This window comes from Chrysemys picta, chromosome 1, assembly GCF_011386835.1.
Source record: "Chrysemys picta bellii isolate R12L10 chromosome 1, ASM1138683v2, whole genome shotgun sequence".
Taxonomy (NCBI): Eukaryota; Metazoa; Chordata; order Testudines; family Emydidae; genus Chrysemys; species Chrysemys picta.
The window spans coordinates 124,444,542-124,566,437 of record NC_088791.1 but is presented as its reverse complement, the minus strand read 5'-3'; the positions used below and the strand labels follow the sequence as shown (position 1 = coordinate 124,566,437).

The 121,896-nt window shown below is 41.4% G+C and overlaps 1 protein-coding gene across 10 annotated transcripts; it reads right to left on the bottom strand.

Moving 5' to 3' along the window:
• Positions 1 to 19,647: 19,647 nt before the first annotated feature.
• On the bottom strand, positions 19,648 to 96,455 carry MPPED1 (metallophosphoesterase domain containing 1). Of its 10 annotated transcripts, none has more exons than XM_065569711.1 (10): positions 95,756 to 96,242; positions 89,904 to 89,969; positions 89,474 to 89,515; positions 87,202 to 87,288; positions 81,768 to 82,032; positions 74,560 to 74,741; positions 58,893 to 59,118; positions 32,935 to 33,050; positions 25,875 to 25,988; positions 19,648 to 22,355 (listed from the first exon to the last, which is right to left on the bottom strand). In XM_065569711.1, the coding sequence occupies exons 5-10, from the start codon at positions 81,917 to 81,919 to the stop codon at positions 22,237 to 22,239; spliced, it is 909 nt and encodes a 302-aa protein (XP_065425783.1). In that variant the 5' UTR covers positions 81,920 to 82,032; positions 87,202 to 87,288; positions 89,474 to 89,515; positions 89,904 to 89,969; positions 95,756 to 96,242; the 3' UTR covers positions 19,648 to 22,236. The 10 variants fall into 10 exon arrangements, with proteins under 10 accessions (XP_065425783.1, XP_065425736.1, XP_065425758.1 ...); XM_065569664.1 differs by lacking the exon at positions 87,202 to 87,288 and adding an exon at positions 84,582 to 84,699; XM_065569686.1 differs by lacking the exons at positions 87,202 to 87,288; positions 89,904 to 89,969 and adding an exon at positions 84,582 to 84,699 and having other exon boundaries at positions 95,756 to 96,243.
• Positions 96,456 to 121,896: the final 25,441 nt, after the last annotated feature.

The window sequence follows — 121,896 nt, the reverse complement described above, 5'->3', positions numbered from 1 at the left end:
ATCTGAGTTAGCATGCATTGAAATGAATGGGGGCAGGTCTCACCTTGGAAGCATTGGTTTATGCTCTCTGTAAACTCAGGTATACATTGCTGCATTGACTGCACTCACCTTGAGGGTTTGGTTTGCAACCATAACAGCTAGTGATTTAATTAAAAAAAAATGAAAACCAAGATTCTGGAGGAAAATTGAAAGGTCTGTCCACATCTCTTTGCCCCTGCACCAGTCCTTTGCACCCTCCCCAAGTGGTCAGGCCCTATATTTTGGGACAGCAGAAGGAGAACAAATGATAGTGACTAATAGTGGAGCGAGCACCTTTCATCCCATCCAGAAAGAACCAAAATTGTCTTTTAAATAAATTATGGAGATATCCCATCTCCTAGAACTGGAAGGCACCTTGAAAGGTCATCAAGTCCAGCCCCCCGCCTTCACCAGCAGGACCAAGTACTGATTTTGTCCCAGATCCCTAAATGGCCTCCTCAAGGAGTGAACTCACAACCCTGGGTTTAGCAGGCCAATGCTCAAACCACTGAGCTATCCCTCTCCCTTGTTAAATAACAATGCATCAATTGTACTGGTCAAACATGACTTAAGTGTGATAAAAGTGGACATAACCTTGTGTTGGTCTGTATAGGTATAAATTGCACTCCAAACCAATCCCACATCCTCGCCCCTCATTTAGGGTTGCTAGCTGGCCAGGTTTTCCCATGATCATCCTTTTCTGAGGTAGCGATCCCAGGAGAACTGTGAGGGTATGCAGCACACACTGCCAGCTGTCCGGCTTTATGGACAGCAGCTAGGTGGTCCTCTGACAATGGGGAATCTCCTGTGTGATAGAAGGCAAGAATTGGTGTCACGCTATGCCAGCTTCCCCCATTCCAGGGGTAGGGGAACTTCCTGGCAGGCCTAGTGGCATGGAGGGGCATGGATAGAGAGCACAGCCCTCCAGGATCTCCAACTGGCAGTCTGCTGTAGCTGACTGAGAGCAGGCCTGAAACTTAGACGTAGTTTTCTTCCCCACCAGCATGATCGGGTGTGTGTGTGTGTGTGTGTGTGTGTGTGTGTGTGTGTGTGTGTGTGGCCTATAATTCTTTTAAAATAGATTTATATTCATGTTGAGTGTTTTGGGGACAATACAGCTCCCATGCTTTCTAGACATCACACCCCCTATTTAAACATTCAGTAACCTTTTTAGAAGGCAGGTATTTTTGCAAAAATCTCTTTGGCACCATTCATGAGCTTAGTATAGTAACAGCTTTCCTGTTTTATCTGAAGACCGATACTATAATGAGGTTACTGAGAGCTTTTCAACTGATTGCCAAAGAAGTAAATTGGACTTTTTAAACACTCAGTAACTTTAAGAGTAAGCATGTGACATGAAATATTGTTATTCAGCCCCACGGTGCCATTTTCACAAACCATTACCCATGATCTTAGTTACATCCTTCCACTAGCTAGTGTTTCTCAGTGTCATTGCATCTTTAACGCATTTCACAGAGCATGGCACCTGTAGCTGTGCAGCCAGAAATAACCCACCACAACTCCGTTTCTTTTCATAAGTAGAGTCTGATGTAAATTCTGACATTTTGAAGTGAATGAGCTGTAGGAGTACAATCGTATTGAAATGATTATGCTTAATACGTCCGGTGTCATTAAAATAAATATGTATTCTTCCAAGAAAGCCAAACACGGGGAAATTACACACTGGGGGTGGCTGTCTGGAGACCTTAGCAGGTAAGAAGGCAATGTCATAGCAACGGGAATGATGTGTGGTCCCTCAATTGTGCTGCACCAGCAGTGCTAAGGAGTTGGGAAGCTTCCCTCTCAGGTGTGCAATCTGCTGATTCTAGGTGCCAGTTTGGACAGTGCTGTTTGTTCTGACACTGGGTGGGGGGCGGGGCAGGGGCTCCTGAGTGAACTGGCTGTGACGCCTCATGGGGAGCATGTGAGGGTTTGAGACTGAAGCTTTTGTCTGCATAAATACCAGATTCTCTTTCTCAGTGTGGCTCTGGCCACGTGCCTATAGCCCATTGGTAAGCCCCACTGGTGAACGCGTTCATGATCCTGCAGGTTGTGATTTCATTCAGTCGTCTTTGTGGCCTTTGCTTTGCAAGTTCTCATCGCCTAGGTGAGGTGCTTTGTGGTTTTAGTTCAACCAGAGGTTTTAGTAAACCAGCAGCACGTACTTCCTGCACTAGCTTGTGACATACTCAGAAGCAGAGGCCTGAATTCGTCAGTGGTGTGACGTCAGTGGAAATACACCAGGGATGAACTTGAGCCACAGGTTGTGAATGATTCAGGTTCCATCGCTCAAAGCTGTTGAATGGCCAGTAATGGAGAGGGCAGTTCAATGAGTTACTGCACTCTCTGCAATCAAGTGTGTGGCAAGCAGCGTGAGTCACACAGGTGGCTGCACAAGGTGAAGGAGGATGACAAGAAGGCCTGGGATGTGCTGAGCAGAGAAGTCAGTGACAAAAGGAAAACAGTCGGCCTCTGACAGTCTTTAAAAGTAGCTGTTCATTTGGTTTAAAATCAGGCAGCAGATGTCAGTCACAGTGACTTTGCTATGCAAATGCTCTACAAAACAATGCAATAAATACAAACATGGGTGTGATTCCCTACTGTAGCTAAACTGCTTTATGCTGGTTAACTTCACTGGTTCTAAGGAATCTGGCCCAAGATGGTTTGTTGGGAGATAAAGTTTGCAAAGTCTATGAAACCCTGAGTTACAACAGCATCAACCGACTGCGGGTGGCATAGTACGTGCTTTAGATTAGAATATTCTCTTTAACTTTGCAATACGCACGTAAAAGGCAAGACTTAGGGTATGTCTACACTACGAGAATAGTTCGATTTTACTTAAAGCGAATTTGTGGAACCGATATTACAAAGTCGAACGTGTGTATCCACACTAAGGACAGTAATTCGACTTTGTGAGTCCACACTAATTGGGCAAGCGTCGACACTGGAAGCAGTGCACTGTGGGCAGCTATCCCACAGTTCCCGCAGTCCCCGCTGCCCATTGGAATTCTGGGTCGAGCCCCCAATGCCTGCTGGGGCAAAAAATGTGTTGAGGGTGGTTTTGGGTAACTGTCGTCATTCAACCCTCACTCCCGCCCTCCCTCCGTGAAAGCGCCGGCGGGCAATCAGTTCGCGCACTTTTCTGGTGATTGACAGCGCGGACGCCACAACACTGCGAGCATGGAGCCCACTGCGATCATCGCTGCAGTTATGGCCGTTGTCAACACCTTGCACCTTATCATCCACCTTTTTCAGAGGCAGATGCTGAGAAATCGGGCGAGGAGGCTACGGCAGCGCGGTGAGGACATTAAGTCTCAGAGGGGCACAGACAAAGCACAAAGCACGGGACCCCGCACCGTGGACATCATGGTGGCAATGGGTCATGTTGATGCTGTGGAACGGCGATTCTGGGCCTGGGAAACAAGCACGGACTGGTGGGACCGCATAGTGCTGCAGGTCTGGGATGAATCACAGTGGCTGCGAAACTTTAGGATACGTAAGGGAACTTTCCTGGAACTTTGTGAGTTGCTGTCCCCTGTCCTGAAGCGCAAGGACACCCGCATGCGAGCAGCCCTGACTGTCCAGAAGCGAGTGGCCATAGCCCTCTGGAAGTTTGCAATGCCAGACAGCTATCGGTCAGTCGCGAACCAATTTGGAGTGGGCAAATCTACCGTGGGGGTTGCTGTGATGCAAGTAGCCAACGCAATCGTTGAGCTACTGCTCTCAAAGGTAGTGACCCTGGGAAATGTGCAGGTGATCATAGATGGCTTCGCTGCGATGGGATTCCCAAACTGTGGTGGGGTTATAGATGGAACTCACATCCCTACTCTGGGACCGGACCACCAGGCCAGCCAGTACATTAACCGAAAGGGCTACTTTGCAATGGTGCTGCAAGCACTGGTGGACCATAGGGGACGTTTTACCAACATCAACGTAGGATGGCCGGGCAAGGTTCATGATGCTCGCGTTTTCAGGAACTCTGGTCTGTTTAGACGGCTGCAGGAAGGTATTTACTTCCCAGACCACAAAATAACTTGGGGATGTGGAGATGCCTATAGTGATCCTTGGGGACCCAGCCTACCCGCTAATGCCCTGGCTCATGAAACCCTATACAGGCGCCCTGGACAGTGAAAAAGAACTCTTCAACTACCGGCTGAGCAAGTGCAGAATGGTGGTGGAGTGTGCTTTTGGATGTCTAAAGGGGAGATGGAGAAGCTTACTGACTCGCTCTGATCTCAGTGAAACCAATATCCCCATTGTTATTGCAGCTTGCTGTGTGCTCCACAATCTCTGAGAGAGCAAGGGGGAGATGTTTACGGCGGGGTGGGAGGTTGAGGCAAATCGTCTGGCTGCTGATTATGCCCAGACAGACAGATGGGCGATTAGAAGAGTCCAGCGGGACGCGCTGTGCATCCGGGAGGCTTTGAAAGCTAGGTTCCAGAGTGAGCAGGGTAACCTGTGACTATTACATTTGTTTAAACAGAAGCTGAACCTGCCCCCGTTTCTTTACCCAGTTAATGTTGACTATCCTCTCCAATTACCACCCCCCCTTGCCCCCCTTCCTACACACCTTTAAAAATAAAATAAATGAAACTTTGTTCATTAACACTGTCAAGGCTGCTTCCCCACTCTGAACTTTAGGGTACAAATGTGGGGGCCTGCATGAAACTTCTAAGCTTAACTACCAGCTTAGATCTGGTCTGCTGCCACCACTCCCAAAGTGCTAATTCCCTTCCCTGGGTAGCCTTGAGAGACTCTTCACCAATTCCCTGGTGAATACAGATCCAAACCCCTTGGATCTTAAAACAAGGAGAAATTAACCATCCCCCCTCCTTCCTCCCACCCCCTCCTGGTGGATCAAGAGCCAACCCCCTTGGATCTAAAAACAAGGAAAAATCAATCAGGTTCTTAAAAAGAAGGCTTTTAATTAAAGAAAAAGGTAAAAATCATCTCTGTAAAATCAGGATGGGAAATAACTTTACAGGGTAATCAAACTTAGAGCCCAGAGGACCCCCCTCTAGCCTTAAGTTCAAAGTTACAGCAAACAGAGATAAACACTCTAGCAAAAAGGTACATTTACAAGTTGAGAAAACAAAGATAAAAACTAACACGTCTTGCCTGGCTGTTTACTTACAAGTTTGAAATATGAGAGACTTGTTCAGAAAGATTTGGAGAGCCTGGATTGATGTCTGGTCCCTCTTAGTCCCAAGAGCGAACTCTCCCAAAACAAAGAGTACAAACAAACAAAAGCCTTCCCCCCCGCACCAAGATTTGAAAGTATCTTGTCCCCTTTGGTCCTTTGGGTCAGGTGTCAGCCAGGTTACCTGAGCTTCTTAACCCTTTACAGGTAAAAGGATTTTGGAGTCTCTGGCCAGGAGGGATTTTATAATATTGTACACAGGAGGGCTGTTACCCTTCCCTTTATAGTTATGACAAACACCGTTTTCTTTATTAAGGATTTCGTGGTAAAGTGTTGAAACTGGGACGCAGACTGTGGTGGGGAGCGGGTGTAGTGATGGAAAGGACGCTTCTAAACTTGAGGTATGACAGGCTCCTGCTCCTAGAGCGGTCCGCAGTGGTGGACTGGTTGTTTCAACGGAGCCTGCCACCCCTCCTTTTCGGGACTCTGTGTGGGGGGGCTATGTGACTTTGTGGCGGGGGAGGGCGGTTACAGATCCCCTGCTGTGTGGCTCTATCATCCAGGCTAAGGACCGCTGCATAAGATCTGTAACCGCCCTCCCCCGCCACAAACTCACATAGCTCCCCCACACAGAACATGAAAACCACCTCCCAGACTGACCAGGGTGCCTAGTGACTGCAATGTGTGTGTGACCTTCTGCTGAATCTGTCCCCGTGTCTGTACCTGGTACAGGTGACTGTCCTCTCCAATTACCAACCCTCTTCCCCCCCTTCAAACACACTCTCCTCTAAAAGAACATGACGGAAACAGTAATTAACAGAAACATATTTTTTATTAACAACTACACAGTTAGGGGATGAAACTGGGACGGGGGCTTGGGTGAAGTGCTTTTGGAGTGAATGAAAGGACGTATCAAATCTTTGGGAATGAGAGCCTTCTGCTGTTTGAGCAGTCTGCAGGGGTGGAGTGACTGTTTTCACAGCCCCTGCCGCCCCTCCTTCTTGGGACTTTGGGTGGGGTGGGAGGATGGGAGTTTGTGGCGGGGGAGGGCGGTTAGAGATAGAATGCAGCGGGGCTCTGTCCTCCTGCCTCCGGTCCTGCAGAACATCTACAAGGCGCCGGAGCGTGTCTGTTTGCTCCCTCATTAGTCCAAGCAGCGTTTGAGTTGCCTGCTGGTCTTCCTGCTGCCACCTGTCTCCCGTTCGCTGTGTGATCGCGGTATTGCGACATGTTCTCCCTCGACTGGGTCTGCTGTGCCGCCTCAGCTCGGGAGCAGCCCATAAGTTCTGAGAACATCTCGTCCCGTGCCCTTTTCTTTCGTCGCCTGATCTGCGCCAGCCTCTGGGAGGGGGATGCCGGGGTAGCTCGGGAGACACTCGCAGCTGTGGGATGGGAAAAAGGGAGTGAATGCCTCACAAAGATACAGTTTTGAGAACAATGAATATAGTCTTTCTCTGTGAACAAGACCATGCACAGTATCTATCACATGCGCACTCAGTACAAGGTCGAATTTTCGGCCTTCCCATTGAGTGCCTGGGGTCTTGCTGTACAGATCACACAAACGGGGCCGGACAATGGAATTCGGCTAGCAGGCGGACATGGTAAGCTGTAGACTTTTGGCTGCTTAAAGCTTAATTTATAGCAGTGCCCTCCTTTCACGTTCCAAGCAATGCTCCTAGTGTTGGCCAGTTCCTGCTGCCGGCAATCCGGCCAGCATGAACTCTACCCCTGTCCCACCCCCCTCGCAGCTGTCCCCGGGAAAGATCCCTGCATGCTGCCCCTGTCCCGCCTCCATCGCGTGGCTGTAAACCGCCGGTTACAGTTATGTAAAGGAACAGGCAATCAGTCCCAATACTAACATTCCCCTAATTCAAAGCAGGTCACCATGAGTGATATTACTCTGATGAGGATTTCGGAGACAGAGAAAGACCACATGCTGTGTGAATACCAGGGCCGTATGCCGCCATGCTTTGCGAAGCAATGATCCCGGAGTACTTGCTGCTAGCCTGGCGTGGAAAAGTTTCCTACCATGGAGGATGCAATAAGGCCGCTCTCCCCAGGAATGTGATGCAAAGGCTTTCACAATACCTCCAGGAGAGCTTCGTGGAGATGTCCCAAGAGGATTTCAGCTCCATCCCCGGACATATTGACAGAATTTTTCAGTAGCTGCACTGGCAAGGACTAAAAACTAAAGCGCCTAGGGCAAACTAATCATGAAAAACCCATTGTTAAGATACCATTCCTATTCTGTTCAAAATAAATGTTTAAAACACTTACCTACAGATCCTTCCCCTGATTCACGGTCCGGGTTACCGCCTTGGGAGGGTCGGTAGGGGATCTCCGTGAGGGTGATGAAGAGATCCTGGCTGTCGGGGAAATCAGCGTTGAAAGGGCTGTCAACTGCCTCGTCCTCCTCATCTCCTTCCTCATCTTCCCCATCCGCGAACAGCTCCGAGGAAGCGGCCGTCAACAATACCCCATCATCAGAGTCCACGGACAGTGTTGGGGTAGTGGTGGCGGCCACACGTAGAATGGAATGCAGTGCCTCATAGAAACGGCACATCTGGGGCTGGGAACCGGAGTGTCCGTTTGACTCTTTGGTCTTCTGGTACGCTTGTTTCAGCTCCTTGATTTTCATGCGGCACTGCGTTGCATCCTGGCTGTATCCTCTCTCCATCATGGCTTTTGAGATCTTCTCGTAGATCTTCGCATTCCGTTTTTTCGATCGCAGCTCCGAAAGCACGGACTCATTGCCCCACACAGCAATCAGATCCAAGACTTCCCGATCAGTCCATGCTGGGGCCCTCTTCCTATTCTGCGATTGCATGGTCACCTCTGCTGGAGAGCTCTGCATCGTTGCCAGTGCTGCTGAGCTCTCCACGATGTCCAAACAGGAAATGAAATTCAAACTGGCCAGACAGGAAAAGGAATTCAAATTTTCCCGGGACTTTTCCTGTGTGGCTGGTGGCTGGTCAGAGCATCAGAGCTCGGACTGCTGTCCAGAGCGTCAACAGAGTGGTGCACTGTGGGATAGCTCCCAGAGCTATTAGCGTTGAATTCCATCCATACCTACCCTAATTCGACATGGCCATGTCGAATTTAGCGCTACTTCCCTCGTCGGGGAGGAGTACAGAAATCGATTTAAAGAGACCTCTATGTTGAAATAAATAGCTTCGTTGTGTGGACGGGTGCAGGGTTAATTCGAGTTAACGCTGCTAAATTCGACATAACCTCCTAGTGTAGACCAGGCCTTAATGCTGTGCCTCTGGAGGAGAGGGCAAGGCAAGGCTGGAGCCTACCAGTTTGTTGTGTGTGTGCATTGCTTGTATCTGCGGAGACACCATTTCATTTAGCTGAAATGGAAAATGGAAGTGATGTAGTAATTTATCTGTTTGGTCATATGCTGTTTATTTATTTTTTTTCAATCACAGGGCCCAAATGCACCCAGCTATAAACCTAGGGTGGCCAATGGATTGATCCCACATTTACCCCAGTGCAACTGAGGGAAAATTTAGCCTCCTACACGTTCCCATTGTAATCTAAGAAGACACATTTCCATTTCTAGTGGCTAGATCCTAGTCCCCACTAAAACCCAGCTACACTGCACTGGTGGACCTCTGTTGTAGCGCTTCACTATCTCCATTCACAGCCCCTGGGGTAGGCGGCCTGTTGAGGGGGTCACAAACAAGAGGCTTTCCAGGCTGCTGCTGCACAACAGCTGATCCCCCACTTAGCCAGACAGTCCCTTGAGGGGTTATTACCAACCCATTTGAGTAGCCCTGAGGCTGCTCTAAGTGTGCTGGAGCTGAACTGGTCTAAAGGTGACATAAGGCCATGTTTGCTTTCTTCTCCTTTGGTCCGGCACTGACTGGTGCTTTCCTGTTCCTGAGGCTCAGAGTCTGAGCTTATTTTTTTATTAATCCTTTCCTTTTGATACAGGCATCAGCTTAACGTTAATATTAAGTTTGTTGCAGCATTTTTATATTATCCAGGATTTTCCCATAAGTGAGCTCACCTTCCCCGAGCTGCACATTAATATCAACAAAGCAGAAAGCATTTTTTTAAAAAAAAAACCCTCTGTGTAATGCTAGTAAGTGAAATAGCCATCCCAACCTGCCCATGCCATTAATTCCCATCATTGTTCTACATAAACCATGCAATTAGGCTGGAAAAAAAGCCATTGCATCACCGCATGCAATAATTGACGCTAAGTTCTCTGTGAGCAAGAAATCTGTTATTTTCAGCGGACAGGAAACAGCTTGTCAGTTAACGTTAAGCAGGCACAATTGCATTGGATTAATGCAAAATGGTTTGGTGCATGGAAACAGTGTTCCATTAGCTTAGCTGATATTAAGTGGGGTTAACTACCATGTGCACAGTTTTAACCCTCCCAGGGCTGCATGGTTTCTGTAAAGGAAAATCCTGCCTTTTTAATCTACTCAATTTTTTTTAGCATGTCAAAGTAGTGGGTAGGAGAGGCCTGGTTTGTATAATGTGTGTGGACGATTGCAAAGGTTTTGACAAAGTCCTTTGCAAAAGGAGCAATTCATGAGGTGAGAGGCCAAAGTACTGTCATCAGTTAGAGACTGGCAAAGATACAGGAAACAAAGAGTAGAAGTAAATGGTCAGCTTACAATATGGCCACAAGGCTAACACTGGGGTGCCTCCCAACTTTCTATACTGGCCTCAGGAGTTGTTTAATACAGGTATCAAAGGCGATGAATGGCTAGTTGGCTTAACCTGAAGGTGACATAAAATGTTTGAGGTGAAGACTTCAGAGGGTCCAAATAAAACTAGATGAATGGGCAGTGTGCCAACCATCATGGAACCTGAAGGGAGGAGCACAGGTTGCAGGAGAGAAGAGTTTGGAGGAAGCACCAGGAAGTCAGTCTTTGTGTGCATGGCTAGAATGCTAACTTCAGATACATCTCTGAAATTAGTTCTCTTAATAAAGAGCTGTTTTACAAGTCCTTTCATGTTATTACCTAGCATACAGCACCATGGAAGATGGTGGTGGCAGTCAGTCTAGTGAGATCCACAGCAATGGACAGTGCGGTAACAAACAAAACAACACCTAGAAACAGAGCAGAAAGCAGCAAGGAGAGACTCCGACACTGGGAATGCTGAATTTTCAGACAAAAAACCTTCCACGTGCATAGAAGCAAGAATCGAATCTATATACAGAGCTGACCAAGAGAGATAAGAGAAAACAAAGGTAAATCTTTTGTACTATCTTGTTGGCAAAAAAGGACAATAAGTGAGATTCTGTTACCAGGAATAATGCCCAAAACACTGGAATGGCTGATAAAAGTATTTCATGAGTTCTGTGTCCCCAGACAGAATGAGACTGTAACAGAAACTGGTATTTTTACCCAAAACCAAAGAAGGGATACTTTCATTACAGAGCTGAGGACTCTTCCATCCACATGTAACGTTGGAGACATTAAAGATCCCCTAATTAGAGAGAGGATTGTTTATGGACTGTGTGATTTTTATCTTACAGGAGAGATTGTTGAGAGGAACAGAACTCACCCTGGAGAAATGCCTCCAAATGGCAAGGGCAGCTGAACTGCATCAAAACCATAACAGCTGATAATGCAGAACAAGAACATAGGCTCAAGCTAAAGGAACCCAAGAAGCAGGGCAGAGACTGATTGAGAATACAGGCATTATGGTACAGTGTATACACTGTGGAAAGCAACACAAAAGGCAGAAAGAGGAATCCCAGCTTATCGGTAGTAGTACTTTATGTTCCAATTTTGCAGCTACCCCTCAGAGAAACAAGCAGCAGTTCACACAATGATTGATGGTGTAAAGATTTCCAATGAAGACCAGGATATCTGCAATGAGCTGTTAGATCTGGAGATCCTTATTATACATGCACTGCTAAAGAAGGCTGCCAGCCATTCAAATAGCATATTTGCAACTATGCTATTAGATCAACAGCCAGTTCAGTCCCAGATGGATTGTGGAGTCAGCTGCAATGCACTCCCAGCAAACACTGATAATTAGCAATATTAGACTGGAGAAATATGACCAGGTGCTGGTAATGTACAATAAAACCATTCTGAGGCCAGTGGGCAAATGCAAGTTGTCAGTAAGAAACCCATGAAACAAGAGACATCACCTGGAGTTTATAGTAGGCAGCAGGGCAATGCGAGCTATACATTTGATAGCAATACGGTACCACAATATCCTGAATGTGAGAGAAGGGAGAAGAGTCACCATGGGCCATGTCCAGAATATAAGGACATATTTTGAAGAGATGTACACCTAGAGGGCAAGTGAAGTTAGAAGTAGCCCCCCACATGCAGCCTGTGAGCCTACCAGAATGTAGAGTTCCATTAGCCCTGCTGGAACCACTGAAGAAGGAACTGGCAAGTCTGCAAAGAAGAGACATCATTACAACCCTGGAAACTAGTGTAGAATGGATCAGAAGCATAATAGTGCTGGGAAAACCTGCAGATAACATGAACAATTCTCATAGACCAAAAGGCACCGAACAGAGCATTGAAAAGAAAATGGACATTACCCATTACCAGTGATTAAGAACCTACTACCCAATTTATCCAGGGCAACAGTGGTCACTGTGAGGTCAAGAATGGAGTCTGGCATATTGAGCAAGATGAGCCATCCAGCCATTTGACAACCTTGTTCACATCTTTTGGCAGAACAACTGGATATGGATGCCTCTGAGCATCAGTCCAGCCCCAGCGGTGTTCCACCAGGCACAAGAGCGATTCCCAGGCATCAGAACTATAGCTGAGGGCATACTTATTGTAGGAGAAAGAGATGTCAAAAAAGAAGCAAAGCTTTGGCAACTCTTGGGAGCTGTGAACAGAATATTAGGCTGAAAGTAGACAAGCTGCAGTAGAGGTGAACTGAGGTCCCCTGCGTCAGACATCTGTTGACTTCTGAGGGATTCCAGCTGGACCCTGAGAACTTGAGTCTTTAGGGAAATGCCTAGAACAAAGGACGTGAAGGGAGTTCAGAAATGTATAGGGATGGCCAACTCTTTCCAGATTCTGCACACTCTAATCAGAAACCTGTGAACCCTTGGAACAGTTCACGTCCAGTAACATTGACTAGGAAGAGTCAGACACCCAAGAAAAGGCATTTGAAAGAGTAAAGAAGATTATAAGTGCAGCACCAGTGTTCCCTCTAATTTTTTCCAACAGTATTCCATGCGCGGAATACATTTTGTTATGTGCACTGAGGAATGAGTGGATGTGCGCCACCAGTAGAAACAAAAAAGCTAGCTATAATATATTTTTTAAAAGTTACCATATGGATAATTACTCAGGAAAGGTTAGGCATTTTAGAACTCACTACTCAAAGAATTAAATTTAAGTGTAAGAGAAATAAAAAATATGAAATGCATAGACCAGTCAAAGCACTAAAATAACACACTTTGAAAGAATAAAATTACAGAGAATATATGTGCATTGCAGGAAGTACCAAGAAGTAACAACAACAATAATACAAGTATGTATTGGGAGGTGAGTGTGAAAGAGACAGTGTGTGACACAGAGTCAGTGTGTGTGCTGGCTGCTGGTTTCTGAGAGACGCCATGCACTGCCTCCTTAAGGCACTCACTGAAAGCTCTCCTGCTCTGTCCTGAGCCCGGGGGAGGGGGAGAGAGAAAGAGAGAGAGTGAGACAGAGACTGTGTGAGCTGACTGCTGGGGAAGTCTCAGAGACCATGCACTATCTCTTTAAGAAAGGCACTCACTGCCCCTGAGTCGTTCTGTCCTCAGACTGCAGCAGCTCTGAGTCCTGAGCCAGGCTGTCCCCTCTCCCCTGCTCTGCAGAGATGGAGTGCGGGGGAAGGGGGACACCCTGACATCTGCCTCCCCACTCCTCCACTCTGGACAGCCAGCAGGAGGGTCCTTGCAAAGCAGCAGGGGCACCTGAACACATGCTGCCAGATGACTGTGCATGCTCTGCTAATCAACTGCGTGGCACTTGAATCTCTCTTGGGTGGCCGCGCAGCTTACAGGGAACACAGTGCAGCACCAGTCCTAATGTTTTACAACCCGGTGGTGCAGCTACAGCTACAGAGTGATGCCTCAGAAGGAGCAGCTCTGATGCAAAGGCAGCAGCCCATAGCATGTGCTACTAGATCCCTGCCGGACACAGAAAGGGGATTGGCTCAGATAGAAAAGGAGCTAGCAGGGGTTGTGCTCTTTGGAAAGGAATAATTCCATCAGTTCACCCTTGGGCACAAGGTAGATGTGACCATATTGTTCCCATCATTAAAAGTGAAGAAGACCTTTTCCCGGGGCGGGTTGGGATTTCATAAGGTTGTAGAGTCTCTCTCTGTTGTTGGCGCTATACTCTTTGGCTCACCTCATGCTGATCCTTGACTGCGCTCAACTGGGCATTTGCGCTGGCCAGAAGATACACACCCCAGCTCATCTCAGGCATTCTTCTAAACCCAGATGTGAAATGTGTATCCATCTCATGATGTCAGGTCTGGAATCTGCTGGGATTACATCTTGGTCTCCTTTAAACAAAATCCCACCTTGTACACACAGGACATTTCTTGCCTGATAGTAGGGGGCAACCATCTGTGACTTGCTCCTTGAGATCTGGCCAAACCTGGAGTATGAACTGTTTTGGTGCCTGTAGCACCTCATCCTGCTCAGCGCTTGTTGGCTTCCTTGGAGCCTCCTGTAAGAGATACGGAGCTATTTCAGAAATGTTGATAGACTATATCTCTTGTTCTACAGAGCCACCAGTGTTGTAGTCTGGAAGGTAGGCCCTGCTCAAGTGCATCTCCCAGCAGTAGTGACTTTCCTAGGCAGGAGCTTATCTGCACATCATAGCTCTGGAGTCTCAACATGTGTTGTAGTCACTTGGATGCACTCAAGAATGGCTTCTTCATGATGCTTCAAAATGGCTTGTGCTCAGTAGATTTCTACTCCAGTTTTTGGGAGGTGGACTAGCTAGAGGGCACTCAGGCAAGAACTGCGCTCAGGAAAGTGAAGGCAAATTTTGAAAGGTCCGACATACCCGACAGGCTACCCTCAGACAATGGGCCACGGAACACTGCAGCAAGATTCAAATGATTTAGGACCAAATGGGAATTTGAGAACAAGACAGCTTCCTCTGAGTGCCCACAAAGCAATGGGAAGGCAGAGTTGGCAGTAAAGACAGCCAAGAGACTAACAGACATAAAGGGACTATCTGGAAATATTGGATCATAGCAATACACCCTCCCAAGGGCCCCGCACAGGGAAAGATGGGCCAGAGACTGAAGACTCTGCTTCCACGAGGGTCTGCTGCTGCCCAGCTAGAGGAATGATGGACAGAACACAGAGATAGTTAAGAGAAGACCAAGCTAAGGGTCAAAGAAGCCAAGGACCTGAGGCCACTACGCATACAGGGGAGCAGGTCTGGGTCCAGCTATCAAATAGCCATACAAAGCAATGGCAAAAGGCAACAATCTAAGCTGCAGTGGGGCACAGGCCACGTGAGGCAGCTATAGACTCAGGACAGTGGTAGAGACATAACTGAAGAATACTGCAGAGTAGTAGCAGACAGCTGACACACTCAGAGAGACAGGAAGGCCAGGACCCAGGAAGACATGGCAAAAGCCTCAGCCATCAGATGGCCTGGTGTAGGATAGAAGAAACAAGGTCTGTGAACTACAGGATGCCACCCAATAGAATGAAGGCAGCAATAGGGTGGAAGCAACTCCTCCACCACCACCAATACAAACAAGAAATAGGAGACTGTTTCAAAGACCTGCACACTTGAAGGAATACGAGGCCAATGGGCTGGTGGTAAAGGCCATGTCCCTTTAGTGGGCTTTGTACTAGTAATTTCTAGTCCCTGCACGTCAGCAAATGCTAGCACAAAAAAGCACAACAGCAAAAAATGGTAAAAGGAGAGAGATAGTAATGTGCATGGAACTTGTAGGGGGGGAGCACAGGTTGCAGGCGAGAAGAGTTTGGAGGAGGCACCAGGAAGTCAGTCTGTGTGCACATGGCTAGAATGCTATCTATAGTTGCAGCATCTCTGTCAATAGTTCTTCTGATAAAAGAGCCAGATTAATTTTACAAGCATGGAGTCCTTTCATGCAGGACCACCCTAGACCAAATGGTACCTCCTCCCATTTGTTAAACTTCTGAATACCTTATTTTTTATTGCATTTGTAGCCCATTTCGTGATTTGATGAACGATTTGCATGCATGATTTATCCCTGTCAAATAAGATGATAAATTTGCATGCTAGCTTCTGTAAATCTGTATTTATTCATGTATTCATTTATAAGTAAAAACAAAAATTGTTTCTGCTAAGCTTATAGAAACTTTTTAATTTGAAGACTAACTGAAATGTGGTAACATCAAGAAATTGAACTGTGCACCAACATTGGGTGGACCAGTATTAAATAGTGTTATGGTAGGTGACAGCCTTAGAATGTTAACCCTAGTCCTGTAGTTCAAAAGGTCGCTTTTCTCACCTTTGCCCTCGCGAAGTAAAGCACAATGTCAGAGAGATCCAAAGACTGGCCAATGGCATTTTCAAGTGATAAAATAACAAGTGATGTCAGTCTCTCGTTTGCCATCGTTGATCGAAGATATGTTCTAATGAGCCTGAGCTTTGAAAAGCTGCGCTCACCAGTCGTGACTGTGACTGCCAGTGTGAGCAGACTCATCAAAGTTACCCACACATTAGGAAAAGTGTCCTTTGGCTCTGCATCAGGAACGAATTGGAGAACTTGGAATGGAAAGTGCTTCCTGTGTGGCAAAATGTGATGGATTTTGTCCAATTCAACATAGAGGTCTTTATCATTGATGTCCGAACATTCCCCATGTGTCAGCATCTTATATACTGGCAAGGGCATGGCTGACAACATTCCAGGAGGTTGGAGGAAAATGTAGTTCTCAGAAAGTCAGAAAGGTTCCATAATATTCTACAAAGGTCCAGAACATTCTAGGAGGTTGGTGAAAAATGAATCCTTATACAGAATACCTGCAATGTTACTTCAAACATTCTATTTTCCTTTCTGTTGCTAACAACAAAAACAACACCCCAAGCCCAGCAACCACGGCCCCTAACTCCAGCCCTGCTTTCACGTTTTCACCTAGCACATGGTACATGAAATAGGCAGCATGATGGCAAAGGGTATTTCATGTTGACAAATGCACACTGAAAGAAATAATTTGAAATACTTGTGCACTTTGCAGGATTCTAGATTAAATGTCACCTCTCAAACAAAAAGACCTGGAAATCATTATAGACAGTTAAATGAAACCCTCTGCTCAGCGAGCAGTAGCAGTTAAAAATATCAAACACAATGTTAAAGTGCATAAAACCAGGATAGAAAATCATATGGAAAATATTATAATGTCATGATATAAATGAATGGTACACCCTAATCTGAAATACAGCAATCTGCCTACCTACTTCACTCTCAGGATAACCAGGAATAGAGGGGTTCAGAGGCAGACAACAAAAATGTTTACTGGTAGAGAGACACTTCCTTATGGAAAAAGATTGAATAGATTGCAACTGTATAATTTATATACTAGATGAATAAGAGATGACACGATCCAAGCATATGAAATAATGAATAGCATAAAGAAGGTAAATCAGTGGTCCTGTTAATGCTCGCTCTTCATACAAGAACAAGAGGACATTCAGTGAAACTGAGGGGGCAGCAAATTTAAATGGATACAAGGTAATACTCTTCTCTCTTTTTTTTTAACACCCAGTGTATTATTAGCCTATGGAACTGTGACAAAGTGGGAATGTTCTTAATGTTTTCTCTGAATACTATGTGTGTGCGTGCCTCAGTTTCCCCTATGTGTTGCACAAGTATCTAGGTGGTGGGGTGAGGGTGTGTGATCATTTCTGAGACTCCTAGCAGGCAGGTGTGACTGCTGATTGGCTGACTAGGCACAGAGAATGGCCGACACTCTGTAGCCTGGCAGCTGATGGCCAGAGCCCATCCTCTGCAAGGAGCCAGCCGAAGGTGTTGGAGAACAAAGAGGGGGAGAACAGGTGACCGGTTTGCTCGGGAAAGAGACAAAGCATGCAGCTGGGCATGACTGAAGCTGGGTGGTTAGAAGCGAGTCAGTCTCCTAGTTTGGAATTGAGGGCGGGGGGAGCCCTGGGCTCTGGATCTCCCCAAGGCGGATTTTGCTGAATGTTCCTAATTTCTGTGCTAACAAGGTCTGTTTTACACTGTGTTCCCAACGCCTAATAAACCCTTCTGTTTGCCAAGCTGGCTAAGAGTCACTGCTAACTGCAGAGGTGGGGTGCAGGGCCCCTTTGGGTGTCCCATCCAGATGGACTCACTGCAGGAAGCTCATGGTGTGAACTGGGGTGCTGAATGCTTGGAGGTCAGACCCAGGAGGTGCTTGCCCTGGTGAAAGTGTGCTCTGCAGGGGGAGAGACTATCCTAGAGTCCTGTCTGACTTCATTCAGAGCACTGAGCCTGTGACTCCGTGACAGCAACTCACTGCTCCAAGATACCTTTGAGTCAAGGAGCTTAGTAGGTTTCAGGAACGGACTAGGCATTTATCTAGATGGTAAGAGCAGCCAGAGTTACATAAGGCTTCATATATTTTTCAGAAGAAATACTAAACCCTCAGACCAACCACTAATTGATGAGGGTAATGAAGAACCTTCCCCATCAGCAGGTTATTTCAGAATTGCTCACTAAGGGGTTTCTTGCATTTTCTTCTGAACTATTGGCTATTGCCAGAGATAAGATCCTGGATGGGCTGGACCATTGGTTTGCACAATTCCAATGTTTCTTCGACTTCTATACGTCTGTGTCCTTCCTTTTTCCTTGAGCCAAACAAGCCCACTGCTATCTGGCTAGCCCTTCCTGCTTTCCTGCCCATTCCACCGAGTCCCAAAATTGTCTGACACATTCAAGACCCAACCCAGCAGGTCTAGAGCATCACAGCTCTAGCTACTGTTTCTTGACATCAGCCTCACTTCTCAAACAATTGTTTGGGGACTGCAACAGTTTCTCTGTGTCTTCGGCTTCAGTTCTTGTTGAGAACCATCTTCTTACATCTAGTTCCCAGGCTTGATACATGTCAGGAACTAGCATCAAGGATAAGTGGGTGACAGAAGGAAGGTGTATTCCTAGGGAGGCTGGGGATGGGGGAAAGCAGGTCAGACTGGGCTTGGTTGCAGAGTCTCAACTAACTCTCTTTCCTGGCAGCCAAACCTTTCCCGTTCTCCCAATTAGTTGTTAAAACACTCACTCATCCCCAGGAGTGTGAGAGACTTTAAATCACGTTTGTCCTTATCCATTAGCCTGTAGTGATATTCCACCCCCCATCCTTTCCATGTTTGGAAAGGAACTGAAATTAACCATAGTGTTTAACAACACTGCCGACTTATGGTAAAGCATCATTCCTTCAAAGTGTGGAGAGACATCAGCACAGCTCTGGGAGTGATGTTAGCTGATTAACTCCCACTGTAAGTTAACAAAGGGAGCACAAACCATTGCCTTGATGTATGTGCTAAACATTCTTAAATTTAAAAAAAAAAACACCCACACACATTCTCAAAACTGGAGCTATGTAGAATCTTTCCTTAGGGCTGGTCCACACTAACCCCCCACTTCGAACTAAGATACGCAACTTCAGCTACGTTATTCACGTAGCTGAAGTTGAAGTATCTTAGTTCGAACTTACCGCAGGTCCACACGCGGCAGGCAGGCTCCCCCATCGACTCCGCGTACTCCTCTCGCGGAGCAGAAGTACCAGCGTCGACAGCGAGCACTTCCGGGATCAATTTATTGCGTCTAGACAAGACGCGATAAATCGATCCCAGAAGATCGATTGCTTACTGCCGGACCCGGAGGTAAGTATAGACGTACCCTAAGTAACTAATTCTTTGGAATGGAGTTAAAAAAAAAGAGAGCATCTTTCTTAATCTCCTCTTTGAGGTCCATACTGATGATACACTCAAATATTTCCAACACTCATACATTCCTCAAAGGGTTTTACCCGCATCCTAGTTATGGACCCCCACCATCAAAAGTTTCCAAAGCTATTTTTGCTAAATTAGCCACATTAGCTTTTCCTAAAACACCATATTGTGTAATAGAAGGATTTCATATGTTCCATCCATGGGGATCTTTAATTACAAGAAACAGTTATTTTTCTCTTGTTGCAACCATCGGTTCCAACTCATTCTTTATTTTTTGCCCTAAGGCAAAGAAGTCTCTATTAAAGTGGTGAAGGCATTAAAGAGTACATCTTTTGCTAATCCAGCATGCATAGACATCCTTGCAATGACAGCTCTTGCAAGATTGTTTAGTATACAATCATGCACAAGGCTTAACACCTTCAAGTCCAGCTGATCTCCCACTAGTAGATTTTAGGTTTGTATGGTAACTGATCCACAGTACGGAGTGCTTTGACACCTAAAATAAAGGGCAGATGTACTGTATTTTACAGTAAATATTTTACTACCATGCCAAATGGAATGTCTGATAGATGTAAACAGAACTTGTTTTTTTTTTTTTGAAGATTTTATTTGTCTAACATGCTTGACAAAAAAATTACAACATCAAGTTATGCCAAAATGATTAAATAACCTTTAAGCTTTCATGCCGCAAGTCTTTTAATGATAACCTTTAAAGTAACAGCTGCTTTCAAATAATTTTTTCACATAAAATACATAGTATTTTGAAGATACCTTAGGAAATTTTTTTTGTTAAGAGCATGTTTTATGGTTGACATAGAAATATTGTTGCAGCTAATAAAAGCTCCCCCCCTTAACATTTTAGTGACAAGTGCTGAGAGTGAATGTAAACATTTCAGACTTCTTTAACATACAGCCAGTTTCCTGCCACACTTGTTTCATAAAACACTTGAATTGTGACTGGTTAAGACACTTTTAGTCTAACGACACACTATCATTTTTCTTCCCATTGATGGTCAAAATCAGTAATAGGCTATTAACTTCCAGCCTTGCTGATGTGGGCTGATCCTACAACCCTTACACAAACAGTTCTTGCAAAAATAGTCCCATGTAAATCTACTGCAGACCGCTCACGTGCATATAAACCATTCACATAAGAAAGGGTTACAGGATGGGACCCACTGTTTGCTTTTTAGTTTCAGCAAAGAGCAGCAAACCATGTTAGTTCCTAATTCACTGAACAGCTTACAAGAAATGAGAGCTTTGTGGCATGTCATGTTTTTGGGCATACCAGTTTGGATAAAGTTACTAGGCTCAAACTTAATTGCTTCCCAGCACCAGGTGGGGGAAGAGTTTTTGCACATATGAAGCATTGGAAATGAACCTAGTGTCCCTCCCAGATTTGACTTTGAGGCTCAAGCTTTCAGAAATAGTGGCCCTAGTTGTGCATGTGAATAATGTACATACAGCTGCTACATGCAAAGCTCACATTTATGTCTTCATATTGAGTGAGTGTGCGTGCAAAAGGGCACTAACATGCACAATTACATAATCTGTGTGTGCAAATGTGGGCTCTGCACATGCACTGGGTACATGCATGTTTTTTTTCTCCAGCATCGGTGTCTGAATGCCTCACCCATGAGCTTTGCCTAATGTGTGTGAAGGTTATTTAACACATAGAGCCTGTTAGTACCACAATTCTGAAAATCCATATCCAAAGTATCATACCCAGATAATCGCAGTTAAGGCAAGAGGTCTCCTTTTGCTTTCTTTGAAGTTGGAGAAATTGGGTAAGGTCAGGACAGAGGCCCCTTTTCCTTTAGGGCATATTTGGGGGGTTAAAATACTTCATGGTTTGCTTTTTAAAGTGAATTTTTGGGCTAGTGTAAAGTGCTGGAATGAAAACTCTGCCAACTCAACTCCTCTGTGAATCCATAGACACAGAGCATGAGCAGTGCTAGTTCTCACATCTGGATGGGCTGTATCAAGGGGTTAAAAAAGATTTCAGTCGCCTGGGTTCATTTAGTTCTTGGTCTCTACTACCACTGTTCACAAGGAGGCAAACGATGGGGCTTGTGATGTGGACACCTGGCCTGGACGAATTGCAGTTAGCTCGCCATTCATTTCATCCATGCTGCTGAACAGCTATTAGAAGGTAAAGGGCCATCCTTGGGGTAACTCCATCAAAGTCAAGGGCGTTAACCCAGGGATGAATTAGCTCAGACTTTTAATCATTCCCAACCTGGGCCAAATTCAAAGCAGTGGCCTTATGAGAGGCTGCCCATCCCTTTACCAGTTCTTTAAACCAAACAGTCCCGCTAGGCTACCTTTTAAAACCACTGCTGAACATCACAGCTTTCCTATTTTATTTTAAATCCAATCACAGATCAGCTCTCATGTTAAACCACATGGAACTCTTTAAAGAAAAAAAGGGAAATGATATTTTTCAGAGCTTACAAATGCCTGAGTTTGTACTGCATTTAACACCATCTTCCTTCTAGAACATTCAGCTGTTTACCACTCACTGGCAGTATGCACTATTTCCTCTTCCATCTGTAATGCCAGATGTGTTGCGACTGCATTACAGAACAGCGATTAGGACCTTCTCCTGCACTGGCTTTGAAAGCATGCAAGTGCACAAACTTCAGAAGGATTTGCAATAATAACTGGCTTCTTTTAATTGGTTCAATACAGTACTTGTGTATTCTTGTACTCTTTTCATATTTGCCATATTATTCAGCAAAAATATCAACATGATTTGATTTTACCAAATACTCATTGGAAAATATTTTAAATGGTTACACCCTAGTCTAAACATTCACGTTTAAACTGTAAACATTCTTTAAGAAACACGCCTTTGAAAAGACTTTATACTTTTAATAAGTTCAATATATGGTAGATATAAAAAAACCCCCAGTTCCCTACTCGATATATACGTGGAATGCATTCACTAGTATTTTAATGCTGAAATTTTAAAGTCCTTAATCGGCTTCTGGCAGATATTGGCACTAAAATGTCTGCTTCCCATTCATTTTCATCACTCAAATTTGGTTGTGAAGAATTAAAAGAAAAAAAAAAGGGTCTTTGCTTCTTCATTGAACAGTTCATCATCATGTTTCTTAGCCAGCAATAGAAAATTGCTTGTGTGATGGGTACATCATTAAATTCCTATAACAATCATGTGTTCCTTGGAGTAGGTAAATCAATAACTATAGGTGGATTGAGAGGCTGGTAATTCACAGTGCACACTGACGCATTCACATAGGTAGTAGTTCCATCAGCCATTACCCCATAGCCTACAAAGAAAACAAGTTCTAGTTACTACTATTATTCACTCATATATTGCCACAAATGGAAGTGGCATTGAATAGTGCTACATCCAAACGCTCAAGGATTTAACAGGGCCATATTCTGCTCTCTGTCATACTAGTGAAGCTTCCATGAGAGTAGTAATAATACCTGTGTAACAGAAGAATTTGTGCATCCTTTTAGATTGTAAAAGAAAGCCAAAGAGAACTCTCCAGCGTGTACACGTAGCGTGATATTGTAGCCACTGAAATGTGAAGTCTTCACAAAAAAGTTTAGTAACTTTAATATTTCTCTTTGAAAATCAGTTTTAAAAAATATTCTCTCTCCCGTTTTAGAAGAGGGTGGGAGCTAGGCTGTACTTCAGGCTTTAACACACTCAAATCCCTGATTTGTTGGAAATCTCACATTCAGAACTTGTCGAAACCGTCACCTTTTGGGGCTGATATTTCCTAGGCTTGGTTTCTGCTCAAAGATAATTTTTTGTTTTTTTTTAAAGAAACGCTGAGTGAAACATTTTTTGGACTTATGGAAAAATGAACATATTTTTTCCATTATAAAAGAATTCTAATCACTTATGAAAAGAAAAAAAAATCAACTGGGCTTCAGCAAAACCAGCAGAAGCATGAAATCCGCAACTTGGCATGGATATAGGTATGCCATGGCTTAGCATGAAAAAACTCGGTTTGATGTCAAGGTTTGAATATCTGAAAACTATGTGCTCACTAGAAACTGTCTTTAATGGGCTCTATCCTACTGCCACTGAAGATAATGGTGACATTCCAAATCCCTTCAGTGGGAACTTGATTGGATCCAATGTGTGTTGTTGTACACTTAAACATACTGGAGAAGTTCTAGGCATGTACATGTAATTACCTAAGTGCCTGACTGAGCTCCCATTGACGTCAATGGCAACACTCCCATGTCATGTCTACACTGCAGTTGGGAGTGAGCCGAATAAACACTTGCACTAGTGGGGCTCAAGTGAGTGCACCAAACACAGCAGTGTGGCTGTGGCAGCTCAGGCAGTGGTGACCTGACCCCCTGAGTCTGAGCTCGCTTGACTGGTTGAGTGTCCACTGGAGCCACACCAGCCACACTGCTATTTTTAGTGTGCTAGCTCAAGCCAAGCTGTCTACTTGGGCTGGGAGGCTTGCCCCCCGCTGCAGTGTAGACATACCCTCATAGACTTCAGTGGGGATTGAGTCCAGCCTATGTACACTCTCTTGGGCCACAAACTCCATGAAATAACAGCAGATTCTTTTATTTTCTTTAAAAAGTCAACAAACTCAATGCTACAAACTGTGGGTCCAACTGCAGTCTGCTCATGGAAAACCTTACAAGAGGACTTCAGCAAGGATGAAAACTCTGTCAGGTTCCTGTCACAGAGATTTCTCCCAATCATTTGTGGTTTGCCACCGAACAATCGTTGGTTGTGAAACATGAACCACAGAACATAAACATGAATTGCAGTTAACATTGCTAGGGGAAGTTTCAGAATGTTCTCTCTCCCTCTCCAAGTTCTTAAAACACCCAATCACCATGGTACCCAGTTACTAAAATGTTAATTTTTGTGCACGATTTATAACATTGCACTTTTCATTCCTATCATGGAGACTCCTGTATCACGACCCCACCTGAGCCCTGGCAGGAACATGGGAAATAGGATTTTAGATGACATTACTGTAGGCTGCCTGTCATGGTGACAGGTGGGGCATTTTTGGCAGTAGCAGCAGTTCAGAGGAGGAAGTGGGGAGGAAACAGTCAGTTCTTTATTCCTCCTGGATATTTAGCAGATGACTGCTGTAGATGTAGCTGTGTTTAGTCAGGGGAGGATATCATCTGTTCATACCATGCACTCACTTTGCAAAGAGCACATTCATTTGCAGAGGCTGTCTGTGAGAACTTACTTGGGAATTCTTCTCTGAGGAGTTTTACCATCCCACAGCAAAACAGGCTTGGCAGTTTCCCATTTGTTTTCTCTGAATTATGATAGTTTACAAGAACTCCCTGTCTCTTAACTCTGCTACGTACTGCGACTGAAATGGTAACTAAATAAGTTACCATTCTTTGAGAGTCAACAGTTTTTTCTTTGGTGAGCCAAATTCAGACATGGGGTAAGCAGATGCAACTCTATTTACCTCACAGGAGCTTACAACAGGTCATTTACACCAAGTTTAAATTTACTTGGCCTATAATAAACTAAAGGGATAATGTCAATTTTAAAATGGGTTTTGTCTGAAAATTGTTCACACAGTCTTATAAGTAACCTCTAAGACTGCTATACCTGAAAGTGATCTAGAGAAGAGTCATTCTCTCTGTGCATTCAATTTGTTTACTTTGTACATTTGACAGCACTTTAGAAATCACCTAGTGACAGCCTTATCATCGCAAGGAATAGGCAGTGCTTGTACTCTAGGCTGTACACCTTGCAAGATATGAGTAAACACCATAAGATGTATTCTTTCCCCTTTTCTTTGATTGTTAATATGATCCCACGACCATTGACTTCAATGGGAGTAAGACTGATCCCAGTTAATGATTTATAAGAAGGGAGTCAAGTATCAGGGGGTAGCCATGTTAGTCTGTATCTACAAAAACAACAAGGAGTCTGGTGGCACCTTACAACGCCTGCATCTGTAACTTGCACTCTATGCATCCGAAGAAGTGAGGTTTTTACCCACAAAAGCTTATGCCCAAATAAATCTGTTAGTCTTTAAGGTGCCACCAGACTCCTTGTTGTTTTTATAAGAAGGGAGTTCATTCCCCAATTGAATGCCAAATGGTTGAGAGAACTTCCTTGGTGGGTCTGTGCACTGAACATTTAACCTGTTAAAAAAAAATCTTACCCTCACAGAGCCAGTGATGACTCCCTAGTGCTCTGACACACACACTCACACAAACATTGAAGAAACGATAGTGTCTCAGGTTGCTGGAGAATCCTGAACTCGCTGATGAGATAATTTGTGCATGTACCATGTATTAGGATGAAGAGTGGGAGGAACCTCTAGAGTTTTATGGAGCCTCATTTTAGCTTTGTATTTATTTAGACCCTTCTAACCCAGGATCTCAGTAATTAAACCTTAGAAATCCCTAAGGATTTTAGAGAGAAAGTGAGATGCCGAGAGATTACATGATTTCCCCAAAGTCACACAGTGATTCAGTAAGGAGCAACAAATAGAATCCCGCAATCCTAACTTGTAGTCACCTAGTAGACCTCTACCCTTGTTTTGAACCAACTGGATCAGTAGTTCATATGGAACTGTAGGTATAATCCCCATTTCACAGATATGGAAATTGAAACAGAGATGCCAAGGCCCAAATATTCATACTTGAATGTTAGACACTCATATGCAGCTTATTCACCTAAACAAGTGGCCTGACTTTCAGAAGTGTCCATTAATTTAGGTGCCTATCCTTAACAACTCAAGTTTGAAAATGTTGGCCATACTGTGCAGTGACTTGGGTGCAGTTGGTTTTAAAAATCAGAGAGAGACAAGCTTGCTGACCTTCATGGATATGTCCAAAAACATGAAGTCGTGGCTGTATTCGTCTCTGGACTGTGTTCAGCAGCTCAACACATCCTACCCTCTGCATTTTCTTAGGAACCCAGTCTAGAAAACCTTTGAAGAAGAAGAAAGATTAATAAACATAGATTTAAAAGGAGAGAGAAAGGAGTCACGTTATCTGTGAAACTTTATACCTGGAAGATGCAAAATCATTCCTGGATTTTAACGTCTCTCTTAGTTTCTAGTAAGTGGCCACAGAATAATCTATTAAAATGAACATCTTCATTGCTTAGTGGAGGGGGAATGAAAAATATTTGAGGAATGAAAAAACAGTTGATCCAAAAGGATGGGATTAGAGTTATTCTTGCCAATATTTCCTTTTTAAAGGAAAGATCCTTGCAAGAGATTTTAAATTAAAAACAATTAAACCATATTTGCTCTATTTAAGGCAAACACTCTTTTATCCATCCCTGCTACATTTTAAGAAGCTTAGAGCAAAATGTTCAAAACTAGTGCCTAAAGCTAGGCCTCTAAACCCACATTTAGGCTTTTAAATCTAGAGTCAGTGCAAATTTTAAGCACTGAATATTTTGATCTTAACTTATGTAATGTCTTTGGTGTTGCTAATTATTAAACCAAAACATACTGGCATTGGGGGTTAGATATTTCCATTTTCATACATTAAAATGATTGCCTACTACATCTGCTTGTAAAAATATTTTTACTTCTCCCTAAAAAATGTTGACTTTTTAATTAAAAAAACAAAAATGGTTTTGGTTTCCATTTTTTGTTTTTGCCTGTATGAAAAAATAAAAAAATTTCAAGGAAAGCAGGCACTTTGTTAAAGTTACATTTAGTTGCAAACCCAATTTTTCCATTAAAAAAAATGACAATTTTCTTTACCAGCCCTATCGGCTACTTCAGAAAGCAGAAATAACAGCAAATCTGAACAGAGAGCACTAAAAATACTCCTTTATTAATGGCACCAAAGTGTTAAAATTATACTAAAAACTGTATCCACATCTGTACCAACAGGAGACTGATCTAACTCCCAGTTAAGTCATTGGGACTTTCCATTGACCTGATGAGACAAGGAACTGGCTCCAGACAATGGTCTTGGTTGGGCTGGAGGCTGGAAATGTGATTAAAATTATCATATTATTAAATATCCAAGACTATATGGCAGCTTTGAACATGGGCCCATGTTAGGTGGGGGAATGAGCAGAGACCACACTGCAGCAGGAATCCCTGGAGGCATTGTGGCTGAGTTGGTCTGAATTCCTGAAGAGCCTGTGGGAGCACATGCCGGGGCAGAAACTCCAACATTCAGCAGCTGAGCTCAACTGGCAAACACAAAAGGATAGTGGGGCCATAATCCAGCCCTCACCTTGTTGCTTTTGGGAAATCTCATGAAACTGCCAGGATCATTGTACCTCCTCCCAAAGTCTCTGCTGGCCCCTTTGCAGAGGCATGCATGTGTGACTGTTGTATTTGCCTGTATGGGATGCAGGGTTTTTGTTAAAGTTATTTTACAATGAAACCTAAATGCCCAGTCTGGACATCAAATTGTATTTATAAACGAACATCATTTCAGAAGGGATGCTAATTGTTCACTAAATCATGGTACTTTCTTCAAAGCGATAGTGTAACCTAACCAGGATGCAGGGCCGCCAAGAGCGGGTTCGGGCCCCGGTGAAAAAATTTTTTCGGGCCCCCCAGCAAGGGCGGACTGGCTAAACAGGGCCGACGAGGGGGGGGGGGGAAAGCCGGGCCCCAGGTCCCCTTCCGGACCGCCGGGCCCCGGTAATTTGTAGCGGCTTCTCCCCCCTCTCGTCAGCCCTGCCAGGATGTGACACTTGAAGTGTGAAAACATCATCTCCTGTATACCTGTGTGAAAGATGGAAGAGCAAAGAGTCCAGAGTTGTGCAGGGAAATGCTATTCTGCAGTGCAAATTGGAATAATTTAGTTAATTTCTGTTGGTTTGGAATGATCTAATTGTTTTGTGCTGCCACATCTCTGCCACTATCATAAGATGTTGCCTCCAATTTGGGGTACCTAAAACATACACAATTTTGTACTATTCTTTAGATTTATTTATCCTTCCGTTTGCATTATGTGCCTATTGCACATTTCCATAGGTACATTTCAAGGGTGTTGTGATATATTGCATATATACAGGGCTGAGAGAATAAGGATGAGCCAGAGACATACATGTACTGGATGCAGTTTTCAAATTATGGTACAGGGGGCCTGCTCCAACATGGCTAACAAGGAGTTAAGCCATTTATTTCAATGAGACCAGAAATGGAGCACTCAGTTGGAAGAGTGCACTGCATGCAAAATGGATAGATACCAGCCTAATGGCAGATTCGGACACCCACATGTTTGCATTTCGGTGCCTATTTTTAAAAGTTGGTCTTGGTATATTTTAGGGTTTTGTGACTAAGGGTAAAATTTTCTGAAATGAGTAAGTGACAGGTTCAAAAGTCCCATTTTTAAGAGTGACTAAGGCACTCCGAAATCTCTCCTTGAAAGTCAATGGAATCTAGGCTTCTAAGTGCTTAAGTCCTGTTTAAGAAAGGGTATTTTTGAAAACGTTATCCCAGGTCTTTTGGTGTAAATATCTTCACAGAAAATCCAGTTACATGCAACTTAATTACAGACACCGATGATCCTCATTAAACTCTGATATTTGACTCTGCTAGTCACTTTTGTCCTCTGTCAGTTTAAAATTTATTCCAGGAAATAATAGCAGTTCCTTAACACGTCAAAATGAGTTGAGAAATTGTATCTTTCAGAATCCAGTTCAATCTCTTTTTCATACCAAGCAGATTATAACCCAGGTTTTTGTTATTTCAATGGTTTGAAACAGTTAATTGTCAAAACGTCTGTGGTGAACATGAAGGCAAAGGTATTTCCACTTCAAAAACTTTACAAACAAAAATTCATGAAATTAACTTCTCCATTAAATTAAGCATTATTCATGTTGAACATGTTTTTGTTTACATGCATTATCACCCTTCTGAATCCTTCCCATATGTTTGCTGCTTATTATATACACCTGACTACACAAACTAAGAATAATTGATTACACCTAGCTAACAATTAGAGTTCATCGTAGGGATTTTTTTTATGTTTGGTTATTTGAAACAGGTTTCTGCAACTGTCAGGAAAGTATAAATCTTTGTCACAGACAATCACGCAGACAGCTACAGATGAAGACTTAAAGGTGAAATGAAATCGATTATAAAAAAAAAAAAAAAAAAAGGAAGAAAAGGAAAGAATGCTTGATGAGAAGCCAAAGAATCCTTAACTTAATTCTTTACATGGTAGGAAACTGACTTTTAAAAAAATGAAATTAATACATATTCAAAAGAAACTTATTTTTGCTGTAGTATTTTTATTGTATTTCCAATATGACCTAATCAAAGGTAAGTGTCTCTCACACTGCTGTATATTATGACCCAGTAATATATGGTATATCCTCATTAACAGGTGGCTGAGTACGATGACTGCAGATAATTGTAAACTCTTGGGGAACTGTCTTACCAATATGTGTGTACAGTGTCTGGCACAAGGGGAACACGTATCCTGATTGTGGCATCTAGGCACTACCACGATACAAATAATGAAGAATAGTGACTCTGAGTAGGATTTTCAGAAGGGCCTAAGTGACACAGAAGCACAATTCTGTTCAAAGTCAATGAGACTTGTGCTCCTGAATCCCTTTGGCACTTTTAAAATCACACCAATTTATCTCTGTAGTTCTGTAACATCAGTTGATCAGGAGGGTATTTGTTCTGCTACAGGAAGGGGATGAATAGGGAGAAGAGAAAAGTGGATGGTGGGCAGAATTAAGACATACACTTAAGGGAAAAAGAAAAGGGGAGAAGAAAGGAGGACATGATTTCATGAGGCACCAGCTCAAAAGAGGGATATAATCAGTAACAGGACTCAACCTGAGAGGCCACATTGCAGCACCCTTTCTTGGACCACATACAGAAGAGGGTAGTTGTCCTCTGAGACATTAAACAGACAGAAACCACCTATTACGGGAGTCTCTAAACCTAATAAAAAGAATGAAGAGTACTTGTGGCACCTTAGAGACTAACAAATTTATTTGGGCATAAGCTTTCATGGGCTAAAACCCACTTCATCGGATGCATGCAATGGAAAATACAGTAGGAAGATATATATACACAGAGAACATGAAAAAATGGGTGTTGCTATACCAACTCTAATGATACTAATCAATTAAGGTGGGCTATTATCAGCAGGAGAAAAAACTTTTGTCATGATAATCACATCAGCCACACCATCAGAGGCTCGTTCACCTGCCAATGTGATATATGCCATCATGTGCCAGCAATGCCCCCCTGCCATGTATGTTGGCCAAACCGGACAGTCTCTACGCAAAAGAATAAATGGACAGAAATCAGACATCAAGAATTATAACATTCAAAAACCAGTCGGAGAACACTTCAACCTCCCTGGTCACTCAATTACAGACCTAGAAGTCACAATTCTTCAACCAAAAAACTTCAAAAACAGACTCCAACGAGAAACTGCAGAACTGGACTTAATATGCAAACTGGACACCATTAAATTAGGCTTGAATAAAGACTGGGAGTGGATGGGTCATTACACAAAGTAAAAACTATTTCCCCAGGCTAATTTTTCCCCTACTGTTTTAAATGGGCCATCCTGATTATCACTACAAAAGTTTTTTTTCTCCTGCTGATAATAGCCCACCTTAATTGATTAGTCTCGTTGGAGTTGGTATGGCAACACCCATTTTTTCATGTTCTCTGTGTATATATATCTTCCTACTGTATTTTCTACTGCATGCATCTGATGAAGTGGGTTTTAGCCCACAAAAACTTATGCCCAAATAAATGTGTTAGTCTCTAAGGTGCCACAAGTACTCCTTGTTCTTTTTGCTGATTCAGACTAACACGCTACCACTCTGAAACCTCTAAACCTAATGTAACAGTGAGAATCACTGCAGGCATGGCAGTAGCAGCTCTTGCTGGGTCACTTGTCGATACCCCATGCAAACTTGACAGCGACTTAACAAAATCTGTAAGTTAAAGGGAAATACATTTAAAATCCATAAAAGGAAATGCTCCTTTTTGCAGCATTATAGTCATACTGTCATAGGAAGTTATCTAAATTGTGTGGCTGAATTTGCAAGAGCATTGGATACTTTTATGTTCATTAATAACATTTGTAGTTATGCAGTCTAAGACCAGGATAATAGTAATCAACTTCCAGGTTAAAATAATTGCTCGTGAAGGTCAGAAAGGAATTCTGTTTCCAACCCATCCATGCACAGCCTAATACATAGCTGGGTGCAATACGGTGAGGAGGTTGTCACTTTCCTTTGGAGTGCCACATAGTGGCTGCTGCAGAAAAGTAAATAACATGTTAGGTGGAGCAATATTTTGATCCAACTCATTAAAGGGTTGCAGACCATTCAGCGCGGAACATGAGTTGTCCATAGATACATTAATATAGACAAGACACCAGGAAAATAAAGCAAAGAAATATGCAACATTTCTCAGAAAAGCCATGGAGGATGGTTGAAGATAAAAAACAAAATAGGATAAATTCTCAGACTAGTTGATAAGTGAATTACAAACACTGGATATGTGGACATTCTTTGGAATTGACAAAGGATAGGGTTTTTTCATGACTAGTCAGATGGAAGTTTAAGAATAAAAGACAAAGTATTTCAAATGTTTTAAGTTGTTTTATTTGGACTTATAAATGGGTCCACCAAAAATCCAATACTAACCATTAGGCTACCATTTGGGATTTGGGATTATCTGCTATGCTAAATGTTTAGGGCTAACAGCTCCAGACCTGCAAGCACTGAGGGATGAATGGCTGTTACCAGTTTTTAAGTTCCAAGTCCATATACGGAATAAATCTGATGACTGGAAGTGAGTAATGGATTAAACAGAGTCTCATTGGGAGAACAAAGGTTTACAAAGAAGAAATCCTTATCTCCAAAGCTTCAGTGAAGCACTTAAAGCAAAATCATTTTGTTCTAGTGAAAAACAAAACAAAACAAAACACTTTACATACTCTACCTGAAAATTTTGAAAGAGAAGGGGAAAAAGTGGTGGGAGGGAGGATTTTAGCACTTAGTGAAATTGTGGACTGAAAGGAGTCTTAAGTTTAAAAGTCAAATTCAGCAGAGCACTTAAGCATGAATTTCACTTTATCATGATTAAATCTGAGTTTTGAGCATGTGTTTACAGTTAAGCATGTGTTTAAATGCTTTTCTGAATCAGGGCCAAAAAGATTTATGTTAATACTTTATTTCCATAATCAAGGTCAGATAACTATTATCAGGAAACATAATAAGCCCTCTACTTGTATAAAGATATATTTGTAAAATGAAAATGTAAAATGGTTCTTGTTGGCCTACACATGTCAGCAGGTCCTCTCTAAAGAATGGGCACCATAAGTGTGGCCATTTGGGTTCATGAGAAGGAAGCAGAGGTGGCAACTCATGAGGAAAGAAGGGAGAAATAAATACTGAATATTGGATGGAGGGGAATGCTACCATAAAAAGGTGGTGGGGAAGCTATATGTAAGAACTTAGGGCCTGATCCTCCATTCCTTGTCCAATCAACTCTCCTCAGTTATTTCAATGGAAGCTTTGAGTGGGCAAGGAACGCAGGATCAGACCTCTAAATTATGTAAGTATATTAGGCCTGATTCATCATTGTGTCACCTCAGTTTTGACACTGGTGTAGCTCTATTGATTTCAGTGGAGTCACATTGGCATGAAACTGGAATGCTAGATTCATCAGTGAATCAGGGCCGTTGTTTCTTTATAATGTACATTAAGGCAAAATATTTCACATCCCCCGCTGAATTTAGGTAATAGCGATTAGAAACCTTGGGATGAAATCCTGGCCCCAATTCAATCCAGAGGAGCTTTGCTTTTGACTTCCCTGGGGCCAGGATTTCACCCCGTGTCTGAAAAGAACACACAGTTACTATATCATTTGAAATATGTAACTAAAAGTGTTAATGTTTTCTTACCAAGAGGTGGTCCATGTGTTATAAGAATATCTATTCCATCTGGAATAAGGTTCCATTTCTCTAATAGTGCTTGGCCTCGTGGAAGATTAAAGCCCCAGCCATAAAACCAAGGTTGCCTGCCAAAAGAGGAGGAGAATGTCTTCAATGCTACTCCTATGCATTGGTCATCTAATAAAAAAATGGAGACTGATTCTCTTCTGTTAAGGAATTTGGGGACACAAATAGCATTAGTTTCCTTCCCCCTACGCACAATGACACCATATCTGCATTCAACCGTCGTTATTTAATGTGCAGGAAATCAACAAACTTATCAGCTTAAATATACAGTCTATTGTAAAATATTTATTGCATTCTTCTAATCGGTTTGAGAGGCAACAACTGTAGGAGTTGAAGTAGCCTACATAGTGCTATACCTGGAGTTCCATTATATCTATTGGACCACCACTCTGAAGTGTGTGTATTATATTATAGCATGGCCTTCTTCCCACTTTGGCCCTGATCTTACAATTGAATGGGCATGGGCAGAACCCTGCACACATACAGATCCAATTACGGGCTTGGGGCCATAATCCATATTATGTTTGGTTAACATTGGAAGCATCACACCAGAACAAACTTTATTAAATTCATATATACTGTACAATTTTCCTCTGTCATCCACCACATTAATTGTTTATAAAATAAAATTTTACATATTCAAGATTTAGTATCTGATGAGAATTTATTTTAGGGTTGTTGTTTTTTTCAACACATTATTTATGGAACAGCTCATTATTAAGTGGTGGGATTATAATAAAGTCAGTCAGAATATAATTCATTTTTTTATGCAATCCCATTGATGAAAAAGCTATATTTCATAGTAATATCACTGTGGCAAATTATGACTTGCTGATGATGCTACAAGTCATGAAATGTGGGGCTAGTTTTGGGTTGCCTTTTTTTTTTTTTTTTTTGACAGACTGACTGGTGTTCTGGGCATATCCATATATGGAGAACAACAAATGGGCTGTTGTGATTTAATAAGGTTTATGATAATTGCAGCCTTAGTGTTTATAAATATGTACACATCAACCAGAGTTCTCCTTCAGATCTTACTTTGTTGAAGAAAGCTTTCCACTCCCTCACGGCATCCAAATGAAAAAGCGAGATTTCTTTTAAACAAATTCTCTGAACTACTCTTTGCATCATGTATGGCAAAGACAAAAGAGAATGCTCATGAAGCTCTTATTCTTCCTCTTCTGATACTGATGCTTGACTACCACTTCAGAAATTAACACGTTGTCTGCAATCTTCGTGATCATCTATTTTTCACATCTCCTTTCGGAATGCTGTTAGACATGTGTATGCTGAAAATAACTGAAAAACACTGCATACTAAGAGAAATAAAGGAACACAGGCTATCTTAGAAGGGGAAGCAAACTGTAGTAGAAGAGCCCTCTAACAAGCAGAGCTTCTGCGGGAAGCTCCCCCTCCTTCCCATAGGTTAGAGGCCCAATTTCTCTAGAGCCCAAGTGTTCGGGCTCTACAGTACTGGTTGAGGGTGGTGTCAAGCTAAGAGTCCATATCATGGTTCTGCATGGCCCTGGCTAACTGTTAGCCTTCTGTATGAAAACCTAACTGGAAGTTTCTACTGTTGCAGCTGTGACCACCAATATCTCTCTCTTGGATCATTCCAGTCCCTGTGGTGGGAGACAAAAAGTGTGGGTGCAGGAAAGAAAACTAATGGCAGCAAGGCTCCATTAGGAGACATGCTGACAAGGGTAGGGGTTGGCTGGGCAGCTCTACCTACCAAAGGGAGAATCAGGGATAGAACAGTGAGTTTCAGATCAGAGTTTTTTGATGAGCTTTTACCTTTCAGCGACTTTTTCCTTATGGGGTGCTCTCCCACCAGGAAGAGTAGCATGTGGCTCTAAGGTACATGGTTCCTCACCTTCTCACTGCTGGGATGGGAACGCTGCATCTATTCACTGGCTTATTCTGCAATAAGCTAGCAGTGATCTCTGCAGCCTTATTTACAGGTAAATATCGATTTGGCTGTCTTATATTAAGTCACTCTCTCCCTTGCCTTGCCACCAGCCTGCATAGTTCCTCCAACTGTGAGAAGACTGGAGTCAACTGCCTCTATAAATGAAGGCAGTCTCATTTATCCAGAGAGAAGAAAGATGCTCCAGTGGTTCGGATACTAACTAGAAGCCCAGGTTTAAATCCCTGCTCTGGAACAGATTTCCTGTGTGAACTTGGTGAAGATAATAAAGATAAGTTCCCTACCTCACAGAAGTGTTGTGAGGATAAATATAATAAGGACTGTGAGTTGCTCAGCTGTTACAGTAATAAAGACTGTATAAGTACCATAGAGATCTTACAGAGTTTTGGCCTGTTTCTTTGAAAAAACCAGCAACAAGGCTGCAGCCCAAGTCACAAATGCCAATGGCCTTCCTTCACTAGCGCCACAAAAGAAATCCTAAGATGGCTGGTATTCTGGTCTCACACTCAACAAATTTTATCTAGTCAACAAATAATGTTTAGCCGCAGGCCCAAAATTAGTTTTCCACAAATATTCTTATGAACAAAACTTCATTTGCAAAACGCGAATATGAAAAAAGGGGGAAATGTGACAATTAACACTTCAGTTTCCAACTGACCTGAAATGTTCCTGAGACATTTTTCTCCCACCCCTCCTCATCCAGGCCCTAACCAATACCCTTTGGAGTTAGTGGGAGTCTTTCCACTGACTTCAGTGGGCACTAGATCAGGCCTTCTATTCCCATGCTCTACAGAGATCATCAGTGATTTTGGTGCACAAACAGGAAGCAAAATGTAACACAGCTGCTGTGCTCCCTGAGAAACAAATGGAGAGAAAAACACCAATATTTACCAAAGAGAAAAGGTAAGAAATCAGTATAGAAAAAATAATTATTTTAAAGATACACTGGAGCATTAAAAAAAAAAAAAAGAAATAACCTCAACTGACAGTGTCTCGTTGATTCCACTGAAATCCATAGGCTTATGGATCACATATATACATGTAAAATCCTAGTGGTTTGCCTGCCTCTATTAGGCCCATTATATACATACTCACTTTTTTTTAAGTGTGTTTCTCTTTCTGAATAGGCATGTTCTGCAGCTTATTTAGACAAGGAATATTGTCCCCTTTCCTCTCTCGCTTTGTGCCTGCAGTGCATATTTGCTTGAGTTAGGGGTTGGTGAGTTATGCATGCTGGAGCTGTTCTTTTGTGACTAGGAAATGTTAGAACTTGTGTGATTTGCCATTATGCTGTCTTTTATGACAATCCCAGGAATGACAGAAATGTCTGGAATATTTCTGGCTAAAATCTGAAAGGATTCAGTGCATAATGTTAGTATTATTTATATTAAATAAATTCATACACTTCAATGCCCAAACCACACAAAAGTAAAATCATTTTTATGTGCAGAGGGATTTTATCCCTCAAGTCTCTTCTTGTGAAATGTTATTACAAAACAGCCATCAAAGTTTCTGTGCAGGAAAAAAAAAATCTACCCATATACACACGAACAACGGTCTGACCTGGAAATCATGTAGAGACAACTTTGTCTAATATTTCCATCCATCATAGAATGTGGAAGCAAAGTTACAGAGTTAAGATCTGATGCTTTTTTGGATCGCTTTTTTTAGTGTTTACTCAGTGAAAGTATAACTCTTTTATAAAATAGTTCACATAACTATCTATTTTACATTCATATACTTAGGGAGAAAAATCTGCTGGTTCTAGAAAAGAAAGGTGCAAAAAATGTATTTGGCAATTAAACACCTATACCATGAATGTACTTCATGTTAGGAGCCAAGTACCCATGATTAACAGTGTACTTTGATTTAGGTTTTGCCTTCTTATAGCAAACAGCTATATCTTATTGAAATTCAATGCTTTTATTATTATGACAGAAAAATGACTGACTACATATAAGGCTGTAGGGAGAAAAGTATATTGCAAGTGAATATGTTTACTGCACAATTAAGCTTGTGTTAAAAACACATGAACAAGTTTTACAGGTCAACTCGTCTTACGTACAAAAATGCCTGGATTCTCAAAATTTGTGCTAGCAATCGGATGTTGCTTTCTATACTGAATTTCTGTCTTTCTGTTCTAAAGAAACCATTGGAATAATTTTCTTACAGAATGATGGTTGCTATGACAACCATAGCAAATTTTCCTTTTCTGAAACAGATGTCTCATTTAGTTGAAAATTAGAATGTGAAAAACCCATGGGAAAAATTAATTCAAACTTTAACAGAACACTGACTACAATGTAATCTCTTATAGGTTAACCCCTTAACATCTTTCTGCACTCCTATAGTAACCTTCAAATAAACTCTAATTAAACCATTTTAACCTCCTATAAATGACCTTCTTAGCTATCATTGGCACTTTAGTTTTCTTTGAAGTGTGCATTTCTGTTACCCACAATAACAGAGAAAAGTGGCATTAAAAGAGTGGTCAAACACATTACTCCCTTAACTATTTATCACTGTTTGTTCTTTTATTCAACCACCATTGGAAAGAGGAACAGTGCAGTTTGAGTGTTCTATTCTATTCTTCTGTCACTTAAATGGGGCATAACTTAGTTTTACATGTAATTTACTGGACAGGGCTGTCATTCATTACGTAAATCTGACCTGTAATTTATGTTAGAATTGAGGGTTTGTGTTCTTATACTGGTATACATCTCAAATTGCTTAGCAGATGTACTAATGGGTAAGGGATACACAAAAAGGGTACCGGAGTGGGCAAACCAAGCAATATATATGTATTCTCCTATCAGAAGAAGTGAGAGACTGAAATGTGTTTCTTTGTGGCTTTCATTTAACTGCTTAACTAGAAAGAACCATTACTACCTTCATCTACACTTACTAGCTGAACATAAAAACCACGATCATTGCAGGTCAGTTACACATGCACATCTCCAGAATTAGTACGCAATTAAAAAAACATTCCAATTTATCGCATGACCCCCTAACTCCTGGCGGTCTGGTACACTGAAAGAACTTGGGGACTGCAAATTTTACTGCAGTAGCTTAATCAAGAATGTGCAGTCAATTGAGCCCGATTCTGCAACTGTTAGTTACACCACTGGTCTCAATGACATCAATGGGACTACTCACATGAGTAAGGGTTGTAGAATCAGACCCAGTGTCTACAAAGATGTATGGGTGACACTTGTCCTTTCTACCATTGCAGAATACTATTCATCAATGAGTAGCGTCTTGAGTACACCATACAAGCAACAACAACATGTGCTAAAATTTCCGCTATGATGATCTCTCTTCTTGACTGACAGGCATTTCTGTGTCCCATTCAAGCAAGAGATTGCTCTAGTTTTCTCTTTGCTTATGATATATATTTAAAAGGATCACAGTGAAGTGTTATTCAGATTGATCCCCTGCGCAGAATTGCTATTTCTCTGTTGTAAATGAACAAGTAGGTATTAGCCCATCTTCCTACAGAAACTCATCAGGAAAACAAATTGCTCAAAGTTAATCCACTCAGCTCCACTCCTATATACAATTATACAACTGCATATCTTGAACATTAAAAGATTGGCTCATGCATGCCTCAAGCCATACTGGCAAAAAGTACAGGTCAAGGAACATGGGCGTATGATGTACAATTAACATCCTTGTTGCCAAAATTGCAGTCAACAGGCCAAGGACTGAATCAGAGAAGATAGAGCTGGAAAAGACTGCTTCAGGCCATCATGTCCATCCCCCAGGAACCCTGGCAGGATTTTCCCCAACAGGACATTTTTTAGTATTTTGTCTAGGCTTATTGTAAATGTGCCAAGCAACTGGGGCTTCCATTACTTCCCCGGGTAGCTATTCCATAGCTCAATACATTTTACTGTTTGGAAATTCTGACTGATATTCAGTCTCAATTTTACCTTTCTCAGGGCAGTCTACATTTACTACAGCGGCACAGCTGCACTGCTGTAGTGCTTCATTGAAGATGTTACTATGCCGATGAGAGAGCTTCTCCCATCGGTATAGTTATTCCACTTCTGCGAGAGGTGGTAGCTGTGTTGATGCGAGAAGCCTTCCTGTCAACATAGCACTGTCTACACTAGGTCAGTATAACTCTGTCACTCAGGGGTGTGGATTTTTCCACACCCCTGAGTGATGTAGTTATGCGGATGTAAGTTTATTGTGTAGACCTGACCTCAGTTTCATCTTATTATTCCTAGTTATAACCCTATGAACCACTTTAAATACTGTCCATGATTGCCTGGAGTTTATTCCCTTCAGATGTTTGTAGTCTCATGTCCCTTATTATTGCATTAGTTGTCTTTTAGCCAACCTATGTGTAGCTTTTTAATCTTTCCTCAAAAGTCCCTCCAGTCCACTAATCATTTTTGTTGCTCTTCTCTGAGCTCCTCTGAGAATCTTCAATTCTCTTCCCTGGTTCTCAAAGTGCCTTCATGATCCTGTCACATCATCTTTTGCTGGGGTTGGTTGTTCCCACAATGACTGTTAATGGGAAATCCAAAATGTTCTTACTGTGCTGTCACTTGACCTTGTACCCAGAGGGTAGAAAACGATCTTGAATGGGCATGGTGACTAAAGTAACTATTCATCATTTAGAGATAAGAAACTTTGATAGGGCAGTGTTTGTTTATAGGCTTTTCTATGGCATGCATCATCTTAGTACATGACTACCTCTCAAACATTCACAGAAATGTAGGGCTGGAAGGGATCTTGAGAAATCATCAAGACCAGTCCCCTGCGCTGAGGCAGAACCAAGTAAACCCAGATCTTCCGAACTGGTGTTTGTCCAACCTGTTTTTAAAAACCTCCAGTGATGGGGATTCCACAGCTTCCCTTGGAAGCTTATTACAGAGCTTAACTAACCTTGTAGTTAGGAAGTACTTCCTAATATCTAACCTAAATCTCCTTTGCTGCAGATTAAGCCCATTATTTCTTGTCCTACCTTCAGTGAACACGGAGGACAACTGATCACAGTCCTCTTTAGAACAGCCCTTAACGTATTTCAAGATGTTACCAGGCCCCTCCTCAGTCGTCTTTTCTCAATACTAAACATGCCTTGGTTTTTAAACCTTTCCTCTTAGGTCAGGTTTTCTAAATCTTTAATCACTTTGTTACTCTCCTGTGGACTCCGTCCACTTTGTCCATAACTTTCCTATATTGTAGTGCCCAGAACTGGACATAGTACTCCACTGAGGCCTAACCAGTGCCAAGTAAAGCGGAGCAATCACCTCCCATGTCTTACATATGACACTCCTTTTAACATACCCCAGAATAATATTAACCTATTTAGGAACTGCATCACAATGTTGACTCATTCAATTTTTGATTCACTATCCTTTTCAGCAGTACTACCGCCTAGCCAGTTATTCCTTATAACCCTATTATCCTCTAGGTGCTTACAAACTGATTGTTTAATAACTTATTCTAGTATCTTTCCAGGTATTGAAGTTAAGCTGACTGGTCTATAATTCCCTGAGTCCTCCCTGTTCCCCCTTTTAAAGATAGGCACTACGTTTGTCCTTCTCCGGTCCTCTGGGACCACACCTATCATCCATGGATTCTAAAAGATAATTGCTAACAGTTCCGAGATTGCTTCAGCTAGTTCCTTAATATCCCCAGGATGAAGTTCATCAGCCCTGCCTACTTGAATATATCTAACTTATCTAAATATTCTTCAACCTGTTCTTTCCCCTATTCTGGGTTGCATTCCTTCTCCTTGTTTGTTAATATTGTGCTGAGTATCTGGTCATCATTGACCTTTTTAGTGAAAACTGAAACAAAATGGGTGTAAAGCACCTCAGCCTTCTTGATGTCATCAGTTATTAGCTCTTCCTTCCCTGTTAAATAGAGGACCAACAAATTCCTTCATCTTTCTCTTGCTCCAAAGATATTTAAAGAACCTCTTCTTATTGCCTTTTATGTCCCTTATTAGGTGTAACTCATTTTGTGCCTTAGACTTCCTGATTTTGTCCCTACATGCTTGTGCTATTATTTTTGTACTCCTCCTTTGCAATTACTCCATGTTTCACTTTTTCTAGGATTCCCTTTTGATTTCCAGGTCATTAAAGATCTCCTAATGGAGCCATATTTGCCTCTTACTATTCTTCCTGTCTTTCCTTTGCACTGGAATAGTTTGCAGTTATGCCTGTAATATTGTCTCCTTCCAAAACTGCCAGCTCTCCTGAACTTTTTTCCCCTTAGATTTTCTTCCTATGACACCTTAGGTACCAGTTCTCTGAGTTTGTTAAAGTCCGCTTTTAAAAAAATTCTTTATTATTATTCTGCTGTTCTCACTCCTTCCTTTCCTTCCTGAACAGGGTTTAGCAAATAGAAATAAATGAGGTTTAGAGATGGGAGATGAGAATGATTGGAAACATAGAAAAATTTGCACATGAGACCAGTTGAAAAGACTGGGACTGTTTACATTTAAAAGGAGATCTATAAAAGGGGACATGATAGGGGTATACAAAACAGTTTACTGTATTGAGAATGTAGATCAGTCTATCACTTATATTCACTATCATAATTCACTATAAATTCAAGAACAGAACATTAAATGAAACTGAAAGGCAGCACATTTAAAACTAATAAGGAAATACTTTTTTACACAATGCATGATTGGCCTGTGGAACTCATTGCCACAAGATATCAGAGGCCAAGAGGTCAGCAATATTCAAAGAGAGATTGGGCATTTATATGTGTACAAGAACATCTAGAATTACAATTATCAGAGGGGTAGCCGTGTTAGTCTGAATCTGTAAAAAGCAACAGAGGGTCCTGTGGCACCTTTGAGACTAACAGAAGTACTGGGAGCATAAGCTTTCGTGGGTCAGAACCTCACTTCTTCAGATGCAAGAGTGAGGTTCTGACCCACGAAAGCTTATGCTCCCAGTACTTCTGTTAGTCTCAAAGGTGCCACAGGACCCTCTGTTGCTTTTTATAGAATTACAATAGAAAGGATTAAAATAGCAAGATCATTGGAAGAGATTAAATCTTCATGCTTCAGGGCATAAACCAATCTCTAACTGGTGTACATTAGAAAGGGAGTTTTCTGGGGGTAGGTTATTCCATAACTACCTCCTGCAGGGTTTCCTGTACCTTCCTCTGAAGCAGCTGGTTCTGGCCACTGTTGGATTCAGGATACTGGACTAGATGGACAATTGATCTCATCTGGTATGGCAACGCCTATATTTCTGTGTTTGCAATATATCCTTATACACCCCTATGAAGTAAGCTAACATTATCATACCCATTTTAAATAGGAGGATCTGAAACAAAAAGAGAGTAAGTGACTTGCCCAATGCCACAAGGAAATCTGTGACAAAGCAATGAATTCAGATTAGCTTTCCTGATTATCAATCTAGTGCCTTAGCCACAACAGCATCTTTTTCCCATTGTGGAGAAGCTTGCAATACCTCTGTTTTTGCTATACATGCTCAGTGGATAAAAAGCTACGGTATCCAGGGCTGTCATTTCTGCAACTTTCAATATAACTGATTAAAAAAAAAAAAAAAAAAAAAAAAAGGAAAGCAGTCCAAAAATTGGAGTAGGGCCCTTTGTCAGTAATTATTTTTTCCATTTCTAGTTACACATGAAACCATTCATCTTTTGTTTAGTGAAGGACTTCAGACATCTCTGACTGGAAAGAAGAAAAACTGAATAGTGACTAATATGAATTGATCATTTCTGAACATGAATCTGTTATAAAATAATGAAAAATAAAATGAAATCTATTTTATCTCCATACCAAGAAAAAGCAGGCTAACAGGCAAGGAGAAAAATTCCTGAAGTGCTGATTTTCAAAACAAGTCAGTACCAATGGAAGTAGATTCTTTCATTCTCCTGGAAGCCAAATGGAAATCTCCCAGTTGACGTTAAAAAAAGAAAATCACTCAAACTTTAATGATGAACTGGACTAAGAAGCAAAGAAATTCAACACTAGAGATAAAATCCTATCACTACTTAATATCGGGATGTCTGCTCACCCTACTAAAGGGACTGTCCCGATATTAGGGGCTTTGTTTTAGATACGCAATTATACCCCTCCACCCCCTCTGGGAAAAAAGATGTCCTGATTTTTCACACTTGCTCTCTGGTCACCCTACTACTTAATGACTCAACACTGTGTAGTAGACTGAGCATAGGACTAACAAGCTTATTTCCTGAAATGTCAGGAATTGTTTCCTCAGTTTCTCATCTCCAGAGAGTTAATCCCAATATCAGAGTGCAGCCAGGTCCTTGGGGCTACGCACAGTAAAGTAGCAGTTTCCTATGGAATCATTTCCATAGCGGCATAGTAGCAAAGGGAAACAAAAGCATGAAAAGTGGAGCAGCACTATTTTTTGAGGTCCTACAGTCCACTTGGGAGTTATCATCGTGTTTGAAATGTAGAGCTCCTCAGGAATGAACCAATCAGCAAGGGAAGACAAAATCAAAATTCATCCATGCATGGACCCTTTCAAAGATTTTTTTTCTTCACTGCCAAAAGAAATGGCCTCCTTCCCCATTTGGAGGTCTCATGGAGTAGGGTTGGGGTCTCCTTAAAGAAGTCTACTATAGACCTCTCTGGCCTTTTTCTTAAGGGCGTCTCTTGTCCTTTGTGAGGCAATCGAGCTGAAGAAGAACCTCTGCTCTGGAGAAGAGTGAAGAGGGGGGAACACTGAATGAAGCATCTATCACGAGGTGAAACTCACCCCTGTGCAAAGGGCCAGAAAATTACTACTTAAGTCCCATTAATTTAAGTAATGCCTAGGCCTTGTGCTGGCCCATGGCACAAGGGTGAATTTTATCCACAGAGAGGAAATGTAACCCCAAATAAAGATTAGCCTCTGTGGCTATAAAGCTCAAAGGACTTGTGAAACTTCCATGGACTTTTGAATAAGACAAAACAAGATTAAGTGCATTCAAAATCCACAAAAAAAGGCCTGAACAGGAGCCACTTTTCAGTTTAGAAAAATGTAAATCTCACCAGATTTACATTTTTCTTTCAAAATTCCAGGAGTAATTAGACCATATGGACCTGCTCCCTGCCAATTTTGTTTTTTACAAAAATCAAAACCCATTTTGAGTTAAATGAGCATAAAAATGCTTCCAAAACCAATAAATAATGAGTGCATATATATGTATAAAGTATATTATTTTTAACACGTATAATTTAGCAACAGCTGAATTTATTTCTTGTTTAAAAAAAAAAAAGGGCTCCTATGCTGACACCTTGTGTGCCAAGTTTCCACCTGAATTGAACTAAAAACAGCTCTGTTAATAATTTCCTGAAATCTTTAATTCACCCTTAAGTATGGCAGTGCAAACTCATTGCTATGATAATTTTCTATACCTGCAGCTTATGGCTTGAGATAATCTCTTATAAAGTACACAAGGATGTTCAGCTCAGCTGGCTGGGAATTCTGACATATCCTTTTGAAAAAGAAACATATGTGCAAGACCTTCACCTGGTGTAAATCAGACAGTTCCATTCACTTTGGCAGAGCTATGTGGTACCAACCAGGTGAGGATCTGGCCCATAATTCTTTGCAACAGAACTTCAGATATTCTAGTGTCCTGGCCAGGGAAGAGGCTGTTAACAATGATGGATTTAAATTTTATCAAAATAGATTTTAAAAGCCCCAAAGGATGCTTTATGATACTGTCTTTTTCTTGGGCGTTAGCACAAGCAGGCAGAGTCCCCAGAATGATGACACAGGCATGAGCTCAGGAACAGCAAAACATGTAATTGTTACTGTTCCCCTCCAAGGGCTGATGCTACTGACTCCAAAATCCTTCATCTTCTCTCCCCCCCATCCCCCACCCGGCAGAAAACACTCCTCCTCCGCCCTTCCTCTCAGGGTTACTTGCAGGGTCAGGAACCCTTCTCAGGAGGAGCCACACCCTTTAGGGACTGTCTGTGGATGTGCCCCACACAGGCAGACCCAGCCAGCACAGTCACTCTGCTACAATATAAAACTGTTGCTCTGCTTATTGGCTCCACAGGAAGGAATGGACTAACGTTCCTCCAAAGCAAGGGGGAGCAGGGAAAGAACTGGTATATGGTGCATCAGAATTTGTTCCTTGGTGGGCTTATGGGGTGGTGCAGCTAAGCGCTGCCTTTTACTCAGGGTGGCTTGTAAAATTACCATCTAATCACCAAGTCGGTGCATCGATTGTGCCTGAATCTAAGGAGATGTATACAAGCTGTTGGGAACAAGGGTAGTGGTGGTGGTGAAATAGAAACAATCCTCAGCTAGGGTAAATCTTTATAGCTCCATCAAAGTCAATGGAGCTAAGACAATTTACACCAGCTGAGGATCTGCTCCCAGGAGTGGTGTGTCTGCAAAGCAGTTATCTGTTTGTGTTTTCCTTACTTGGAATATTGCCAAGGGGCTCCACTGTTCCCAACGAAAGACAAAGCACAGTAGATTAAGGCTGGCATTATGTGGGGGTTTACATCTTCCTCTGAAACATCCTGCAGTAGCTGCTGTCGGAGACTGGAAACCCGACTGCAGATGGGTCATTGGTAGCTGGAAGTTCTTTTGTTAATGCAAAAATAAAGACACTTAAAATCAGCTCTTGCTCACAAAATTAAACTTTTAAGTAAATGTGAAAAAGAAAAGAGAAAACTGCTCTTGGGTATTGCTGTTTCACTCTTGTGGTTTATGAACTGCGTGAAAGGGAAGCATTCCCTGTAGTGAAATTACAGGTCTCTTATTCTATAGGTCTTAAATTAAAAACTAGCTGAATCCAAAGTGGACTAGTTTACTGGATCTGAAGAGTCAATTATTTCTTTTAAGTAACTGAAATTGAACTACTTTGCCCAAATACAATACACAAATAACAATTATTGTCCAAGAAAGGATATTTCCCCCCTAAACTAATTAAATCAGGGAAGTATATTTTTCTACTATCCTCAAATTTAATTAAAACTAAAGATATTTGTACTGAAGTAAGCAAATGCAAATTTCATTCATGGAAAAATCTTACAGAATATTAAAGTTACCCAATGTGGACAAAGATATTACAATAAAGTAATTTTAGCACCCACAAAACATGCTCTGAAAATAACTATAAATGATATAACTATATAGAGATATACACACACATATAATTCTCCACTGACTTGCACTTTGTGCAATCATTTGTGCTGTAAAGTGGGTATAAAATGTTACCATTCAGATTTGGTAACAATTTAAAGTCACTTTGCACACATGTAAATGACTCCACAAAGTGCAGCACAGTGAAGCATCAATCCCTATCTATAATACACACATACATGTGGGTCCGTAATCTGCAAGGTGGTTTAACTCACTGTTATCACTGTTCCAGTACTGAGTATTACCAATCCTCGGCCTTGGACTAATGTAATTTTGGAGAGAAGTCTTATTTGGGAGGAAATATTTTGTGGCAGATTGATTAAAAAATAAATAGCAAGTATTTGAAGCTTCTCAGAGGTTTGAACTCTTATAATAAATCCTAGGGGAAATACAATAGTGGGCAGAGTGCAGCTAAAGTGCTCAAGAGTGATTTATCATATGGTTCTGCAATTTATCTCCATTACAGATGTGGTATATGATATGTATAGTATTACACATATACAATCACTCATAGTGTATATCAAAACTATATGCTAACACCCAACATGTTCATTTAACATGTAATGGAAGACTAATCTTGAGTAATGGGAGTTCAGTTTTTTGTTTTACTTTTTTTTTCTTTTTCTAGCACCGTAAAAGCAATTTTTCCTACCATACATCAGTCACTTGACTGAATACTACAGTACAAATTAAGGATCCTATCCTGAGTTCTGAGGAACTACTCACATCAGTTAAGGAACTCATGTGCATAGTCTTTGTAGGATAGGTCCTGTATTTCCTACATTTTCAAGTTATATCATGGGAAAAAATTTCCAAAAAAAGTTTTGCTCCTCAAAATGCATTCATTTTAAGCAATATGCTGTTAGCCAAAAAAAACGGATTCAGGCAAAAACTTGTTTGTTAGTTTACACAGTTATAAATACAGGCTACATGCACTTCTCAAGTCTTGCTTTCTGCCATTTGAGAATCTTTTACATTTCAAGTGTTACTCAATATGAAAAAACCTGAACATCCGAATTTAATAGCTCATCAAAATCATTTTTGCAGGAAGTACCATTCATATGATCTTCCAGATGCTGCAAATTAAACTATAGTGTTATGGTTTTAAGCATTTTTAGACACAGCACTTTCCAAAAATGGAATATAGTTTCTGATAAGTACCGAATAGGGGGGAAAAAAAAGTCACTCCATCATTCCATTAAAACAGCAGTTCTCAAACTTTAGAAATCCGAGGACCCCCATTTTGATTTAAAATTTTTCACGGACCTCCAAGCCAGCTTCTAATTTTCCCCAAGGGTGCTCAGCCCCCATTCCACCCCTTCCTCTGCCCCTCCTCTTCCCAGCCTATTTCCACCCCCTTCCCCGAGCGTGCCCTGTCCCTGCTCCTCCCCCTCCCTCCCAGCGCCTCCTGCACACTGCTGAACAGCTGTTCCACGGCATGCAGGAGGCACTGGGAGGGAGGAGTTGATCACTGGGGCTGGCAGCCCTGGACATGACTCATGGACCCCCTGGAGTACCCTTGCAGACCGCCATGGGTCCGCGGACCGCAGTTTGAGAACCGCTGCATTAAAATATAATTAAACCTGGTTTTACTTGCTCCGGACTGTAATTAATATCTTTCACCAGAATGATCAATTTTGTTTTCTCTTTTCTAAAAATGTTCCTATTCTTTATGCATCTGTCACATGTTCCATTTACTGAACACCTGAAATAAAACATCTTCAGCAGTCTCACCATAATGCTACAGCTGTATCAGGCTTAAGATGTCAAACCTTTCCCCAAAACACCAGTATATATGATATGCCTCAATTTTCAATAACTAGGGGAGTCTATTATTCACACTCATGATTTTCATTTTCCTGGAGAAGCATGTCAGTCTGCCTAAATTACTCATTATATTGCATACCTCCAATGGATTGGTTAAGAAACAGCTCCAATCCCAGGGCTTTTAACAACACAGAACATCCATCTTTTAAAAAAAAATATTTCTGAGCTATCAAAACCCAGCATCCTGTAACAGGCACTGCCAGAGCTAGACATTAAAACATGCAACTAGCTTAAAAATCTAATTAAACCGAGATCTGCAGGAATTTTAAATTGCAATTTTCTTTTTGCTTAAGGTAACAGTACAGAGGTAATTCTGCTCTGACTACCCCTATTCTAAACTGATGAACTGAAGATGGGGAAGGGGGTTGTAACATAAGATGAAAATCTCCTTTTCTGTATAGCAGCTTCTCTGCCATTCTGCCCCAGACCATAGGATGGAGAGCCCATTTATGTATGGGTGTGGGTGTGTGAGCGAGAGCATAAAGAAATACGGGAAAGAGGTTTTCTCAGATCACTTTGCATATGTCTATGCCGCAGCTGGGACGTGCCTCCCAGCCAGGTAGACAGATACGCGCCAGCTCCGCCCAAGCTAACACACTAAATATAGCCGTGGGGATAGATGGTGGCGTGGGCTAGCCCTACCCCCAACCTTGGACCTACGGGGTCAAGTGGGCTTGTACTCGGGTGGCTACCCAGTGCTTCAACATCCACACTGCTATTTTTAGTCCACTAGCTCAAGCAGAGCTCCCATGTGTCTGTCCACCCAGGCTGGCAGGCATGTTCCAGGTGCAGTGTAGACCGACCCTTTGAGGCAGAACAGCAATTTGAGTATTTTGTTTGCATTTTAGAAATAGGAGTCTGACATTTACCATCTAATATTGCTGCTGCTGTACCTGTGAGCCATACTCCCAATGGAGGGAGCGGGGGACGACTAATATTTAACATGGTATGTTAAATGGAGTAAATCTTTGATTTTAATACAATTTCATTTTAATTGATGTGCACCTCGGTGACTGTAAAGATTTGTACAAGGCCTGGCAAAACAAACATTAGATGATTCATCACTGGCAAAATGAAAGTGCGTCCCTCTTGTGAAATGAACCTATAAATCTTTGTTACATTATTTTACTGACGGAGACCGAGCTCAGTGAGGAATGAAAACTATGATAACTGTTTGGTAAGGTGGAGAGGAAAGACAGAGGGCACCAAAATGGAGGCTCAGATTGCAGAAGGGTGTGAACTGGTATAAAGCAAAAGCAAGCTGGACTAATTTGTCACTTTGCCATTTTTACCTAAACGATTACTAACTGTATAACTAAAGCTACCATTCCCCTCCCTGAATGGATGCAGCAGAGTCCTACACAACAATCAGAGCTACAAACTCAGGACTGCAATGGAATAAATAGTTAGCTTGAATAAGCCAAGCAGGACTTGGCTCTCAATATTACATCAGAGGTAAACTGAGTCAAGAGGAACAGTAACAGCTAGGACCAGAATTGCAAATTCAACATTACAAACAGTGGAGTGGGGATTTTGATCATTAGTGGCCAGATTTTCCCCTGTGTTAAAGTTGTTTTTGCACCAGTCTGAAAGCTGATGTAAAGTAAAGCAGCCTGAAGACTGCTCTGTTTTATGGCAGGGATCAGCCACACCACACTCCTGGGCATTACTAAGCACAGCAGAGGAACTTGACCTACAGGTTATTAATTTATGTGCCACTGAATGCCCATTACCAGAACAAAAACCCTTTCCCATGAACTGGTGGGAGATTGTACAAGAGCTGTGTTGCTTTCTGAAAATTGGCACGGCCTTATCCAGTCAATGTGCATTAGAGGCTTGGGGGAGAGAACAAAAACTTGAAGTCCAAAATGGATCTCTCATTGCAGATCAAATGCTTGTGAAGGACTTCCTAGGGGAAAGTAACCTTCACCTTCCATCCTCCCCACAAGAGTAATGAAAGCTCCTGAAGTTCCAGATGGCCTGGAACAAAAGGATACAGGAGCGGATGGGAACAATACACACTAGAAAAATATAAATGCCGCCAAAAGGAAAATGAGGAATCATTTCACAAGGATAGACCCCTGCAAACAATTCCCACGCAAGCAAAAATCCAGCCTTCAGGTAACCAGTGCTGCAGAAAATCCCTTGCTGAGGGCTGCTTCAAGCTATCCAGAGCAATATCTCATTCCGACCAATGAATTTCTCACATTTCGTAATAGTGATTTCCCCCCATTTTCCACAGGGGATGTCCGGACCCAGACATACAGAACTCTTTTCTGCCACGCTGCCTGTCTGGGTCAGGACAAATATGTTCCTTTATGACCCCTCTACAGCATTGCACAATTGGTCTGGGACATTATGAGGTTTTAGTGATTGTGGTATTGTTGGCTGGTAGTTTATGGGTTGTTCTTGTTGTTTGACAGTTCTCATCTTCTGATGGATCAAGTATTGCCAAAGGTGGGATCTCAGTGATGAATAGTCTGATACGTGTGTCAAATCCTATGTTTTCCAAAGGAGGGAAACTTGCGCTTAGGCTGCACACAAACCCCAACAGTGTTGCTTTTGTCTAGGGGAAGCTTTATACCACCGCATTGTGGCAATGGCAGGGTAGTGGAAATAGTGAGGGCCTGGGCATAACTCTTCTCATCTACAAATGGATTCTGATTTGAGAAAGAGCAAGAGAGACAGAAAGAGAGAGAGAGGGCTAGAAGAGGTCCTTTAACATACTTAAATCCTGCCTCAGCACGGAGAGGAAGGACTAGAGGACCTCCTGAGTCCCTTCAAGCCCTACATGTCTATGAATCTTTGATTCTATTATTACTGATTCAGGGAATCTCCAGCCTGCTGCTACTCACCCGCTAATTATACAATACATGAACAGAGACTGGTGTGCTCATCCATTGTGTTCTCAAGGAAAAACCACTATATAATCCACAAAAGCATCTTTAAACTAAATTACAAGTATTCTGCAAGGGATAGGCACACTTTTAAGGGAAGGGATGGCACCAAAGAGAGAGGAAATCTCTTATAAAGACAGGAAACTTTATTTATAGTTAGGGCTCCGTATCTGTCATGGAGGCCACGGAAGTCACGGATTCCATGACTTTCCGTGACTTCTGCAGGGGCCAGGGTAGCTGACCTCACAGCTGCCCCAGCAGCTGGCTCCAGGGCCAGCTGCTCAGGTGGCCCCCAGGACAGCCATGCCAGCCACGTTTGCAGCAGCCGTGGGGACAGCCACATCAGCCACTGCACCCGTGGCCCACAGCGGTGGTCCCGGGGTGGCTAGAGCAGCACCAGTCTGCGGCCCCAGGCAGTGGTCCCCAGCTGGAGTAGCCATGGGCAGCGGCCCTGGGCAGCGGTCCCCAGCCAGCCAGAGAAGCCCCGGTCCACAGGGCCAGGCAGCTGGTGCCGTTGGCCCCGGACATCCCGCCCCCAACAGTGGCCCCCTTGGATCACCCTCCCTCAGCAGCAGCCCCTCCATGGCCCTCCAGCCTCCCACCCCCAAGATTTAATCAGGTATTTTTGGTATAAGTCATGGACAGGTCACGGCCGTGAATTTTTGTTTATTGCCCATGACTTGCCCATGACTTTTACTAAAAATACCCATGACTAAGTCATAGCCTTATTTGTGGTCTATTTAGCTCAGAACACATTTTACTCTCATACCATTGGAATCCTGTACAGTAGAGAAGCAGCAAGATCACACATGCAAGGGTAGATCAAGCAAGATTTGTTCATGTTGATAAAACATGTTGAAAACCTCTGGGCGCCAGTGGACCTGTTTATTTCCACATGGTGCTTCTGTCACGGAGACAAGGCAATTAATCCAAGTAAGCACAGTAAGGGCAACATTTTCCTGATATGAGACCCAGTGCAAGGCCCTCCTCACCACTTTATCATCCTCTTCCCCGATGTGATTCTTCTGACAAAGTGGCCATGCAGGTGGAGGCCTCCGCTCCCCGTTATGCCAGCCCAGCACAATGAGTTTCCCACTGCTGTAAAAAGGACATAGTACATACACACCAACCTCTCAAGGGTATTCTGAGGATTAAATAATGTCTGTAAAACTGCTTTGTTCATATAAAAAAAACAGGCATTCTGAAAATCAGACCCTAAGTATCAGAGGGGTAGCCGTGTTAGTCTGAATCTGTAAAAAGCAACAGAGGGTCCTGTGGCACCTTTAAGACTAACAGAAGTATTGGAGCATAAGCTTTCATGGGCATTCACCCACGAAAGCTTATGCTCCAATACTTCTGTTAGTCTTAAAGGTGCCACAGGACAATCAGACCCTAAGTGTCTCAAGTTGGGTGCCTCATCACTGAGGAACCAGAAATTATTGGACATTTTTGAAAAATTTGGCTTTAATTTCTCTCAGATTTCCTCATCTAAAAAATGGGGATAATATAAGGCACTGTGAAGAGAAATTCATTGACGTTTCTGAAACACTCAGATGCTATGGCGACAAATGCCATAGAAACACCCATGAGGCAATTAATTCTGTATTCAGTGTTGAGTTTGTTTGGTATGTGGTAAATAAGACAGTGGCCACAAATCTCAGGAATGATGAGGACATAAAGAAATACTGAACAGCTACTCCACTCAGTGAACATCATCTATCCTGTGCACTGAATGAAGCGGGGGCTCTCTAGAAAAAAATAGTATGTGATCATCTAATTAAAGATAGTATCATAATTATTCCTGGGGGAATTCTGTGCCAAAAAATTACAAATTCTGCGCACAATATTTTAAAATTCTCTAAATTTTCTGCATATTTTTTGTCAAAATAACACAATATAATCATGCCAGTTTCAATTATTTTGGCAATTTATTTCAAAATACCTGTCAGTAAGTATGTCTGTAACAATACAGACAACAAAAAAGATTCAGGAAATGTTTTTTGACAAATAGCTTCCTTCCTTGGCATATTAATACAGAACTTTGAGTAATAATTCATTTAAACTACAATACCAGAAACTAGGGCTGTCAATTAATCGCAGTTAACTCACACGATTAGCTAAAAAAAATTAATCGTGATTAAAAAAATTAATCGCGGTTAATTGCATTCTTAAACAATAGAATACCAAATGAAATTTATTACGTATTTTTGGATGTAAAGTGCTCACTTTATATTATTTTTTATTACAAATATTTGCACTGTAAAAATGATAAACAAAATAGTATTTTTCAATTCACCTCATACAAGTACTGAAGTGCAATCTCTTTATCATGAAAGTGTAACTTACAAATGTAGATTTTTTTTTGTTTCATAACTGCACTCAAAAACAAAACAATGTAAAACTTTAGAGCCTATAAGTCCACTCAGTCCTACTTCTTGTTCAGCCAATCACTAAGACAAACAAGTTTGTTTACTTTTATGGGAGATATTTCTGCCTGCATCTTATTTCCAATGTCACCTGAAAGTGAGAACAGGACTTCGCATGGCACTTTTGTAGCCAGTGTTGCAAGGTATTTAAGTGCCAGATATGCTAAACATTGATATGCCCCTTCATGCTTTGGCCACCATTCTAGAGGACATGCTTCCATGCTGATGATGCTCATTAAAAAAATAATGCATTCATTAAATTTGTGGGGGTGAATTGTATGTCTCCTGCTCTGTTTTACCTGCACTCTGCAATATATTTCATGTTATAGCAGTCTTGGATGATGACCCAGCACATGTTGTTCATTTTAAGAACACTTTCACAGCAGATTTGACAAAATGCAAAGAAGGTACCAATGTGAGATTTCTAAAAATAGCTACAGCACTCAATCCAAGGTTTAAGAATCTGAAGTGTCATCCAAAATCTGAGAGGGATGAGGTGTAGAGCATGCTCTAGAAAGTCTTAAAAGAGCAACACTCAGATGCGGAAACTACAGAACCTGAACCACCAAAAAAGAAAATCAACCTTCTGGTGGTGGCATCTGATTCACATGATGAAAATGAACATGTGTTGGTCTGCTCTGCTTTGGATTGTTATCAAGTAGAACCCATCATCAGCATGGACACATATCTTCTGGAATGGTGGTTGAAGCATGAAGGGACATATGAATCTTTAGCACATCTGGCACGTAAATATATTGCAACGCCAGCTACAACAGTGCCATGTGAACACCTGTTCTCACTTTCAGGTGACATTGTAAACAACAAGCGGGCAGCATTATCTCCTGTAAATTGTAATCAAATTTGTTTCTCTGAGTGATTGGCTGAAGGAGGACGGAGTGGACTTGTAAGCTCTAAAGTTTTACATAGCTGCAGTCAAAAATAAAACAATTTTTTGTACATAATTCTACATTTGTAAGCTCAACTTTCATGATAAAGAGATAGTATTTTTCAATTCTTCTAATACAAGTATTGTCGTGCAATCTCTTTTGTTTTTTACAGTGCAAATATTTGTAATAAAAAATAAATATCAAGTGAGCACTGTATACTTTTATTTCAATTACAACACAGAATACAATATATTTGAAAATGTAGAAAACATCCAAAAAATTTAAATAATTAGTATTCTGTTATTGTTTAACAGCACAATTAATCACGATTAATCGCAATTAATCTGTTTAATTGCTTGACAGCCCTACCAGCAACTTATTTCCCACACCCCTCAGAAGCAATGCAAAGGCTTGGGGGAGTCAGGGGTAATGGAGGAGCCAAGGGAGCGGGAAATAATTGCTGGAAAGGAGCCTGGGAGCGAACCTGGAGGGTTGTTCGGTGTGCATGGGAGAAATATGGAACAGGGACTGTTAGGGAGTTGGGGAGCCTCCCCTGTGCAGATCCTGGCTGACCCCTAGCCTCTCCCATTCAGTCAGGCACATCTGCCCATGTCCCCATGTGTCCCTGCACCCCCCACTCAGCCACCCCCAATCCCCAGGTAGCCCTGCACCCTCTCAATATCCATGTATCCCTGCACCCCATTCAGCTCCCTCCTGCCCCCTGTCACCACATGGCCCTGCACCCCTATTCCCATTCAGCCCCTGCCCCAGTCTGTCCCCCAGCTCTTCTAGCTCTTCTGCTCTTCTGAACCTCAGTCTGTGACACCCCCAGCAGTCCCATGTGACCTGCTTTGTCTGTCCCTCCCCATCCCGTGCCTCTTAACTTGGCCCCACAGGCAGGGCGCTGTGAGTAACACAGCTGACCGCTGGCTACTACTGCCAATGAGTCGGCAGCCCCTGTTGGGCAAAAGTCATAACTGCAGCATCTCTCTGGAAGAATGTATTTTCTGCAGAGAAAAAAAATGTGTGAGACATTAATTCTGTGCATTTGCAGTGGGGCAAAATTCCCCCAGGAGTACATAATGCATATGCACAAAGGGTTGAATACAGGTTGCTCAGGCAACCTTAATTCTGGAATTTAATATTTGAGCACTTGCCTTTGCACAATTAACAATATTCTTTTAGTGTAAGTGTCACGGGGTGGCACAAGCCCTTTAAGAGGGAAGAGGCCAGTGCATCTAGGACTGGTCAGCTGGCCCCCCACATATAAGAGAAGGCACCTGGGCCCTGTGGGGGAGCATGGGTGAGTCACGCCTGAGATGCAGTCAGGAAAGGGGCAGAGAGATACAACTTGGAGCTCTTGTTTTCTGCTCGCTGGCACTGTGGAGACAGGTCAGAAGCCAGGAGGCTGGGGTAGTGGGAACAGGAAATTCCCTGAGAGTGGCTGGCAGAGTGCCCTGGGAGAAGAGGCGGGGGGGGAGGGAGCCCTGGGAGGATAGGCTCAATTAACAGAGATCGGGAGAACCCTGTCATGGGCCCTGAAACATGGGAAATTGAGAGAGGTAAAGGGAAAAATCATCAGGGAGCTACAGCCCACAGTGGGCTGAGGAATTATGTTGGACAGGTTTTTGCGTATGTTTGAGAAATAAAACTGCCTGCAAAAAAACCAATCTTGCACTTTGAAGTCATTGGTGCAAGGGAGTTTTGTCACTAATTTCGAGGAGAGCAGGATAGTGTTTTATTTTCTTTATAATTAGACAAAATGATTGTCTTTTAGATTATATTGGAAGTCAGATGATGTTAGTACACAAGTGCAACTAAAAATATTAACCACCCACAAGTGGTACCGGTTGAAAGTCTTTGGGAGACAAGATAAACAAACCAATCCAGCTTTCACGCTTTACTTTGTAACTAAAATAACATCAACTTCAATTTGTACAGTTGAGGATCTGTATAATGTAAATAATAACAAAAATTGCATTTCTCTAGCACCTTACATCTGAGGTTCTCAAAGTACTTTGCAAACATGAGTTAGCCTCACCTACCTCAGAGATGTATGGTCGCTGTGATTTATACTCATTTTTAGAGTAGTTCTAATGGAGGCACAGCGTCAGTGATAGAGCCAAGAACAGAAACCCACGAAAGTACTGACACTCAGTCCCACTTCTAACCATTAGGCAATGCCTCCTTCAATCAGATTAAGTGGAATGAAAAATGAGTAACTATATTCAGAATAATAACTGATAAAGATTTCTTGTAAGGGTTTTTAAAATTAAAAGGGCTCAGAATTAGACAGCATATATTCGTAACCAGCACATGGGAACATTAATTGGGAGAGATATAACCAAACCATTTTAAAAGCTAATTTATATACATAATCTCAAGATCTGGCATTATTGAAAGAAAGTGTGTTAGGAGACTCAGCAAGAAACTACAAGAAACTCAGCTTTCTTGTTGAGCTCTGCAGGAAAGTTTTAGGAACTATTTTAAGGTATCAATGAGGTCTTAGGGACGATCAGGAACATAGAGTATTGTGGTGCAAAGCAAGAAAAAAATCCAAGGAAAGTTTTCACTAACCTCCTGTCATTCTTTTGAGATTATCATTACTATTGTGTATAAAGGCACTGAGATTAATTTCCCAGAAAGGCTGTGACAAAGGTTCCATGTCAGAAGGCATAAAGTTTAAAAATAGGAATAAACGTTAGTAAACTTTTAATTTAACATTCATAATTATTACTCATTAAATTATTCATCACTTCTAGGCAGCTGTGTCTCCTGTCTGGGGTCTGTACAGCCTCACTGGAGGACAAGGCTGGGGGCGGTACAGCTGTGCCAGAGGAGCTGCCGGCACAGGGCACTGGCTTCTAGGAGCGGCAGCCCCACATTCAGCTCCTTTCACTGCTGCAGTTCTTGGGAGAGCCCTGCGGTTCAGTGGATCCACGGCTATCTGCATCCATGGATATAAATTTGTATCCACACAGGGCTCTAGTCACGGAACATTTTTTTATGAGGAGGGTCAGGGTTGGGGAGTCGGTACCGTACCGGTAAAAGTTAAAAGCTATTTGCACCACTGGTCTCCAGACAGGTATTGAATCGGAGGACTCCTACGCACATGGGCTATGCCCCGTTTTGGGCAGCAACACCAATTGTTGATGCTCTGTTGCACTGAATTTTTGTCATGTCCCCAAGAATGAGGTTGTGGTCACTTTGCTACCCTGTAACCTAGCTTCCACCATCAGGAAACTCTGACCTTTTGTATAAGGCAGCACAGACCTTCAGTTACATTTTTCCAGCTTATCCTTTAGCTGAACCAACTCCTTGGATCTCAACACTGTCAAACAGTGAGGAAGTTTTGATCCAGTTCTAACACTATAGTTCAGAACTCTTTCGAATAAATTAGTACATAAGCACTTAGAAGAGAGTAACAGAATGAATGGGAAGCACCACAGATTCGCAAAGAACAGGTCAAGCCAGACAAACCTGATAGCCCACAGAACTTGAGCAAAATTACAGGGTTAGTGGACAAGTGAAAACAATAAATTTAATTTAACCATAACATTTCATGTTAGTGGGGAAGCAAAGATGTCCCCAGGAGGCTTTCACAGATTTTCATAGGTACAGGAAGTTCAAACACAGGATTAAGTTAAGCAGCAGGTGGGTAGGTTGAAAATAAAGAAATATCTGGAAAGCTGAGAGAGATGGGTGTATTTAAGTGGGATGAGATTTTAATATAGATAAATGTAGAATAATAAGCTTGGGAAAAATTAACACCCAGCTAAAGCAACTAAATGGGAAAATGCCAATTTTCATTAAAAAAAAGTTTCCAATAGATTTCACAGTTTATTCACACTGTGAGAATTCACACTGGGTATATTCATCAGGTCTGACAACTTGTTTGCTACATTCCAGCCTGATGTGATTTCAAAAGGAAGAAAAACAGATTCCCTGAAAACCTACCTTTTAAAACAGAATATTAATTTCCTTTAAATATGCATACAGTGTTCATAAAACGTACCAGATTTACAACTTCAGTAACAGAAGTGTAAACTTCATTTTACATATCCACCAATGAGACCTAGAGGGACCCCCTGTAGAGGGGTAATTCAGTCTGCAACCCAATGGAGAATTTCTTCTTTAGACGAAGTGGTAAGGCCCAGTCCTTTGAAAGCCAGAGTTTTCTCCTTGTTATCACAAAAAAGTTCCAAGTGGCCTCAGAGTACAGCAGAGGGAAAACTGTGAAGTACTGGTTAGCCACTGATTGGTTACTATAAAAGCCAACATTATTCCAGAAACTAAACTGCATCTTGATGAAGGGTATTAATATATAAAAGAAAATAACATTCTGAGGGATAGCAGCTTATACTAAACTGAGAGAGAGAGAGAGAGAGAGAAAGAGAAATAATATATTTTCTCTTCACTGAATGATAATATATCTAAAATAGTGAGCTTTCAATATCAAAGGACAAACTCAAAAGACATATTTGCAATGCACTCAAATTAAACTGTAATAATGTAAACTTGTTAAATTGTATATCCTTTCCACATACCAAGTTAAAGCTACATGGAATATTTAAATGGCTGGCTCTTGAATGAGTGTCTAAAGGATACATTATCTTATCTTTGTCTCAATGATCCACATACTCTGATAGTCAGATATTTTGCCAAAGGAAAGATGAGCTACAACAAAATAAAAGTTTATAAAACTGAATATTACTCTTTTATTCACACACTAATCCAAATATGACTGAAGGGCGTGAAATGGCTGGTGTGGTAGTAATCAATGCTATAATTTTATTTATTTGTGTTAAAGAGCTGCTTACCAAGGAGAGCCATATATTCTGAACCCCCTCACCGTCACTTCAGAGTCTTGAAGATAGATGCAATTTGTTAGAAGAGACTGCACATTTTCATAGCTCTCCGGTTTCAGCTTAGACACAGAAGGAAAATAGTAAAAGTCCTGCTTGATTAAGTCTGCCATGAACTCTTGGTCAAAGGTCAATTCATGATTTCCTGCTATCACAATCTTGTATTCATATGGCAGGCTACCTAAAATAGTGAAAAACAACAACAAACCTCAGTTATCTTTCAGTTTCTGAAAACTGAATAAAATAAACAAACAAGAAACACAAAACAGTACCACACAACATTCTTACACATTTGAAACAACCAAATTCTGCCCTGAGATGTGTGAACATAAATACCATTGACTTCAATGGTAGTGACATGCACCTTTCCAATTGCAGAATTTGACTCTCAATATACATGGAGGTAATGTGATGACTCTGCCTTAACTATTTAATATTTTAAAAAAATTATGCACACCTCTGCATGGTATTTACTTACCACTGGTTACAGCTGCCACTTGTCATGATGACAGTAAAACTCTCAGACAAGTGTTTGGGTATAAAAGCCACTGATCATAATCGTTATTAAAATAAACACCACCTCTAAATTTCCTGCAACCTGCTAGTGCTTAAATATCATTTCACAGTAAAGAGGCCTTACATGTCCAAAGCTTTCTGCCAGACTAACAGACCTCCTTTGCCACCATCCAGAAGCCAAACCTTCAACCAAGATAGGGCTCAGGCTTACCTATTGGGATCCTTTGTATCTGTGCCTGATTTGCCTTCCCCCATAGCCTTTAGCCCTACCCATTTTCAAACCTGTGTCCAAGTTTTGAGAAAGGGGTTAAGACAACCACAGGGGGGGGCACTTGCCCTCAAAGCTGCAACAATAAAATTGCAAAAAGCCAAGATCAATGTAGCGTAGAAAACTTCTGCCTACTAGGAAAATTTTGTGAGTGCTTGCAATCAGGCTGGCTCTAGGTTTTTTGCCGTCCCAAGCAAAAAAGTGTTTGGCTGCCCCCCCACCCCAGCCCTGGGCTCTCACCCACCCCCCACAGTGCCCTCCCACATCTCCTGCTGTCCCAGCCCTGGGCTCTCTCTTCCCCCACCCACCCACCCGCACCCCCTGCTGCCCCAGTGCTGGGCTCTTCCATGCCCCGACCCCAATCTACCCGCACACCCTGCCACCCCCAGCCCTGGGCTCCCCAACAGTCCTGACTCCACCTGCTCCCCCCTCGCCTCCAGCCGGTCCGGTGCTGGCAGGGTTGGGGTAAGCAGGGGGCTCCCGGGCCGTGCCTCAGCCCAGAGTCCCTCCAGCCAGGGCTCCCGCCTCCAGGACCGGCCGGGACCCGGGAGGGCAAAGCCGGGGGACTGCCCCAGCAGGAGGCTGAGGAGCCGGGCCAGAGTAGCCCCAGAGGGAGTGGAGAGCGGGACACGGGCCCCGCACGGCAGCGCCCCGCCCTCTATGGCCCTGCTGCTGCTGCTGCTTCTGGCCACTGTGCCGCAGTCCCTGGGTGGCTCGGGACGCTTCGCCCAGCCCCGGCTGCGACGGTGGGGGGTGGCCACCCTGCGGCACCAGCAGGCAGCTCTGTGTGCCCCACGGGGCGGCCCCCAGCCTGAGTGTCCTCCGCTCAGAACCTGCCCCGTGGCGGGAACTGCAGCGGCCCCGGGGCACCCCCGCGCATGACACGCTGCTGCTGCCGCCAGGGCCGGCTCTAGGCTTTTGCTGCCCGAAGAAAAAAAAAATATGGCCAGAATGTCGCCCCTGAAAATGTACTGCCCCAAGCACGTGCTTGGTTTGCTGGTGCCTAGAGCCGGCCCTGCTTGCAATGAAGAATACTAACAAGATAACAGTCAAAGCAGTGAACTCATCATACACAGTGAAGAGTGTTCAATATTATACTCAGCAACTCGCTCTGAGTATTGATCCTCACAGCATATTACCACAGGATGGCAAGAACTCCTAATTCCTCTGCCCACAAAACTCTCTCTCACATACACTCCCAAGCAGCCTCACTACAACAGAAAAATTCCTACCTGACTCCATGTGGTTATCAGCTGGACCCTGTACTTGAAAGCAGGGATCACCTGAGGAACCTTAACAAAAACCTTTGAATGTGTCTACAGAGGACAGAGAGGAGACTAAAAGATACATAAAGAAGAGGAAAACACTTTGAATAAGGCTGCTTCCAGCCAGAATATGGGCAGGACCTAACATTGCTTTTGTACTAGTGATGGTGGTTTGTGCGGGGGGCGGGGGCGGGGGGGGGGGGGGGGGGAATGACTTCATTGCAAATGCATGGTAGTTACCTAAATCCACAGAAACCTAGTCAGATTTTTTTCTTAATTAAAAACCACAAGGTAACATTATATAAAACTTCACTGATAACTCTGAGCCCAATTCAGAGCAAGAGTAACGGGTGATACAGATCACCATGTCTATATAAAATGGCATAAAAGTTGGCATGGGTAGGACCGAGGAATAAAATGCACTCACATGGGATTTACAGCTAGTGAAACAGCAGTTAGACAGGGCTGGTGATTGTATACAGACTGTGTGGAAATGGGGAAAAGAGGTGTGGCTTACCAAAGCCCAGGATGTACAGTCTAACAGTTGTCATAAAATCAAATTGCCCCTGTCTGATGTAACACAGGTAGAGATTACACCAAACATCATCCATATTCTTAGCAAACACTGCAGCGTTACCACATTTCCTCTCCTAGACAATATCCCACAGGGCATTAGGAGAACAATTTCAAGTACAGATAGCTGAAATTAACCCAACAGAGGAATAGGATAGGCCTCTAGTAAGGTAGGCTTGCAACCATCTTAATCCCTGAGGTTCCAAATGGACAGACACACCCAATAGCACTTGTCTAGGAGTTTCACAGGCAACTCCTAGAAACCAACTTAGGACATGTCAAGCCCTCTGAACATTTATCAGCACAGAACAATAAGTGCTGAAATGCTTTCTTGGTATTAGAACATGTAACAGATACTCAGGGGAGTTTTGTGGTAGAGATCCATGAGCTACAGCAGGGGTCGGCAACCTTTCAGAAGTGGTGTGCCGAGTCTTCATTTATTCACTCTGATTTAAGGTTTTGCGTGCCAGTAATACATTTTAAAGTTTTTAGAAGGTCTCTTTCTATAAGTCTATAATATATAACTAAACTATTGTTGTATGTAAAGTAAATAAGGTTTTTAAAACGTTTAAGAAGCTTCATTTAAAATTAAATTAAAATGCAGAGCCCCCCCACAGACCGGTGGCCAGGACCCAGGCAGTGTGAGTGTCCCTAAATCAGCTCGCGAGCCACTTTTGGCACGTGTGCCATAGGTTGCCTACCCCTGAGCTACAGCATCAACTCCCCACAAGATACCACAAGACTGCACTTGATATATGCAGAATGAGGAGGACTGGGGTGAAAAGTTATCAGGGTTTCAGAGACGGCCCATAACCCTTGATGGTGTATGGGGGGGGGGGCACAATTTAAAGGCTTGGGGGAGGGGCACATGATTGACCCACACATTTCCTCTGGGTCCTTTCCCACGCCCCTGAGCCTCCCACACCCTCCAAGCCAGCACCATCTTCCCCCCCACTCCCCTCAGAAAGTTCCTTCCCCACTTCTCCCATTGCCTCCCCACTGCGGACGTGGCATAGGCCGGAGCGGGCTCTGGATACCTACCACCAAGCAGGTAACTGTGGCTGTGGGCAAGAGCAAGGGACAGTACTCAGAGGGCTTGCCTGTGCCCCCTCTGGTGGAGTTGTGCTGCCAGCCCTGTCTCTCTTCCCTGCTCTGGGTGCCTCCTAGTAGGGCCCAGCAGGAGCGCTAGAAGCTAGTGCATTTCCCAGGCACGTCCCCCTCAGTCTTGTTCAGCCCAAGTCCCACCCTGGCAGAAATCTGGGGGGGCACGTGACCCCGCATACACTCCCCATGCATCACCACTGCAGGGTCGTATGTGTGTTGTTGGCCAGCAATATAAGGATGCTGGCAAAACACAAAAGAGGTGCTAGAAAAAAATGCTACATTGAGTGGTCTGTAAGCACAAATGAATACATGAGTACCCAGCAGAACATATCCCATACGCTTACCCTATCTACACAGGCACTGAAGTTGGGTGGATGCACTGGCTGAAATCAAGCACTTAACCACAAGTCCACTCCTGAACACAAAGCCTCACCTCAGAGATTAGGGATAGAAAGATTCTTCCCCTCCAGGTCATAGACTGACAGTGAAGCTGCTCTATGGCTGCAATACCAGCCTCCGACCCATGTGTGTGTGTGTGTGGGGGGGAGAGAGATGGCCAGAAACAGTGCACTACCTGATGCCCAATGGCAGATCCATCATCCCCTCACCTATGAGATGCTACATCCTTACTGCAGAGTGATATGCTGGGTGTCCACAGAGCTAGGTTTCATGGTGCTCCTGGCAGGAGCACCTTATGTGCCAACTCTTCAAGCCTGCACAGCAGAGCTGTACCAGTTCTGCAGCATAGCCTTCCATAACCACAGTACTGGAAGCAGAATTTGCTCCTTAGTGCAGCAAATAGCAGTGAAAACATACAGAGGAGGCTCACCATGTTCAAACATCCATAGCTAACACAGCTACACATCATACTGATGGCATGTTCCTACTGAACCTCTGCTCTGAGCCAATAGCCCAGTACCATTTTTTTTTTACCCTAAAGAGAAAGAAAGCTGATGATCATAAAAGTACTCTTTGGTCAAATGATTTCTTCCCCCACTCCCAGATCAGATGTATATTTAATCCTGGTTAATCTTCATACATTCTCCTATAAATAGGATTTTTTTAATAGGGAAAAAAAAGCATTTACACTTAGTATCACCTCTGTTTCCTTGGGTAAATTTAAAAATAGGATATCAGGATGTTGGGTTTTGGTACCTTTTGGAATGCTGAGCTAACATTAAGAATAAGTTTTGTACTCTGTTTTTATGCCAATATTATACTAATATTCAATTCTTTCCTGTGGACCATAAATGCAATTCCCCAATGGCAGATTCCTTAGCAGAAACACTTTTCTGATTTATGATTTTCTGGTACATTTAGATGATGAATGCTGGAGAGTCAATTAGTTATTTTAAGCATTTTTTAAAATTAAAATATTTTTATTTCCAATTCTGAAGCGCTTAACATTCTGCAGAATGTCTAACACATGTCCATATATCACATATACACACAGGCTGATAATGTAACATAAGTATTACAGTATGTCTAGGCATTCACAAGTATGATACAGCAATACCATTGCCTTTGACAAATACTGAAGAAAATTGCATGCCATAGTTTTTTTAGCAATTCCATTTCTATTCTATTTTCTAACTCTTTTCCAGCTCATCTGATCCATCCATCTACTAGCCAAGAACCTGTATGAGCTGGTTATAGTTGTTGCTTCCGCTAATGTATTTATGTCATGTTGCTGTCTGTGGGTGTTACTTAGGCAAATTAGCAAATTACTCTAAACGTACAGTTACATTTATTATAGTGGCGGCCAGAATCTCTGCTGTAGTTACAGGTCTGTCAGCTTTTCAATTAACAGCTCTGTTTTTGATGAGTTTGCAGCTCAGCTTTCTTTCTTTCATTCCATACCTAGCTGGAACTTGCTAAATCTATTTCCCCTGCTTATCTCTACGCTTCTCCCCCACCCCCCGCCCCCTTCAAACCCTCCCTCTTTTCACTTAAATTAAGAGGGCCATTGTTTAGAAAACAGTAAAAAAAATAGTTGATTTTTGGCTGTTTTTTTTTTCACAATTTTGTTACCTTCTAACAAAATCTTTAAAGCCTGATCCTGCAAAGACTTATGAACGGGCTTAACTCGTCATACTGATTACTCACAGGGTATAAATTTAAGTGCATGCATAAGTCTTTGAAAAATCAGGGTCTTCATTTGTATCGGATTGATTAGAAATGTGGATATAATCTGCGACAGAGAGAAGCACTGGACCATTCTCAGGGCTGCAAAATATGGTACTCTATTACTGTGGTTCCTTTCTGCCTTGATCTTATCCTTACTACACAACAGTGCTCAGTTTACCACAGATACAGAGATTTTCTCACAGCCCTATGCTATTTTCGGAGCACTGCACAAATTTCTCTGCCCTGTGGGCCTGATGCTCCTACTTTTGAAGTCAATGGCAAAACTCCCATTGATTTTAGTAGGAACAGAATCAGGCAACATGAGCTCAACCCTGTGAGGTGCTGAGTGCCTCTTGAATGCCCTATACTGCAGGACTGAGCTCTTGGCAAACATCAAAGATCACTCATGTGCAACATATTTACACAGTAACCATTACATTAAATCATCAACTTTCTTGCTTACATATGTTTAGTACTTAGATTATCCTGAAGCAAGCCCCTAAAATCTTTGGATGGATTTCTTGTTACACGGTTATTTTCCTTGATTGTTATCATTTTTATGTAGTTATATATTATATAAGAGGGTTATCTGAAAAACAACAAAGAGAATTTTTAAAAACCTGAAATGCTGATAATTAGAATAATTTGCATTTAAGGTTATGAGTACCATTTCTCATTTGACCAACAGATCATTTGGAAATTAATCTTTATCTTAAATATATTGACAATTCTGCATGGAATTTTCTGAAAATTTAAAAGCTTTGATGAATCATAGCAATGTAGGGATGGAAGGGACTTTAAGAGGTCCTCTAGTCTATCCCCCACGATGGGGCAGAACCTGATTCATTATGCCGTTACACAGCCTTTTTACTATTTTCACCAATAACTGAGGTAAATGAGTTTATATTAATGTCATAATCAGAGATGCAACATTTGAGGAAAACAAGTTGAAAAGTTATTGTCACTGAATGTACTCTCTCTTTAACAGAATAACTCCACTGCAGAGAAGCAATTTAATAGGAAGAAATTATACATTCTACTGAATGCAGTAAAAGTTTCTCATATACCCAGTTGCTTTTAAAAACATTGGTATTAGTGTTTGGCTCTGCTAGCAGGGAAGCAGCAGACCTGGGATGGAAAGGGAGCTAGCTGTGTGTGTGTGTGCAAACAAATCTGAGACCATATACTGCTCTCATGGGAATTCTGCATATGGATCCAGTACAAAATATAGCTCCCACTGAGCGTATAAGGCATATGAGAGCACATAAGAAACAGATATGCCATTCAGGAATGCCATAACGTAACATACACAACATGTCCGGTGTGACTTACAGATGTATTTAATGCTAAAGGAAAAGAAGGAAGTCTGGAATTTTAGGAAATTATATGTTCTTATGACTGCTTATTCTGGTCTGCAAAACTCTCAAAGACTCCCCCTAAAATGCACATGTATAGCTGCCCCCTGCTGGAAAACACAATATACTGTGCAGGGAAAATTCAAGCTAGAGCTGGTAGCAAAATTTTAGGCTATGTCTACAGTACATCCTATGTCAGCATAATTTATGTCGCTCAGGGGGGTGAATAAACAACCCTCCAGAGCAACATAAGTTACACCGGCATAAGTGCTCGTGCACACAGCCCTATGTCAGCGGAAGAGCTTCTCCTGCTGACCTAGCTTCTGCTGCTCGCGGAGGTGGTTTTTTTATGCCAATGGGGAGAGCACTCTTCCATCAGCATAGAGCATCTTCACCACATACGCTGCAGCAGCACGGCTATATTGGTTCAGCTGCGCTGCTGCAGTGCTGTAAGTATAAACATGGCCTTTATCAAAATGGTTTTCCATCTGAAAATACTGTTTCAATTAAACCAATTTTTTGTATGAAATCATATTAATTTCTGACAAATTTCCCATGGGGAAAAATGTCAGAAAAATTCAAAATTTTGTTTTGAAATGAAAATTTTAATTTTTTTCAGAATTTTCTGTTCACTAAATATCCACAATATTTGGTTTTAATCAAATTTGGAATTAAAACAAATTTTGAAATGTTGAAATTTTGTGAAAAATGGAAATTTTGAATTTCAAACAGTTCTAATTTCAGCTACTGGGCTCTGGAGCACCTTCTCCCCAAGCAACTTCCAGGGCCTCCCACCCTGGGAGGTGGGGCTCAATGCTTCCTTTTTCCCCAGCCACTTGCAATGCTACTGGTTGATGGTGGGGATGAGAACTCAATAGTTCCCTATTCCCCTCCTCCCCTCTCTTTACCTCCCCGTTTTTCTCATTTCTTCCCTCCCCCCGCACACATAAAAATATGTTGGAGGAACACTGGCTTGGACCTAAGCCAAGCAGTCTCTATAAGAGAATAACTTTTTATAAATAGATATCACCACAAACTCTCCTATTAGACTATGGGGACTTGGTACTTAAAAATCTGAGTGATCATATTTGATTCATGTGTAGCTGAAAAAACTGTCACCTCCCCTCAGCCCCCAAATTATCTTTACACATTGTCTCAAGTAAATACACATTTTTTCCAGTTCTGGCAAATGTTCATCAAAAAGTATCTTATTCTTTCTTCACTTAGTGCAAAAAAATTATAATAGCCTTCGTAATAGAATAGAACCTTACAGTTATGAAAACTTTGGGAATGGAGGTTGTTCGTAACTCTGAAATGTTCGTAACTCTGAACAAAACGTTATGGTTGTTCTTTCAGAAGTTTACAACTGAACATTGACTTAATACAGCTTTGAAACTTTACTATGCAGAAGAAAAATGCTGCTTTTAACCATCTCAATTTAGGTGAAACAAGCACAGAAAGTTTCCTTACCTTGTCAAATCTTTTTTAAACGTTCCCTTTTTTTAACAGTTTACAATTAATGCAGTACTATACTGTATTTGCTTTTTTTTTTTGGTCTCTGCTGGTGCCTGATTATGTACTTCCGGTTCCAAATGGGATGTGTGGTTGACCGGTCAGTTCATAACTCTGGTGTTCATAACTCTGAGGTTCTATTGTACGTGTGTGTATATATATTTGAATAATAATATTTTTGTTTTTCTTTCATTACAGTAGATTACTAATTAAGGAAATCAACTGAACATCTATTTTTTTATGTGCCAATACAAAATTATTATAGCAATTCCCAATTTTCAAACCACAGTGGGCCCCTTTTATAGGGAAGATAATTTTTAAAGAATTACCTGAAGTGCTGGTTCACTGTCACTTGAAAAACAGACTGCAAATACTAAAAAACCCTGGGACTTTCATTTTCTAATTCACTGTCTCAGAGTTATCTGTAAATGGACTTTGTATGTATTTAAAGGTGAATCATCCTTTGGCAATGCTTTTTTTCTTCTTAAATTAGATAAAATTGCAAATAATCCAAAAGCAAATGCATAGCTTTTATACTCCAGAATATACTCAAGTATATTCTCTTGTACTAAAAAGTTAGGAGTCTTTACCATTTATCCACTTTATTTAACAAAACACACAGACTTACAACTGCATCCCCATGCAACTTTAACAAGATATATGCAAACTCCTAACAGCAGCTGTGCTTTGCTTGTCTCTGGGTATTGTGCTAAGCAGAATTTTTAGTATTCTCTAAAAGCAGTGACAATCATACAAATGCCCACTTAATGTTTCCCCCCTCTCATTTCAACCTTTTAGAATACAGCAGTGAGTGATATAGTAAAAAGACTGTATAACAGTCTCAGATTGCTTTTTTAGCATCTCTTTGACAGTTCTGTGTTTAAACACTTGGCTGATGTCTGGGAAATTTACATTAACATACTTTTTTGTATGGTGTATAATCTTGAATAACATTGTAAATCAACACTCCTCCTTAAGTCATTTGTAAACTGTTAGATCTAGCCATTTCTGCAACATAAAAGTCAGCAATTAAATCAAACACTAAAATAACAAATAAATACAATATTTTTCACCGCTACATTTGCAAATTGGGAATTCTTTAAATACATAGATATAGATAAAAAAACTAGGAACATGTTAGAAAAAAAATCTGCTAATATTCAAGCATATATACCAGGATACTCTGTTACATGTACAGTAATTGAACAAATTTATTTCTAAAGGAAAATGGACTGCGTTCCAGCCTAGGACCTTCATTTGCAGATCCTTGGTTCCTGCTTTAAACCATCTCTGCCTATGCAGAACCAATGCACTGCCCTCCTGCGTACAGGAGTCATTGTGCAGCATAGTTCAGCCCCTAAGCCACTGGATGAATTTTACTCTGTAAGAGTATTCTCTTTATATTTAAGCTACAGTATGAAATTCTATTCCCGATTCTACCTTTAAAAACAATTCTTAAAAATTCTTAATGGGGACGAAAAAATTCTACAGTAAGTGTTTTTTTTTTTTTTTAACCTTTTAAAATAACATACATCTCTGAGGGACAATGAAAGGACAGGACACAGAGAACTGTATAAAAAAGTAACAGTAAAAATCACTTCACACTTACTACAAGGATTTCATCACAATTTGATACTGACTCCAATTCAGATCCTGCAAAATAATCCCCAGTGTCCCCAAATGCTCATCTTCTCAATGGGAAGACTATAAAAGGGTGGGTACTATGTCAGTATATGCACACCACTAATAATAATGTTTTGTGTTTGTGTATAATGATTTATTGTATATGTTCAAAGCAGTGTACAAATAGTCACTCATTAACATCTTTGTGTGGCATGTGGCTAGGTATTATTGTCCCTATTTTAGGAAGGGGAACAAGACAGAGGCTGTGATTTTCAAAGGTGTCTAATGGAGTTTGGTGCCTAGTTCCTACAGGATGGGATTTGGGTGCCTAGCTCCCTTAGTGAAAATTCTAGCCAAAGGTCACAGCCATGTCAGAATTAGATTCTGGACCTCTTGCCTCCCAATCCTGCCTTTGTGTCACCAGACCCCACTGCCTTCATGAAAAACTCCACTAAAGCCAACAGAGTTAAACACCAGAGTAAAACGTGTGAGTCCAGAATCAGACCCAGTGTTTGTAATAACAGAACTAATTTTTAGACAAAAGGTGGGGGGAAGCCATGCCAATGGGGTATTATGGAAATAGGAGTCATTCTGCAGTTCCTAGAACAGGAGGAATCATAATTTTGACTTTAACAATACCACCGCTATAGAATGCACACTGACCCACATTTCAAACTGCTGTCGTACAAATGGCCCTAAGTTGGTGCAGCCAGCCTTGGGAAGATGTTCAGGTGTAACAGGGGAGATCCTCTAGTATAGCAGCACCTACATCATATGCTCTCCGCTGCCAGCTCAGGAGGCGTGGGTGGAAGAAAGTGATATAGCTCAGCTTCCTTACACCCTGGTGATCCCCAGCTGCCTTGTTGGCCCTTGAGACTATTGGCAGCTAGTGTAATTTACAGAAGTCCTCAGGCTGCCCTAAGTTAGGCCAGAGGCCTGGCCCAGCACAGACAGCCCAGAATTGTGAGAGACTATAAATTCATCTTTGCACCCTTCTCTCCTGACCTACGCTGTGTGCTCCTCAGTTGTAGCCAAGGATCTGGGACACTGTATGTTAAAGAAGTGCAATGAAAACCAACTTTTTTTATTTTTTTTTTGTATGCCTAGTCTTTTTAAAATGACATCTGTTCTAAATCCCTATACAGCTCAGTGTTTCTCACTGCATTTCCAAAGCCATTCTTTTGTAAATAGATAATTAGTACTTAAACACCCCTTTCAAGGGGTTTCTACATTAACATAAAAATAGTATAATTACTGATGGTCAAAATGGCAAGACTACACTTTGTAAATTCTAATTTCTTTTGCTGCTCAGAAGGATGAATTTTTTTCTTCTTTGCCACCATTTTACACTGTCTTAACTATGAATATTATTGCACCCTAAAATATACAATACCTGTTAAAACAAGAAGGAAAATATCTACCGTCACTGCAGAAGATTCCATTTTAGAAAGGACCTGAAACTAAGATTGTTTTCTTTGATGAAGATCTCTATCTTAAAATAGGGATACTGACTGTTGATCAAAATTAGCTGATTTTTATATAAACAGCAATGCTATAACAATTATAAACTGTGTGTATTTATAGCAACGTAGAATATTGGTATCATTCTGTTAGTTTTGGAATGAAAATGCCTATTTTATTTTCAGGTTACTTCAATTTTCAGTGGGAAAAATTTGACCCTTTGTGGTGAAATTTCATTTGGCAAATCATAGCCCTGAAGTTAATTTGTGTTGAGAAGTTTGATAAAACTCTGCTTCTCCATTTTTTGCGATTTGCAAATAGGAATAAAATGGTGGTTGTCACTAATTAAATGTTCCAGGTGTTTCATTTTTGCACTGTAACTCTAAGCCAGCTTTATTTCAAATTTGGCATGAACTTACTCCTCAAAGAAGAATGCCTTTGACACATTTGAGGAAATTTCATTCAGAAATAATGAAGCTAGGAACATTATAAAATGTGCAGCATAATTAAGTAATCTTCTAAGTCTACACACAAGAGTACAATGCTCCACATACACACTCACACAAGTGGGTGTAGAACTGGAGTGTCAGATTGAATATTTAGCTCAAATGTCATTAGTGTAACTCAGAGCCATGTTGTGCTCTAGGGCCTTGGAGTACATAACATTTGGAAATATTCATGCAGGCTGGAGCAAAGGGAAGCACAAAGGCTGCTGAACCACACAGATCTTTTCCAATACCATCATTAAAGAATGTATGGTGGTGGGGGGGAGGGGAGTTGCATGTATAATTTGATGGCTGCACTAGGGCAGAGACAATGTTTTTTGTGTTTATTCTATAAAGCACCTCATGCATTTTTGGGTGCCAGATAAAAATAAATTAATAAAATAAAAATAGTGAGAGGACTGAGTGCAGGGGATAACCGCAGCACAGCGTGTCCCTAGTATTCAAGGATAAGATCCAACTTAACCATCCTGCATTATATATTGATGAATAATATCTAGGCAGAAGGGCCCCGGATTATTTTCAAATGCTTAAAGTGACATCAGTATGTGGGGCACACTGAAAATCTAGCATATGCTCAAGTTCTCTTCCAACCCATTCCTTATGACAGCATCCGAAGGCTCAATGGTCTTGTGACCCCACGACACCATCTACTTCAAATTTGGAACCTTCTGAAATCCCAAATGCACTTTGGGCTCAGAGTGTTTCAAGAAAAATGAGCTCACAGAAGACTGGGAAAAAGAGAGGAAAATAACAGAGGTTACAGTATCAGAAAAAGAAAAAAAACAGGCTTGAAGAAAGAGAGAAAGGGCTTTAGATCTGCTTTGCATAGCACTTAAGCACATGTTCAACTTTAAACATTAGCTTAAGTTCTATTAAAGTGAGCACTTTTAAAGTAAAATATATTTGACATCAAAGACAGAGTCTGAATTTGATGTGGAGAAGAAGGAAAATGGAGAAGCAGCCATAGAATTTGGTCAGGTGACCTCGGAAAGGTTGAGAGGAGGATACAGGCAGAAATTGAAATGCCGGGGATCCAAAGGAGTATGAGAGAAGAGGAAATTAAAGAGTGGCAGCCAGCATCGCACACAAGAAATGTGGACATAAAGAGAAGGTGGGACATGGAGCTGTAGTTTGAAAAGCAGGTGAGCAAGGGAAGGCTTTCTAAGGATAGCGGAAACTGTCGTATGTTTGAAGGCTGAGATTGACAGAGCCAAAATAGAGATAAAGGGAGATCTGAGACTAGGATGAAGGAGACAATACAGTCTGGGAGGGAGCAGGAAAGGATGTGAAAGATCCTAGGCAAAGAGGGAAGAGGAGGAGAAGGAGATGGCTGAGGAAAGGAAGAGGCTCTAATGGTTCTAGATGCATTAGTCAATAAGGAAGGCAAAGTACAGCAGGATTTCAAAGAAGATGGAGGATTTTTTATTTTATTTAAATTAAACACATAAAAACACCCACCTATTCAAATGCTCTAGACACCTTGACAGAGATTTAAAATATAAATCCAGAAAATATAATATATAAACCCAGTCCCTTCAACAACAAACAACTATCATAAGCATAACAAGCAAAACATTCTCATCCCAGACTACACAAAAGTGCACCGCTCCTTAAGAATCCTGCCTCTCCCACCCCCCAAAAGGCCCTATAGCTTGAAATCCCACACCCCACACACCTCAATCCTCTCCAAGTGACCATTCAGAGAGATCAGTTTGGCAGCAAGCCTTAAGGATCAGCAATCTCTCAGACTATTTTGGAGCAAGGAGAAAAACAATTCCATTCACAACGCCATCATGAAGAAGACCGTGCCAGCACTCCCTTACCTATAACCTATAAACTGAGGGGATTTCAGTTTGAGGGCTTCTGCTGTTCCCAATAGGGGCAGTATCATGTAGGAGGCCAGGTAGTCTGTCAGGTAGACAGGAGCTCAGCAGCAACTCAGACATGCAGTCCCTTTCCCTGCTGACTAACAATGCTCTAATATTGCTTCCCTTCCACACTACTGGGTAAATATTGATTTTGTGTATAACAGATAACCATGGGGTTTGGAACAGTTTTTGTGCACTAATGTTTGTACATTATTGCAATATAATGTGAAGACTCAGAGTGAAATTGAACATTGCTTAGTGTTGTAAGTGTGTCCTATTGTCCTGTAATGCCTGGGCACAGAAAGATTGAGTGGAAGGTACTGTTACAGATTTCACTGAAAATGACAATGCTTTTGTGTGTGTGTTTCCACTTTAATGCATTGTAACTTTTTTTCTTAATTATTTTATGTTGGGCATATTATTGGGCTTGCAGAGTCAAATCAATATTTATTAGCATGAGTCTTCCAAAATTAGGGTAAAGGCTTGCTTGTAAATATTTTTTTGAACTAGAAAGACCTGACATTTTTCTTATTGCATCTCAGTCTTCATGCTTCTGACAGCTTTGTGCTGCTCCTAGCCAATTCCACACTGGGAAATGCCATAGCACGTAGCTAAGAAGACAGGAAAACACAAATTAAAGAAAAAAGCCCAGTCCCTTAAAATGTGTACTTCATGCAGAAGTTTTTTTAAAGCCACTCACCCGACCTGCAAATTTTTTGATAATCAGAAACAAAAATCTGTGTTTATGCTATATCCGGGCACCAGCACAGCAGGAACACAGACCATGATTTTTCTCTGGAAGCAGCGTACTCTTTCCAATTTCCACTGTAATTTTCTTTTTTTTTAAGCACATACATAACATTGTAGAAGTGCATGTAAATCACCACTTGCCTGCCCAGTGGAACAGAATTTCAGCTATCAATGCCAACAGTTGCCTACAGAAGGCATCTACATCTGGTCTGCCACATCCAAGACAGCAACCACAGACACGCGTTTTGCTTTGTTTGGAATTCATCGCTGCGGTGCAGCTGAGCCTCAGACAGAAAAACTATCAGCCTCCAGGGTTAAACAGACAAATGCTTTTCTCACCACAACTTTTTATGGGGAGGGAAAGCCATAACAATGTATGTAAGAGTTCTTATGTAAATCATAAAAGGCCCAGTGACTTAAATATCAGCTAGTGCCAAAAGTTGCTTATTGTACCTTTTCCCCCTCGTAAGAGCAGAAAGGCAGAATGGATGAATGATCACATTAATCTCATTTGCTCAGCTGGAAAGAACACAATATTTTTAAAAATCCAAATTCTAAATGTTGCCATTCAAACATAAAGCTAAATTAATATTAATCATTCCTACGTGCACAATCTTTTACTAGGAGGCAGAGAGGGTTGGTACATTCATTAAATCATGTTTACTTCCGAAACGGCATGTAATCTGATACTTACCTAACCATTCATTGAATTTTTTAACTTCACTAGGAAGTCCCAGTTCAGTGAAGTCACCAGCATGTATTAAAACATCTCCATAGGGCATTTGGATTGGATCAGTTCTTGAGTGAGTGTCAGAAATACAGACAAATCGGGTATATCCTGGAGGTTTGGGGGCATCATGGGGCACAGGATCCACCCTATGGGAAATGCATTATGAGAAGGTTATGAAATAGAGTTGACTACATAACCTTTTTAGTATTTACTTTGCAATTCCAATACAATTTTCAGTGTTACTAAAAATGACGTATTCTGGATCTGTGTGGCGAAGAAACTCACAGAATTAATAGGAGGTGTAAGAATTTTGGAGTTCACATCATAGAGCTTTCAATATTGGCTGGGTAGATGTATTAGTTTAAAGGGATTATGGAAAAGGGATTGTTTCAATGTTATTGTCATATTTTAGACACTTACAAATAAAACAAAGGCATTTCCAATTTCAAAATAAGAATACCATCCTGTGTTCATTGTTTAAATAAGATTGCACACTATACTGAGAGAAGCATTTTATCACATATATAAATACATTTAAATGCATTTTCCTAATCATATTTTTTCTGCAGGTTATAAAATTCCAACAAATTTAATTAACGCATTTTTGGAGATATGGTTCAGTGTGTTAATGCATCGGCAGATAAGAACTTTACTGACAGCTGCTGCAAATGCACATTCTAACCTTACTATTGTCAGGACAATTGTTGTAACTTTCTGGGCTTAATTATACTAAGTAAATCAGATGCAGTAAGGGGTGCTGCTGCATTGTATAGTGCCCAATTTCAAGACTCCAACATGAGGAAAAGAAATGATCTGACCCACTTTTATGAAGCTTCCTCATGATTTAGGTAAGGAAGGCAGAGAAAACAAATCTGCTGCATGAGATATACTTATTTGCAACTCATTAAATTCCTTCACCCTCAACACATTTCATTACAATATATAGAAGTATGTATGTGTAAGTGTACCATAGCTGCAATTTCAGTGGGGGTAATTTTGGTGGGGAAAAAACAGAAAAACAGAAATCCAAGAACCTTATTAATATCAGTAAAATCTCAGACAGAATTATAGTTTTATATGAACAATTTAATTTGTAAACATTTGTCTTTAAATTACTCAGAACCTTCATTTAGTTCATTGTTATGTATAATTTGGATCTTTCCCCATCTGATCTGCTTCTCTTCTGGCTCAATTTTAAAAATTTAATTAGGAAAAAATGAAGTTATAGATCTTTATTATTATTAATGCTAACACTTTGGTGTTTATGGGGAAAGCTTTCAGAGGACCTCAAATTGTTTAACAAACATAAGTTAATCTTCACAACATGGGACAGATAAGAATTATATCCATTTTACAGATGAGCAAACCGAGGCATGGATGTTAAGTGAGCTGATAAGTTCACGTCGTCAGTAGTAGACATTGTGAGACAACCAGGAATAGAGTCCTGTTCAAATCATTAAACAACACTTACAAAAATTCTCATTTTACCATTTGATAAAACACATTAAAAAGCTAATGTATGTAGATATTCTCTTTGTTATACTATTTTTCTATACTTTTCTGGGAGGGTGTATGTCTTTTTAAAAATCATTACATCTATGGGCAGGTTCTAGCAAAAGTCATAACTTTTCAAAAGGTTTTTATTTTTATTTTTTACTTTACTAAATCCAGGGAGTAATAACTATTTAATTTGAGTGCTGTACAGCAGGAAGTATTAAGCCCAAGCTTCCTAAAGTTTCACACCTTTTGTCAATTTTTCAACAGAAAGTGGCCAGAAGCAAGGCCAAAAGTTGGATCATGAAACAAGCACAAAAGCAGAAACTTGAGGTCTTACATCCCTGACTTCCAAACTTTTGCTCTCCCCATCCCTAACTCCCCAATATGGGCATCTCTCCGTTATGCAATTTTAAATTATGGATACTTCTCAACTGCAGAAGAAGGTAGCCAGAAAAATAATGTACTTCCCCAGGGTTTTCATGTATTTGAACAAGATAAATAAAATGCGCTGATCTGAATTTACATTGCTGGGTTTTCAGTGTAGCTCATAAAGTGCATCCCTTAAATATGCCTCTTCCTGCTCACCTATCACTGAAACAAAGACAAGGGCAGCAGTAACTTGTGCATCAAATAGTAACATAAATTTCACATGGTCCTCCTCTGGAGTTGAATGAAAACACAACAGACTTACAATGGCAAAGTATGCAGCACACAATACATATGCTTTTCCTTATGCACAATTTAGAACTTTATTTTGTGGGAAGCATTTTCCTGATTCACACTGGTCAGCCAAGGTATGCTTTAAAACCTTGTACAAAGGGCCAAAAAATGTATTGGGTATAAATAAATATGATAAATAAATGAAATGCAGATCACAGTGTCACAGAAATATGCACACATTAAGAATGAGTGGATTGCTTTTGCAGTACAACAGTGCAAAAGTGTGTCAGGTTTCACATAAACATATTTAATTGTACTGTAGGACACAATTTCTTAAGGCCTGAGACTGATGTCCTTGAGTAGAACCTGATTCACTGAGTAGCCCCACTGATGTCCAATGAACTGCTTGCGCTGTGAGTAACGGAAAAAGAAGAATGAGGACCTCATGGTCTGTTATTTTTTTAAAATAACATATGAACTTGCATATAAATTGAAAAGCAAAGCTAAAATTTCAGGCCAATACCGGAGGTTGGTATATACACAGGGCTTCAATGGGGTTTCATACAGGAGCAGAGGTTTGCCTGCATACCGCCAGAATCAAGACCTTAAATCTTCAGGGGACGACTGTCATGATTTATGTCTTCTACAGCTCTGATTGCACTATCAGTGCTTATCAAACAGTAGATGACAATTATCATAATAATAAAATACATTTGCCAACTGTGGCAACCCAAAGCACCTCGCAACAGAGGAACAGGAAAGACAAAGATGGAGCCAGGAAAATGCTGTGAGAGGTTGGGAATACTCCTGGATGGTGCAGTTAAGGTAAGACAGGGAGTGCAAGACAGTAATGAGGACCAGAAAAACCATGTACTAGCTACAGAGGGTCCTGTGGCACCTTTAAGATTAACAGAAGTATTGGGAGCATAAGCTTTCGTGGGTAAGAACCTCACTTCTTCAGATGCAAGTAATGGAAATTTCCACAGGCAGGTATAAATCAGTATGGAGATAACGAGGTTAGTTCAATCAGGGAGGATGAGGTGCTCTGCTAGCAGTTGAGGTGTGAACACCAAGGGAGGAGAAACTGCTTCTGTAGTTGGATAGCCATTCAAAGTCTTTGTTTAATCCTGATCTGATGGTGTCAAATTTGCAAATGAACTAGAGCTCAGCAGTTTCTCTTTGGAGTCTGGTCCTGAAGTTTCTTTGCTGTAAGATGGCTACCTTTACATCTGCTATTGTGTGGCCAGGGAGGTTGAAGTGTTCTCCTACAGGTTTTTGTATATTGCCATTCCTGATATCTGACTTGTGTCCATTTATGCTCTTGCGTAGTGACTGTCCAGTTTGGCCAATGTACATAGCAGAGGGGCATTGCTGGCACATGATGGCATATATAACATTGGTGGACATGCAGGTGAATGAGCCGGTGATGTAACTGATCTGGTTAGGTCCTGTGATGGTGTTGGTATATATTGTCACCAAATTTGAGCTCTGTGATTTTTATCCTCACGCACAATTATTTCAAATTTGGTGACAATATATACCTCCAGACCAGTGGCACCGCTATGGGCACCCGCATGGCCCCACAATATGCCAACATTTTTATGGCTGACCTGGAACAACGCTTCCTCAGCTCTTGTCCACTCACGCCCCTTCTCTACCTACGCTACATTGATGACACCTTCATCATCTGGACCCATGGGAAGGAGACCCTGGAAGAATTCCACCATGATTTCAACAGCTTCCACCCCACCATCAACCTCAGCCTGGACCAATCTACACGGGAGGTCCACTTCCTAGACACCACAGTACAAATAAGCGATGGCCACGTTAACACCACCCTATACCGAAAACCCACCGACCGCTACGCCTACCTTCATGCCTCCAGCTTCCACCCCGGACACACCACACGATCCATCGTCTACAGCCAAGCGCTGAGGTACAACCGCATCTGCATCTCAGACAGAGACCAACACCTACAAGATCTTCAGCAAGCATTCTCAAAACTACGATACCCACACAAGGAAATAAAGAAACAAATCAACAGAGCCAGACGTGTACCCAGAAACCTCGTGCTACAAGACAGGCCCAAAAAAGAAACCAACAGAATTCCACTGGCCATCACCTACAATCCTCAGCTTAAACCTCTCCAACGCATCATCAGTGATCTACAACCCATCCTGGACAATGATCCCTCACTTTCACAGACCTTGGGAGGCAGGCCAGTCCTCGCCCACAGACAACCCGCCAACCTTAAGCATATTCTCACCAGCAACCACGCACCGCACCATAACAACTGTAACTCAGGAAGCAACCCATGCAACAAACCTCGATGCCAACTCTGCCCACATATCTACACCAGCAACACCATCACAGGACCTAACCAGATCAGCTACAACATCACCGGCTCATTCACCTGCATGTCCACCAATGTTATATATGCCATCATGTGCCAGCAATGCCCCTCTGCTATGTACATTGGCCAAACTGAACAGTCACTACGCAAGAGCATAAATGGACACAAGTCAGATATCAGGAATGGCAATATACAAAAACCTGTAGGAGAACACTTCAACCTCCCTGGCCACACAATAGCAGATGTGAAGGTAGCCATCTTACAGCAAAAAAACTTCAGGACCAGACTCCAAAGAGAAACTGCTGAGCTCTAGTTCATTTGCAAATTTGACACCATCAGATCAGGATTAAACAAAGACTTTGAATGGCTATCCAACTACAGAAGCAGTTTCTCCTCCCTTGGTGTTCACACCTCAACTGTTAGCAGAGCACCTCATCCTCCCTGATTGAACTAACCTCGTTATCTCCATACTGATTTATACCTGCCTCTGGAAATTTCCATTACTTGCATCTGAAGAAGTGAGATTCTTACCCACTAAAGCTTATGCTCCCAATACTTCTGTTAGTCTTAAAGGTGCCACAGGACCTTCTGTTGCTTTTTACAGATTCAGACTAACACGGCTACCCCTCTGATACATGTACTAGCTGTAAGCCGTTGGAGGAGAGCCAAAAGCACTGAGGAGAAAAGCATTTGGGGGTGAGTAAATTTATATGAGGTTTATTCATTATTATTTGCATCACTAAACTAGGGGTTTTGCAAGCATATAATTCACCAATAGGGTGAAATCCTGGCCCTGCTGAAGTCAATGGAGCAGCTACTATTGACTTCAATGGGGCCAGGGAATAAAGGGGATGCAAGATTACATTTCTCACCATTCTGTAAATTTGTAAAAGCCAAGAACAATATCAATACTATAGGTATTCACAAAAATTCTTCAAGATTTCTACTGTCTAGACAAATAGTTGGTCAAACTACTCTTATGAATATTATTTGTTACAACTTAGCCCATTTTCTGGTTTGCATGAATGTTTTTCAAATGCATTAATTATTCATGAGTGTTGAACACTTTTGGGGAACAATTTTCAGAGAATGGCTTGTTTGTGAACTGCTCCCTTTAGAGTATTCACTGTGTTGTGTGGTGGATCACCGAAGTCACATGCTATTGTATTCATTCACTGGCTGGGTGACTACAACATTAAACAAGAGATAATGAGTAGCAAATGGCTAATAATGAATAACTAATTTCCAACCCAAATTTTGTGATGAAAACCCATACATGCAACTTTTGGGATTGGCAAACGTATTCATGAATGCCCAGCGGCTGTCTGAATACTCACAAATAATGAATAATATGCCCCACAAATCTCAGAGATCTGAACTTGGCACTTCTATTTGCCAAAATATTTGTGAATCAATTTTTTGTTTGTTTGTTTTCTGTTACCATTTGCCAGCTCTGCAAACAAAAGATGTTCCCTGATGCAGATATTATATTTGTTTTATTCATTATTTGTATTGGGACACTACTTAAAAGCCCCAACTAGGGGTCAGGACCCTATTGTAATTCGCATTTATAACGAAAACCTGCTCCAGAGAGTTTTGTTTACACATTCAAACTCCGCCTACATGCAGGCATGTGTCCACATTAACCTTTAGGTTTCCTTTCTATGGTGTACAATTTGTACCACAATTTGCATGTAAAATATCACTGAAAAGGTACATACCATCCACTCACGTTTTTTTTTTTTAATGAATCATTCCTTATGTTTAGAAATTTATTAAATGTAGTGGATGAAAGTAAGCCAATTTATTCAGTCCTGCTAAAGTAAAAAGTTTTTTTTTTTTTTATGAAAATCAGTTCTCTGATCAAAATATAAGATTGATCTCTTTTTAAAGAATAGAATAAAATATGTTACATTTTGATTTCCTATAAAATATTTTGCAATGGATTTATATACTTAATTTACTTGTAATGGCTTAACAGTTTTGCTCTTCCTTCTGGCTCTCAACTTTATGGCAGGTTTCATTTTGTAATTATGATCCTACACTTGACATTAAAAGTAAATCACCATGTAGAGCAGTTAACTTTACTGATGTCATCATTATATATAAAAAGTCAAAAACAAACACATTATTTTAATTACTCTTTAAGCACTCTATATCTTTCACACGCTGGTATTAAAGTAGGTTGTTGGATGGGTACCCACACTATTTTATTTGTTGCTGTCGTTTTTATTTTGTAGTACAAAGCAGTAGTATAGCTAACCAAACAACAGGAGAATGTTTATTCTGAATACAGTCTTGGTATTTCAAAAGCTATTTACATGTGATGCAAGTTGAGAATACGAGTTCACAAAGCTGATTAATGCTTCTAAAACTGTGGAAAATATTATTTATATGAAACCTCTTAGATTAATTACATTGCTTGTTGTTGTTTTTCTTTTTATAAAGACCAAATTATGCTAGCACAGTCATTCCTCTTCTATCCTTTAAAAAAGTATCTATGCTTCCCCAATGGACTGAATTGTATCAGTAATTATTATTAGAAAGACAGCAAAACATTGTTCTCTGAATTATTTCTGACTGGTCCATCAAATACCACATTGACAAGGCAATAACAATTCTGAAGGCTGTGTTAGAGCAATAACAAAACTATAATACTTACATTTGCACATGTGGGGGCTGAAAGCGTCCCTGGTTAATGTTGTAGAACGTGAACGCCTGTGTGGGGTTTGAGCTGTACTCATCCACTTCAATTATGAGTCTACTGTGTTGATGCCTTCTAGCGGCCATAATGTGCGACTGGGCGAAAGCCATGCTTGCGCAGTGTAGTACAGCTTTTTCAGATAATCATCTGTGCTATCTTTCTACATCGACAGAAGAAGACCATGTCGTCTCCTTACCTCATCAACGTGCTCCCCTTCTGAAACCTAAAAGCAGATTGAAGAGATGGAGCATAACTGTTTGACAGTTAATCTGTTTTGGGTTTGCTCTATTTAATGTCAGATGAAGATTTAAAGGGTGTGGGGGAACACTTACAGCTCAAAGAACTCATTACAAACCTTTCCAACTCAGTAATTTGATGAATATATTGTAGTCTGAATTTGGAGGGGAGGGACACTTGCAAAAGAACACATGGTGCAACATGTTCAAATAGTTAAGGCTTTTAAACACAAATCTAGCACCATGCAGTATTGGTATGTCAATTTTAAGGTTTTGTCAACACAATTATTTACTCCCCCCGCCATTGTATTACTGAATATTTATATCATAGCCCTTCAAAAATGTTCAATTGACTGTCTCTGAATGCCTAAAGTGCAAACACATTTTTAAGTTCATTAAAAAGCACCAGTTTAAGGCCTGTTTTTTCAGTAGTGCTGTGGCATTCATGAAAGGTATGTGTTGTCAAGTGATGCTCCCTTGAGACTAAGAAACAGGTATCAAAATAGGTTTCCCATTCACATTTTATTATATTATGCCTGGCTTTGTAATAATTTCTAAAGAGCCTCCTAGTGCAGATATGAAAGCTCAAAGTGCTACTGCTCCACCTATCACACCTCATATCCTACTGTGAGGTAGTTTAGGCCCAAAATAGAGGATTCATTGGAAAATGGGGCGTTTCACAGCCTTATACCAATAAAAATGTTTTCATTAAGTTTTAAAAAGAAAATCAATTGAAACCATTTTGGATACTCCTCACATTGTATCCAACCCTAAAACAACAGCAGTGATTGTTTGGGAAGTGAAACTGACTGACTGAAATGCTAAAAGTAACCACTGAAAATAGCAGAAAGTAAATTAGATTAGATTTTTGTCCGTTCCCCTCCCCCCCCCACCTCCCAGTTTTAATAAACTATTTCATTATTGGCAATAAAAGTAAGGCTCTTTTATGAGATTTAGTTTTTGTTTACTTATTGAAAAAAATGCTTTGCTTCAAAGGAACTAATTTTACAAATATTCACATTAGAAAATAGTTATTCACTGAATATATACAGTCTCTGGGCAGTGGTACTGGAAGTATCTCACAGACATGGTCAATGTATTTCAGTTCCACTCTGATGGGACCACCTCCAAACATGATGGGAATGCAGTTCATGGTCTGTAATCACCCAGTCCTTTGCCTAGCTATTAAGACTGGGTGCCAAATCTGGTATTAGTTTTTGTAAGTTGGAAGTTTGTTTTCTGTGAAACTGGGATGAAACCTCTAGTTCATGTCATTACATGGCTGTAAAATGATGACAACTTGCTGTCATTACCAACCTACAGGGACATAGCCTGAGAATTTAAAAAAAGAGCATATTTCTTCTTGACTCCACTAGAAATGCGTGGTAAGGAAATAGTAGAAAAGCAGCCAAGGAAATTTTGGATTTGAAACACTCTCCGATGCTGTGTGCCTGCTATGGAGCAGGCTGCAGAATGGAAGTGTTTGAAAGCAGCAGGAGGGAAGAGAGAAATGATCCTTGTAAAAATAATAGAGTACAAATCTTTGCACTTAAGAAATAAGGCCCGATCTACACTTAAAATTTAGGTTGACATAGCTACGTTGCCCAAGAAAAGGAAAAATCCACATGCCTGAGCGCCATAGCTATGCTGACCTAACTCCTAGTGTAGATGCAACTAGATCAATGGATGAATGCTACCTGTCACTGTAGGCTGTGTCTACACTATGGGGTTATGGCAGCATAGCTATGCCAATATAGTCCCAGCAGTACAGACAAGCCCTAAAAGATTAAAATGGCAGATATGAGGTCTTGCCCTAGAAGCATTGTGTGCAAAATGGTGCATTTTTAAAGATGTTCATACGGACCATGTATGTCAAAGTCAGAGATTTTATATTGGACCAGCTGCTCTGAATAAACACACATCTGTTTGAAGTAAACTAATATAAATGGTGATTTTTAGAATTAAATTCAGCACAGTTAGTAATTTGCAATTCTAAAGTGTCTACAAAAGGGTCTTGCAATACTTCATAAAGCATTAAGTTTCAACAACACCCTGGTGAAGTGTGTAAACATTTTCCCCATTTTACAAATGGCTAATCCAAGGTTACAGTGAGGCTGAGACAAATATTTTCAAAATTCGGAGCCTAAAGTTGGGCTCCTAAATCTATATTTAAGCACCTGCCTGATCCTGAAAATTTCTGAGCATCCAAAAGCTCCACTGACCTCAGTGTGAGCTGCTGGGTGCTCAGAACTTTTGAAAATATGGCTAAATAGGCTTAATTTAGGCTCCTAGTTTTGAAAGTCCTGGCCTGAATGATTTACCTAAGATCACATAGAGAATCATTGGCAGAACCAGTCCTAGAAACCAGGAACCCTCACTCTGAGTTAGATCTCTAACTACTTCCTCCTCACTGGACAAGGTGGACAATAGCACTTGCTGACTCCACTAACATTAGCTGCTTTTAGTAGAATTCATTACACTTTGTTCCCAAACACTGAGAAAAGTGTACCAAATATACTGCTCTGATGGCACTTACTGTAGAAGGGTTTTCATAAGTGAGGATCCAGTGTCCTCACACATGGGAAAGCCTATGAATCACAGCACTAAGCCAGCCTGCATGGATGCTAGCCAGAGACACTCAGCATGATGGTCACCTTGTAAACAGGCAGAAAATTAGAAGCCAGCATGTCTCACTTGAGAAGAAAAAATTGTGTTATCATTGCACTACTGAGCCCTCTACCAAGTGACAGCCATACAATGTCCACCCTGGAGACACACACAAATTGTCCAGGTTAGGAAAGGGAACCAAAAAGCTGGATCTTACCCTAAAAATAAAATAGCTAGCAATCACATGAACAACTAGTCCTAAACAGAAATCAGAATAATATAACCACAGTACATAACTAACAATATTAATTCAACAGATGAAGCTACTGTCAGCAACATACACAAATGTCTTTGATCCTTACCTTTCACTCTCTTGATGCCTTGCTGAATAAGTGGCTGGCTGGCTGGCTAACATTCTTGGTGACTGATAGAACAAGCTGTCTCCCTCTAGCCTGACTGCTATCCAAACTGACACTAGTCACTCCCCTTTATTTTCCTTTACAACATTCCTTAAGATTTTTTAAAAATAATTTGAATTTCCCCCCATAACCCAAAACAGGGTGTGACATGCAGTTGGAAAATAATTACCTGCAGCTGTACCATGTAAGTTTTAAAATCACATGGCCAACACTACCAACATACAGCACTAAGAATCAAATCCCCACAGCAACAACATGCTAACCACTCTCTTCCCCCAGACTTATGGAGCTATGGGATGGCTGCCAGGGAGATTCAGAGAAATGTAAAAAAGGTTTCATTAATATGAATATTAAAATAAAAATCACAATCTCGGATGTTAGTTCTTTTTCAATCTCCAACATTTATGATTCTATTAAATGATCTATCCATCTTCTTACCAGTGTAGGAATGTTCTCTGCATAGTTATTTTTCTAGGACTTTATCCAGTTTACTTTTAAATGTCCCCAAAAGTCTGATCCAAAACCACTGTACTAGATGGATGTCTTCCCACTACCTTCAATAGGAATTCCACCACTTCCACTGGGAGATTATTCTGCAATGGGGCTACTCATCTACTTGAAATTAGGCACATGCTTAAATCCCCCTGCTGAACTGGGGCCTTAGAGAACTCATTGTATGGAGTTTTCCTGATTTTTTTTTCCAGCCCTAAAATTTTCCTTTCTTAATGTCACCCCAATGTTCTCTTGTATAAGTACCAAACAAAATAATTCCAGTCCATCTTTTGCGTGAGTTATCTTGCCTTTGTTTAATTTAACCTCTTTCTCCTTCACTTTTTCCATTGCAAACCAACATTTCACTTTAATCTCCCTTCCCCCCATCCCCACTGTGATTCTGGTTCTGCCTTTTGTTCTTCCTCCAATTCCTATCTTTCCCTGTCCATTGTTCCTCAACTAACTTACTCCATTCTCTGTGCTACAGTCTCCACTAACACCTATTTTTTTTCAGTCCCATGGCAAACATCTATTTTGAGGCTTTCTCATAACCTTCCCAGCTACTGGACAAGAGCCTGGATCCAAATCCACCATGGCTCAAGTACAGTAGTTGTCATCTTAAATAATACTTAGGTTGTTAAAATAAAATAATATAAGCAGAGGATAGAAATTAATAAGTAAAAGTGTGACGAAGAGATGTATTGTGAGATGAGCTTTGCAAATAGATGAAAAGTCAATGAGGCAGAGAAACATATGATGGCTATTCCAGATCATAAGAGCTGCAGAGAAACAGTTGCAGCTCTTGCACCGACAGTAGTGAGGTAATGTGAAGAGCAAGAGAGACAAGGCCAGTGGTAGATGAGTGGGAACAGTGTAGACGGAGAGAAGATATGTGAGGTAGGCTAGAGTTTGTTCATGGAGAGTCTGAAGAACTGGGAACTGGAGATGCAATTGAGAAAGAAAGTGCAGTAGCAAACTGAGAGGCGATTAAGGCATTTCCAGGCAGCTTTAAAATAGTGAAGCCCACATTTTTCAGGGAAAGAGGTGCTTAGAAAAACAATAAATTCCCTTAAAGAAGTACCTGAGAGTTTGTGATAGCTAGTACAGTCATACAGTGTGGCTACTTATGGTGCAAATACATCTTTGATGGAATAAATAAACTCAATAGTGCTTGGTGGAGAGTTCAAATCTTCCTCTGCACTGCAGGCAAAACTGCTCTCATTGAGTTTCTGTCTCAGGAATAGAAGCAAGTTACTTTAGATGAGGAGGCAAAAACCTTATTTTTTTTTAAAATCCAGTGCCACAGAGTGTTCTACAGTAAGGGTACCAACTATCACAGTAACACTATAAAACTGCTGGGGTCTGATGAGCGTCGGCATCGGGCGCCTTAACCCGGCGTTCGGTTCATCCCGCAGCGCCAGTTCTGCTTACCAAAAGTGGCCCACTAGGCACTCGCATTCCACGCCTTTTGGATCCATTATTACAAAATACTCTAGTATGTTTTTGTTTTAAACAAGGGATGGGTTGATGGAGGTAGGCCAGCATTAAAGGAATCTAGTGCTATCAGTAAAGAAACAATTATTTAATGTAATGTGGGAAATGGACTGGATGCTCTAATCGGTTTTCTCTCTAACTTACAATGTTTACATAATCCTGACAAAAACTGGTAAATAGGATCATTTTGCTGCTCTCAGTTCTGCCACCAGGAACTGGATAGATGTTCTTCTAGAAGAAAGTTTGCAATTAAAAACTGTTTCAAAGGAATATGTTCTTTTTTTGTTTGTTTGTTTGCTAAGGCAAATAATGACAAAAATGCTGGCAAATCACAACTACTGAACAGTCTCTTCTGGTTGGTTTGAATTTACCTTAAAATGAGAGCTCAAATGTTCTCAACCTATTTATGGACTTTAAAACAAAGGTAGCACGATTAAATAGCAATTAGACGCTGGTAGCTATTGAGGCTGATCATGTACAAATGTACTTCTGGAACCATTAGGCCTCAAGTGCTCCCTGTGAGCCAGTAGTTTGTTGTATAAATGCATATTTAGGGAACTTTTTAAAATGTACATTTTCTGAACTACGACTATAATGTGTAGCACTGAAATATGCACTTAAAAGTCTACTCTTCCCAATGTGAATGCGTTATGTACCTGCCATTAGTGTCAATGACAGTTAAGAAAGCATGCTGAAAGGAGAATAGATTCCTTGGGGATATTTAAGTTATAATCTGTAGTGTCATTTAAGGTGTTTTCCTCCCCCTGCAAGCTCCCCAAAGACTTCTATGTTATGAATTAGTGATCTAAAAGTTCTATTTAGAAACCTAACCCCATTTTAGGTACAGAAGCACTACATTAAATGGCACCATTAACTTTTTAAGATGTCAGCTTAGTGCTGCTGAAAGGTGCCAGGGTGACAGCCTTGCAGACTGAAGTCCTCTGCAAGCTTCCCTGAACCACCTTTTTTTCTCAAGCCTGCCTTTGAGAGACCTGTTCTTGAGGGTAAGAAGGGTAGTTCGGACACCATTCCCATTCATTCTATGACCTCGTTGCTGTAACTGCTAAGAAGGGTGCTAATTATGGTGATTTTTTGTAACATGGATACCTCTCCACTGGGAATGCCACTGAGCAGTCATGAGATGGCACAAAAGTTTTATAGTGTAAAAATTTAGAAATTGCTCTCATCACAGGTTTCACAGTCCTCAATTCTCAATCAGAGCATATACCTTAGGATATAACTGTAGTTATACTGGCTTAACCCTGTGGTGCAGATGCGGTGTACACCAACAGAAGGGGTGCAGATACACCCTCTCCCCAAGCTATGGTAGCTAGGTCGACAGAAGCTTTCTTCCACTGACCTAACTCTATCTACACTGGGGGCTAGGTTGACATAGCTACATCACTCAGAGGTGTGGATTTTTTTACTCCCCTGAGCAACACAGCTATGTCAACCTAAATTTTAATTGTAGGCCAGGCCTTAGACTCAAAGTCCTTTGCTTCAGGAGGATGTCTAACTGAAATAGATCTCTAGCATCCTTCTTTTTAAACGTCACTTCTCACTGGAGGATTTTGATCAATTTGTTGGCATGATGTCATCCTCATGATCTAACAGGACTTACCATCTCATCAAGCCCATCATTTGTTTCCACAGATCTGAACTGCTTTGAGTAATGTCTGATTTGTAATGTGGAATAATGTGCTTTGGTGACTCAGTGAGACCTCTTTATTTCACTTTAACTGAAACTATATCAACTGTTTTTTAAAAATTCAAATTCTTGTCCCCTTACTTAAAACAAACAAAAAAAACCCAAATATTGTCTTGCTCCTTATAACTACCTGTCATATACTGCATAAAAAAATCCTTTACTGAAATTAATTTTCTTCAAATTAGTTTTCCTCCACTGATCACACGTACAAGTAAGTTACTGAACATGTTATTGTTATTATTTTAGTTTTAAAGAGCACTGAAGCAGTTGTTGGGTGAAACTGTCACAAAAAAAGATTATATGGATATTGTAAATAGATATAAAAGGAGGAAATAAGATACATTAAAGTCTGTCTCCTTTTTAAACTATGCCTCCTTGCCCACTTCTGCTGAATTTCATCAATGGAAATGTTTTACTTATGGTATGCCACAATTCTGGACAGTCCTGTGGACAGACAGGCACACAAGGAAAGAAGATGAATGCAGTGAGAATACACTGAATATTAAAATACTTCACCTAAGTAATCTAATAGCTATACTGATTTAATACGTTTACCGTTCAAAAACCTTTTAGTATGTATCATTTTGAATTATGACTACATGATGGCACTTTCTAATTTTCTTATTCCAACACCCGCAAAATAGTAGTGCTTGTTCTTCATTTTATAAAAAATTGTTTCATTTTTAAATTATTAACAGTACAACTTACTGGATCATGTCCTGGGATACTTGCTCACTTATTCTTTTCATTCTAAAATACAAATGCAGCACAATAATACTTCTGTTTTCACTTCAGACCCTGAAGAGGCTCTATTTTACAATACATCATGCGCACCCAGTATATCTTGGAGATAAGAATATTACAGTGTTTGCATATACCAATGTACTGAGCAAAGAGAAGATATTTATTGAGATTAAATAAATTATTATAATCCTACATTAGATCTTGACTATATGTATCCAACATATCATACTTGAGTAAAGTATTAAAGTGGCCACATTTTCTTACCGTATAAACCAAGTCCTCTTTCAGAAAAATAAACAGTTTTGGTTTAAGGTTATTTATATTAATCCTAAAATAAATTAGAGGTAGCTAATCTACGTAAGTAAGTCTAGTCAAGAAAATTTTATATACATACATAAAAGCTGCAAAGCTCTTCCATTACTCTTAAGAATCTCCTTTTCCTCTCCTAATGTTCATCAAACTTCATGATATTATTACGGGAAGTTAAGGATACGCATTAAAGAAAAATGATAAACCAAGTCAATACTCAGTTTAAGGAAAAAATAACTGTAAATGTATAAAAGCCATGAAAGCAAGTTAGTGCTGTAATTATTTAATTCTACACTTCACTCTGAAATTTGGGTTTGTCATTTTATCCAGCAACTAAGGTATGTTTAAAAAACAAAATATTTTATATTTGAGAAATTTACAAGTAAGTATTAAAACATACATGCAACAAACTAGTACTTGGAGTGTCTGGTTTAACCTCACAATTGAAAAACTCTGTTCTCAGCCATCCTTCGATAGTTTTCATCCAGCCACTGCATCATGTGGGTTATGTTCTGCGGACAATTGGCCAAATCCTGGCCTCTGAACATACATATAGGCAATTCCCAATGGGCCAAACCCTGTTTGCCTTATTCACACAAGTAACACAACTGACGTCAGTGGGACTATTTACAAGAGTAAAGAAAGCAGAACTTGTCCCACTAAGTTGTGCACACATATCTCAGGGTAGAATATGGCACCCATTAGCCATTGAAGAGACATTATCTGGTAGTTTCGCCTATCTCCCTCACACTAAAATTAAGGTGGGAGTGTTACAAAGCCTAATATTAATAGAAATGCTATAATTTTTAAGTCTTCAGTTAAATTTGTTTGAATTTAAGCATTCAAATTCGGTGTTGACAACCCAGACACTGCAGCATTATGTTAGTGCAAGAAAATTAGAAAGTAAAACTTACCAGTCTATTTCTGTTGCTCAAGGTGAGTGAAATGCAAAAAAGTAAGAACAAAGTTTAAAATGGGGAAAAGTAAAGTATAATTTTAAAATGCACAGGTTAATAACCTAAGGTGCTGGCAGTATTTTTTTTAAATGATCTAAAATGAATCAACAATGCTTTTTTAAAACATAACATTTCTCTGTACTGATAGGTAAAAGATAAGACTGTATTGAAGATAAAGCACACTGCCCTATCAACCATTGAGCCAGGTCATCCCCTCCAGTGGTAAAATCTTTGGAAGGAGGAAATCTCCACAGAGATCCTCTCATATCATCCCTATTAGGAGTGAAAAGGCTGGGGTAGCAGGATATGCCTGTAGAAAAACTCACAGGATCAGCCCCAAACCTGTCAGATCTCCAGGGATCTGCTGGAAGCCACAGCCATCTGTACAAAGACCCTGCATTTACATGGGAGCTGCACTACAGGACTTGTATCCGGGAAAATATATTACGGGCTCAGACCATGTTATCTTCTCCAGGTAGCCTCCTTGGGCTGGACAAAATGTTCTGGGCTCCCTCCCCTCTGAACAAACTCCAGATTCACCTGGTGCCCTCCATAAGGGCCACGGGAGAGGGGAGGATGCAGAGGCAGCTGAGCCCTCTTGCCTTCCATGTCAGAGAGGGGAGAGCTGTGCAAGGAGGAAACCCTCAGTGCATGCGTCTCAGGAAGCTGAGCTGGGGCACTGATTTCTAATCCTAATACACAAGTGTTATAAAATGAAGCTGAAATTTAGGTGGCTGTTTTGTATATTCCTTATGTACCAACATGGTTGAGTAGGGATCCCGCAACCCCTTCCTCAAGTGAGGAATGACAAGTCCCACTGAAGTTAATGGGGCTACTCATGTAAGAAAGGCCTCTCAAGATCAGGTGCTATATATAAGTCTGAGAAAAGAATGTGTTAGTTTATGGCTGTAGAACCAGTAAGTAGAACTTGTGTGTTTGGGCATCCACTGAACTCACTGGTATTATTATTATTTATTATGTTTATTACAGCACTACCTAGGAACCAACCCAGATCAGGGCCTCATTGTGCTAGGCACTGTACAAACATAGAGCAGTAAACAGTCCCTTCCCCAAAAAGCTTAGTCGGCAATGCCACATTAGTTCTTTTACTTGGGTGGGGGGAAAGGGGAGTGGTTAGGAAGGGATTAGCTGTTACACAGATGACATGGGAAGGGAGAGGGGTTATAGGGACAGAACAGGTGAGAAGAAGGAAGGGATGGAAGGTAAGATGGGCAGGCATGGAGTAACACTGAGGTGAAGCAACTGGAGGAGGTTGGACCAAACAGCCAATCATCACAGAGCAGAGAAAATCCTGTCAAAACTGTAGAAAATATCAGTGTCCGTTGACCCCTGCTTCTGCTGCTGCTCTGCTGGATTCAGTCTCTAGCTGAATAGTAAGACTTTCATTGACCTTAAGAGGAGTTGGACTAGTCTGTAGAGAAGAAACTGGGGTAGGAGGGCAGGAAGAAAAAATTCTGAAGAAAAAGGAGCTTTTAAAAATATATTTATGCCATTGATAGTATCCTTGTTATTAATAACAATTAATTCATAAGCTAAAAAAATACAAGACAAGCTTCAATCAGAGCAAATATTTACAGTTGAACTATACAGACCCATACCCCTGAAAATAGGCATTTTTAATGGAAATCTGACCCATCCGTGCCATATTGATTCTAATAAGTACCTATGTAATTAAATACAATAGAGTATGTTGAAAGAACATTAAGGGCCCAATCCTGTTCCCAGTGAAGTCATTTAATTCAGTGACTGAATGGGGAAATTAAGCATTTTACATGTAGTCAGTAAAATGAATCCACTCCAGATTAGCTGTGACTGGAAGTGACATAGCGAGGGTTAGTTGGTAGTACTAACATAACTCCTGGTAACATATCACATCTGGCACATTTGTTGGCAATTTCAACAAGGAGGGCAAGGAGTGAATAGACATAAAGAATAAACTCCTTTAACCCTCTAAAGTGGTCCCCGCAGCATCAGTTGGATATTAATTAGCAGAACAGTTCTACTACTGCCCACACTGTATCTGTTCTACACAGAAACAGCTGCAGGACTCCATTTCCACTCTTATCGCCTTTCACAAGCAGTAAATTCACAATTATTTTACCTGGAAGAACGTTAGATCCAAAGCATGAGCTTTTGACGGGGGAATAAAGAGGAGAAAATGAACTTTGAGAACTCCCTCTCCTACATGCACAAAAAAATGCTTAACATTTCTGATAGACATAATCCAGAATATTGAGGGTTAACATAAGAACTCCATATCAAATTCAGAGATAATGTGTGGGGTGGTGCAAGATCACCTTGTACTCAGTCAGACACCCTTACACCCAACTCTATTAATGTGTGCACTCCATTCAGAGTTTAACAGTGTAAGGTCCAGAACATGGAAGTAGCCCTCATCCTACTTTAAAATAATCACGTTCTGTCTCTTCCAGTTCAGACTCCTTTATGTCAATACAATACATGTAAGGGAGTCTCACTTACGCTACCTTACATATTGCCTCTGAATTTGGCCCTTCACCCTTAGCTTCTGTCAAAGCAAGGTCTGGAAAATTGACTTTATGGATTTCTTTTTTATTATTATTGCTAATAACTTGGATGAAAATTGTTATTAATGTTCTGAGTATTAAAATTCTCACTATACACTATTTTTCTTTGTTCACTAATTATTGTTTTGTTTGTCTGGAAACAGGACCTGTTTTGATAAATGGAATATAGTTTTTCTTTGTTTTACTATTTATTATTGATTCATCTGTCTGAAAACAAAAACTGTTTTGATAAATGGATTAAATAGTAATCTGGTATCATAGGGTTTAATCCTTTTCCCGTATAATTCAATGGCTAAATTCCTATTGACTTCAGTATTGCAGAACTGTGCTCATACTGACTTCTTCACATGACTCCGTATCTTCTACTGAAATACAAGGGCCAAATCCAGTGGAACTACTCAGGTAAGTCCGATTTGGAATCCAGAGCCCAATTCTGTTCCCAATGATTTCCACAGGAGTAGAAGCAGACAATTATTTTGTGACTTTTGAGAGAACCTCCTCAGTGAATCACAACAGATATTCTTACAAAACCACACTGTTAGGGGAACTATTTCTCTCAAGAGGCTGAAGCGTCAAAAAAGGTGGTGTGCTTTCAGATCTCTAGCCCCCTTTGCACTGATACCAATAGCTCCCACACTGAACATGCAGAGTTAAATAAAAAGCACAACCTGCGTAAATAAGACTAGAGTGTCAACTTTATACACGTATTTGCATTTTCATATGTTTACAAGCTAACACCACTTCAAATATTTTTAAAATCCCAGCTTAATGGAAGGTTCTAAAACATGTATTATAGATTTGCTCTAATCTATCAAGCACATTTGTATATCTTGGAAATGAGCGTTTTTCTATGTGTGAACTCATACAGGCATTTTTTAAAATGTTTATTCTACTTCTAATAAAACCTAACGAGGGAATGGTGTATGTGTGTATAATGTACATTCACAGAAAGATAAAAACTATAAGGGTGCTCAATCAAGATTTTCTTCCCTCTGAGATAAATCACAACAGCAAAGCCAGATCATACCAAATAAATCCATGGCTGAATTACAGCATAAGTAATGTGTGTCCATCAATTAATGCATTTATAATATATAGTGTATCTCCTAAATATAAGAGTGCCAAGAAAAGCCATATGTAAAATAACAATTCAAAAAGTATTATGCATGCAACACACTGCCAGTGTGTCTGGCACCATGAAACACAGTTTATTATTCATGGGTCTTATTACATGCTAGTACTCCACTGCAGGATATAATGGCCCCTTAAATACTTGTCTCAAAAGATATAGTCTTCTCATAGGGGTCAAAAGCCTATTTTGGGTACATAAATTTAGAATACAAACTTGTATTTAAAATACATAGTAAAATCCTTTGGAAATATTGTTAGTATGTGTCAGCAGTAGCCACTTTCATAGTTTAATAATCTTGATTAGTTATTGATTTATCCAGAATACCAAAAACAATTTTAGATCATATTATAAATTAATCACTTGTTACATTTATTTAACTTTTACTGAAGTTGGAAAAGAATATTAATAGTATAATCATTAGCAGATCCTTTTTAACTATGGCATAGTGAAGACAGGATTGTGTATAGCGAGTGCATCTTCAACTATTGATCTTCTTGTCAAGCAGTGATGGAATGTTTTAAACCTTAGGAGTTAGTCCGATTTATTTAAATCAATGTTTTATTTTCCTGATTTAATTTTATATATAATGTACACATACACCATGTCTTATAGTGACTATACTATATTCAGTAAATAAAGGTTATTTACAACTGCAACAGATAAAATACAATTATTAATAAAGCCACAAGTTAAAAGTAGCTAAACATCCAAATCTCCAAATGTCCATTTTTTCTGTCCCCCCCCCATAAAAGAATATAACGTATAAGATTGTATACCAAACCACAACAGTCTAACATAATAGATGATACCAGAAACAGCCTAATTTCCTAAAAACTTATAGAACAGTTTCCTGCTGGAACAAAACTTTGGAAGGTCACTAAGCCTCTCCCACCACAAAGGAAGCAATTCAACCTCCACCACCCCTTCGTTTTGCCACTCAAGGGTGAGGGCACAAACAAAGTGGCAGTGGTATGAAATCTGGGGATTTCTGCAACGGGAGGCTGGTGATATTTGAAGATGGGGTGAAGAAAATGACACTGAAAGCCCCCCCCCCCCTTCCCCAGCGCCACTGCACAGCGAGGTCCAGCCCCACCCCAGTGTCTCTGGCTCCAGAGGAGAGGTGGTGCAATGCCCAGGCTGCCCTGAGGAGCCTCCACGGGAACTCTGCAAACAAAGTAACTTCCAAGGTGACATTAGGAGACTGGAGCACAGGTGGGAAGGGCTCCTCTCAACCCCTCTGGATACAAGAGAGCGAGCGAGCCCTTCTCAGCACGCAGAGTGCCAGTCCTTACCTTCAGCCAGCCCCTTCCACCAGCCCAGCAGAGCCAAGCATCAGCAGAGCCGCGCTGAGGCAGGGGAAGGGGAGCCGAGAGGATTGCAGCTGCTTTCCCTCCTCTTCTTCCTCCTCCTCTCCCGGGCCGGGAAGCGCCGAGCAGCCCTTTTCCCCCCTGGCCGGCTGCCGTGCTGCCTCCTCCCGCTCTAGCTCTGGGGCAATTGTTTGTTTGTTTGTTTGAAGGGAGCCCGGAGCAGCCCACGGGGCAGCCTGGTTGGGAGAAGCCAGCCCCTGACGCGCTTGGGGGTGGGGAGGGGTTTGCGGGGGGGGGGGGGTTCCAGACGCTCGCGCGGCGGCGCACCGAGACCCCCCCACACACCCTGGCCCGGCTCCCCACCCCCGAAGGGAGACGAAGCCTTGGCGCCTGGCTGCCCCTGGCCACCCGCCTTGCACCAGGGGAAAGAGCGCTGCGGCGAACCACCACCACCCCTCCGCCCCAGCCGAGAGACACCCCCCGCCGCCGCCCGCGTAGAGGGGGCTGCAAGGATCCGCCCCCGTCCCTGGAGCGGGAGCCCCCGGAGACTTACCCTCCCCGCCAGGGCTGCTGAGAAGACGCAGCATTTTTTATTATTATTTTGCAAGCCACCTTCTTTTCCGGCAGCCCAGGCTCCCCTCCCCCGCCTCCTTTGGGGGGCCGGGGATTCCCCCCTCCCTTCCCGCGCCGCCTCCCCGGCTGCTGGCTGCCCCCCGCGCCTGCCCGCCTCTCCCCGCTGCAGGGCCGGTGTGACTGGGGGGTGGCCACTGCTCGGCCCCTGCGCTCTGGACGGAGAGAGAGTCAGAGTCCCCTCCCTTCCCACCTGGTGTTGGGCGGTCCCCCGGGGACGAGATGGTTTGGGGCTCTCGGGGCGCCCCTCGCGCTGTCTGGTGGTGGTGGGAGTGCCCCGCATTGGGGCCCCCACCCTTGGGCTGCTTTTGGTGATCACAGGAGCTGGGGAACCATCACCACCCCCAGCTCTGCCTGGCTGAGGGAAGAGGGTGCCCCAGCTCTGTGGCACCACTGGTTTAGGGGTGCCAGAGATGGGGAAGGGGAACCCCGTCTGTCCCAGTGCCCCTCTCTCTGGCTGGTTTTGGGGGGGGGGCTCTATGTTGTTGGGGACTTTCTCAGAAGTCCTGTCCCAGACTGGGACTGTCTGAGCCCTGCTCCTCCCTGCCACTCTGTGCTGGGTGGTCCCTGGGCAATGACTAGGGCCAGGATTCCCACCCAACTCCATAAGAACGTCCATACTGGGTGAGACCAATGGTCCATCTAGCCCAGAATCCTGTCTTCAGACAGTGGACAGTGCCAGGTGCTTCAGAGGGAATGAATAGAGGTCCCCATGCACACAGGCCCTTTGTGCTGATGACTTGACACTTACTCAAGACTAAAAAGTACCTGTTAGCAGCTCTGGTAAGAGCAAAAATATTCAGTGCTCCTATCATGACATTTTAAAAAAGGAAGAGGCATATGAACACTGGGGTTTTTCCTGGTATCCTTGGCCAAAATTTCCCTCCTCTGCTGCGGTGAGCCAAGTAGAATAGTTGCTGTCTTGCCACCTTAGGGGTGACTATGTTTCAGTGGTGCTGCCTAAGAGGCACTTAGCAGTCCTTTGGGGGGAAAGACGCTATACAAAATGTAAAATATTTATACAGCACCACTGAACAAGATGAGACAAGGTCTCTGCCCCAAACCAATTGTGACATGGCTTTCAAAGGTACTGAACATGCACAGCTCCTGCTAGTTTCAAAATCAGGCAAGGAAAACACTATGATATATTAATGATCCTATCATATGATATTATAACTAGAGAACATGAAAGTTAAATGAATACATAGAGGAGACACTAATTATAAACATATGAAGGGCTATGCTACACAATCTTCTAGTACAGGGGTTCTCAAACTGCGGGTCAGGACCCCTCAGGGTCACGAGGTTATTACATGGGGGGGGGGGGATGTCGCGAGCTGTCAGCCTCCACCCCAAACCCCACTTTGCCTCCAGCATTTATAATGGTGTTAAATAGGTAAAGAAGTATTTTTAATTTAAAGGGGGGGGGCGCACACAGAGGCTTGCTATATGAAAGGGGTCACCAGTACAACAGTTTGAGAACCATTGTTCTAGTACAGGGGTTGGCAACCTTTGAGAAGTGGTGTGCCAAGTCTTCATTAATTTAAGGTTTCGCGTGCCAGTAAAAGGTTTCGCGTGCAAGACTGGCAGCGCGGGCGGCAGACGGAACTGCAGACCGGCAGTGGGCCGAGCAGCTCATCCTGCTGCCGGTCTGGGGTTCCGTCTGCCGGCCCCTGCCAGCCAGAGTCCCGGCCGCTGCCCCCGCTCAGCCCGCTGCCGGCCTGGTTCCGTCCATCCAGGCCGGCAGCGAGCTGAGCCGGGCCGCTGGACCGGACCCCGGCTGGCAAGGGGCCGGTGGCCGGGACCACCAGACCGGCAGTGGGCTGAGTGGCTTATCCCGCTGCCGGTCTGGAGTTCTGTCTGTCATCCCCTGCCAGCCAGGGTCCTGGCCGCTGGCCCTGCTCAGCCCGCGGCCGGCCTGGGTTCCATCCATCCAGGCTGGCAGCGGGCTGAGGGGGGCCGGCAGCCGAGACCCCGGCTGGCTTGGGCCGGTGGCTGGGACCCCCAGACCGGCAGCGGGCTGAGCAGTTCATCCTGCTACTGGTTTGGGGTTCCGTAATCCAGGCCGGCAGCAGGCTGAGCGGGGCTGGTGGCCAGGACCCCGGCTGGCAGCAGCATGCCACTAAAAATCAGCCCACGTGCCGCCGGTTGCCGACCCCTGTTCTAGTACAATAGAACCTCTGAGTTATGAATTAACCAGTCAATCACACACCTTATTTGGAACCAGAAGTATGCAATCAGGCAGCAGCAGAGACAAAAACAAACAAGCAAACAAACAAAACCCAAATACAGTACAGTACTGTGTTAAACGTAAACTACTAAAAAAATAAAGGGAAAGTTAACATTTTTTTTGACAAGGTAAGGAAACTGTCTGTACTTGTTTCATTTAAATTAAGATGGTTAAAAGCAGCATTTTTCTTCTGCATAGTAAAGTTTCAAAGTTGTATTAAGTCAATGTTCAGTTGTAAGTTTTTGAAAGAACAACTATAACTATTACGAACATTTCAGAATTACAAACAACCTCCTCCTTCGTAACTCTTAAGTTCTACTGTAATTCTAAACTGAAATCATTCAAACCCTTCCAAGAGTACATTGGTTCAAATGTGACCTACTGGACAATGATGTGTGCTAGCTATGTGGGAATAATTAGTAAATACACCTCTACCCCGATATAACGCTGTCCTTGGGAGCCAAAAAATCTTACCGCGTTATAGGTGAAACCGCGTTATATCGAACTTGCTTTGATCCGCCTGAGTTTGCAGCCCCGCCCCCCCGGAGCACTGCTTTACTGCATTATATCCGAATTCGTGTTATAACGGGTTGCATTATATCAGGGTAGAGGTGTATTGGGGCTAAAATTTTAAAACTGAGTTCCTGCCTAAGTGAAGAAGTGGGCTGATTTTCAAGAGTGCTGAACCCCTCCTAGGAACTGCTGGGTGCTCAGTTCTTGACAGTCAGGCCACCTATTTAGATGGCTAAATATGAACTTCGGAGCCTAACTTTAGATATCCATTTTTGAAAATCTTTGGGTATTTGGTTGCTCCATTTCCTCATCTGTAAAATATGAGTAATATGTAACTTCTTGAAAGACTTTAAGATATTTAGAAAAAAAGTTCTATACAAGTTCTAAGTATCATTATCTATTATTAATGTCCTAATAGAAAATTATTGTCAAAAGCTCTAGAAATATTCTAGAATCATATGTTACCTAATCGGTCATTTATGTATACATTTGCTATATGATTTTTGTTCAATTCATGGGGCTACAAAGCTTTTTAAAAAAATGAGCTGCAATTGCCCTTGGTTATGCAAAGAGATTGATCCTTGAAGGTGGAGAAGCTTTTATATCCTATTTTTAAATGATTATTATTGACAGCAGAAATTGCAACATATGGACATGTTATTTATGCAGCAAAAGACAAAAACTGAAACATTTCATGTGATACAGAAAGATGTACTTATCTAAAGGAAAACAGTTGTGCAAAACAAGAAGTTCATGAGATCAGCAGGGATGGAGAGACGTGGTGGAGCAGCTCATGACTTTATTTTTGCAAAGTTGTTTTTCTGGCTGGGTTGTCTTTGTTGTTAATTGACAATATTTTATGTATAGTTTTATTTAGTTCATTGCATAATTGTGGGGAGGGAGAGCTCAGTGGTTTGAGCAGTGGCCTCCTAAACTCAGGATTGTGAGTTCAATCCTTGAGGGGGCCATTTAGGGATCTGGGGCAAAAATCTGTCTGGGGATTAGTCTTGCTTTGAGAGGGGGTTGGACTAGATGACCTCCTGAGGTCCCTTCCAACCCTGATAATAAATGTCCTTACTACAATTCATAGACTAAGTAAACAAAGAGTGCAGGCTTCTATAACCAAAGTGCCATTGCAGAATGGGAAACAGGAGTATTAGTACGGTGATGAATGACAGTTTGTAGTCAAATGTGAGTAGCCAGTGGTGCTTCTAGGATCTGCAACCCACCACTGTTCTGCTACCCAATTCCTTCCCTCCACCTAAATCCTTCACCCATTGTACATCTCTTTTCCTTCCTCAGTCACATAATCCCCTTCTGCCAACCAGCTCCCTCCCTGTAAAGTTGCTCTCATATCCAGTTTCAGATTTGATATCTGACAGATATTGACACTTCATGGATCAAAACCAAACAAATAGCTATATTTGTTGCTGTGAGGTTATTGACATGAACTGTGACCTTATAGATCATTGTTGCAACCACTGTCATATATTTGCAGCAAATATTGTACAAAGGTTGTCATGTGAGGTGTCTATGAAGAGGTTATGATTTGCTGATTACAATTATGCTATCTGTATGTGTGTACCATTTTTGTAGTTGAAGTTATGAATATTGGCTATGTAAGAAACGAGATCCCAAGAAACAGTGGTGGACATAAACCTTTGTGGAGTGTTTCAGAAGCTTGCGTGGAGGGGAAACTGAGGAAGGGTGGCACAAAGACAATCCAGGCCAAGAAGGGGCACATGAGAGGTGGCTGACACTTTTACAAGGTGCAGTAAAAGGGGATGGCCAAGTATCATTACACTTAGATTATGACAAATGAAGCAGAAAAATCCCAAATCATCCACTGTACCACAACCACAATGGAATCTATTCTTCTCCTCATTTACCCAGACAAACCCCATTAACACAGGGTTTGATGAGGGTGATTATTAATGGGGCACAGACCTTTGGTGGAGAAAATCCTCTTCGTGGGGTTGTGTAAGGGGTTATGTCTTGCTGGAATTTTTCTTGAGCTTTGCTGATTGTTGGGGTAGGGTTTTTTGTATTATTTAAAATAATATCAGAGGTACCCAGAGCAGCAGATGGTTGCCTATTTCATGTCATTATTAATGAAAGGAAATAACAGTATTCATCCTCATCTCAGAAAACCAGGAGCTATATTTTTGAAAGGCTCTATAGATTCCTCTGCTAATGCAATGAAAAATAAAAATGAGGCAAGACCATCCATATCATTAGCAAGTTGTATTTTTCATCACTAAAATATATTCTTCAATTAGAAAAAATGTATATTTCCAAATTACTTTTAGCAACAATCAACTGTTAATATTTGTACTTGTATTTTTAGGAATGTGGATCCTACATTAGATATAGTTTCTAATGGAATTTTTCATTGAATACTACAACTATTTTGTAGAGTGTCTTTCATGTAAAGTGTACACAAAGGGCTTAGTGTTGGATTTGGGTCCCTCCTCTGCCTTTGTTCTTTTGTTTTTTCTTTGGAGAACTTCCCCCAGCCCCTTTTTGGATAGTTCACATAATCTTTTCCATTCGTCATCAGCCAGGTTGCTGATTACGAGAGTAACTGCCAAGCTTTCAACTCCTTGTCATCAATGGGCTGTGAATGACAGACAGCATTAATGCTGGCAAGCTCCCACTCTCCTCTTCGCCTTTCCCAAATGTAATTAAACTGCACTAATATGGCAAAAGAAAAGCTGCAGCTTTATTTTACTTACCCTAATAACATAACAATTAAACCACAGAAGGACACAATATAGTCATATTAACCCATCATGACCAGGAAACTCACAGATAAGTGAATGCCTGTCTCAAGATTAGAGCAAAAGGCTGAGTTAAGACTACTCTCCTGTTCATGGCTCTGCTACTAATTTATTGTGTGACTTTTTGGGCAAATCATTAAAGACAAAATTTCCAAGAATGGCCACCTATTTTTTACTTTAACATCTCTACCTTTCCCCCACCATCTGTAAAATGGGGATAATTATAATACCCTACTTCACGGGTGTTGTGAATCAATGAGTGATTGTAAAGGCCTTTTGAGATCCTCATATAAAAGGCACTGTATAAGTGGGAAGTACTACTAAATGAGTAGTTGGGAACCTTTCTGAAATAATAAATAGTCATTCTGATACTGCATCCATCAGGCTTCATAAATATTAGTACCTCATGCCTTTTGTTTTTCACAAGATATAATTTAATATACATGTTATGAAGTATCCAGTGACTCCTATCAGGATCTGAGGTCCATTGTAAAAACAGAGGCAAAGATCCAGTCTCTGCCTCAAAGAGCTTACAAACTAAGAATATGGATAATTAAGGCTAGAGTGCCTGCCCTTGCTTTTAACCTGAACTCTGAATTTCAGAAGGTTGTAGTCCAATAATAATGTTAACAAAGTTGTTTTATTATATTAGTTAGAAAATGGGGGGGGGGGATATTTCTAAATGACATGGCAGCACTTCAAATCTGTTAGACATTTGAAAATGGGTGAGTCTTTCACTTGGTACTTTGGGTTTACTGGCTAAAAATAATAGTAATACCTAGCTCTTACACAGGCCTTTTTATCAGTTGACCTAAAAAAAGACACTTTGAAGTGCATTTGAAAGTGTATTATTTTCTCCATAGATCATTTTAAGACACTTGTTCTCTAACTTTTTTAATATTGTGACCCTCTGAATCCTTCCCTCTAGCAGCTAGATTGTGCTTACTTGTAAAAGTAATATTAAGGGAGTATTGAGGAGAAAAATCAACTTTTTTAATGCAATGTTTGCACTTTAAAACAGTGTTTGCTTTTTGATTACGTCCTGCTATTTCCTATCTGAATAGCTTTATTTCTTCTCTCTGTGTGTAGGGCTTTACATTTATTAGGGTACCTCTCTTCAGGTCCTGAAGTCCATGATCCTCTGATCTTTTCAGGTCACTTTGCAGCTTAATACTATTCTCCTTATGGCTCTCCAAATTTGGAGTCACCTGTACATTTGATTGTGGCTCAGTCTGCACCACAAAACACCTGACAAAACATGACCTGAAACAGTTATGCAGGGTGAGGGAAAGGGCTATGTTTCTTTTACCTGGTCAAAAAAAAAAGAATCTCAGTGGAGAGAGAAACTAAGCCTAATGGCCAAATTTTCAAACTTGGGTACCTATATTTAAGGTCCTAAAAAAGTTTGGTCCAATTTTCCAAAAAGCGGAGTGCCTTCACCTTGAATTCACCTAAGGGGGAAATGGAGAGGGCTCAGCACTTTGAAAACAAGCCAAACCTATTTAGAAGCTGTAACAGGTGTTTCCCAGTGCCCTGTGTCTCAAGTCAGGTGATTGATTGCAGCCCTAAGGTGACACTTCCTATAAAAAGGAGCCTGCATGGGTGGAGAAGAGGCTTAGGGTCAGGCTATAAAGAAGGCTCACTGTCCTATCCAGGTGGAATGCCTGGTAGGTGCATGCAGGGAGCAAGAGTAGAAGCCACTGCTGGGAAAGACCATAGGAAAGAGAGAGTTTTAGAAAGAAAGTGTGGTGTTTGTGGAAGAGGGCTGGGAGATTTGAATGATATTTTGTTAATAAACCAGGAAGGGAATGTTGTATGTGCTGTGTGATTCTGTGTATTTGTGGGGAACCCAAGAAAGGGTAAGCAGACCATAGTATTTGAGCCTTGCTTTTAGGTACTCACTTAAAAAAAAATTCTTTTAAGAATTCTGGAGGGGGCTACATCTAGACTGAAGAATGGCTGCTTGAAGACTGATAGGTTCTTCATCAGTTTGACAAAAGGAGTTTTCTATAGTACCTACTGTTGCTTTGTGAACCAGTCTGAGAATCACTAACCTAAGAAATCTCCTGCTTTAACCGAAGGTACACAGGAAGAGGAACTTAGCTACCACAAGTAGAAGCATGACATACAATAAGATAAGTAGAGAGGGATAGCAGCTGACTAGCAGGACTAGGAGCCATCATAGTGGCAGCATGATTCAGGTAACATATTTAGTAGCACTCTTACTGTTGCTCCAAAAACGAGCAACTTGTGGTCCTCTCGAGCAATCAGTGGCTTCCTTCCCTGCTATCTGCTCCTACGACAACTGTGGAATGCCACCAGCTGAGATAGCCAGCTCCCCCTTCCAGTAATCAGGATAATGCTGTGTTGGATGCCTGCACAGCTAGTGGGGTGCAGTAGGAGAGAAAGGGAAGAGAATCCTTCCTTTGAACCTCTCCTAGCCCATCAGCAAGATTTTATCCTATATTTAAAAAAAAAAAAAAAAAAAACCTGTCTACCAAACTCAGGGGCAAATCTCCCCAGCCAGTGCAGATCTCTTTCATATTCCTGGTAGAGGATATCAGGTTACAGCTGGCTAGTTATAGTAAGTGCAGATATATCCTGTGCCCATAATGTATTTTAAAAAGACCTGGATAAATGAGCAGGCATGTTTTTTAGAATATTTTTTAAAATAAATAATGTATATTAGAAGCACCAGATATTGTCCATATAATAACTCAGACTATCTAATCCAGAAGAAGAAGAAACTGGCCACTCAATCCCACTGCATTCTGGCAGTTGCAGAAGTTGTTATGCCAAGCTACATGTATCATACGGTTGCATTTAATCCCCATCAAGTGATTATCTCAGCTCATTGCCCCAACTCAAATTGTGAAATCCTGGCCCCATTGAACTCAATAGCAAAGCTCCCATTGACAGCCAGGATTTTACTCAAGAACTTTAAATCTTTGTACTGCTTTTCTTCCAGCTTTTTCTATGGCTTTCATTCTGTCTGCATAGTGCTTCCACACACGTGAACACTAAGTTCTTAACTATAGTTTACACTATTGACACAGGCAGAGATTTAAAAAAAAAAAAAAAGGAGCCTAAAATCAGGGCCCTAAACTCCTATTGAGGCAGCTGCCTGACTTTGAAAAGTGCTGAACATTCAGTAGCTCCCTTTGCCTTATGTAGGATGTTCTTTCCTCACACGCAGGAATGTAGTTATATGGAAGGCCCACAGTAAAACCCTAAGCCACGCCACTTTGTGTTCTCTGAACTTCTGTTTGTGAGGTAGGGAGAAGGAGGGAGCAGCTGTCCCTTTATGAACACAGTGGAACAGGAGAAGGATTGAAGATGCTCCACCTGAACCCTCTCAAAATTCTTCAAAGGTAAGAGGTGGGAGTACTGGGGCCTGCTGGGGAAAAGTGAATTGCTGAGGATTGAAAAAGCGATTGTGACAAAATTCACCAGTTGCATGTATCTGGGGTTCATGTGGGTTGGTCCTATAATTTCTATGTGAATCTGAAATGCCAAGCAAACCCAACAGAGATAAGATGGGTACAAAAAAATATCCACTAGTTCAAGATTGCAAAACCCACTCACACTGAATTAAGTGGGGTTTCACACCACTCTACGTACAAGTTTACTAGACTGCTTTTGTGGCTTATTAAAATAGACAACAAGGGCATTAATATTATTATTAGTTGTATTGTGGTACTGCTTAGGAGCCTCAGTCATGGATCAGGATCCATTGCTCTAGGTGCTGGGCAAATACAGAACAAAAACATGCCCCAATGATCTTAAAAAGTAAGTATAAGATGAGACAGCAGGTAGATACAGACAGATAGGGAAGTACCAAGAAACAAGGCAAAAATGGTCAGCATGAGAGTCAGTGGTTTCAGCACACCAACTCCCTAGCTGTTGTCAGGTTTTTTGTAGGCATTATGACAAAGAAGAGTTTTAAGGAGGACAATAAGGTAGCTTTGTGGATATTCATGGAGGGAACGCCTCCCAAATATGAGGGGTAGTATTAGTGAGTGATTGTTCTTCACAAATTGGAAGATCTCATTTTCGGACCAAGGCTAATATGTATTTATGTGTAACTTGCCTGCCAGACTACCCTGGTGATGAAAATATTTATTCATTTTTTGGACACAAAAAGAATGCCTTTTGTCATCTTAAAGTGGGCAGTGGAAAAACATAGGCACAGGCAGAAGTGGACCCCACACACTAAGGTTGTGTAATTGGGATAGACAACACAGAAAAGTCCAAAATAGGAACATTTTTGTTTACATTGTAAGATAAAACATGGAAAAGGATACTATTAAGCTTGGAAAATAGGAATCTCATGCCAGTGATGTTAGAATAGCAGAAAATAATGTGTCAAAGATGTTGGAACTTTTAGAAATATAATCTTTTACAGTTTCAATGTCAACAACATGTTGTTCTCACTATTTTCCATGACAAGAGAATTTATTGAATCAATTTGTCTTCAACACATGTTAAACGTACTGTATGTGGGTGGGTAAGCTATTGTTATTTATATTGTACTACAAGAGAAAATGCTAACGACACATACTTAATGCCCCTAGCAGTCTTTAAAATTGTATGTCTTTTAACAGCAAACCCAGTACATCTGTTCTTAACCATTACACTTTTCTCATACCTGACATTGTATACTTTCACAAATGAATAACTTCAAGGGAGAGGGCAAGGGGGCAATATGATTTGTGCCATTGAAGTAAAACTGAAAAATGTTGATTTGGCTTTTATTAATTTTGTTTGAACAATTGCTCTACAGACAGACGTTGATCTTACATTGCTGCAAATTATACCTAAAAATGAGTCCTATTATTCTGACATGTTCCCCCTTCTAATCTATGTTTTGCATCAACCTTGTCACTTCCCACCTTTTCACTCTTTTATCTTTCATTCCCTCTTCAGTCCCAAGTGTCTTGAACATGCAGTCTGCTCTTCCTGCCTCAGATTTCTCTGCTTTAGCTCAGATATCCTGTGCAATACGTCTTCCATCCCCTCCACTCTGCTGGGACCGACTAATGTCCTACTTCTAGCCAAGAGCAAGGAGCTCGCTCTCTGTGCTAATTCTCCCTGATCTTGCTGCAGTCTTCAAAAGAACCAGCATTTTACTCCTCTTTTACCATCTCCTCCCTGGGCTTTCTTGGTATTGGTTGATTTGATTGATTATCATCCTGTCTTCCTGAATGCTCTTTCATCTTCTTACTCAGTGGTTCCTTTCCATCCCAGGTGTTGCTCTGGGTCCTTGGTCTCCCTCCTGTTGTTCCGATACACCCTTTTACTGAATGACCTCATCCACTCTCATGGCTTTAATTGCCACCTCTTTGCCAATGGCTCCCATATCTACCTCACATTCCCCTGACCTTTCCCCCTGCTATCAATCTAGCATCTATAACTGTTTGTTTGAACTTTCATCCTGGATGTCGCGTTACCAGCTCATACCAAATGGAGCTAATATGGATCTCGGTATCTTCAACTTTTCCCCAAAAGCATCTGTCTCCCTTTGTTGTCAAAGCTGATAGTTCCGCCACTCATCTTTTTGTTTGCATATTGATTTCTGTAGAATTTTATAGCACCAAATTTCATACTCCTTAAATAGCAGCAATAAGTACAGAAATTCAAGTTACTGGATTCAATACATAAATTCAAGCAGCTAGCCATCTACCTGCATCTAAATCACCCAAATCAACCCTTCCCCAAGCCCAAGTGACCATGAACAAAGGTGGGGTTTGTCATATGCCTAAATGAAGATTAACAAATCTTTATGACAAATGCACCCCAAAGTCAAAGAGAACACTCTACCAGCTACTTCCTCCCATTTAACCTGAGCTGGCACAGATGCCTCTGCTGATCACGATTAGGATATTATCATACAGACAGAGAAATTCTCAGATAAACAGATACCAAACTAGCCATATAAGCTCACAACTTCAATGTCATGCCTGAACTTCCTTTCCTTTTCCCCACCGCATTCAGGCTGCTGCTAGATCTTTGTTTATTTCTCTATAAGATCGCCACAATAAGTCCTTTCTTCATCGCTGTTGCTAAAACATTGGTTCTTACCCAGCTCACCTCTTGCATTAACTATGACAACCTACTCCTCTTTGACCTTCAGGATTCTTAGATCTTTCCTCTCCAAGCTATCCACAGTGATTCAGCAAATATCATTTTCCTTGCTTACCACTCCAGTGGTGTTACCCCTCCAATCACCCACACCGCATCTTTGAATATCTGCATTGGCTTCTTATCTCATTCCACATCAGATTTAAACTCTTCATTCATACTTTCAGAGCAATACCAGCTCTGTGCCTTCCTATATATCATCTCCAAGTTAGTTCCCAGCTCACACCCTGTGCTCTGCCAGAGAAGTGTGGCTTGTCACTCCTCTGCTGGTTGCTGCGACTTTTCTTAAACCACACCTGTGCCTAAAATATTCTCCTTGATCCCATGCCGCACAACCTTACTTGCCTTCAAATCCTTCCTTAAGACACTTCTTTCAGTTAGCCTTCCAACAACCTCTCCTAATATTCACTCCACTTCTTCTGTCCTTTAAAGTAGAGTACTTCCAAAAGAAAAAAGGAATTAACAATATGTGTATATACAATAACACATTCTTTTACAGTTGCAATGCTTGCAGTTTCCCAACCTCCACCATCTTACTTTGTTTGCCATCCTTGGCTGTGCTGTCTTCACTACTATAAATCTACTAGGCATAGTGCTTGCTTCAATGGAATTACTCATGGAAATAAGCCTGCGCCTGCTAATAAATATTTACAGGATCAAGTCCTTAGACTGTAAGATCCTTAGAGCGGGAGCCTTTTTATTTGTCTAGAACACTACCTGCAGAAATAGTAAATAATAGAAATGCAAAGGAATTGGTATTTCTTATTAGAATGTGTAAAATTTTGTATGCAAAATGCTCTCAAGAATCTCCAGCAGTTGATACAATAAAGGGTTTCAGCAACTTGGTGCTATATAATTGAAAGTATAGTTGCATATATTTAGAAAGAAGCTTGAATTTTAGAACAAAAGTTTCTTATGGGAGAGGTCATCTCTGCCTCTGTTTTGTACAAAGTGAAGCATACTGTCACTGCTCCACAGATAATTGATACATGAGAGTCCAATTTAGAAATGTGGGTACCTTAATAGCATGTCTAAATGCAGGAATTGGACACTCTGTTAAGGTTCTCCTGGGCTCACATGGTTTGAGTCAATTTGCCAATAATTTTGGGCACTTTATGAAACAAAGACCGAACAAAAAGAAAAGAGAGAAACATGAGACTCACTTCAGATACGGAAACTTGGGCATTATTCAAACCACAAAGCAAAAGGGGTACAAGGGTAAAGTATCTGGAAATAGGAAGAATCATTCTTGAGTATCTCTGATGTAAATCATTTCAAAGTCATGAATTAGGGGCTCAGCGTCAGAAGAAAAAAACCCCATAAGTAACAGCATTTCTATGGAAGGGGAAAAAGACTTGAGTAGTTTCCATCATTTGCATGAAATGATAATTACATTATAAAACCTTCCATTTTCTAATTATGAGCTTGAGTTAAAGTGTAAGCACATCAAAATTCACAGCTAGTAATAGAATGCAAAGTAAGACATAACGAAGGTCTATTCATATACTGTAACCTTCATGTTGTTTGGATTTAACTGCGAGTGGCTGTAATTAATTCCAGATCTAGCTTTTTCCAAATATGGAAAATAAAGAGATTAGCATTTCCAATATTGTGTTTAAGAGGAGGTAAGTTTGTGGGAGGGAGAGGCTGTAAGCTCTCTGGGGCAAGGACCGTCTCTTCCTCTGCCTTTGTGAAGTGCCCAACACAGTGGGGCTATGGTCCTGACTGTGATCTTTGAGAGACTACAGTAATAGTAAATCTAGGAGAAGAGGTGACAAAATAAACCTTTAAAGAACACACAATCACAGAATAAATTTTGTTTGCCAGAAAATAGTTCACACTATGAATTAAAATTCTCTAAAGTGTTGCTTTACCAGAAAATTTTTGATACACACAATTCATATTGAACTCTGTGTGTAACAGGAGATAATTGATAGCTTCCTTAATTTGTTTAATTATTTACATTTTTCTTTAGGCCTATGCTTAATTTTGTTTCATTACTTCCCAGAGCACTACACTGTCACGTGAAAAAACAACAGCACTTATCCTTACCCAGATTTTCAAGACACAAAAGCATAACCTTTTTTAAATTCTATAAACCTGCTAAGGGAGCCAGTGCTGTGCAAGGGGTGGTGAGTCAGGACTCCAGAGTTCTATGCCCAGCTCTACCAATGATGCACTCTTAAATCCAATTTAAATCAGTGTTAATACTCCCAGTAACTTGTTAAAAGTCATATAACCATTCTGTGCCTCAGCTTACCTACATGAAAAATAAAGATAGTAATGCTAATCTACTAGTTAAGGGTGACACTAAATTAATGAATGTGTGGTAAGTGCTTTGAGATCTTTGGATGAAAGGTACCATAGAAGTTCCAAGGTACTATTAGGTTTATTTACTGTAGCTTTTTAAAAAGGAAATTAAGGTGACTGAGAAAATAACCAGTATTTTAAATGTACATTAAATATGTTTGGAATATATAGTCTGTTGGAAAGGAATGAATGATTTATTTTATTAGCTGGAAAGAAAAGTATATATAATCCATTGTTTGTGTTGCCATCAAAGTTCTGCTAGGAATGTAAAGCTAAATGAGCTATTTTTACCTTTATTTTTGCTGTTTTTGTGGTTTTGGCAGAACAAAAAAGAAATGGGTAAAGAGTTGTTTTGCATTCTCGTACGGTGGTTTTTGAGAGATTCTCCTTGGGTTGGGCGCAGAATAAGCTTTGTATTATTTATGTATATTGTAGTAGTGCTTAGAAGCCTCAAAGAAGATGGTGGCTCCATTGTTCTAGGTGCTGTGCATACACATAGTGAGAGCTCATGTTCTAGATAGGCAAAGGGGTGGGAAGAGAGGAAACAGAGGCACAGAAGGGTAAAATATCTGATTATATATCAGAGACAGGAATTGAACCCAGGTCTCCTGACTCCCCGTCCAGTGCCTGATCCTCTGGCTCATGCTACCTCTCTAAAAATTATTCCCCCTACCCCCAACAAACTCACCCTAGGTCAAAGCACAACCTTTGAAGTCTTCATACATAACAGTACGTTACATTTGATCTGTTTGATACTTGTATTATTAAAAAGTGCATACAGAGAGATACCTTTGTTTTAATTTTGTTATGGCAGGATTTTTTTAAAAAATCCTTGTTTTCCAGAACATGACCGGGCAAGAACATTCTTTAAAGAGCCAGTGATAAAGCCAAACAAAAGATTAATCAGTCTTAAATCCATACCATTTGTAAAGAAAACTGGGATGGTATAAATCTAGTCTTATTTTATCTCGGTATTTTAACAACAGATGCAATACTGTCTTTGTTATTATCCTTTGTTCTTCAGACAGTATTTTTTTCCTAATTATTACTTGTCTTCTATGGTAAGATTGAGGAATAGCATTCTTTTAGCTCAGGTAAACATCAAAGCAGTCTTACTTGTAATGGCATGGCTGTATTCACTGGAGAGATAAATATAGTGAATTAAAAAAGAACTCAGTACTGTTTCCAAATCAAAGAAACTATTAATTACTTTTGAATTACCCAGTTCACCCAGCAACACTGGTCCTTTTGCTCATTTGCTAAGTTACTGGGCAATTTATGAAATGAGTAAACTGGAAAAAGATTTTGAGCCAGATCGTTTGCTATAATGCTCAGTGGGGTGGAGCAAAGATGCCCATTATATCCTTCTGCCCCCAATTGAGGGAACCTCCAACTACCGAGGAAGTCCACCTGGTAAATAAAATCAGTCTCAGAGGAGTGAAAATTGACATGAACTACCAACAGCCTCAACTGGATGTTCTAGCAACCAGAGATTACCAGGGTACTGGAAGGACACTCTAACCATGTCCTGTCCTGTCCCCCAGCCATACCTCCTACACCAGTGGCTTGGAGGGAAGATGACATGAGAGCTTTTATGGTAGCTCTACACCACCTGAATAACTGTACACACAGGTAGAATCCTCAGTTTTCTAAATCTCGTAATTGTATCACAATTGTCACATCATCTTGCACTTTTTAAAAGCCTTAGCTCTCGGAATCATGTGATTACATGATAATCTCAATTTTCATTTAAAAATGATTTTTTCTAGCCTTCCTAATGGTGGAGAGAAGCTTAAAAATGTCAACTCTAACAGCCCAAAATGAAGAAGGTAAATAAAAAGAATCCAAAACTTATTTTTAAAAATCTCACAACTTTTAAGCCAATCTCATTTATGAACACTTTGAACCGGCAATACTGAATTTTTTGTTGGGGGGGAAAAAATCACAAAATTTTTTGGGGGGAGGGGGGAAACCTGTCAACATTTTTCTATATGAAAAATGGTAATTTTTCATTGAAAACAATAGTGAACAAAAATGTCATCCAGCATTAGTTGTCTGGATTTAGTAATAAATGTGTGTAAAGTTCTTTGAGATCTTTGGGAGCAAAGTATAATTATAAGTAATAAAAGGATGCCATTTTAACTTATTCTTCATTTTCTTACAAAAACATCCTTCTGCCGTAACATGGGCTACATATTTATGTATAAGTGAGAATCTTGACATCTTGTTTCTGATTTTACCTGACCTTTTTATATTCTTTGGAGGAATTTTCTTAATGTGACTGAAAACTCATACTTTATCTAGTGTTTACCCCCCTTTATATATTCCTTAGTAATTTTACTGTCCTTGTTTTTTGGTAGCATACCGAAACCGTTTTCTTTATCATTATTCTTTGTGCTAATGTGATGGCTTCCACCTTGGCCAAAACATTGAGGATTGAACCTGAGGCCACCAGAGCTAAAAGCTGTTACAACTTGTGCCAGAGAGCCAAAGTGGGGCTCAGATCCTCTGTGGATTGGGCTCTGAGGGGAACCTGTGACATACCACTAGTAGGTTACATGATGGGTATAGCTACACTTTGAGCTAGGGGTGTGATTCTCAGTTTGAGGAGACATTCTCACCGAGCTAGCACACTAAAAAGAGAATGGAGCCACGGCAGCATGAGCAGCACAAGGAGCTAGCTGCCTGCGTATGTATTCAGTGTCTAATGGGCACGCACTTGGGGCAGCTAACTCCTCCCGCCATTCATACTGTCACAGCTACGTTCTGGTTTAGCACGTGTTTTAGCATGTGCAGACGTATCCAAACAGATGGATGAAATAGGAGTCCTGACCTTTTGAACCTCCAGTCAGACTCAGAATTCTACCCTAAGGTGGTATGAAATAGAGAAAAGTGAGAAGTTTGTAGATGTAATCACTGCAGCTGAGAATAAACATTTCCACAAACAAAGACACTATTTTTTAATTAAAGAGAGAAACAGACTTTTGAAGGTGTCATGAAATAAAAGAAGACTCACTGGAACCGTGAATTTGGCAGAGCATGAAGGAGAATGTGACTAATTGTGTTTAAAAGCTTTAGACAATATAGTTTTGTAAATTGTTTGTACACTTTTGGTAGGAGGATGGGGCTTTGATTTGTACTGCTCATTGAAGTTAGATACAGACACAGTAGTTCTCTAGAGCAAACAACCTATCACAATACTGATTTGGGGAGGGAGAGTTGCCTAGAAAGTCTGGCAGGGGGCTGGAAGTCAGGATTTTGGAGGCCTGCCTTAGCTCTGGCACTCACTGTTTGAACTTGAGCAAATCACTTAGGTACAGAGAGGCTCTTTCTCAAGATGCTGTGATGTTTAGTTAACATGCTTGCTTATCTTTGGAAGCAAGGTGCTATGGAGGGGCCTAATTCTGCTCCTGCTGAAATCCTCAGCAGGAGTAGGAAAAGATCCGAAATGGAAATTATTATAGATAATATAATAGGCTGCATTAAAAGCACCTAAGATAGATCATTTTATTTTGAGTTAAGAATTAATATATTAATATTCCACAAAAAGTGTAAAATCATGTGAATAATCATTTTAAAAATCATAACCACTGTAAGTTGTGATTTCTAATACAACTGTGACTTTAGAGCTGCATATCACTGTATTGTTTGGATCTGTGCTTGAATGCAGATCTTAATACTCATATTGTTTTCTGCCGTGGTTGTAGTTTACTTTGTATTATTTCATATATTCATGTGTGGAAAATATTTCTAGTTCACTTCACATGTTGCTGCCATTTAATATTAACTACAATCCCAATCTCAGGAAAAACTGGTAGATTTAAGTCAAATGCTACCAGGACTCAGAAGCTTTTATTATTATTTTATTGTTTTATAATTAACATACCCATGCACAAAAAAGAACAGGATCCCTATTTTCAAACAGGCATTTTCACAAGTGCCCAGTGTAGAGACACAAATTCCCCCATGCACACATACAAGATGGGGTTGCCAGCGAGCATATCTTATATACATGTGCATAATTTCATCTTGCATATTTACATATGGAGAAGTGTGCATCTAAATTGTACACATTTGAAAATTTGAACATCAATATCTAGCCTCCTTCACTGAATTGAACAAAGAGCAAATTAGGAAAAAGGGGCATTTTACTTTTAAATTCCTAAAGCTACAATGATTGAACTGAGCTCTGTAAAATATATAGGCTCCTTCAATCAATCTTAAACTATTTCTTTTTAGACTGATAGAATTCTAGGCAGATTGTTTATGCCGTGTCTCTTCATTTTTTCTTTTAGTCAACATAAATTAAAATAACACACAAAATTAAAACTAAAAAGCAGAATTATCTCGATCATCCTCTTCCTATTCTAAAACAATGACAGTGGCTGTATTTAGCTACTTTAATGCAGAAGGAACAGACAGATTGAATTCAAATTGCCATTTTGGAGTTGAAGTTATCATTTCTGGGATGCTTGAATATCAAGACGTTTTAAAAATACTATTATTTGTGAAGCACCTAGCATGCTTTGGGGTACAATGAAATAACAAATAATTAATACATAACTAATAGAAATATGGGTAAATTTAGAAATGGATCTTTCTCATTTAATTTACATTAGATAAAATCCTGCAGCCTTTACTCGTATGTATATAGGTCCTTTATTTGTTACAAAACAACTGACTGAAGTGCAAAATCTTCAGGTAGGCTAAACATACTGGTTGTTTTTAATGATAAACAAATATAACAAATGCCATGAAAGGCTTCTTAAAGCTGTAGGCAAACATTAATAATGCATTTATTGACATTACACATTCAGGATTGTATTCTTCGGTCTCCTGCATATACGTTTTAATGTGTATATCTTAAATGTACTTTATTGTATCTAGAATGAATTAAAATTGGGATATATTTATATTCGTTGATGGATAGGATACATTTGCAAGAAAGTCTGTTAGAAGCCACAATGTCTTTATGTGACATCTTTGTACTGTTGAAGTTGGCCTAGCAGTCCCCTCTTGTTAAAATAAGGCTGTCTGCTAGACCTGCTGTGTGTGTTGTGGAAAGTTGCACCACCTAGTGACAGGTTCTGCAGTCTGCATATAGGCCTAGTTAAGATTCCTGGGCTTGATCCTGGAATTCACCCTCAGGTTAGATGTTCACATCAGCGAGAACTTCTCCAAGTAAAGTATGCAGGATCAGGCCTTTAACAGATCATGTCCCCAGATATTCATTACATTAAAGTAGTTTGCAATAATCAATATAAGCACTTGAGAGTTGTATTCAACTAGTCACACCTATGGCTTGCGGCAAAACGTGACTCTTGCATTCCTACCCAAGAGGCTGCCACTCTCCCTTTGCTATACTGGCACAGTAGAGATCAGCAGGGCAATTGAGGTGAATTCCACCCAGCATAAATGAAAGGGGGCTATAGGCAGGGCATTCTGTGTGGGTGGCACTTCCGAATGTGCTTCCCCCAAGACCCTAAATCTGTTTATCTTCAGGAAACACTGCGAAAAATATCATGTTGGGGTTCCTGACGAAGCAAATATAGTTGGAGGTGATATTTAGAGGAAGTGGGGTTTATTTTTGTGCAGGCTGGTTATTTAGCATTTTATGGCATAATATTGCTGTTACTTTTTTGCAGTGACTGTATTTGAAGTATTTGTCAGAAGAACCTAAATTGTTTGGATAAGCATCTCTTTTTATTGTAGAAAGCAAAATAAATATTTGAAGCTAAACTGTACAGCAGCAAGTGCAGTTGGGTAATGGAAGCCATTTCATTAAGATACCCTGGTCTGGGCATGGAGGGGAGAGATGTCTATGTGCTATCATCTCTTTGTGGATTTTTATGTTCAGGAGCATTCTGATCAGTATACAGATAGGAAGACTATATCCATGCTTTCATTTCAGCAGGCTGGAATACATGCACATTTTTGGGAGCTCTGAATTCTGCCAAAGAGGGAAAATACGGTTCTAATTAGAGGCATGCAAAACTCAACTGTTTAGCTTTGCCGGCATTTGTGCAAACATTTTCTTTGGTTTCAGTTTACGCAGTCTTCCCACCACTCCCATTTCCCCCCTTCCAAATTTCACTATAAGCTTCAGGTTCACACAGATCCAGAAAGCTCGAAATGTAACTCAGTGAGGACTGCCAGGTTACTTACAGTTTTGTTGCAAAACCCCTAAGTCTTTGTCAGGCTTCACTTTCAGACATTCACAGATTTTTCAGTCAGCCTAGGCTCATGTTTGCGCTTGTAACAGGATCTAGCATACAGCAAGTTTCTCATGGTTTTGTGTCGTGTTGCAAAAATGTTGCACAGCTCTGGTTCTAATCCTCCATTTACCACAACTGACTTTGAGGTGCCATAGAACTAAGATTATCCGAACTCTAGTTAACCAAAAGTCTTGGCCAGATGTGTCTTCCAAAGTTTACTGCACAGCTAGCTAAAGAAGGAAACTGAGCCATTAGTTTCCCTTAGGCTAGAGGAGAGGAAAGGGGAGAATTGAACAACATTATACATTTGAAGGCTTCTGTGCAAATGTCTTTCCTCTTTCTTCTTCAGCTGGCCATGGAAAAGCTGGCTGCCTCAGATAACTCCTTTTCCTCCCTTTAGCCAACCTGTTGCCTCAATTAGCATAAATCTTGACTATATTAACTTTAAATTAAGCAAATTAATTTCTGATCCATGTAAACAGAAGTAGACTCTCTGCTTACTTTTTTGCTCACTCATTGATAGATAGGAAATGTCACTCTTTCAAGGAGTCTTTAACTACTGTTTGGATTTTGGTGAATTTATTGATTGCCTGGAATATATTATACCTATGTGTAGGTTTAATGGTTTCATAAAAAGCTTAGATTAGTCCACGTGTGCACAATGAAATGGTCTTCAATTCATGTTGTAATGATTCAGACCCTTGCCAGAAGGAAGTTGGATGATAGAGGGAATTGCCAGAATTTCTTCAGAATCTGTTAGTCCTTCCTTAAATTTCCACAAGGAGTTCCTGAAAAACCTATGTCACTGCTGTGAAGGAGGCAACTCTTGGTACAAGAAACTATAATTTCACAAAGTGATTTGCCTGCATCCAGGATGACATCATGGGAAACACAGAGGGCTCAAAACAAAATGCCCTCCTTCCAAGAATATGGACCATTTACACAAGAAATAATCTCAGAAAAACCAGCATTTAAAGCCACCACCCATGTCTCTGGCCTCTGCCTTTCCTTGGGGGTAAGAAAAGCAGAGAACACTAAGAATTCATGTGGACACAATGGCAAAATGAGGACAGGAGCCTTACCAGACCCATAACCTCCACCCTCCCACCCCCCCACGAGGGGGACAATGGTACAGCTGGGTGGGGGACCTCAGCCCTCAAACCCCAAAAGGTCTCACCCATGAGTCCAAGGCCCATCCCCAAAATCCCAGGTCTTTTTCCTTTAGGAACAGTTCATTTTATCTTTTTAACCCCATGGGAAACCAGCCGCAAGTTGCAACAAATGAACAACTCCACCCCAGTACCTCAGGTTTCAAAGTAGCAGTCGTGTTAGTCTGAAACTCCCGGAGAAAGCACAGGAACAGATCTGTACAGACACATGCCTAGAACCCCGACCAGGGGTATTCTATTTGCTACCCAAGATCCATAAACCTGGAAATCCTGGACGCCCCATCATCTCAATCATTGGCACCTTAACAGCAGGATTGTCTGGCTATGTGGACTCTCTCCTCAGGCCCTACGCTACCAGCACTCCCAGCTATCTTCGAGACACCACTGACTTCCTGAGGAAACTACAATCCATCGGTGATCTTCCAGAAAACACCATCCTGGCCACTATGATGTAGAATCCCTCTGCACCAACATTCCACACAAAGATGGACTACAAGCCATCAGGAATAGCATCCCCGATACCGTCACGGCAAACCTGGTGACTGAACTTTGTGACTTTGTCCTCACCCACAACTATTTCACATTTGGGGACAATATATACCTTCAAGTCAGCGGCACTGCTATGGGTACCCACATGGCCCCACAGTATGCCAACATCTTTATGGCTGACTTAGAACAACGCTTCCTTAGCTCTCGTCCCCTAACGCCCCTACTCTACTTGCGCTACATTGATGATATCTTCTTCATCTGGACCCATGGAAAAGAAGCCCTTGATGAATTCCACCATGATTTTAACAATTTCCATCCCACCATCAACCTCAGCCTAGACCAATCCACACAAGCGGTCCATTTCCTAGACACTACTGTGCTAATAAGCGATGGTCACATAAACACCACCCTATACCCGAAACCCATTGACCGCTATACTTACCTACATGCCTCCAGCTTCCATCCAGGACACACCATACAATCCATTGTCTACAGCCAAGCTCTAAGATACAACCACATTTGCTCCAATCCCTCAGACAGAGATAAACACCTACAAGATCTCTATCAAGCATTCTTAAAACTACAATACCCACCTGCTGAAGTGAAAAAACAGATTGACAGAGCCAGAAGAGTACCCAGAAGCCCCCTACTACAGGACAGGTCCAACAAAGAAAATAACAGAACGCCACTAGCCGCCACCTTCAGCCCCCAACTGAAACCTCTTCAGCGCATCATCAAAGATCTACAACCTATCCTGAAAGATGATCCCTCATGCTCACAGATCTTGGGAGACAGACCAGTCTTTGCTTACAGACAGCCTCCCCAACCTGAAGCAAATACTCACCAGCAACCGCACACCATACAACAAAAACACTAACCCAGGAACCTATCCTTGCAATGAAGCCCGATGCCAGCTCTGTCCACATATCTATTCAAGTGACACCATCATAGGACCTAACCACATCAGCCACACCATTAGGGGCTCGTTGACCTGCACATCTACCAACGTGATATATGCCATCATGTGCCAGCAATGCCCCTCTGCCATGTACGTTGGCCAAACTGGACAGTCTCTATGCAAAAGAATAAATGGATACAAATCTGACATCAGGAATCATAACATTCAAAAACCAGTGGGAGAACACTTCAACCTCTCTAATCACTCAGTGACAGACTTGAAGGTGTCAGTTTTGCAACAAAAAACCTTCAAAAACAGACTCCAAAGAGAGACTGCTGAACTCGAATTAATATGCAAATTAGACACAATTAACTTAGGTCTAAACAGAGACTGGGAATGGTTCGGTTATTACACTAATTGAATTTTTTTCCCCCATGTTAAGTTCTCCTCACACCTTCTATGGGTCATCTCGATTATCACTTCGAAGTTTTTTCTTCTGCTGCTACTGATAGCTCATCTCAATTGATTGGCCTCTTACTATTGGTATGCGTACTTCCACCTTTTCATGTTCTCTGTATGTATAAATATCTTCTGTCTGTGTGTTCCACTCTATGCATCTGAAGAAGTGAGCTGTAGCCCACGAAAGCTTATGCTGAAATAAATTTGTTAGTCTCTAAGGTGCCACAAGTACTCCTGTTCTTTTTCCCAGTACCACAGTTAGGTACTAAGCACATTCTTACCACTGTGGCTTGAAGGTGCTGCAAGGAAGGTGAAAAACTCCCTGGTCCACTGTTGATTAGCCCATGGGAGGAAAATATTCCTTCCTGACCCCCAAACAGGCGATTGGCTAGATTCACAGCATCTGTCATGCCAGATTCCCTTTCCTACTTCAGGTGGGTAGGGTGGGGCTGCTGGAACGGAGCCGAAAGAGGCTTCATATGGCCCCCGCTCTAGGTTAAATCCAAGAAGCTGGGGAATGCTGGCCAATCAGCACCTCTCCCCCATCTGGCCAATGGGTGCCAGAGACTCCCAGGGGGAGGAGCTACCTGGTGTCCCTCAGCAAGTGTCTCCCTCCCTTGGTGCTGGGACTGCTCCCTTTCACTTTTGGCCCAGGTTCCCCTGCCCATGAGGAAAGTGGGTGGCATTTCTACTGATAGAGCTTGTAAATGCCTAAAACATGTAATAGTACAACCACTATTAAAGAAACTTAACTTTAGAAACCTAGCAGACTATTGCCTAATGTCTAATCTTGCTTTTCTAAGCAACCCAATCAAGAAGCTAGCAAAAGAGTCTCTAACACCTCCTTGATCCCTCTCAATGGGGCTTCAGACAGGGTTGCCACCTGTCCAGATTTTCCCAGGACCAATCCTTGATTGCAATAGTTGTCCCAAGAAATCTATAAGGGTTCTCAGTATACAATGCCCGGGGTCGGATTAACTCTCCTGTGGGCCCGAGGCTATTAGATTTTGTGAAGCCCCTCTATACAAGTCTTTTTCCTAATTTAAAACAAAATTATCACAATTATGGCATCGAGGCTATTAACGCTATACTAAACTTGCCTTTTAATTAACATAAAGCCATTCTGTGGTTACATTTCAGTCTTAAAACATGTAGAATATAGTTAAGTTAATTCAAAATACCTTGCTTCTTACCTTAGAACAGCTGTTATATTAGTTTATTTCTGGGACGGAGTTAGGGGGAAGGCGGGGGGTCCAGGCTGGGGCAGAGTGTTGGGGTACAGGAGAGAAGGAGGGATGTAGGCTCTGGGAGGAAGTTTGGTACAGGAGGGGATTCTGACCTCGGGCAGGGGGTTGGGGTACAGGAGGGGGTGTGAGGTGGAGGCTCCGGCCAGGAGGCGCTTATCACAGGTGGCTCCCAGCCAGCGGCGCAGCAGGGCTCAGGTAGGCTGCCTGCCATAGCCCCACGCCACTCCCAGAAGCGGCTGGCTGCTGGCATGTCTCTGTGCGCCCCTGGCGGGAGGGGGATAGCATGTCTCCGTGCGCTGCCCATGCCCTCAAGTGCCACCCCTGCAGCTCCCATTGGCCGGTTCTCAGCCAATGGTAGCTGTGGGAATGGTGCTGGGGACAGGGGCAGCATGCAGAGCCGCCTCCCCCACCCCCTGCCAGGGGCCGCAGAGACATGCCAGCAGCCAGTCACTTCCGGGAATGGCGTGGGACCATAGCATGCAGCCAGCTTGCCTGGGCCCTGCTGCGTTGGGGCCCCCCTTAGCCCAAGCCCCTGGGCTGTAGCCCCTGAAGCCCCTGAGTTAATCTGGCCCTGACAATGCCAGCTGTCCAGTTTTATGGGCTCAGGATCATCCCGGATATTCTATTTTTTGTACTTCAGAGATGGCAACCATCTCTTCAGGCCAGGGCATGGTACAGAGACAACACTTGTTGCTCTGGTGGCTGACTTCCACCAAACTTGTCATGCGGAATCTCTCTCTGGTATTTGCAGTGTTGGTCACAAAATATTCTTGTACTGTATCCAACAGACTGCAGGGATGAATGGAAATGCCTATAAATAGTTCAAGTCCTTTCTCAGGAGCCCCAATTCAGCTGTCCATCAGTGGACGTAAGCTCATGCTCAAGTGCTTGCTGAATAGGAACCAGACCAAACTCAGAGAATTATCGTTAAGTGTTGCTCCACCTTTAAAACCCTCATCTGCAAAGACTGACCAGGCTTAATCCTCTTTCCCATTATGTTCAACATCTGTGTGAAGCCCAGCCAGTACAACAGCA

Bases quoted from the DNA above. Each gene is read 5' to 3' on its own strand.
- MPPED1 (XM_042848247.2), bottom strand. From the start codon at position 81,919: ATGGCTTTCGCCCAGTCGCACATTATGGCCGCTAGAAGGCATCAACAC. The intron at 74,742-81,767 runs GTAAGTATTATA...CATTTCCCATAG, and splicing joins CAGCCCCCACATGTGCAAAT to GGTGGATCCTGTGCCCCATG. The intron at 25,989-32,934 runs GTAAGAAAACAT...TCTTCTTCAAAG, and splicing joins AACACATGGACCACCTCTTG to GTTTTCTAGACTGGGTTCCT.